The 124,967-nt window shown below is 39.1% G+C and overlaps 2 protein-coding genes across 2 annotated transcripts; one reads left to right on the top strand and one right to left on the bottom strand.

Annotated features, from left to right (window-relative positions):
- Nucleotides 1–25,491: 25,491 nt before the first annotated feature.
- LOC139734828 (uncharacterized) lies at nucleotides 25,492–43,728 on the top strand. Its single transcript, XM_071645614.1, has 9 exons — nucleotides 25,492–25,777; nucleotides 32,906–32,979; nucleotides 33,721–33,887; nucleotides 34,433–34,563; nucleotides 37,260–40,253; nucleotides 40,852–40,955; nucleotides 41,501–41,666; nucleotides 42,297–42,424; nucleotides 43,203–43,728. Exons 1-9 carry the CDS (start codon nucleotides 25,653–25,655, stop codon nucleotides 43,412–43,414), a joined length of 4,101 nt encoding a protein of 1,366 aa, XP_071501715.1. The 5' UTR covers nucleotides 25,492–25,652; the 3' UTR covers nucleotides 43,415–43,728.
- A 4,294-nt stretch (nucleotides 43,729–48,022) lies between these two features.
- Nucleotides 48,023–91,071, bottom strand: LOC139734821 (uncharacterized). The gene is made up of 8 exons (XM_071645606.1): nucleotides 90,795–91,071; nucleotides 67,984–68,066; nucleotides 59,587–59,884; nucleotides 55,228–57,738; nucleotides 51,249–51,358; nucleotides 50,304–50,481; nucleotides 49,403–49,485; nucleotides 48,023–48,568 (listed from the first exon to the last, which is right to left on the bottom strand). Exons 1-8 carry the CDS (start codon nucleotides 90,914–90,916, stop codon nucleotides 48,228–48,230), a joined length of 3,726 nt encoding a protein of 1,241 aa, XP_071501707.1. The 5' UTR covers nucleotides 90,917–91,071; the 3' UTR covers nucleotides 48,023–48,227.
- Nucleotides 91,072–124,967: the final 33,896 nt, after the last annotated feature.

The following is a 124,967-nucleotide window of genomic DNA, read 5'->3' as shown; positions in this document are numbered from 1 at the left end:
GATGCACACTCGGAATAAGAGCCATTACCACCTCAATGAAAAAAAAAAACAGCTATTTGTTGAAATTATTATTTTTGGGAGGGGGCTGGAAAAAAATTCAAGTAATGCACCAAAAGTTTGCACAAGATCGCTGAATTTCAGGTCTGAAAATACAAAATCACCTTCGTGTGGGAGGAGAAATGCCCCTTATGTACACCCTCGTGTGCATGCTTTTTCTGTTTGATTACTTAACAGACAGCGTTCATAATATTCATTGCAAGAATTGATACAAGAAGTTTATTCAAATTCTACCATTTTATAGGCACAAAATGTACTGCTTATACCTTAAACAAGTGGGACTGTTTCAAGTCGATAAAACACGCAAATACCTGCATCAAATTGCACCATTTAGAACATCAAAATGCAAAAAGTTCTCACCATGGGAGGGGGACACCCCCTCCCACACCCCCTCCCCCTCGCTCACTCTTGCTTGGTCGCGTTCATGATATTCAGTGTAAATATTAAAACAGGAAATTTATTTGGATGATGCTATTTTATAGACAAATTGTTCAATAATAATCTACATCAAAATATACTGCTACCTTAAACAAGAGTGACTGTTTCAAGTCGATAAAACACGCAAAAACATGCACAAAATTGCACCATTTACAGCATCAAAATGCAAAAAGTTCTCACCATGGGACGGGGACACTCCCTCCCACACCCTCCCCCTCGCTCAATCCGCTCGATCGCTCTTGCTTGGTCGCGTTCATGATATTCAGTGTAAATATTAAAACAGGACATTTATTTGGATGATGCTATTTTATAGACAAATTGTTCAATAATAATCTACATCAAAATATACTGCTACCTTAAACAAGAGTGACTGTTTCAAGTCGATGAAACAAGCAAAAACATGCATCAAATTGCACCATTTATAACATCAAAATGCAAAAAGTTCTCACAATGGGAGGGGACACCTCCTCCCACACCATCCCCCCTCGCTCACTCTGCTCGCTCTTGCTTGGTCGCGTTTATGATATTCAGGTGAAATATTAAAACGGGAAGTTTATTTCGATGATACTATTTTACAGACAAATTGTTCAATAATAATCTACATCAAAATATACTGCTACCTTTAACGAGTGGGACTGTTTCAAGTCGATAAAGCAAGCAAAAACATGCACAAAATTGCACCATTTACAACATCAAAATGCAAAAAGTTCTCACCATGGGAGGGGGACACTCCCTCCCACACCCTCCCCCTCGCTCAATCCGCTCGCTCTTGCTTGGTCGCGTTCATGAAATTCAGTGTAAATATTAAAACAGGAAATTTATTTGGACGATACTATTTTATAGACAAATTATTGTTCAACAATAATCTACATCAAAATATACTGCTACCTTAAACAAGTGGGACTGTTTCAAGTCGATGAAACAAGCAAAAACATGCATCAAATTGCACCATTTATAACATCAAAATGCACAAAGTTCTCACCGTGGGAGGGGGACATCCCCTCCAACACCCCCCCCCCCCCCCTTGCTCGCTCTGCTCACTCGGGCTCGGTCGCTTCGCTCCCTCGCATGCTAACAACCCCCCCCCCCCCCCCTCAAAAAAAAAAAAGAAAAAAAAAAGATGAAATCCCAGCTACGCCGTTGCCTTTTCCCCACTTGATTTCCCTTAAAAAACACTAAAAGTCTGGGGATTGACAGCTTCCTATTAAATTCCAAATGTCTGTCCAAAAAACTCGTAACATTTAATGTCAAAACGCACCCCCCTTGAAAAAAAGCTGGTGACGCCCCTGTACTCTATGTGCAATGCACCCATCAGAGAGACAAGTTTGCCTTCCCCAAACTGTTTAGATACAACTATTGCCAATGGAAGACTCGCATACAGTGGCTGTGCACCTGAAGAACGCTGGTCTGACCTCAGGATGTCTATCCAGTCAAGGAGCTGTGTTTGAAGCTCCTTGATCCAGTTTAGTCGTGGTGGAGATCTGTGTGCCGATCCGTGCAATGTAAGCTCAATCGCGTGCTTCACTGAAGACGCAGATGCTGCCCTGTCTTGAAAGAGATCGAGGGTATACATCTAGTCCAATTTCAGCAGGAGGTTACACTGAATCATCACTTGCTGGCAGAGAGTTTTAACCGGATCATTCAGGTGATATTACCCGCTGCCAGCGTAAGCTGATTCACACATTGGATGCAAACCGGATGGCGGCCATATTGGAAGCAAGCAATATTTGAGCATGGGGGCATAACTCTTGGCCAGTTAACGAGTATCAAGTATAAAGAAGCCTAACTTACTGAGAAAAAAAGAAACGTCATTTGTCCAAAAGTGCAGATGAGATCAAATAGTATAGTTCCACTCCTATTTGAAAGTGAGGTACCTAAAGATGTCATCACAAAAATGCCCCAAGTTGCCTGACTTAACGACCTAAACTTATCTGGATGACAATAGTAAGACACAGGATTACTTCCTGTGGAATGCATGTTAGGCCTCACAGTATGTCGTTTTCCAGATGGTCCATGACGTCACTGTATGCTCCAGGACCATGAATCATTAGATTAATAGATTAGAATCAACAGATTAAGCTCTCTGAAATACATAATTGATCTGGTACCGTGAGCCAAGTGTTCCTCGAGTGTCGAGCTCGCGGACCGCACAGCTTATGGGCCTATTATATTTGTGACCGTGCACCAGTCCTCAAAACGAACATAAAGTCGCACACACTGATTTTGCGTGAGGACTGAAAATAAGTGAAATGGGTCAACCTAGCCGAACTTGACTTTTTCATATTGTCTGAAAGAGCGGGTCTTCTTTTACATTATGCTAAAATTTGGTATTATAAAACGGGCAGGAAAGTGTGTTTTTTTACCAGTTTATCTCGAACATTTTTGGTAGAATAGTGTGATTAGGTGCGTCTTTAGAATCCCTTTTTCATTTCTGAAAAACCTTGTCCACACTTTTCACTTTCAACTCTAATAACTTTTGAAAGGATAGTGCTACTGCTTTGAAAGTTGGCATTAATTATGGACAGAATGTGTTAATGAGGCATGCTTAATTTCATTTTAATCTGATAGTCCCTTCATTGTTGTTACTCTGGTTGTTTACTTCCTGTTTTTTGTCCCATTCATCGCACAGCCAGCACGGTTTGGTAAAGATTAAGCGCTTGAATAGACGCTGTACTTCAGAGCCTCTTTTCTCAGTTCACACTTTTCCTGAGTTTGTGCTTTCTTTCCAATATTTAGATAGGTTAGGAGAGTTCATTTGATTTGAGTTATACATCATTTTAAAGCTTAAAGTCTGCTCTTTCAGAATATGGTCTTAACTAAAAATTCATGTCTGGCGACTTTTTGTTTGTTTTGAGGTGCAGGGTCACATTTGATGTCGACCTCATTGACCTTGTTCATCTACACTGTAAAAACATGGGTGTTAGATTTAACACCACGGGTGTTGAAAATGCACTGTGATGGTGTTGAAAAGTGTTCACCTGACACTTCGTGGAGTTAATTTGACACTGTACCTGGTGTTATTTTGACATTGTTCTGGTGTTAATTAAAAAATGACACCACATGGTGTTGATTTGATATTTGTTGGTGTTAATATCAATGGTCTAACACCCGTCCAGCTTCAATAAGAGACCACACCTGCTGGTGTTACTGTGGTGTAAATTTATTTTCACGTTTTTTCAAAAATCTAGTATTTTAATGTAAAATTCTTGATCGTCTTGTTTAAATTAAAAATCAACAAGAAGTGCAGTTACTAAGAAACTCTTCAAAAAACAGTTTAAAATTTGGAAATAACACCAGGAGGTGTTAATTTAACACCATAAATGAGCACCGAAAATTTAACACCAGCTCGGTGTTCACTATTTAACACCGGACTTTTTGCAGTGTAGTGTTTAGGTCACGGGATGTATGACTCGTGGGCTGCGTAACTCATGGGCTGTACGACTCGGGTTGTTTGACTCGTGACGTACATCTGAGGAGGTGGGCCTGTTGTTTTCTGGTTAGCGTCTTTCACCCTTTCATCCAGTTCAAGGGACTTTGCCATATGCCTGTTCACACTATTAAGCATCAACCCAAAATATGGTACTCCTCTTCCCACCTTCCATGTTTAAGCGTACAAATTTTGTCCAGTACAAATTGGATAATGTTGCACATGATTTCATGCAAGCTAGGCTGCATAACTAACCCAAACATAACTACTTGTATTATATTCGAGGTCACTGCCATTACTGAATACACGTAGGCCTAAGCTTCATTTCTGAAGTTATTGACGGCTCATAATCCTGGGACCTTTTATTATGAACTATGCTCTGTAGAATATGCATACATGCTTTGATTATAACGTCAAGGCGTGATTTGTACATGGTCAAATTTATAGGATTAAACCAATGAAGCCAAACATCAATAGTTGTAATCCTATACACAAATTTTGATATTCTAAAAGTTTGACCTCACATTGTCCTTCGATGTCAAAGTTGGATATACACAGAGTAATAACCAATGTTCTGTGGAATGAGAAGACACTTCTATTGTAGCATAAATGCTAATAGCATAATGCATGATTGCACACCAGATATATGGTTAACCATTGAATATACGCCAAATATCAATATTCTGATATTTTGAGGTCATTGACCTGTCACAGTCCTCGGTGGTCAAAGGCAGAGACGTGTAAATAATCTCACTTGATCTGAGGAATAGGAAAGCGATTCAGTTGTAACGCAGTTGAATTTTTAAGACATCGTGTTTATCATCAACCAATTGCACCAACTATCAACATTCTGATAATTTGAGGTCATTGACCTCTAAAGGTCATCAGAGGGCAAAGGTAAAAACCTGTCAAGGATCGGTGGAACATTGAGGCAATTCCACTGTAAAAAAACAATCAAACATGGTTTAAGTACATCATTGCCCTGCTTATCATTAATCAGTGACAAAATATCAATAGCCTGATATTTTGAGGTCATTGACCTCTAGAGGTCATCAGAGGTCAAAGGTAAAAACCTGTCAGAGTTCTATGAAACATGAAGACAATTCCACTGTAACAAAACATGAGTTTTAGTACATCTTTACCATATTTAACATTCATCGATGATGCAAAATAACTATTTTTATCAAATTTTGAGGTCATTGACCTTTGGAGGTCATCAGAGGTCAATTCAGACTTACCTCCCGATCTTAAAATGAATCTTATAACATGTACTAACACTGGTGAAAGTTTCATGCTTTAGTCAAATTTTACACAATTTTTCGGCTTATCTGCTCTACTATTACCAAGGATAGTACCTCCTTGCTATTACCTCCGCCAAGGGAGGAGGTTATGTTTTCATTACCGTTGGTTTGTTAGTTAGTTAGTTTGTTCGTTAGTTCGTTAGTTTGTCCGTGTGCAAAATAACTCAAAAAGTAGTTAACGGATTGGGATGAAACTTGCAGGAAAGGTTGAGAATGACACAAGTATCAAACGAAAACTTTTGGTAGTAATCCGAGAATTTTGGGGGAATTTATGAAGGATTTTTTTATATTTTGGTAGGTAGGATCAGTGCCGTATATTAATATACGGCACTGGGTAGGATAATTGAACTTGGGAGTTCAGGCTGCGCGTATTTGAGGTTTGCTTGCGGGCACTATAGTGCGTGCTCTAGTTTCTGTTATACAACACCTGAGAATGATGTCGAATTGTGATTGGCCAAGAACATGTCACATGACATTCAATAGAAAATACCTATCAAGCTCATTGAGAGTGACAGCCTCTGTCATGGGCCTATTGCACGGCTCGAAGGTACTATAGCACGGCTTCGCGGGGGGCTAGTAATGCACGGCCGCTCACACTAGCAAACTACGTGCTGGCCAGCTGCACTGCCGGTAAGTCTCACAGACCAGGCGCGGCGGAGTACTGCAACCTGCAACGTTAACGTGTACGCGCAGCTATTTTACCTAGCTACAAATATTGTAGTTGCATGTATTGCGGCCTTACCTACGGCTGTGTTTTTACTTTTGACTCTGATCTGCTGCGTGGACCACAGTGATCCCAAAATCAAGACTTCATTTCAAGTTGAGAAACCGTAATTTGATTATTTTTCTGTGTTTTTATACAAAATCATTTTCGGAAATAGACGAAGTCTAGACCTACTACTAGATCTACCGACATCTCAGATCAGCCTAACAGTCAGGCCTAACTCAATCTAACGTTAGTGTAGAATGGGTATAGACCCTGCAGAGTTTGTGATTCCTGTGACTGTGTGGTCGAATCATGACGAGTGTTTTAAAGCAGTACACTGGGTGGTTTACAATTCTCGGCCTTATTGTTACATTTATTTTTGGGCCTTCCTGAGTTGGCGATCACTAATTTAGTACTGTGATTGTGGACAAGGTGTTGTATAAAACGAATAATTTACGATTTTGTTCGTGCATTGGGGCACGTAATATCGCACTCGGCGCGAGATTCGCCACTGGTCTATTCAATGCGGCGCTACGCGCCTTGTTGAATAGACCAGTGGCTTATCTCGCGCCTCGTGCGATATTCGTGCCCTAATGCACTCACAACTCATAAATTAGTCGTATACTATAAGGGTGAGGCGCGCCGTGCAGCTGAGGGTTTATGACGTAACAAAGGCATCTATATTGGGAAATGGGGCGACTTTCAACACACAATGTTATAAGGACTTACGGTTGGGAATCACTGATATCTCTATGGAAGAACAAGGGGCCAGTTGCATAAAACTTACCATTGAATTTCAATGGTAGCTACCGTAAAACTTAGGTGTCACAGCCAATCAGCATCAAGGATAATAACATTTACCTTTAATTTGAAGACTTACCGCTAGAAAGGAGCGGTAAGTCCAGCGGTAAGGGTTTTATGCAACAGGGCCCAGATCAGTGGTAGAAATGAGCTGCATGCTTGGCGGAGGTCTGCGCTCTCAGAGTGCTTTTCTAGTTATATTTTGAATTGAATGGTGTTTTATTAATCAATATCTTTCGCAGCCCGGAGGCTGAATTACAGACATTGTTAACAAAGGTCATGACATATACATTTGTGTGGATCGTCATAAGGTATGAAAAGCTTGACTGGGACGTCCAGTGTGGATAAAGTATACATATTATGTACATAGCTTTAAAAAAAAAGTATTATGTACGTTCAAGTGATTCAAAGATAGGGAAATGAGAGAAGGCGAGAGAAAGAAAGAGAAAAAGATAGAGTGGTAGAGATAAGAAGAGGGGTACTCTACATCATGGTGGTTAAAGGTATACAAGATTGACAATTCTGGTAACTATGTAGACGATGTACGTACTTGTGACAAAATAAACCTGTGAAACGGGGGCGGGGGTGCAGGCAAGAACCATGCAAATGGTAATGCTTTTAAACGTATTTGCAAAGAAGGATACTAGTCTTCTAAAAGTATGCTTTGATTGGAACCGTCGTACTTCATGAGAAAGAGAATTCCAGATGTCTAGACGTATGGATCGGTGGGCAAGGGCAGTTTTTGGATTTTCCAGGTGCACGTTTGTCGAGGGTCTGGTTGAATAACTAGGAATAGCCGAATTAAAAACGAAATATGTTTAATAGGTTGGTGGGGAGTTCGTGGGGGAGTTCATGGGAATGGAATCTTTACATAAGGCTGCGTTCACATAAAAAGAAGTATACTATTCGGGTATTCGGGGCTCGTTTTCGAGGGCACGCGAATAGCTTGAATCGAACGATATAGGATTTCCTAACACCGGTTCACATAAGAGGGCACTATTCGAAACTACCGAATAGCTGCGAATAGTATAGCATAGTGGGAATCGCGCTTGTTCGATTTTCGAGCAGCGTATACCATCTTTCGTTTATGAAATCATGGAAATTTTGATCTGGATTTGCCCTTTAGCAAAAATAGGCATGTAGACTGACGTTCTGGTGCAGTTTAGACATTGTTATTGCTGGGATGATTGTGTAGGAGGAAGAAGTATAGGGAGTTGATGGTGCGGGTGATGGTGAACTGGGTCGACTTGACGGCGCGCAGCGAATACTGAATACCGAATAGCGAATAGCGAATACCGTATACTTCTATGTGAACGCAGCCTGAACGCAGCACTTTTGAGGTAATGAATGTCGTATATGGAGAGAGTACGCAATTGAAAAAACAAGCATATGGGTTTGCATGAGACCTGTAATCCGAGTTCGTGCAAATACAGACAGCATTTTTTTTTTCTGAAGGGGAAGCAGTGAGTTGAGTTTAGTCTTCTGCAAGCCCAAACGATATTGCAGAATGATATAATTATAAATGGTGAGCAAAGTAGAACTCGATATGTATGGTCTAAGTTTGTACAAGATTCCAACTCCGCGTGCGACAGAAGTCACAGCATTGGCAGTATACTGCAGCTGAAAACTTCATACTTTCTTTCTGTTCGATTTTCCTGTCATCAACAATAATATCAAAATGGATGGTACTTTTTATTAGTCGTTAACTTTTGAACTGTATGAAATTTCTCTTTTCTACATTTAATGACAATTTATTGCTTCTGAACCATACGGAGACTTGGGGGTAATTATGCATTCATAGCGTCAATTTCGTATCGAAATGAACAATTCGTCGACGAAATGAGCTCCACCAGCTCGCAGGCTCAGGTCGCACAGTGGGCATTCGGCTCGACTCTTCGATCTTTTTGTTCTCGTTAGGAAAAAAAATACGCTTCTCTCAAAACACAACTCAGAATTTCTCCCAAATATTTTTGTTTCTTTTTCCCCTAGGGGCATACCCAGGGAAAGCCATTGATGCTTGATCAGTCTTTCTCTTCCTAAGTGAACATAAACTTGGATACTGAAGGGGGCTGATTATGTCTAGAAGAGGTCGGTATAACACCGTATGTGCCCCCCCCCCCCCCCAAAAAAAAAAAAAAAATACAACGGGACCATCCGCAATGATATCTTTAAAAATACTGAATAAATCTAGATACAAATTTAGGGTATGAAACTATAACTCATTGCCAACATCGTACAGAAAACACAATTCGATTTGCTTCAGTGGTCAAAGAGAAATGAGGAATTTTGTAGAGGCTGTCGGGAATCTCTTCCCTCCAAGTTCTGTCTATTCAGAGAGGTGCTAGAGAAGGAGAGACAACTACTGCTCTCCTTTGAAGTCATGCTCGGCACCGCCGAGAAGTGATATGCGCTCAACTACAGGTGTTACCCATGTGCTTTGACAAAAGAGACCATCAATAATCGGGACTAGCGCTCTCACATCTAGAAATACTTGCCCCTACTGCAATTCGTTCTCTCTTTCAATGTGATGGCAACAATGAATTTGTGTACCTTGAATTGGAGCAGCGAATCAAAATCCAATGTAAAACTGACAATTTTAACAGCAAATAGTTTAAAAGCACGCTAGAACACGCTTTAGCGGAGTACTTTATTTGAAAGATCAAAATATATACCAGGTTAAGAGATAGAAAACTAACATGCGGAAATGTGCGCATTATACAAAAATATTAGGTTTTTAAGAAGGTCTAATTTTCATTTCATTTCGATTAGCGATTTACGAAGAAACTAGAAATACATAATTATAATATTGAATTCTTTCCTCAACTATTCTTAATCAATTCGAGTATTTCATTTGACATTTTACGGTGAAATAAAGCTTGTAATTCAACGAAAGAAGAAATGCGTTCTTCGTTTCCGAACTTCATCTTGCAACTACAGCGGTGCCTTGAACCCAAACATGTGTTTGCATGAATTAAGAAGAGTTGCCACTCCATCTCTGTAACACCTCACTGGTCTATTGTATGCACACACAAGATCATCGAAGTGCTAAGCTTGGAAGAATCAGACTCTTGACATACTTTACAACAATCCACCTTTCTCTGTGACCGCTTAACCAAATCGAATGGGGTTTTCTGCAAAATAGAGCTAAAATGTTACATTTTAAGACCCTGAAGTAGCATTTAGACAATAATTAATCATATCGGGTGTTATCAACGCGAAAATCTGAGTGTATTTTTTTTTTTCTGGGACATACTGTACTTAGGGCCTGGATCAGCAGCCCGAATAGTAACCACCATAAAGAACGTCACTCCTGGTGTACATATACACTGCAAAAAGTCCGTTGTTAAATAGTGAACACCGAGCTGGTGTTAAATTTTCGGTGCTCATTTATGGTGTTAAATTAACACCTACGGGTGTCATTTCCAAATTTTAAACTGTTTTTTGAAGAGTTTCTTAGTAACTGCACTTCTTGTTGATTTTTAATTTAAACAAGACGATCAAGAATTTTACATTAAAATACTAGATTTTTGAAAAAATGTGAAAATAAATTTACACCAAAGTAACACCAGCTGGTGTGGTCCCTTATTGAAGCTGGACGGGTGTTAAACCATTGATATTAACACCAGCAAATATCAAATCAACACCATGTGGTGTCATTTTTGAATTAACACCAGTACAGTGTCAAAATAACACCAGGTACAGTGTCAAATTAACACCACGAAGTGTCAGGTGAACACTTTTCAACACCATCACAGTGCATTTTTAACACCTGTGGGTGTGGTCCTTTATTGAAGTTTGATCGGTGTTAGATTTAACACCCGTGGTGTTAAATCTAACACCGATGTTTTTACAGTGTACCACCTGAAAACAAACGGATTTGATGGGTCGATCTGCATTAGGAACTTTAGCGGTGAAAAAAAGCCATCACAAAAGCAGATCAGAGTGAATGTATACTGTAGGTGTGGGAGGAACAAACAAGTTGTGCAGAATTCTATCTGGGGAAAATAACGAAGTCTTTGATTCGGAACACATTTACAAATAACATAATATTGGCCAATTTTATTGAAATATTTCTTCCCATTTCTTTTCAGATTTAAGTTCTTGAAAATCTTTTTTTGAGACACAATTTTTCGTGTTCATACCAACATGCTTTGAACAAATTGAATATTGCATCTTCTTGTTGCGGTCTTGACGTCGAATAATGATCATCGATTGTCGGTCTTCCACACCGAGGGGATTGCATAAGGCTGGGTTCACATAGGAGTATACTATTCGGGTATAGATTGCACGTTTTCGAGGGCATGCGAATAGCTTGAATCGAACGATAGGATTTCCTAATACCGGGTCACATAAGAGGGCATTATTCGAAAATGCCGTATAGCTGCATGTAGTATACTATAGTATAGAATATATATATATATATATATATATATATATATAGTAAGTTAACGAATCAGTAGAAGAAGAACGCCGTAAAAAAAAAAAAAATAAATCCTAGATCTTGAAGATCTTAAAAACGGAGCATAGCTCTCAAATACTGAAAGGCAAGGTCACACTCTTCATCAGTTTTTAAGATCTTCAAGATCTAGGATTTATTTATTTTTTTTTTTTTTACGGCGTTCTTCTTCTACTGATTCGTTAACTTATTATCATCAAGATGCCGAGCAGACCAATTTTCTTATTACGTTTCTGTATATATATATATATATATATATATATATATAATTACAACACCTCCCTGCTGCCTACCAAGGGAGCAGTCTAAGAATGCGTCTGTTCATGAGAAAACTAACATGCGGAAATGTGCGCATTATAGAAAAAGATTAGGTTTTTAAGAGGGCCTAATTTTCATTTCATTTCGATTTGCGCATTACGAAGAAACTAGAAATGCATGTTTATAATATTGAATTCTTTCCTAAACTACTCTTAATCAATTCGAGTATTTCATTTAAAATTTTATGGGAAATAAAGCTTGCAATTCAACGAAAGGTGAAATGCGTTCTTCGTCTCCGAACTTCGCCTTGCAACTAGAGCGGTGCCGAGCATGACTTCAAAGCGTATAGTGGAATGCTAGACATCCCATTAGTAACGCCTTGAACCCAAACATGTGTTTGCATGAATTACGAAGAGTTGTCTCTCCTTCTATAACACCTCACTGATTGAATCAACGAACATGAGTTTTAACAAGAAAACAAAACATCAGTAATTGTGCTTCACTTACAATGCTTGGACAGTGGTGATGAATCCGTTTTTCGAAGATAATGCACAAGTTGTGTGTAAGAGTAAACGTGGTGCAGGTCACAAAAACATTGTGAATTTGAGCGGGTTGACACCCGACGGCGCTTTCCGTAATGGGTTCCAGAGGATGGTGTGTTGCTCCCCTGATTCAATCATTGTACTGATCTGGCAGGGCGTGGTTTATGTCTTATCTTGTTGTGCAGCGTTGCGAGAAGCTGGATAAAATGGCGCCGGGCTTCATACATCCTTCTGATCTCGCCCCAGCTTGAAATGCGTTCTGTATCTCAGTTTTCCATGCATTTATTCTTCTCCAAACGATCCGTTTTTGGTGATATCTTCCAATGTTTCGAATTGTAATCTGATGATTTTGATAATGCTTTTGTCCAGTGACATGCACACCGTTTTAGGTTTTGCTGTGAAATAAATGAGAACGAAAGTCAATTCAAATCAATTCCATCCGGAAAGACTATTTTGTTGCGTCCATGATGCTTTCGTTTGGTTGTTCTTTCCGGCCTTCTAATACGAAAATTGTTGGGGTTTTTTGCGAGATATTCTTGATTTCCAGCTTATTTTCAGGGCGGCTGCTTTTAGCAGCAAAGCCTCATGATTTTGAACACTTAACTTCAATATACCGCATTTGTATTGGTCTATTCGTTGCTTTAAATTGCTGGTTCGTGTTGCCTGGAACCCCTCTCCAGTGGCTTTTCAAAATCCTGGCACATGGGTATCTGCAATTCCTTGGCGAACGTAGGTAAAAAAAAAGTCATTGTGAGAGTCATCCGTTTGTTCCAAATGCCCCACCAAAGATCGGAAGTGTTTCCTACCGTTGGTCCAATACCACCTCTCAGTTCAGAACTCATAACTTAAGTTCGCGGGTTATAAATTTCATACGTTTACATAAATAGTCGTGGATTTTCGAGACACCACACAGCACACGTTTTCACAGTTCGATTTCCTTATGATGTCCATGCAGGTTAAGTGGTATTATTGGTCTAACGCCATACTCCGTGTCTCCGAGAAGTTATGGGCTCTATATCGCAGGTGTTAATAAATTGTTTTGACAAAACACAACACTTCTGTTTAAGCATGCATCACTCTTAAAATACAACATACCTAGCACGCCTAGCCAGCAGCAGTTCGATTTTCCCTTCAATATTTTCGGCAGCTATTGTTTAGTGTGGAAAGAACGAAAAGACACGCGAAGAAAGTTGGTAAAAATTATACTTCTTTAACTGTAAAATGCTACTTAACGAAAAATAACAACCAACATTATTTAATATGAAAATTTATATTCCTTTTTCAATCGCGGGAGTATCAATGACAAGGAGATTTGAAAAAAAAAACTTGAAGTAGGTGTTCTGTGCAAAATTACAACGAAATTCTATACAGAATTTCAACATTTCCCCTGAAATCCAGCTTAAAATGGTTAAAATCAAGAACCTCTTCTTTGGTCTCCATATCCAATCTCTACGGAAGAGCAGCTGCGATCATGGAACATAAAAGCCAGTGAAATTCTAAGCATTCAATTGCCATGATGTTGAACCTTTCTACGCATGAATTTGTGCAAATTGCGAAGAGATTCTGCTCATTCTCTGGCACCTCCATACTGTTAGCGATACAAATTATTTGAGAATGAGGTCACCCCCTTTTGCTCTTAGTATAATAAAGACGGCAGTAAAAGTAAAGATAATTTTTCAAGTGATATTCTGTGTTGAGGGCAAACACAAAGGTCTGCTTGTGAGCAGGGCCCCGTTTCATAAAGCTTGTTATCAGTGACAAGTTGTCATGGTTGTTATAAGCTACTGAAATCCTTGCATCTGATTGGCTAAGAGCAAATTTGTCACAGAAGTGTGGCAGTTGTCACTGATAACAAGTTTTATGAAACGGGACCCAGGTGGAACACTCTTTTTTTTCAGGGTCTGATACTTGTCATTAATGACGTAATATTGATAAGAAAGAAAACGTCATTTTGATTTTTATCATTATTTCTATAAGTAACCTATTCTTTTCTTTTCCCGAAGCTATAGAGAAGACGACAGGGAAATTCGTATAGGTCATTGAGTATAGTACATAGCAGAATGGTTTGTGCTGGATGCCCTTGTTTCCATCACCTATGCTAAATTTGTTAGTTTGCATCAATAATTGGTCATCATGACGAACAAGGTTTTTTTAAGCTTTGATTACGATTTGATGACGATAATCATCAGGACTTGTGAATACACCTCTTATACTACTGTGAAGATGTCGCAAATATCCATGTGTTTATACACGCAATCATGCATTTTCGATGTTGAGCGTCGCTTGTACCATCAAGGATGATATCGAACTATTATGTTGTGCCAACGATAAAAATGAATAAACAAACAAATCCACATGTATGGCCTGTGATACGGTATTAGTATGTAAGTCTCATCCCATCTGACTGACAAAACTGCTCTCCGTTGAAATGTACATATTGGTATGCACAAGCCACACCCGTCATTGTTTGATTGTATCAAAGGGATTACAGAGATTCAATAAACAAACAAACAAACAAACAAACAAAGAAGCAAACAAAAGAATAGACATTGGATCACAGTAAGAGCTCGCACAATCTAAAAAAAAAAACAAAAAACAAAACAAGGAGGAATTTTGGAAATCGACAAAGTTTAGAATTCAACTGAGTATATGAATATAAGAACGACCCAAGTCCATGGAAGACCATTTCGAGTAAACTAAAAAAAAAACTTCATATCTTTTTTATTTGTCCAATAATATTCTATTTAACTGGATGGGAAGGCAACATTGTATATACAAATTAGAACATATATTATTATGACAATTAACATTTACATTAATTGTGGAGAGGCCATAATGTGTGGTGGACTTGGGTCGTTCTTTGATTCATAATGGACTTGGGTCGTTCTTTGATTCATATACATGATATTCTGCTATAGAGATGAGAGAAGGATGAGAGAGGGCGCTATCATATGAATGTAAGAATGACCCAAGTCCTTCATTCTTACACTAATGTAAGATTTAACTCATTCATTTCAGGCACTTCCGGGGGTAATTAGGATTTATCATTTATACACAAGATAAGTCCACGCATAAGCTACAATTTCCCATGTCAAACTGAATTTGGCCAAAAATTGGACTTGGGTCGTTCTTATATTCAGGTCTTCAATTACATTTCAGATCATTTACGACACTGACGTGCTAAAAGGCACTTTTTTATTTATTTTCTTTTTTCACCAAAAGATCGTTGGACGGGCTATGTACCCCCGAAAGTGCTGGTATTCAAAGAACCTTTGTATTTTACAGGATGGCGTAAGATATAAAACAATCCCTGCACACCAACTTTATTACTGGTACTTCAACTCATGTACATCGAAAAGATCGCTAAAAAAATTCGTTTTTGTGGCAAAAGGACGAAACATCTATTCTCCGACCGCTGCCCCCTCCGTCCAAAGAAAATGTTCCATGTTATGCGAACATACTCATGATAATGAGACCCGTTTCTCATTAGTAAATAAGTTTCCCATTGTATCAAGTGAAAATGGACCAAGACATCATGGATATTCTCAAATAAAATGGAAAACCAGCTGCTTTTTAAGGTGTAAAACGAAAGAATAAGGTGTAATATGAGCGGAGATAATGAGGCGCTCGGAAACATTATATTTTTACTTATAAATCTCATTCGGCTGCCCTGCGTTCACTTCAGAGCATATACAGACTGTGCAGGCGGAAGGAGAGATTAGGCGAGATTCTCTGGAGAGTCGACATCCCCCGCCTAAAAAAAAAGACAAACAAAACAAAACACACACATACAATAAAAAACACACCAAAACAAAACAAAAACAAAAAAGATCAAACAAAAACTAAATTATCCGAAACAAGCACCTCCCAAAAAACCCCAACCCAACCAACCAACAAACAAAAGCGAGCAACTAAGACGTTCTTGCAACTGATTAACAAATTGTCCTACATCGACGTACTTAAAGCAATGAGTGAGAATTGATCAGTGTTTTAGTAGTATATAGCCATGGGCATACATATTCAGACAGGATTCATGTAGGCCCATGATTTCTCTTGTCATGACTACTACTAAAAGAGTGATCAATTAAGTGCTTATTTACGTCGATGTTTATATGACAATTTGTTAATCTGGTGTAATAAAAACAACTCAACTCGACTGAAGAATTTCATGAATTTCAACTAAGACGTTGATTTTTAATGTGAAAATCGTCACCTATTAACAGCCACCCGCTCTCTTCTTTTTCCCTCATATTTCACATATGATACTATGTAGACTGTAAAACTTGTTGAACGTTTCTGTCTGTATGATGTCACTACTAATACAGTCGGATTTCGGGGGGGGGGGCAGATTGAACGGTGGGCTTTTGGCACAAGCGTGCCAATGGTCTAAAGAAAAAGTATTCGCTTATTTCCTTTTTCTTTTCTATGCAGGAAAAGGGAGGCAAAATATTTTCAGTCCATCTCCTCGCGGGCAAATCATTTCTATATTCGCATCAGCTCCCCCCCCCTCTTTCTCTCTCTTCCTGATGCTCATGGTTTATATAAAGGTATATTCTTATGCTTCACGTTTACATAAGACGTATATCTCGGAAGCTTATGTGTCTGAATGGAAGTGATTTCACGCCTACTGGATTTTGGGATTACCGGAGGGTTTCCACGCAACCGTTTAACAATATTTACCACTCTAAGTCTTGGCTGCGTCAGGATATTTGCTTTGACGCGTTGGAATATATCCTTTTATGCAATTGGAGCTGGTTTCATGAGATATAATCTATCCAGAGTATAGATATGAATGTCGTGGTAGCAACGCAAGCATCACAAATTTCGTGTGGTTCTGAGTTGATTATTCAGAAAACACTTAGGATTTGTGGACGAGGCATTTATATTCTCTTATTGAAATGACAATGTTTTTTTTTTTTTACCATCTTTCTGAATGTGTGCGTACCGGTGTGATTGAGTGTAGTAATTATGTACATGCGTTAAGTTTGCATGATTATAATACTGTGTGTTAAAAACAAAAACGCACGCAAAATAAATTTCCTTGGGGAACACTTACGGCTTTTCAGAGGGAAAGATTTATAAGACAAAAAACATTTCTTCAATTTTGGCATGACAGAAAACAGATGTGTTGATATAACCTATTTGTTTTCAATAACCTAGGCAATCTACATGCTTTATGTTTTTTGAATGGTCAATTCTTCTTATGTATATATAGAGAATAAAGTTATATGAACACACGATTCAATGAACAGAAAAAAAAAGGCAACGATATCACTTGCACAGAGAAAGGAACAGTAAGATAGCTAAATACAATAGATAGGAAGTGAGGGAGACGGAGGGACGGGAGAGTGAAAAGGGTTTTTGTTTTTAATTTTGACCACTGTAGCTTTCGATTGCTTGCAATAGATTGACACGAAGACACTAAATGACATGACGGATTTTACACACACTCAACAACAACAACAAAAAAAGAAGATATAAAATTATACCGGTATATATATATATATATATATTTTCACGTTGTGAATAATATTCACCTTACATTTATAGTATAAACATATAAAAGGATGACCAGGTTTGTTCATTGTCTTTCATATGGGATCAGAGGCCATGCACTCGCATCCGCCCGATGCGTAGCGAGCCAGGGAGAGGGCGCAAAGGATTAAACAGATAAAGACATAGCAACCGGTCCCGAACTTAAGCCAGCCGTGCATTTTTTCCCGCAGACTCTTTTCCTTTTTCGTCTCTCCGTCCTCTTCTTCACCGGGAGAGAGCACCCTCGATTCCTGCAAATTTTGAAGCCGAAATAGATAAAAAAATATAGCTATAAGTTTATCTTCACTCATTAGACCCACAGAGCCCAAAGGTATAGCACAACACACGCACCCCTACCGCCACTCCTCGGTTGTTTCTGTTAAAAACAAAGCAACAAAAAAAAAAATCTAAAAGAAAGTATTGACAAATAAAATATTGGTTAAAAATGATGTTAATAACGATGACGATAACTATGATAATGAAGGCAACCCTACTGACAATCAGTATACAAATACATTGCGTGAATAAAGTGACGTTTAAAGCTTTGAAAACATGGCTGGGCTGTCTCTTTTTCTCATATATCTATTGGTTAAGTGATTTCCGACGAGTAAAACTGAAGGGACGAGGGACATTAACTTTGAAAGAAAAATCAAATATAAGTAAATGCATAAATAATGAATTAATATCCATTTTTAGACGTACTTATACAAGTCAAAGGACTAATAAATGAATATTATGTAAACACATTCAAGTAAAAATGAGTGGCTAAGTGGTACAGACTATGGGTTCTAGGTCTTGTGGTCCCCAGTTCGAGTTCCTTGGCAGAAGCAACAAGACTGGTGCCGCCGGGCAAGGACCTTGTCGTCACTTGAACATGTTGAATACTGAATGCTTTTGATCTCGTGCTTGCGTTCTTCAAAATATTCGATCTCAATATTGTTTACGTCAATTGAACCTCAGCTAAAATCCTCAAGCCTAAATATATGTAGGAATGTTTGCATAAAAAGATAAACACATAAATAAACCAATTAGTTAATAAATGAATTCTTCGCTACAGTGACAATTACACATTAGCAATAAAACATGAATGAGTAAATAAATGATCTCTGCCTTTTTCAATACCTCAAATTCTTCCTGTGCTTCCACTACGATGACTTCTTCTTCTCCTCTTCCTCCTCCTCCACGCCTGCCACGTTTAACCTTAGCTACATGATGTCCTGCAAGACGACTGGTAATGTGCCCTACTGGATGTCTGTCACCATGGTAACCAGCCACGCCCGAACAGTTTCTCACGTGATGAGCATCCACCGGTGAGCCTTCAATATAGGAAAATAGGTAAAGCTCATGAACATATAGGTCCTGCTCTTGTGACATTCTAAAAAGGTTTTCGACTGTTTTCATTGTTGGCAGTCTTACTCTCACTTCGCATTAATTGATAATCGTCAACGTTTCACAGACAACTCAAGCTCAAACGAAAGGTTGGATATAGAAGCTGACAAGCAAGAGTAAGACGGAAAAAATGAATACGCAAGTATTATAGTCAACAGTCTATGATACACCAGTCAAATCGGAATGTTTACACGTGCGTGTGTACTTTTTATTGTCATGGCATTGGCAATTGGCACTCAAATCATTCAATAACAAAGTGTGTCTGTGGATGTATGATGAAGAACGTTTGTAGAGAAGCATGATAACCATGATAACAGAAAACAGAACTCGCCTTGCAAACTTGCCCAAGTGCGCTCTGTTTTTCCCCACTTTATCCTTGATTTGTGATGGACGGCGTAAAATAGAGCGGGGGGGGGGGGGGTTAAAAGTCAGCTGTGATTGTAATGTTTTCATCGAAAACTTTTTACCAGATAGTTTAGATTTTCTATGTGGGGGCATCGAAAGGACTGATCGGAGGAACGGCGACAAAATTGTCAACAATTCTGGCTGCCAAACCTATAAAACTTATACTTATAAGGAACAGAAGGGAGGGGGGGGGGGAGGGGAGCAGAAGAAAGTCCTAGTAAATAGGTCCTTCCCCTTTACCTTCTGTCTGGAAAAGCATTCTCAACTGGAAGTCTAGTTTCCATCGTATCCATAATCTCGAAGTCTACGGATATGTTGTAATCGCATCGATTGTTTCAAGGTCGAGGGGCAACCCGCTCTTAGGAACCATTTATCTCCTATGCACTGACGACAACCTGTTTTATTCCTGTTGCCTTGACCATTTTTATCCTGCTCGTCACTTATTGCACTGTTACAAGCACCACACTTTGGGATTACATTTTTTTTAAAGTCGTTTTCTGTTTTTCTTTTTTTTTTTTGCGTTGTTTCTCGCTTTAAAGCTCAAACAAGGTTCTCAGAAAGGCTCAAAAATAATCTGTGAGATTTTAGTATTCCGGCAAGCTTTTTGACTAATGTTTCACATTTTCGTCGTAACCGTACTCAAATCGTTTTATTACAGCGTTATTTCACACATTTCTTATGTATACGTGTACATTTCTGCAAGCACAAAGGGGTCTATATTTTCCCTTTTACTCGACTTTTTCCTTCGATATTGTCAAGAGACGTCGATTTACAAGCATATGGACATTCCTCCTCATCTTCTCCTTTACAAAATCCCGCTCTCGAATTCTTTAATCAACATATCGATTACCTCATCATTGTCTTAATGTTACCCAGGCTCATGGTATCATTATGACAAACAAATAAAAAAAAAAAGAAACTAAAGAGCTACAAAATACATGCTGGACTTCCGATTTTCGTAAACAAAGAAACAATCATAAAACACAAAGCAGTACGAAATGTCTCACCTGTATGTACACTCGCCGACAGAAGCCCACAAACTTGAACAATGAAAATAATAAATGCCTTCATCAAATCGGGTTGAAAAAGTAAAACAGAGGAAAGAGTATAATTATGACCAGACGACACGTGTGAGTCAAGATGAGGAAGCATTCCCGAGGACAGAAAAATGGAACCAACGTACAGTTGTACTGATATCTTTCCTAACTGCGCGGAAAACATGCGCAAAACGTGACATGCGCGCTTTTAATTTGAGCGCGTAAACATTGAAGGCGCAAACCCCCACCAGGGGTATCTTCGGGGAAACCCCTATTCGCTATTTGCAAGGCCGACTCGAACTCAGAATACAAAACAATACCAAAATAATGATTAGCCTGACAACATTAAGTTGTCATGCGAGTGAGAGATACTTAAAATATAGTATTAAGATATCAAACATTCTTGCAGTTCTATATACTATCTTGGCTATCATGTCTTCATCCCCGTGTACGAATGTCTTTATGGATTATTTGTTAAATTCTTATTCATTGATATATTCATTCGTTTAACCAGGGGTCAATATAAAACTCGTTGTATCCGCATTACTCAGTCATTAATCAGTCTTTGAGTTGATCTGTGTATTCATCCATTCTTTACTTATTCATTCATATTCAGTCACTTCCATCACTTTTACAGTACAGTATATGCATTTATTCTCCGTTAGCCAGGACGTAGAGGATCTGTATCATGTAGCTATGCATCTCAAAACATTGTCTATCGATTTTGCTCCCGGATATTCACTCCGAATCAACAAATTGGTTTGGAAAAAAAAAAGCCAAGGCTACCTATTGTCAAAAGTTCACAGATGTACTTGATCCATTTCCAGAAAACAAGGCAACCAATAAGGCCGATCAGAAGTACATTTTGTCACGTTTTACAGCACGAGACTTTTAGAAGACACAAATAATATCTCAGTTTTCTTCATTCTCTTTCTATTATAATCTTATTTTGTGTGTGATCAGGGTCCAGTTTCATAAAACTTGTTGTCAGTGACAACTGCCGCATTTCTGTGACAAATTTTCTCTCAGCCAATCAGATGCAAGGATTTCAGTAGCTTATAACAACTATGACAACTTGTCACTGAAAACAAGTTTTATGAAACGGGACCCAGGACTGTACGAACTAATTAAGAACTGTGGCATTATGATTGGCGCAATAAATTGGATTTCTGTGTTTATGTTCATTTATTGACTCATATTTTGCAAACATCGTCACTTCGTTATAAGTGCAACAATTCTTCAATTCTCTGCAAGGACAACAACAACAACAACAACTGCTACAACAACAACTTCTATTAATACTACCACTACTACTAAAACTATTATACTACTACTACTGTTGCTACTACTACTACTACTATATTATACTACTTACCACTACTACTACTTATAGGCCTGCTACTACTACTTCACCACTAATACCTATAGGCCTATAAATGGATACAACTGTGTTTTTTTCAATTGTAACGTCACGTCAACATACATGACAAGACTCAAAGTCACAAGATGCAAGATTTCTTGTCATACTGGAACGCTACAATCAAGAGTGGTAAAATTACGCCTACGTTTATAACATAAGCATGAGAGGGACGAATTCATAATCATAATGTATTTCTTTTTTCAATTCAATTCAATTCAATAGTTAATCTATTTCCATCATCAAAAAAGAAAAGAAAAGAAAAGGAGAACATGATTCAAATCGATACAAGTTGTCGATTTGTCTTTCATTCGGCAAACATATAAACTTTATAACATATCACATTTATGGCACAGACACTATTAGGCCAGGATTTTACTAAACACACATTGGGTGTTTTTTTTTCTTCATAATACTTATGCAAAGGCCTGTCAGAAAATGGTGGTTTAGTTTAAAAAAAACCCGACTTGTCTTTGATGTGATCACTGATATGATGTTGCATGCATGTGATAGGCTTACAGTATAAGAATGTAAGTGCTCTCAAGAAACACTCATTGTGAATGATTGATATTTCTTCTCTAGCAGACAGTCAAACTAGCTTCATCCTGAGTTGTAATCTGTGTTGTAATCTTCATTATTGACTATATACCAACGATCATATTGCCCGACGAGGTTTGACGGTCGTTACCGTTCAACTTGGAACAAGCTTCGATTTGACATTAAACCGTAACAACAACAGCAGCAACTGGACCTCAAATAGAGCCTTAAAATGAAAAAAAAAGCTTCATAGGCTCTAAGACATTACCAATTTTATTCATGAAGATAACAAAAGAGAATTAGAGGGAGAGAGAGAAAAAAAACCATCTTATATTACAAGCATCATGCTTGTCTTGATTAATGATCAATTTCAAGTATAGGCGAAGAAGAGAATACAAATTGTAACACTCATTACTAATGTTGTAGGAATAGGAAGAAACGTAACTCTTTTTTTTCGCTTGTGAACAGCGCAAGGGGGGGGGGGGTTATAGAGATTTATGTTGCTGACATCGCGTATCATACCATAAAAAGGGTCCTCCGATTCTGAGTTGGCATGATATCTCATGTGCCAGAATGCAACTTCCTGATCGCTCATAATTCATAGCTACATCCTGTTTCTAGATTTGTTTACATCAACCAATTTGTCTGGATCAAGAGGTTGAAACAAGAAAAGGCTTGGGAGATCAGGATGACAACAATAAGTGACTATTTATTGAAAGTAATGAGAATAATGATGGCAAATTTGTCAGAGATGATACACGACGATCGACGCCGAGAGAAAACGAACTGAAGAGGGAGGGTGTAAAAGAATCTAAGCGGGTGGTGGAAATCATACTTGTGAGAATAGACAAAAGAGTTGGCTTTAAAAGACCATGCATGATGATATATGTACCTATAAACTCAAACGCTCTATGATACCTGGAGTGAGGTGTGGGAAGAATGACAAAGGGATACCAAGTTCAAACAAAACTAAATTTTGAGAGTATTTTGAAGAGTGCAAACGATAATCGCATGATGATAAAAATAACAATGATCTTCACCATCATCATCATCATCGTTATTATTGTTTTTATTATCATTCATATTATCAAACTACCATTATTATCATCATTACTATACATTATTATCATTATTGTCATTATTATTCTTATAATTTTTATAACGATTATAATGATAATAATAATTGCTATTATCATTATCATTATCGTCATCATCATCATTATCATAATTTTCATTATCCCTCCTGTTCTGATCATACATGACAACTGGTGTGTTGGATCATAGTCACTTTTGTCATTTTTTTTTTGAGGGGGGGGGGGGGGAGGGGGAGGAGAGGAAATGAATCTTTAGATTTCTTTCGCCCACACTGGATGCCTTTAGAGTCGGACTGTCTGTATTATAGGATGGAACTTGGTGATTTAATGGGTCCCAGAGGTCAGCGGGTCGCGAAGTATTCCTTGGATGAGTATTGCGCTGAGTAACTAAAGAAAATAAACAAATCCGATCGGGATCGCTTATCAATAGATTTTTCTCCCATTGTCTTAAGAGGGGATATTTCCTTGTGTCTCAAGTCACAAGGGTTACTTGAGCAAAGAATAAGTCAATCTTCCCATTTGTCTATCCTCAAGTATCCTGAGTGGTGTATGGATCATTCAAATGCGCGTGCGTAAAGAGATAATAGCCCCAACAGTCTTCATAAGAAACCAAGGGGGAAAAACGTATATAAACAGTCTTCGATTCATATCCCGCCGAAAAGGAAACGAACGCACGGAAGTTGGCTAATGGCCCTCTGAATCGAAGACGGGGTATAAATCACTTTCTTCTCTTGGTTTCAGAATATTGAAGTCTCCTGTACGTGCATGTACAGGCCTATCACAAGACACGCACGTACTCATCGCACACACACCATAATGTGGTGTCTGTTATTATTAACCCGTTGGGGACTATAGTATAGTGCCGTATTTGGTTGGGCAGGTGTCTGTGGGAGTCGCGCGTTGTAGCAAAATTTGCTCATCCTCAACGGGTTAAAAGCTTATAGGGCAACAGGAACTTAACGAAAGCATTTAGACATGTGTAGTGGCTTGATTAGATAGTTATTTGGATATGGGTGCTCCAGAATGGTAAACGCCTCGGCCATTAGACGCAATTTAAAAACTATATTTGGAAATGATTCATAATTTTTGAATGGCAAAACTACGTGTTAGAACGATGCATATCTTTATATACAAAATGAAATAGCAGCAATTGAATGAGCAATGAAAGCGTACAGTGCACATTCTGAGCTGGCGACCGGCCACTTCATGATCAAAATTCTATACATAAAACATCTTAAATTGCACCCTGTTCATTCCTTTTTCTGAATTCAGAGCGGGTGTTAGAGTCAATATCTGATTGGTCAGTAAAACGTTAGGCCAGACCCCTTTGAGATCAATGTCGCTTCAGTTAAATCAACATAATCATCCCCCCCCCCACTACCCCTTCCATCCCCGCCAGAATAGTGATAATAAAAAAGTCAAGCAAAAACCAAACAAAAATCAAACAAAAACGAAAACAAAACACGAGTGGCTAACAGCGACAACAACAGCAACAAAATAGAGAATTGCCTATGACAATAACAAGCATCAAATCACTCAAAATCTTTATTTACACTCGTACCTTATCTATTTCAATAAGAAATAGAAATGATAAATAAAGACAAAAAAAGTCAACATATTCTAATAAAAGTTAGTGTATTTCCTCATCAATCACCACAAGTCCTGGACTCATTTTATAGTGCAGTGTTTTTGGATATGCACTTTCCTTAACTTTGATAAAACCTTCTGATTTTCCTTTATCCCTCACTTGTGGACTTGCCAGCCCATCCACTGCCATCCATTGAGAAATAAAACAAAACAAACCAAAAAGGAAACGCACTGATAGCAACGTAAACCAAAGGAACCCCGAGTACTCTTCGCGTGAATCTTGCGACATAAACAAGCAAAAAAGAAAAAAAAAAAGAAGCAGAAAGATATTAAAGGTATCACGAAGGAAGAATGACGACATTGGATTGACCGGAACAGTACATATTGAAAGCGGGTTTCTGATTGGTTGGATAACAGTACAGATCTCGGCAATGTCTTTCGCGACGCAGTCGATTGTTTTCAGGCAACACCACGTTCGATACGAGCTGGGGTCGCAGCAAACGTTGAGTGCGCATGTCCTGTTGTTCTCAGCCAAACAACGAAATCTTGGCCCATTCGCGGGCTAAATGCCTATGTGATCGACATCACTGGAACATCAGCTGTCGTGCTCCATATCAATCAGTCTGGATGCATGTTCCTTCTCCATCTGTTACCGAGCTCGCACGATGTCGTCCCGTATCACCATGACAACAACGATCTCCTTCTCCCTGGCTATCTTCTGCATTGCCATCATGATTAACGGCGGTCAGTCACAACTTCAGCGAGGCGCCAAAAATGTTTGCGAATACGAGTAAGTACGATAGATTCATTTCGTTGCCAAACTCGTAATTATCCAAGCATTTTTCTCCTTCAGAGCTATATGGATAATTATCATGGTCATGATGATAGCATATAGTGAGCATTAAATATGTTATTTCAAAACTTGCACAAAGACTTGCACATAGCATGACCTTCAACTATTCTAGTTTGAAATGGAAGAAGCAGATAAGGGTGCAGGGAGTGAATAAAGCCACCTATAGTTTTGGTTCAACCAGGATTTACTTTCGATACAATCAATAATGACCTCTCACAGCCTGAGGTTTGTGCTATACCTTGCGATCCTATAAGTTACGTCTTTACTGAAGTTCTTGACGTATGAAATATGAGAAAATGAAAAGTAAAGAATGTTTTCCTTTCACATAAAAATGGAGATGAGCTTTGGTTAAAGTTCCGCACGAAAATTTACAGTGTCCATTTCTCACCGCCGACACAAATGTACGTATTAATTTTGAAACAGGTTTAGAGCCAACTCGCTGTATAATCAGTATGTGTGTAGCTCAGCTGACGGATGTAGTTTCTATATAACCTTCATAATATTTTGTTAATGAACATTTTCGTGTAGTAAGGGACTTGCTTCCGGTTTGAAATTAGCGCATGCCACAACCATCACAGCATAAAACACGTGGACCTAACAGATTGTGTGTTTCTTAGCTACTAGTACAGAGTTGCAGATTTGTCCCTTTTTTTTTCACAAAATAAAGACCACGCCATAGAATCCTCTGATACTGGCCCCGTCCGTATAGATGAAATGGCCGGTCATTGTCCGTTTAGTCATGGTATGCGCACCATCTGGAACAAACAATGCACTTTTTTCGATGTCAATAAACTTGGATCTGCGGTGTATTTCATCTATTTGGATGAAGACTCATGATGTAAGTAACAGTTTGGGTCGATTTCATGCAGACGTGAGACAGTATAGACCAATTCGATTTGGGTACTGTTTTTCAATGGTAATTTCTAACGGCGGGCTTGAAGTATGTCTAAGAAAAGATAGTTTATGCACTGACAGCAAGTAACGCACCTGGCTCATTGAATAGCACATTGAAAGTGTTTTTGTTCTTCTTTGGAAGCCCCCACTTATGGCCGCCATAAGTTACAGTGCTCTGAATTCGGTTTCATATTACAATGTATTCGGATCCAGGCAATGAGCTGTCCTTCTGTAAAATTACAAGCAGTCAACGAACCTATCAATGTAAAAAAAAAAACAACAACAAAAAAAAAAAAACCAAACAAACAAACAAACAAAAAACAAACCCAAACAAACAAAGAAACCCTCTATGGATTCAAGAAGTATTTGTAAGGGCAAAGCAGATTGAATGTGTCGACTGTTGTATATTGTATTTATAAAACAAATCAACACATGACTGAGGAATAAGAATCCGAGCCAAGGTGAAGTGTAAAGAAAATGGCGAAAATACGCTTGAAATGCAACCAATTCATAGGAATGGAAAGAAGCATGGATCCTCATTTGACTATTACATAACCAAACACAAACAAACGGAACTAAACTAAACTGAACCGAACAATTCTATGTTCATTAATCCGCATGTGTAATCCAACAACCAAAGAATAAAGGACAAGTTTGGCTGGGATTCCTTATTAAGATCTGCAGGATGCTAACAAATCATTTCATTCAAATAAGTGGATGACAGGTCCTTTTTAAAGAGCAAGCGCTGTAATTTGGGCACCGAGTGAATATGTTATCTTGGTGGCTTTAAACGAGATGGTGATCGAATAGACAGTTTTTACGATGTATTACAATTTATGGATGTTTATGTTCCTACAGCTCCCTGTTCCAGTTCCTACACCTGCTCCCTCGCATTAAGTTATACCATTTTTCTGTGAAACAATCTATTGTTTTTTATCTTGTAATGTTGTAAGCGCTCTGAGCCTCGTGGGAAAAGTGTATCAAACATTCATTGTACTGTATACTATAGTTCATGAGGCAGATATTAGTTGTTGCTTGGTAAGGCAAGTCTCCGGCAACATTTATGGTTGTTAAGGGCCACTTTTGTGAACAAAGTATGCATAAATCTGAATACATTACAGCTACCTGTATTCAGTGGTGGGAGAGGAAGGGAGAATTTGTAGATTTGCGTGTAGTTTAAATCCAAGTCATTTTCACTGAACTGCAACGCCTTTTAACATTTAATGAGCTCGGATTCCACACATACTTCAGACACAGAGCAGATGCATGGTTCTTTGATATGACCTGGGGGGTGTTTCATAAAGCTGTTCGTAAAGTTACGAACAAGTTACGAGCGACTGGTGATCAGTTCTTGTGCTGAATTATGGAAATTCTGATAAGTATAGCACATCAGAACTGATCACCAGTCGCTCGTAAGTTGTTCGTAACTTTACGAACAGCTTTATGAAACAGGGCCCAGGTGTTTATGGCGAGTCGTCAGATGTGAACAAACAGGTGACGATTGTCATGTAAATTGGTATCATAGTGGGGGAATATCTCTTGTAAGTTGTTAGTTCATTTGCCTTCTCACTACGCGACAAAATGCGGTCACAAGTGATTTGTACACACACACGCACACACACACACCCACATGCATACACAAACACTCACACACACAATCAAATTTGCATAACATTCATTGTAAATTAATCATCGCTTTTCAAAGAGGAAATTAATTTCGTACACACTTTGAAAACAGTATAGCTGTTAGTTCTGGCAGATTGCTACCGGTGAACATCAGATCGCCGTAAATTATTGTATAGATACTAGATATTGATACAATGCAATTAGATGACAATATTGGATCTGTCTATGATGTTGCCTTATAAAATAATAAATATCAAGCCCACAGATTAAGATTGCATGGACGAATTTCTTTGCCTTCAATTTGATATTTCTTGTGTGTGTTTTGATAAAAGATAGTGCCCAGTATTTCAGTTACCGCTACGTAATATTTCTGTTGAATCGAACTACATTTATATCAAATCTTTGGAGGAGGAATTGGCAAGAAATGAACATAATAAGCTCCTAACTCGTCAACATGGTTGAATGCGTTCTATCAACATCTCCTAGTTTAGTGTTGTGATGGGACAACGGATCTGCAATTCATCGGTGCTGAGATGTAACATGCAGGGACTTTGCTAGCAAAGTAATTACTCGAGTTATCGGGGTCCTTGGAGTCGTCTTTGATAGTGAACTCACGTGCATTCACACACAGCCATGACTCGTGGTACTGTCGTCTGCGAAGCGTTCGCTATGCGGACATCTGTTTCGCACGCAGCAGCTGCGCGGCCCTCAAATCATGATAATACTCTTTTCGGCGAGTCGTGAGTTTGATTCGGACATTTGGTTATTTCCTCGCCCCATGGTCAACTCGTTTCTCGTTTCCAGCATCGTATCTGATTAGTCCGCTCCAAGGCGAATTGGTTTGCACCGAATTGGTGGAACGCAACCAAGAAAGCTACGCAAAATTTCACTCGCGGGGCTTTAAACGGGACATGTGATCTGTTTTCATCCCGTGTAGACCACAGTAGCTGTTTTCTACTGTGTATATTCTTTTTTGTGTGTAGATGTGCTAAATCAACATTGTTTACCCCATTTATCACACCACTATACTCCTGCTTGAATAAATCGCTAAGCTCCTCTGAAGTCCAATATGTGTATTAGTGACACGTTATGTTTGTTTGACACTACTATTTTCATTGCATCACGAATATCATTCTGACTCCCGATGATTTGATCTCATTGTCATCATTGATATCTCTTTTTCAGCATTCTTATGATTAATCAATTTCATTGTATGACCTATACACTTTTTTTTTTTTTTTTTTTTAGCAGGGGTTGCGAAGGAGGGGGGGGGGGGGAGGCTGTATCCCCTCACCTTTTTGACTATTAAAGATCAAAAAATGGTAACAAGTAAATACATAATATGTATATGGATGACAAAAACTCACGACTTTCCAAGGAAGAGCGAGGGAGGGGTTACCATTGCCTTGAACCCCCTCCCCCTGCCATCACACATACATACACCCTAAAAATGTCTTTCGCGGCCGCTGTTTAGATTTCAGAACAAACGGCTTTGTCCTGTATCGTGTTGTTCCTATTAGAGCTCAATAATAGCCTGTCCATTGCGTCACGCAACAGTCTTAATTGTGTCCTCATTGTACAGTCGCGCATCATAATTCTTGCTCGGGGAAGCAACGTGCCGGATAAAATTTTGTTCACTGAAACGGCGCATGGTCGGTCATTCACAATCAAGACCATGCATGATATGTATTGCAATTATTATACACTCTAGCATAGCACATACCTTCCTCCAAGTTAGAACAAGAACAATAATAACACTGCCAGTGATTTCGGCATTGGCTGCTTGCTCGAAGAGCACCCCTAACACCACCACCACCACAACAACAACTAAACAACAACAAAACAAAACAAAACAAAACAAAACAAAACAAAGCAAAACGAAGCAAGATTAAACTAAATTGAAAACAGCATAAATTTACCAGAGTCGGGAACATACTTCCCGTGTCGGGACTTGGCGTGGTCACAAAAAGGTTACTGACTCTGTTCAGTGAGTAAGATTCAAGAATATCTGTACTGGAAAGTGATGCTTATTATTTCTCATCCCTTTAAAGAAAATGTTAAATATTTACGCTTTACCAACCACGCAGAGACCCAGGGTTTATTTTCATACGGCAACGCGCCCATATTCCGCCATGATCTTGGAAAATAAAACTCGGCAAAAAGTCTTTTCAATCTATCATGTGAGTACTTCCGCGCACTTGATCCGCGGTTTCCTAAGTATGTTTGTATGTTTTGTTTTATTTTCTTGCCTGTCTGCTCGCCCATGCAGCCTGGCCCTTTTCGGATGTAATGTCTTGGTAATTATTGATTCGCACATCCTTGCTTTTTATTCGCTTTATTCACACCTCGATGATCGAACTCTCACGTAACAATAGGGTTGTTCGAAGTGTGGTGATTCCAGACCATATAGCTCCTAAAGTGATCGTATAGTTTTGGTTGAGACCTAATTTCAGGTTTCTAACATCTTTTGGTGAAATAATGAGAAACCTCTTATGAAATGTGACGGAGCATGTAATTCCACGAGGAATTCAACGTTTATTTGATGAAAATCGGTTTTGAAATGGCTGAGATATCCAAAACAGAGCGATTCTAATAAGTGTGGGACCCACACTTTATTACGATCGCTTTGTTTTACTTTGTTTTTGGATGTTTCGGTCATTCCAAACCCGATTTTCATCAAATAAACTTTGAATTCCTCTTAAAATGGTATGCTCTGTGCTATTTCATAAGTGTTTTCTTGGTACCTCGCAAAAAGTTAAAAGCCCAATTCTCATCTTCACCAATACTGTACCATCCCTTTAAGCTAACTCGGACGGTACAGTAACAGTTTAACAATTTTGTCCCAGAGTTTCCCCTCCTTGATGATTTTCGGGTTTTTTTTTTTCGGTTGAAACGCCACCCTGATTTCACTTTGATAGATAGACTAACAATCTCTCATACTAACCGGTGGAAGTTCTGTTGGATTTGGAATCAAATAGGGCCTACATCTAAGGAGAAACTTGTCGAATCAATAGAAACACACTCAAAATCATGTTTTCATGGAAAAGTGAAGCTGAGCATACAACGTAGGTGTATTATCATGATAATATTGGCATGTTTTTCATATCACATGAAATGTCCCACATGTTTGTTTATTCCCATCGATTTATCATTAAGTTCTAATGATATCAAATAAATTAGGACTTTCGGGGGAAAGGGCTATATTATGTGATATGTAGAAAAAAATACATAATAAAATACATACATTTGATATCCTGTCGCTGATCTTACTATTGGTCATGCCCTTCTATCCCCCCCCCCCCTCCTCCCTGTCAGTTCCTGGTTAGAAAACATCACCCGATACAAGCATGGATGGTTCATAGAAACGCGATCGGATTCCGTGACTATGTGAGGAGATGCGCGTCATTCCACACGGTTGGTTCTCTCGGACCAACACCTGCCGTTATCTTGAACTGAAAGCCGCAAACCAACATGACCCCATGCATCCCCCTTTTTTAATATTTTTGTTACGATTCCTTACAGACGTGTGACACATTTTGGATGGTAGAAAAAGAGCCACGTTGTGAAAGGCGGGTTTAAATCTATATATTTTTTCTAGTTGTTCATGGTTGTCAAGATGAAATGACAGGAGAAGCAATTAGAATCACAAAGTCACCTCAACCGATGTGATCATCAGACGGAGTTATGTACATGGTCAACTTGAATACAAATGGAGGAGATTAAAAAAAAAAATCTCTCGACAGGTTCAGCAAGCTCTCCAGGTTCATCCACCTTTATTCACCTGTATAGATGGTGATCTGCTTGTATAATTATGATTCTGCAGCGTTATATATGCTCAAGTTTATGATCACACATTAATAACGAACCTGAAGCCCTGTTTTTACAGACCTTATTATCGCGGCAATGTCTCGACAACGTCCGGTGAACGCAATTCCTCGCCTCGGACAATAAAATGGCAGGAGATTACAAAAGCAAAAAGCAAAAATTAGCGCTACAACGTCCGAGCAACATTTTGCGGGGACCGTTTTAGCAGGTAGAGTAACAAACGATTACCCGGACGCTACCCGGACGTTGTCGAGGCACCTCTAGTTTGAAAGGCTCTGTTAAAACGGGGCTTTAGAAAAAACAATGTACATGCAAGCTCCATGACTTGATCCTAGCTGCCCAGATAGTTCAAAGTTGATGACTTAAATTGCATGCATTCCAACCTTTTTAACATTTCACGTTTGTTTAATTTATGACATGTAGATGAATCATTTGATAACTAAAAATGTGCCAAAAACAATGATGCATGGGAGTCTTTGTGTGTGTCGACCAACAGTTATATTACGCACTACGTGTATGAGTGTGTGTGTGTGTTTCTGCGCTCTCTCATTCAATTAACAGTGTTTCATTGATTGATTAAACTATCACAGAACAACAAGAGTTATTCGATTTGAAGAGAGGCTATTCTAATTCTTGTGATGATGATGATGGTGATGACACTTCGCGTTGCTATGACTACGAAAAAAAAAATTAAGTCTCAGAACCACTCTCGTTGAACAGGAATCCTGACGGCTCCACCACTCTGGACTGCTGTGCAGGCTGGCTGCTACAGGGTGACAACCGCTGTACCAAAAGTAAGAGCACATGGTTATTAACTTCTCTTTTTGCAAGGATTCTTTACGTTTTGTTATTAGCACTTTATAGAAATTTTAATTGCAGAAATAGGATGGAATTTTAACTAACACAGTCACTCAGAAGGAACAACTTTTCTTTTTGATGATGATGATGATGATGATAATAATAACAATAACAACATTTATGATGATAATGATAATAACGATAATGATAACAACAACATTCTTACACTACAAAAATGATGAGAGTGTTTCATTCATTGTTTTTTTTTTCGATCGCTTGTCCTAATCTTAAGCGACCCTTCATAATGTCGAGCTGCAGCAGGGCAGATTAGACATAATTTCATACATAAATTTCGAGAAGCTGGTGAGAATGTTTAATAACATTAATCATTAATTATCCAAGCCTATTCCAATCAAGCACAGCTTCATTTACTTTCCCTTGTTCTGTCTAATTGTCTCTTGTGTACCAACACCGTGAAATGTGGTATCTCAAATAATTTGCTTCTTTTTTTTTATTAACAGTTTTCTTTTGGCTTCGGTTACAGACTAGTACTATGATACTACGTTTAATGAAACTGGTGTAATGGTTATCTGTTCAATGTATGACCAGCGTGAAACAATTATACTTTGAAACAAAAATACTGAAATGAACTCAGTGAAAATGAAATGGCACATTCTTTTAAAATAGGATATTCCTCTTTGTCATCTACCTTTTAACTTTTTTTCCTTTTGTTCTAGAATGTCCCAAAAACACATGGGGAGTAGGGTGTGCGAATCGCTGTGCATGTCGAAATAGGGGGAAGTGCAACAGGGTCACAGGCTCGTGTGCGTGCACCAAGGGCTGGACGGGAGCGGATTGCACTGAACCATGCAGTAACACCACGTACGGTGTCGGCTGTCGACGGGTGAGTGTAATCTTCTTATATTGGCTGATTTCTGGCATTTTTGTCAATAAGCGTGCATGAAATGTAATGAGCAAGGAACATGCTACGGTGGAGTTAGATTTGTGTTAGCTTGTTAGTTATGATGATTAGCAATGGTATGAACCCAAACCGACCATGCGACTTTGACAATGACATTCACAGTAATAGTGTGGATCTTGCTCCGGGCGCCAGCACAACAGCATGCCCAGTCGATGAATGTAATAAGTATAAACACATAACACGAACTTTAGATCACATATCAATAAACAAATATTTAACTCACCGTACATAATTTGTGATCAGAAATTGTAACTCAATGTGATTATATGGTGAATGGAAACGAATTGTGCAAGTGGAGCGTCAAGAAGGGAACATTCAGTGAAGATTTTTGTTTTACCTTGACTTAGAAAACAACAACAATACAACTATTTTGAACTAGTGTTACAAAAAGAAACAACGGTAACAACTCCAGCAGCGAAAAAAAAAAGCACACTATCTGCTTTCTGCTTACTATCTTGCTCATATAGCGATGTGCCTGTGAAAATGGAGCTTCCTGTAATCGCTTCACCGGTCGATGTTCGTGCACAGCTGGCTGGAGCGGGCGTACATGTTCTTCTCCGTGCTCCTCCCTGTTTTACGGTCGGGGCTGTACAAAAAGGTGAGAAAACAACAACAACAACAGAACAAACTGAAACAAGGATATATATATATATATATATATATATATCATAGGCGCCGGAAGTGGGGGGGCAGGGGGGGCGGCCGCCCCCCCAATCCAAAAAGTGGGGGGGCAAAACGCATTTTTGCCCCCCCAAAAAGCCCCCCCCCCCAAAAAAAAAAAAAAAAAATTATAATAATGATAATAAAAATAAATGAATAAACAAAGAAAAGAAAATAAATATGTATATATATGAATAAAAGGGAAAAAATATGGCTACAAACGGCAGCTTTTTGACTGTAAAATGTCAAAATTTTCAAGCTCGCTCGCTTCGCTCGCTCGCATCCAGCAGTTGAGCCCGGTGCGCCTCCCCCTTAATTTCTAAAGCGAAAAACATAGCTACGACGGCAGTTGTTGGACTCTAGAATGTCAAAATTTTCAAGCTCGCTCGCTTCGCTCGCTCGCTTTGAATCGTTATGCCATTCTCCTAATGTTGCTGACAGTAATTGCCAGTAGTTGCGCCCGATGCCCCCACCCCTTAATTTCCAAAGCGAAAGATAAATATAGCCACAAACGGGAGTTTTGGGACTGTGAAATGTCAACATTTTCAAGCTCGCTCGCTTCGCTCGCTCGCATTGAATCGTTATGCCACTCTCCTAATGTTGCTGCCAGTATTTGCCAGCAGTTGCGTCCGATGCCCCCCCTTAATTTCCAAAGCGAAAGATATAGCTACAAACGGGAGTTTTTTGACTCTAAAATGTCAAAATTCTCAAGCTCGCTCGCTTTGCTCGCTCGCATTGAATCGTTATGCCATTCTCCTAATGTTGCTGCCAGTAATTGCCAGCAGTTGCGTCCGATGCCCCCCCCCTTAATTTCCAAAGCGAAAGATATAGCTACAAACGGGAGTTTTTGGACTCTAAAATGTCAAAATTCTCAAGCTCGCTCGCTTTGCTCGCTCGCATTGAATCGTTATGCCATTCTCCCAATGTTGCTGCCGATAATTGCCAGCAGTTGCGCCCGATGCGCCCCCATTTATTTCAAAGCGAAATATGTAGCTACAATTAAAACTCCAGTTTTGGAACTGTAGAATATCAAAATTTTCAAGCTCGCTCGCTTCGCTCGCTCGCATTCTATTGTTATGTCATTCACCTTATGTTGCTGACAGTATATAATTTGTAAGGAAATCTTACAATGTTCCTCAATGACTGCATGTTGAATGTATCACATTCCGTAATGTATAGTAGTCCCATTATTGCTCACGCACACACACACAAGCATACAGACAGTCAAAATTATTTTATGGTTCCCCCCATGTTTCGACCCACCGTACGCCACTTTACATATATATACATATATATATATATATATATATATATATATATATACATATATATATGGGCAATTCCGCAGTTAGGTGGACATGACATGCATAAAAGAAATGTGCCTCTTTATCTTACTCCTTGATTTAGGTATCAACTAATGCCATGGATGTTCATTAATCATTAAGGTCTGTCAAATTCAGTAGATTTTATTTTTCGTATTTATTGATTTTGCGAGATCTAAAACCATCATCTAAAATGTACATGTGGGACTGGGGATGCTGAAATTCACTTAAATGCAAATTACAGTGGGTTCCTTTGAAATTTTTTCCTCCAAGCTTTGCTAAAGGGTAAAAGATGAATACATTTAAATACTCCAGAAGTCATGTGACATTTTGTCAATTACAAAAGGGTGAAATGACCTGCAGAATTACTCCGGACAAATGTAACGTTACTAACCGTAACGTTACTAACCATGCTTTTGGGGGTCTAGCTAAAAAATCATCGGTCGAACTGCTAAAAAAATTTGCATGAACATTTGTCATGATGCAATAATTGAAATTAATGCAACACTTTGTTTGAAGTAACTTGAATTTTTGCACACTTTTTGTTACAAGACATTGATTTTTTTGTCATGTCCTTTTTTCGTAACGTTACTAACCAGCCCTTTAAGTTGCCATAGCAATTCTAATATTTCTTGGATTGTATTCATTCTTTACTGTATCATAAACATGGGAAGGATGAATATGTTTTTGACATAATTTTGACTTGAAATGAATAAATGGTAATTTTGTAGTAAAAACAAATATCTAAATTTGTTCAAATGTAACGTTACTAACCGCGGAATTGCCCATATAAATAATAGATGTGTGTGCGTGTGTGTGTGTGTGTGTGTGTGTGTATATATATTGTGTAACATATGCATAGTCTAATCTTGAGCCCCCTCCAATGTTTGCCCCCCCAATCCAAAACTGCTTCCGGCGCGCCTGATATATATATATATATATATAGAGAGAGAGAGAGAGAGAGAGAATCCAAGCATTTTGAGTGTGTAAATACTTCGTAGTCTTGTTCAGTTCCTTATTACTTCAGCTACATGTCATACTTGGACTAATGTCATGGAATTGGCGGACATAACTTTTCATAACGTTAATTCTCCTATTCCCAACCGATCCTCTGAGTCGTTTTGTGCTTTCCTTAACCTTTTGTACGTTACTTTAGAAAACTTTTTATCAAGGAAACAAATTGCATTGAACCCAAAACTTTCCAGCTTCTGAGTTTGTCGGAGAAGAGATAAATATTGCTTCTTACACAAGAAAATTTAAGATACATCTAAACAAAGAGTAAATCGTTCTTGCAACTCTCTACACCATGCAGATGCCGTTGCCAGCACGGGGCATTGTGTGATCGGTTCAATGGTACCTGCACCTGCCCGGCGGGTTACGCGGGGATATACTGTCAGATAGAGTGTGCGTGTGAGAACAACTCTCCATGCAGACCTGATGGTTCCTGCGATTGTACCGCAGGATTGACAGGAGCCAAATGCGACCAGCCGTGCCCTAGCGGCTCTTACGGTCTCGGCTGCTCGCAGAACTGCAGCTGTGTCAACGGAGGTCTATGCGATCCCGTGAATGGGACATGCGCATGTCTACCCGGCTGGACTGGCCGGTTTTGCGAGGAGAGATGCAAGGAAGGATACTATGGCGCAGACTGCATGAAAGTCTGCCAGTGCGAAAATGGAGGATCTTGCGATCACATCACAGGATCATGTTCTTGCCCTCCGGGATGGTCAGGCAACACTTGTTCTACGAGATGTCCCATTGGACTATTTGGAGTCGAATGTCAAGAAAGTTGCCAATGTTTAAATGGAGCCGAGTGTAATCATGTCGATGGGAGCTGCCTTTGCGGTCCTGGATGGCAGGGTAGACGGTGTGAGGCCCCATGTGATATGGGCTTCTTCGGAAGTAACTGCAGTGATGAGTGTCGATGTGAGCATGGAGGACTCTGCGACGTGAGGAATGGGTCATGCACGTGCCTTGCCGGATGGACGGGCGAAGAATGCGCAGAGAATTGTCCACAAGGGACCTTCGGGGTAGGGTGTACATCCACTTGCCAGTGTGAAAATGCCTTCTCTTGCGACCCTGTCAGTGGCATCTGTCTCTGTAGTCCGGGATGGATCGGAGCAATGTGTGCCAACAAGTGCCCTCCAGGGACATACGGCGCGCATTGCAACGGAACGTGCCAATGTGAGAACAAAGGAAACTGTAGCCACATTGACGGTTCCTGCACGTGTACAGAAGGTTTTTCTGGACCGCTGTGCGATTTACGATGTCCAGAAGGATATTTTGGACTGAACTGTCAAGAGGAGTGCCTGTGTAGAAACGGAGGATTGTGTCATCACGTTGATGGCGCATGCGCTTGTTCTCCGGGTTGGGTGGGTACCAACTGTGAGAATCCATGTGCCGAAGGGGTCTATGGCGTCGGATGCTTGGAGGAATGCCGGTGTCAAAATGGCGCCACGTGTAATATAGTCGACGGTGCGTGTACGTGCCAACCGGGCTGGACTGGTGAAGTCTGTTTGGAGTCGTGTCTTGATGGTTACTTCGGAGAAGACTGTCTAAATAAATGTTTGTGTGCAAATGACGCCTTGTGCAATCCTGTCAATGGATCCTGTCAGTGCATGCCGGGTTGGATTGGGCTCTCGTGTGAAGAACCTTGCTCGACTGACTTCTATGGTGAGAATTGCGGTTCCCTGTGTGAATGCAAAAACAACGCCAGTTGCAATCACGTCAACGGTACCTGCACGTGCCAACCTGGGTATATGGGCGAATTATGTAACATGAGCTGTCCTCCAGGATTTTTCGGCGAACAGTGCGCGTACCATTGCCAGTGTCGTAATGACGGTTTGTGCAATCCTGAGACAGGAGACTGCACATGCACTGCTGGGTGGATGGGTAGTACTTGCGAACAGGAATGTCCAAACGGTCTATTTGGTCTTGGGTGCCTTCAGCAGTGCCAGTGTCAAAATGGCGCGAGCTGCAGTCGTTTTGATGGCGCTTGCATGTGCAAACCTGGCTGGCAGGGCGATCTGTGCACCGAAGTTTGTCCTGCAGGGATGTTTGGCTTGGGCTGTGCACAGAATTGCCTATGTCAACATGGTGCTGTGTGCGATGCGGTCGACGGTTCCTGCCTCTGTCAACCAGGATGGCAGGGCACACTTTGCCAATTCCCCTGTGATCAGGGCTTTTATGGGAATGATTGCAATATGTCCTGCACGTGTCAAAATGAGGCTTTGTGCGATGTCACGAACGGTAGCTGCAAGTGTCTTTCAGGGTGGATGGGTGTTTCTTGCGAAGCTCCATGTAGTGATGGTTTCTTTGGAGAACGCTGCAGTGAAGAGTGCATTTGTGAGAACGGCGCAGAATGCAACCACATTAACGGCTCATGCACTTGCACTCCTGGATGGCTTGGCGTTGCCTGTTCCGAAACGTGTTCAGAAGGATTCTATGGTGTGGACTGTCAAACTCGCTGCTCTTGTCATAATGGAGCGGAATGTCATCACGTTCATGGATGTGTATGTCGACCTGGCTGGGAAGGGACGCGCTGTGATCTCCCCTGCCTTGGAAACACGTTTGGGGAAAATTGTTCCCAAGTATGTGACTGTCAAAACGGGGGTAGGTGTCACCACATTCACGGTTGCCTCTGCACACCTGGCTGGGTAGGCTCGAGTTGCAATGTACAATGTCCTGAAGGGAGCTATGGGGTAAACTGTTCCAGTGAATGCAGTAGCTGCACAAACAGCATATCCTGTCATCACGTTGAAGGGTGCATTTGCAAAGCAGGATGGACTGGGCCCAACTGCGTAGAGAGGTGCCCCGAAGGATGGTTCGGCGTGAACTGCTCCAGTGAATGCAACTGTCATTCGAATGGGAGGTGCGATCCAGAAGTTGGGTGTGTGTGCGACAGGGGATGGCAAGGAACACAGTGCGATGCCCCGTGTGCAAATGACACTTACGGGGACGACTGTTCCGCTGTTTGCGAGTGCACGGATCATGGTGTGTGCCACCACGTTGACGGTTGCGTTTGTGCCGTTGGCTGGACGAAGTCCCGTTGCGAGCAGCCATGTGAGAACGATACGTATGGACCCGACTGCGCTCAAACCTGTAGTTGTCAGAATGGTGGCAAGTGTGACCACGTCGTCGGGTGTGTTGACTGTGAAGCCGGGTGGATGGGCGTACACTGCAGCCAACCATGTCCCGATGATACCTACGGAGTCGGATGTTCAGGGGTTTGTCAACTGTGTGCCAATGGGGCCAGTTGTCATCCTGCCTTGGGGATCTGTCTTTGCACACCTGGATTTACAGGAGAAAGGTAGATATTATGTATCATTCTTTGCTCATTGATTTTTAGTCATGACAGTTACATTGCTGTGATATTGCTTTACACATCTTGTAGCATGCTAGGAGACATTATTTTGATGGTATATGTAGTGACGACATAATCTTATTCTTTGAAAAGGAAAACAAACCTGTAGGCTATTGCAAATCCTATCATACTTGTTTAAAGGGATGGTACAGTATTGGTGGAGATGAGAATTGAGCTTTTAACTTTTTGCGAGATACCAAGAAAACACTTATGATATAGTACAGAGCATACCATTTTAAGAGGAATTCAAAGTTTATTTGATGAAAATCGGGTTTGGAATGACCGAAACATCCAAAAACAAAGTAAAACAAAGCGATCGTAATAAAGTGTGGGTCCCACACTTTATTCGCTCTTTTTTGGATATCTCAGCCATTTTCAAACCAATTTTCATCAAACAAACGTTGAATTCCTCATAAAATTACATGCTCTTTCATATTTCATAAGAGGTTTCTCATTATCTCACCAAAAAATGTTAGAAACCTGAAATTAGGTCTCAACCAAAGCTATACGATCCCTTTAACCTTTTCTAATTCATCTCGTGCAGGTGTGAGGATACCTGCGAAGCTGGATACTTTGGGCAGAATTGCAGTCAACCCTGTCAATGCATAACGCATGATATTTGTGACCCAGTTACCGGAGAGTGTCAAGGTAATGTATATCATTCTCTTCGTGAGTATCACGAGATTTCTCATTACTAGAACTTTTGCAAAGGTGGTATACTTAAATGCATGTCACATAGTTATGAAACAACATATTTATATGGAATTGTATGCAATTTACGTGTATAATTATATTCATATCACTATCTAGTTCATGTAGAATGTAATGAAAAAGAAAAGAATTTTATTACATCCACATCAGGGATAATTTGATTTGGCCACAGACATTGTCATAAACCCAATTTCTTTGTCTGAATAATATCATGGAATACTTATCTTGCCGGTTACTATCATTACTCACACAAATGCTTTCTCTTGTCTTTGAAAAGAGATCCCTTGTCATTAATTGTTGAGAGGCAGTAACTGTTCCAGTGATCAGCAGTAATGAATGAACAGTATGAGATATGGATTCTTGAAAATGAAAGAAAAATGATCTTAATTATGATTCTTTAGACAAACTTATGTCCTATTCTAATTATGAAGTGCAAATGGTAGTTAGCCTTTCAATTCAATTAACAATTGAACCTTCATTAGATCTCGAAGTGGCAGCGGTGGAGAAGCCGGAGTCCAAGGCCGAGTTGGACATCGCAGTTGTGGTTGGTTCTGTGATAGGTAGCATCATTCTTGCTCTCATTCTGGTCCTGCTCCTCATATACGGGGTCAAAGGTATCCGGACGCTGCCACAGCAAGCGACCTACAGGTGGGTGCCAAGAAAGGGACTTGTATGAAGGAATTGTGAACTATTGTGAATGAAGTAGGCCCTAAACCTGCAGCCAGATCACAAACTTCTCCGCGATACGAAATCAGAGAGTAATATCCTAAGTATCATAATTTATAGTTGTGCTATACTTTCATCTCTATCTCGATATGGTTCACTGCTTTTCCACTCAGAATAATATTGTGCTTAGTCTGTGGTATGTCTCGTGTAAACTTCGTTTTCGGTCACATTTTCAATAATCGTGATGGTGCAAAGATACCCCATTCTTGTTATATCTTAATTCATATACAACATGTAGATTGTATATTGTACATAAGTATATAGAGCAATGTCCGAATCAAGCTTGATATCTTCCACATTATACAATATGATTCACAATGAGACACGGCGTACGTTTCGGTGAAGATCGATCTCTCGCATTATGCATACGTATTGTAAGATAAAACATTAGATAGTAGATGTATACATATATGTATATGTGTATATATATATATATATATGTATATAATATTATATATGTATATATGTATATGTAGAAAATGAATAATTGTTAAATTGATGAGTGATTTTGTTTATCCTCTAGTTTGAGAGTTGTGTTATCCTTGTTTCCAGCGTGCCAAAGGCAACTGCGGCTCGCAAAGTCGGTCACGACGACGACGACGACGAGGAGAACAGCGACGACGTGAGCACTCTCAAGCTTTGTAAGGAACCAAAAGAGATCAACCACAATCAGAATGGTGGTAAGTTTGTGTGTAAGTGTGTGTGTGTGTGTGTGTGTGTGTGTGTGTTATGAAATTTTAGTTTACTGCATGTCTTCATGTCATGCTGTCCTTTCTGTGCGATTGAGCAGAAGTTTTTCAGTTTAATCACGTTGATCAAGGTGAATGTTTGCATTCGTTTCGTTATGAAAGCAATGGTGACATCAAACGAAATTCGAATAAAAACATTATCAAAACTGTGTGTGTGTGTTTGTTGTTGGTAATATTGATTTCATTGTTGATATGGATTTGATATTGAATGGAACTCAAATAAAGAATATCATAAAACAAAAAAAAAGTGTGTGTGTGTGTGTGTGCGTGTGTGTTTATCGTCGTGCATACACAACTACAGCCAATCCGATGTTGACCCTGGGTCAGTCTATGCCATCGAAACTGACATAACGTGCGAATGATTTACATACGCTCTCTTTCCCTCTGTGACTTCGATATGTGGCTGCAATCGGCATCTTCTTGGCAAAGTCAAGAGCAAATAATGAGTAAATATGCACTGTGACAAACCAATTTGGAAAACTAACGTCAGTGTTTTAACCTTAATATATGTTTATATTTACTATGTTTCAATGGGTGCAAAGGTAGACATTTATGGGTGGTGTTTGTTAAGTCCAAATTTTTTTGTTATTGCAATAATACCAAAAATTTCGCTTGTCCCTTTGTTGTTTAAATTTCGTATTTTTAAAAAAAAATATCCAACTGTGTCCTCCCCTTTCTCTCTGTTCTGTTGTCGATTTGTCTTATTCAGGTCTGATATCTGCCATGCTGTCATCCACGACAACTCAGCAGGATGTATCGCCCTCTATCGACGAATCGGCACTAGCAGACGAAAAAGGCGAATGTGACAAGGAAGTCCTTATCGCGACCGAGGGAGGTCCAGAAAATGAATGCGCGGACGGAGAAGACTGCGTTGTAAACGTCAATGACGATGGAGTGAAGGAGAAAGAATCTAGCTTATAGATACGAGGACTTTTGTTTTGTTTTGTAGAATATGTAAAGATATCAACGTATACCACGGACGGATAATAATCATGTGATAAGCTACATATTGTACATGTAGTAGATTTGGATATTTAGGACTCTGGCTAATATCATTTCGATTGTTTGACGTATGACAGGGTTGATAGCCTGTAAAGAGCTGCAATCCTAGATACAAGTGATTAAAAGTCGAACCTGTCTTTCATGATTAATCAACAGCAATAACAAGACACAACAAAGGGGCAGGATGTTACCGAAAGACCAAAGACGGCTGCTTAGTATGATTGTAAGGATAGTGTATGTGTAATGCATTCAAAGATCTCTCAAAGTTGTAATTGAAGAGTTTGTTCGCAAAAACCGATAAGTCCATATTTGCCAAATGGAGATATTTGCGAATAACGGTCAAGACAAATAAAGAGAATAATAAGAAAATTTCTGCTTCTTTTGACCATAACTTCAAAAATGTGCCTTTATGTGTAGTGACTAATATATCATTTAAAAGGTATTATTTTGTACTTTATGACAGAGACCGTACTTCAAAATCTGCAAAAATGGACTTATCGGTTTTTACGAACAAACTCTTCATTTATATAAAGTGTACTCAAATGCAATTTTGAGCAGCTTTTGCCTTGCCTTCCATTTCGTTTCGGCATACTAAATGGATTCGTCAGATTTTAGATACAGATACATAACTTTATACTCCCATCCATAAGAAGTACTCATATCAAATTGGTGATTATATTTCTACTCGTTGATTTCTCTTCTCTGATGGTCAGTGCAAGCAGGCGTGATACAAACTTCTGCTTGGTGTTTATATAAATTATGTCCACGTAAAGCATGGTATGCTTGCTCTTGCAAAGAGCGTGAAACTTGAAAAATCTTGAAAACTGATGCTAATGAATGCGAGATATATAGCTTATCTGAAGTGTTATTTTGAAGCGTACTTAATTTGCAAAGTACAACGTACATGTATTATTTAATCATCAGTCAAATACGGCTTCAGACTGTAGTAACATACAATATGAGAATTTACTGAAGGAAAATAGAAATATGTAAATATCATGCCCAAGAAATATTCCTGCATCGGCACGCGATTTTTGTCGTGATCATTAAAGGAAACTCCTTGTTCGATAGCAAGAGCAAAATTAATGTGAAGGACCTGTGATGGAAACGCCTTGATAATTTGTTGTGCATTCCCATTTTGTGAAAGTGTGAACAATTAAATACAGATGCCACCAACGTAAAGTAGATGAAGAAAAGAGTGGCGTTATTTGAAGCTATGGCATCAATATTTTACACACCTAAAATAAGTGAATTACGACAACATCCACAGGAAGGCAACAACGGCCGACAAAAACCCCCCACAAAAACAAACACAAACAAAAGAAAAACAAAAGAAAAACAAAAACAAAAAACAAAAACTCTACAAGACAGTCACATGCCACAGCTGTATTGTGTGTGTTGGCATCTACGCATCAAACTTTGATTGTCATTCCGAGTAATGACCATATATATTGTGCAATGCCATTTGCTGGCATTTTGAGCTGGTGGGTCTGGTGTGTTAGTATTGATTATAAGTCATACATATAGATATTATGCCCATATTATACAACACAATACTTGTGTGCGTTATGTATGTCTCGACATTAGCTGTGCGCTGGTGGCCTGGGGCCAATAAAGATAACATGTCGTCCCACCACATCTAAAAAGAAAGAAGGAAAGAAAAAAGAATGATATCTTTCAGTGGCCAGATCGGGGACTTGAGATTCACAATGGAATATGTTTTTTTTTTTTTTATTTCGGGCAGCCAGAATTTCAAATTTAGATATCTTAGTGGCCCTATATATAATGTCTACATATATATATATATATATATATATATATATATATATATCTATATATATATATATATATATAGATATATATATAATGTATGTGTGTGTGTGTGTGTGAAAATATATTCATTTCAGAACGCAAACTTGCAATTCATGTAAATGTAGGCGCAAGAACATTAGTTTTATAAAATATTGCATATTTTATTCAGTGAAAATGTTAAATAAGAATCATATGTACAATATATACACTTATGAATAAGGAAGCCATAATATTGTATTCACAGCATTTTCATATGAAATAGAAATATTTCTACTTTTATAGCGACGTCTGCATCGTTTCGTCGCAGGGGGCCGTCCCTTTTTTTATGGCAATTTCCGTAACTAAGATGGAATACAGGAAAAAAAACCAACAACACATTTAATACTTCTCACATCTACATTGCACTTTTACACTGAAAGTTCATTTGAACTTGTGATTATTGCGTAATACTACAAAAAGTCAACATAATGCGTATGATAATAAGAGGTATTTTTTCGAACTAGGTCACATCAGCATGGCTGCTTAACCTCGTTGGTAAGATAACTTTCTGAATTTGAAGTGCCGTTCAGATATCATGTTTACTCTTTTTTTTTCTTTTTTCTTAACACCGTTATAATAATGAGGAATGATCAATTCTTCTACAACATTACGTTGATGAAAACACAATATAGCAATTTCATGGCTTATTGCTCTCTAGAAACTCTCTGCAGTAATAATGTTCATCTCATCTAAATCTTACTGTTTTCTTGTAATATTTTGCATAGATAAATTGATGAATTCATTCGTAATAATATCATGACATTTGATATTTCACATTAGTACGAATGTCATATAACTCAGCCGGAAATTCTATCATAATATACAAATGTATACCTATCATTACCGTAAATCTGCCGACAATGCCACATGAATAAATGATGTGGGCAGATTAAACAAGAGTGCAAGATTTGACACTTTTGTGCCACATGATTAACAATATCTCGACAAGTATCAAAAGAGGTTTTTGATACGAACGTTACCTAGAAATCTTGTCAAATGGTTTTATGCGCATATTTGTATTTTACAGTATCTATAAGCATTTCTTGACTAAACGTTAGCATTGTTTTTCGTCCCTTCAGAAGAGGACATGAAGGAAATCGTATTCAAACAGACAGACAAACAAACAAAAGCAGATATACATACACAACAAAATAAACAGTGTGCGTGGCACTGTACTGTTGATGTTAAAAAAAAGAACAGAAATACGTTTTCAGCATCTTTTGAAAAAACATTCCAATGTACCAAAGCTTCAGAACTGCTCTTTTAACATTCATTATTTTAAAGTCAACACTTTTTTTTTCACTTACTCAGTGGGGAGCACATGTACATAACGCACAAATTGAATTCTGACTTTATACTGCTACCGGAGTGGGTGAGTATCGAACGGCCTGGCTTGAATTCCAATCACGTTATTTCCTTGTTAATTTTGCAGTGACTTACTTTCGAATTCCTGTGCTACCTCTTCAATCTTCAAAAGAAGAGTCCTCGGTAACAACTATCCTTCTTGGGCCAGCCCAAGACAATTTTCAAACAAACCAATCGAACTCTGTTAAAACCTACAGGGTCATGTGGTTGCTTTGCACGTACACGTCAGGACAAACACTACCAATAGACCAGGGCCCTGTTTCACAAAGCTGTTCGTAAAGCCAAGTGGGTTTCCTAATCATTGTTCATGTCATTAGCTAAAGTTGAAATTTGCAGATAATAATGATTATTCTTACATTTTAACACTCGTTTTTAGTTAAGGTGTATTTTTGTACCAATGTGGATGAAATAATTATTGACATACAGTCATCCTTTCTTAAAACGTAAGGGAAAAAAAGAGCACATATTGGCACTTCATATTCCAGTCTTTCGTAAAGTCATGTGTAACTTTACGGACAGCTGTATGAAACAGGGCCCAGCACTGACAGGATAGGTTTTGCTTTGACAATGATGGGCCAAAGACACCAGTTGATAAAAAATGGAGTAAGATTCGATGCTAACATTGCTTATTCCGAATTAGAAAGGTACTTCCTTCTGCATTCTCTTTGCAGGAATATCATGGAAACACGCGTTACTTGGGATGTAGATAGCAAGCTTGGCATTTTCGTAGCAATACAAATATCCCATTACGTATCTCTTTTTTTCTTACAAAATATGGGAATTTTATCTCTTTTTTAATTTTGTATCTCGTGAAGTTAACAACGCAAAATTCCTACTAAACACGTATCGAACTGAGACTTGATAAAAATAAAGCAAAACAAAACAACGGACACATTAATTTGAATAAAAGACACCGACAACATAACACTTTAATCCTTTTTTTTTTGTGTGTGTATGTGTGTGTGTCTTGTTCCTCATTGATCCATTACAAGTCTTTAGTGCGATCCATTCACAGAATGGATGGTCGCAATTACAGTAGGGTGCTGTGATTACAAACCCGAAACAAGGTGCCATGAATTCGGTGAGGCTAGGTTCGATCGCTTCGAGAACAATGATTAGGTCATGAATCATACACTATTGTGCACATTCTAGCAAATGACTGACGAATGGTCTCGCCTCATTTCGCCTCTTGTGGCGAAATTAATTAAATGTCTATGAGCTTGTCTATGATCATGCTTGTAAACGTTTTCTGGGATCGTTCAGTCGCCATGTGAATACGATAATTTCCTTCCGCGCGTGTTACGACCTCACACTCGCGTTCTTTGGAACACTGATTCATTGGAAAATTTTCAGCTGATACAGTTACACAGCACACCTTATACCAAGGAAAAAATTATGGTATTGCAGACAGGTAGATATTATTTTTTGTCAAATAGCATGACATTCTCAGTCTTTCTCTCCATTTTCCCCTCTTTTTTGTCATTTAATATGACTTCGACGCACGACAGAGAAGAGCTCATCTTGAAACGTGTACATTGTCCAGAGTTACATCGGGAGGTGGCGCTTGTGGCGCGTGCTCTGCGACGTCCGTTGTCGCCTTCGTCTCCGACGACGTCCGGTTCGGCGAGGTGGCACTGGTGCGGATCTTGCTCGGGTCGCGGGGGATCGGAACAGGTTTCTTGTGAGTACCGATAGAGGGCGCGCTCTTTCTGACATCGTACTCTTCTTCTTCGAGGCATAGTTTGCCGAAGGAGAAGTTGAAGATGGACGATGCGGTGCGTGACTGCCTGTCGGACTTGGCGATCAATGCCGACATACTCCTCCGTCGCTCCTCGGCAACCCGCGTCGCTAAAGCGCCTATACAAAGGAATTAGCATGAACAGAAAGCCACCTCATAAGCCAGGTTATGGTATGCATGTTGGCACACAGAATGATGTACAGAAATATACCTGGGATAAATTTGCTTTTGTGATTCATCGATTTTGTTCATTGATCTTAGACATGAAATAGGAAAGACATCGCCTCTGTCTGTTGGGTATAATAATAATAATTTAAATTTATAAAGCGCATAGTAATTAACGAAATTCTCTATGCGCTTGACATAACATAATACAATCGATCATGACATAACATATACAATCATCAATACTTGAACAGATAAGTTTCAGTGCCTTCTTGAAAGAATCAAAGGAAGATATGCTTCTGATTGAAAGAGGTAATGAATTCCAAAGAGCGGGAGCTGATGATGTGAAGGATCGGTTACCATAATTATGTTTATGTGTTTACAGGATAGATGTTTACAGTATAATCAAGAAAGTGGAAGTTGCTTGTTATAATGACAAAAACTCAGAAGTGGCAATGATATCTTTGATAACTGCTGTCAACCTGAAAGGAAGAATAACAACAACATCAGTAGTATTACAACTACTGCTAATCATAATGGCAATGACAGCAACGACAGCATTTTAACAATTGGTCAAGCATGAAGAAAGCTTTCCACTTGGTGTTGAATAGAACACGATGTACACAGTAACCTACAAGACAAATTGATTAATGGACATGCTTGATAAGCCTATTGAATTCAAATCTTATCATGTCATCGTGACTTTTTAACGAAACTCAAAGTAGTTGAAACATAGTCACAGAAAAACCTTGCGTTTATGAAAAAAAAAAGGTATTTCACAAACTCACCATTTGTTTTGGTTCTGTTTCTGTTGACGTCACCATTTTTCACATTACGCGACATATAAAGCTCGTCGTGCCGTTCGCCCGTCCTAAGAAGTGGAAGAAAAGGAAGAAAAAAAAAGTCGTGTAAGTTTGTTTTACAACAGAAAGGATACACAGACTAAAAAAAAAAATAGTGTGTTCTTGAGTTCTTGTCATGGTGGAAAAGAAGAAGTAGAAAAAAAATACTTTGTTAGTGGAGTCCGATGGAGTCCAATAATATATTAATCATTTATACTGAATTAGCCAAACGCTGGGTCAATTCGACTCACACTAATTTTAACACACAGTTTATTCTTCTCTCAGAAGGCAGGTCGTTGCTTTTAACGAGTTTAATATGTAGAATCTGATTAAAAAGTTGCGCTATCTCTTCATTAAAAAAGAGGTAAAATAAAATGCGATTAAATATTCCAAAACAGTCTGGAATAGTGTAATCCTTCTCATTGAATATTTACCGATCTTTTCCATTACAAACCATTATAACAAACTTTTGGAGTGAAACGCAATTTTCAGTTCCATTCTATAGTATTGTTACTTCCTTGCAGGGAATATAATTACCAAGTTTTGAGGAAATTATTGTCTTAATGTCTTTGATGGTCCAGCATTACAAATATTAATCTGCTCGTAGAAATAACCGCACTGCAAGTTTTTCGCCTTCAAACGCATTCTCAGCCTCAATGTGCTCAGCAATAATCTGCAGAGAATAACATTCTCTCCTTTTCCAAAATAATTGCCGCTTGAAAGAAAAGAAAAGAAAGAAAAACAAAGCAAAAACAAACAAACAAACAAACAAGTTAACAAAACATTCACAATACTCATCAGGCTGTTTGCGTCTACACCATTGAGAATAAGAGTTACGTTCACTCACTCGTAGGTCCCGTGGTAAATAACCCGAAATCTGTGAGAAGCAACTAGCGTGAAGACGATCAGAACGATGATGGCTAGAGCGCCCCCAGCGATGATTGCGTACATAAAGAAAGGCGTTGGCTTGGTATCCCTCAGCTCCTGCGTGTGGACATCTCCGTTTGGATCCTTCGTCAAATTATCTCCCAGCAAGGGTTCTGCAAAATGGTGTAACCAAAACAATACCAATAATTAAAATGCATCCATCTTACTGCAATATCGTGAAAACACAAAAAGATTATTAGTAACAACTGTTACGGAAGCTGCAACTGTTGCAGAAAATGGTGATGATGGAAAATTATACAATGTAGCAGCAATAGAAATACTTATGCTGCTACTACTGCTACTATTACTACTACTACCATTACTATTGATAACGATATTGATATGAAGAAGAAGAAAAAGACGAAAACACAAACGTAAGAGTAAGAGAAGACAAGGAGGGACAGACTGTTACTGTAGAGGAATCAAGTAATTTATGGCTATTAGGAAGGTATGAAGACTACCTTTTGCAAAAATAGTCTGAAAGTAATGAAAGTAATATTATGGGGGGGGGGGGTAGATGGTAAAAAAATGGAAACGCCATGTCCTTTTAAATTGAATTGAACTGAATTGAACATGTAAAAAATACCTAGCACTACTACGTTTGGAATGAAGGCACCTAATATTGCCTTCTAGTACAAGTTCGTGCGACATTGGCGTTACGGAGAACACGTACATGTAGTTAGTAACAAGTAACTCCAGTCATGGCTACCTGTTAATTATGTCAGGGTTCGTATGGATGCCTTTTAAAGGGTGGCCTGGTACTGTATTTATGGAGCGGACCACCGAGGATGCCACGTGAATGACTGTACAATGACTGAACAAAATCTAACTATAGCAACCTAATCCCCAGCTTCACTTCCGAGACACTCACTCTCGCAGGCACCTGTCTGCCCATCGCAGCCCTGACCTACGTCGCAGACGCACTCCTGCTTGCAGTCTTGCCCGTAGTAGCCCTGTGGGCAAGCCTTCTGACACCTGAGTGGAATTAAGGGGATTTGAAAGAGAAAAAAGATGGTTAAGGTAGGTTAATGAAGAATACATAGCAAATGTATATATATCAAATTATATATACATATATACATACACGCATATATTTGGAGAGAGACAGAAAAAAAAAAGAAAGAAAGAGAGCAAAATAGTGTGAAACAGAAAACAAAAGCTAGAAAAGAACGGATAAGTGTATGTAAACTGTTTTAAATCTATGGGCAATGCCAGACTTATGATACCAGGGGTCACTGTCTATTTTAGATTTGCAATAACAGCAAACATATGGATTTACATGAGTCTGTGTGAGTCACTGCGACGAGCATTGCCTGGTGTATCAGACGGGGACAATGTGTGTGTCATTCAGAAACCATGTCTGTAGTTCCGCAAGGCAAATAACATAAACTTGGATCAGCAGAGGGTAGACAAAAAAAATCTTTGAATGCGTGTTCGTGACAATGTTTTTTTCTTGTTTTGCCATCACTCTCTTATTGATCTTTTCACAAGCGATTTAATGTCGGATACGGAATCGTTTATGGTCACTGAAAACGGAACAAATTGACTCATGTAGAAATTGACCTTTGTCCCCGTGCGCACTCGTCGCAGGTTACCGGTTGTGCGTTTAACCCATCCCCTACATGAGATTCTAAAAGCGGATTCTGCACACGAATCATCAGTTGCTGAAGGCAAAGGGTTAACCCTAAAACGGCCGGAGGGGGGATGAATCAACCCCCTCGACATTATTTTTCCACGACCATTCCGCCGCGTGATTTTTTTTTTGACCGCGCCGCTCGCTGACTTTTTACTTTCAAGTCTCGCACAACTTATGACACCATTTTCGCAAAAACCGGACATACCATTACGACGCTGCATGACGTTTTATACATGCTTGTCAGACCGAAAATGGCTAAAAAACGTGATTTTGTGTACAAAGTTTATGCAAATATGGGATTCATTCAAGAGTTCATTGTATATCTATTGTTGTGTGAAAATGATTTGCTTCAGAACGGTCTCATATTCAAGTAATGTGCAGATCAATGCTCCGTCACTGACCAGGGACGCGAACCTGGAAGCATTAAACTGCACATTACTTGAATATGAGACCATTCTGAAGCAAATCATTTTCACACAACAATAGATATACAATGAACTCTTGAATGAATCCCATAAGGATTGGAACAATCATCTCCCAGCATTTCCACTGATTCCCACTGATCAGTTACTAGCCTTCCCCTTTAAGAATGCTACAAGGAAAAGTATCACAAAAATTAGGATTCTATAGGAGCTTTACTTTCTGATTTAGAGCAAAAGGTATTTTACGCATATTTATGAGCATTATTGATTTCAATTTCAATTTCTTTTCTTTTAGTTTGGTAAATTACGCCACAGGTAATGTATGTGCCAATTTCCATGGCGATATCTCTATCAACCCTCCCCCGGCCTCAGAACAGCCAAAAAGCCCGGCCTGGTTAGGGTTAAGGGAATAAAAACGCATCCACATTTTCTGTTAGTGTTTGCAACTGGTTCAGAGAGGATCGCAGACCATTAGAGCCAGAAATGATCTCTGGCGAACGGAATTGCGTTTCATACATACCCCGTGTATGTCCGTGTGGGAAAGGTGCAGAGGATGTTAAGTCTAGACGCTTTACTAGCGGAAGACAGAGGTAATCATTTATGCCCCATGATTACATCAACGATTGTCACGCCCTCCTATACCCTCGTAACAAGGAGATTATTCGGATGAAAGTATATTTTGATTGCAACAGTTCGATACAATAATGTTCCAATGATTTATTTCTTGCATGTGTTCCTATTCAAAACCATTGTCTGGTTAGCGTCCGTGTTTACGGTGTGTGCAGCACTCTTATAATGTCAAGCATTTTGCCTTTTTTTTTTCTGTGCCTTGACACTAAACGCACTTTCATCTTTGGATTTTGCTTTTCACTCATTGACCTTCTTTCATACTCTGTGTTTATTACCCAACTAATTACACTGTAACTTGGTTAGCAATCGTGATGCTAATGTTTAGGCCTACTTTAACATTGAACGACCTTGTGATGTCAATGAGAGGATGCAAACAACATATTATTCAACTGACGACGTAAAACTCAAATTCATAATATATACCTAAATGATATTTATACATGTACATACTATTATGACATCACTTAACACGGCATCGAGTGTAAGTATTCAAGTCTTGTAGTCTTAACTGAGGCGTCTTGTGCAAGAGTCATGTCAACTTTCAAAGATCTGACATATTGGACTTGACGGTCATATGGCTCCCCTTATAAAGGAGGAACTACGCCGACGAGATCCCGATATTATCAAACGCACATCGAGGAAACTGCTTTTAAGGGTTACGAGCATCCAGTAACGAATTAGCCGCCCTGGACACGGGGGATGCTGAGGGGGAAGTCGGGGGTTCACTTGGAGATCAACAGGATGATAGGACTTGAGATCAACATCATCCAAGTTGAAATATTATAACTCCGGAGATATCTCCATTGCTTTCTACCAGCAGTTAAGTTGCTTTTGCATTACTTGAGGTCAATTCATCGACTGCTTTTCATTATCATTATCTTTATTCCTTGTAGAGCCAATTTCCTCCTCTCAAATTAAATTTCACGGGGGCGAGCTTTTCGTCTTTTACCTGGCTCCAACAGACGCATTTTTAAATAATGTGTCATCCGAAGAAGCAAATAATAAATACATTGTGTAAACGATGTGTGTGTTTGTGTGTGTGTGTGTGTGTGTTCAAAGTTTTATTACGGTTTTGCGCTTGATCGACAGACAAAAATCTAATTTAAAAACTATGCTTCCTAGGCAATATCACTATGCCACTTATCGTAATTCAAGCAAATTGAGACACTTCACAAAATTTAGTTCAGGTGGAGAGATGTTGAGTTTAAGAACCAAATAAAAACAAACAAACAAACAAACAAACAAACAAACAAACACTGTACCCTATCTAGGTCACCCTGTCAAAAAAAATGTCAATGTCAGTCGATTGTTTAATAGGATCTCTTGTGGATACCTCAAATTAGCTATATTCATCTTGTGACCAAGATATAGTTTACCTTATCCTCCTCGCCTACTTTGTCTGTAATAATGATTTTATAATGATGATGATAATTATAACCATAATGATGGTAATGATAATAACGGGGTATTTAAATAATTATTTTCATTTCGAATGTTGGGATTTATTCTGTGCCTCAACGGATGTATATGAGCACCCTTTTCGCGATAGATCGGGAGGGGAATCATTAGCAACTCACAAATCTCGTTCGTACATCTCTTGAACGGGATTACCTTCTGAAGGTCATGTTACGCACGCAATTAGCTTTCTTGTTACTAACACTTTTCTTGTTTCTGTCAATTATCAGACAGTCTTCTATTCTGTTTGTAACACAAATCTCGACGTACTTGACCTTCTGCAAAAGTGAATTCTCCTCTTGTATTTGCTGTATGAAGGTGACGAGAAGACGCTATAGGCAGTCTATTTAAATAACAGGATACTCAGAACTTCTTGTCTTCGTTCCATTTTTTTTTTTCACAGCCAGTCCCGGGAGTAAATTCAAATAAAATTTGACAGTAATGACGATCTTCTGACATGTTTTCAACGTTAGAGTTCCAGTCCGGAAGTAGATCCTTTGCTCACCTGAAATAACGCGGTGCAATCTGTCTATGTTTATTACTTCGACAAGCAGGTAATATCCGTGACAAAATCATTCAGGAAGTGGAAGCAACCTCGATTTACAGTGGATGATCGTTCCTGTGCTTGAGTGTGTATGCGTGTATAATGTGTGTGTGTATCTGACGGATTGTTATGTTTTGTTATCGATGCATGGACTCACCGACTGCCGTGATATCCAGGTGTGCAGACGCAGTTTCCCGTTACATGATGACAGAAGCCGCCATGTTGACAGTCTGGACATTTCCGTAGGCAGCCAGCGCCGTACCATCCACTGCTACAGGTGACGTTGCAGTGCTTTCCCCGCCAGCCCCGTTCACACTGACAGCCGTGGACGTGGTGACACGACCCGTGTTCACACTGGCACTCCTCGACGCAACCGGCACCGAATAAACCGTTGGGACAAGTTTGGTTACAGAATCTGCCTCTCCAGCCGGGTCCACACTGGCACCCTGTGATGGGATCACACGTGCCATTATTCTGACAGTCACACTTCTCTTCGCATCTCTCACCGAAGAAGCCCTCTGGGCAATGGTCCTGACAGTCTACGCCAGTCCAACCTGGGTGACACACGCAGCCAAGCTCGTGGTGGCATTCCCCATTCCCACCACATCTGCACACTTGAGAACACCCTGTGCCGTAGACCCCTTCAGGGCACCTGTTTTCACACCGTTGTCCTTCCCATCCAGGCGGACAGACACATCCGACTGCTGGATGACACTGCCCGTTGTTACTACACTCACAGACATGTTGACAATTGACCCCATAATATCCCTGCTCGCAAGATCGACTGCAGTTCTCGCCCTGCCAGCCCGCCTTGCAAATGCATCCGATGACGGGATCGCAAATCCCGCCATTCTGGCAGGCGCACTCGTCGGAGCAATTGTCCCCATAATACCCGGATGGGCACGTTTCGTTGCATATGGCACCGATTAGTCCGCGCGGACATCTACATGACCCGGTAAAAGGGTCACAGGTGGCGTTATTGAGGCATGTGCACTGCGCTACGCACCCTTCACCGTAATACCCTGTGGGGCATCGGTCTTGGCAGAACTGACCAGTCCAACCTGATGGACATGAGCAAGATCCATCTACAGGATGACAGCGTCCATTATTTTGACACAAACACCTCTCGTTGCAGAAACTTCCGTAGGAATTTTCTGGACAGACATTTTCACATGTCCTACCCGTCCACCCTGGACGACAGACACAGGTGCCGTCTTGAGGCAAACATCTGGCACCGTTCGCGCATGCGCATGTTTCTGTGCAGTTACTCCCAAACCGACCTGGGGGGCAAGGTGAATCACAATGGGAGCCATACCATCCATGTAAACAATGACATTGCCCTGTGATTTTATCACAAGGCGCACTATTCTGGCATAAACATACATTCTGACAATCCTGTCCGTAGTACCCTTCATCACAAGTTATTTCACAATGAACTCCTCTGAATCCAGGTGAGCAAATGCATGCACCATTTACAGGATCGCATAAACCCCCATTTTGACAAGTGCACGTTTCAGCGCATCCGACGCCATACGTGCCTTCAGAGCAATGTAACTCACAGTGACTGCCTTGGTATCCTGCAGTGCAATAGCAGGTACCGTTTCCAGGATCGCAGGTGGCACCATTGTTGCATTCGCACATTTGCGTGCAGCCGTCACCAAAGAAACCTTGATCGCAAGGGTATTGACACCACTGGCCGACCCATCCAGGAGCACACTTACAGCTGCCATCTCTTGGATCGCACCCTGTTGCGTGTAGACATTCACATCGCTGAGCACACTCGTGCCCGTACGTTCCCGCGGGACAAGTTTCGTTACATTCTAGACCCGTCAGTCCCGGCGGACACTTGCATTCGCCTGTCACGTGGTCACAGCGAGCATCCTGCTCACATGGGCATGGCGACAGACAGCTGTTTCCATAGAAACCTTCATCACAAGCCCTGTTGCATGTTTCCCCAACCCATCCCGGTTGACACTCGCAGACCCCAGTCACTGGGTCGCAGCGGCCACCGTTTTCACACTGGCAAGTATGCGCACAATTCCGGCCGAAAAGGCCTTCGGGACACGGTTGGTCGCATCGTTCCCCTATGAATCCATCAAAGCAATTGCATTCCCCAGTCACATGATCGCATTCGCCATTCTCACACCGACATCTTCCCCCACATTCGTCTCCATAAGAGCCTTCCGGACAGGCCAAGTGACAGAAGCGGCCCGTCCATCCCGGAGTACATTGGCACTGTCCAGTCATGTGGTTGCATTGAGCACCGTGCTGGCAAGTGCAGGCCCGCTTACACCCGGGTCCGTAGCGTCCCGCCTGGCACGGCAAGTCGCAATGGCGCCCCATCCAACCGGACCTGCAGTAGCAGGAACCATCGATACTACTGCATCCAGCGCCGTTCAGGCAGACGCACTCGTTCACGCATCCCAGTCCGTACCAGCCCCAGGGGCACATCTCCGAACAATCCCGACCCTTCCATCCCGGTCCACATGTACAAGTCCCATCGACGGGGTCGCACTGCCCGTTGTGGAGGCAGGTGCATCGCTGGAGGCAGTTCTCACCGAAGAACCCCTGAGTGCACCTGGTTTCGCATTGGTCTCCCGTCCAGCCGGCTGGGCAGCTACACGTGCCGTTTGTTCCCGTGCAACTACCGCCATTTAGACAGTCACATCTGCAAAAGATAAAGATGGTAGTATTTTAAAACTTACTACATTTTTTTTTTGATAGAGTGGGGACGTTTTTTTTTCCCGATATGGTATAAAGTTGAAGAAGAAAACGCTCCAGGATGATTTCTCCACGAGCTAAGACATGGAGTATCACATTAAGATTAGTCACCCAGCCTCATCTTATCAGGAATGGATGAGAGGATTACCTTGTTTATACTAAGATGACACATTTTTATGCTTTAGAACTCTCAGTCAACTCAATGTACTCTCTCAGAAGCAATGATTTCCCCCAAACAGAAACCTAACAGCAACATCTCTACCCCCCCCCCCCCTTGGGAACAAGGGACACATCATAATGGTTTGGTATCGACGTCAATGTCGATGATGACTAAACTGTAATTGAGAAAGCTCAAGTATTCTTCTACCTTTCCAGCTCTTGCATCACACGACTATTCCTTCCGTTCAAACCTGGCAGCTTGTATAGTGATGTATACAATATCAAACAAAACAAAATGGTCACAAGACGACACATTGTAGTTATGTGCTATGAAATAGTTCAAGAGTGTTCATTCAATTTCATGAGGTTTTGAAAATAGATTCAGAATTGCATGGCTGGTAAAACGAAAAAAAAAAGAGTTCCCCTTTCACGCATATCATTTACAGTTAGTTCAACGGGACATTGAACTGATATTCAAATTCATTCATGATCACATTCCAAGATGATGTGTTCCAATCTGGATACCCCATGAGTTGATTTGCGTCATCTCCGAACCATTCGTATTGGTAGTCTGCAGCAATGATGGATTATCTCAGCCGGAGTGCCAAGTCGGTCATTAACATCATTCCTTCACCCCGAGTCACTGTTACGAGCTTTCATCGCCAGCCAGAAAGTGACCTTGACACTTGATTAATTACATCTTACTGCTTAAACCATTGCTTGCAGGAAGCGGACGTATCAAGTATTAGGTCAATTGGAATAACTTTATATCAACGATATTTTTGACGCATCATGTGATGATAAATGTCGGTGTTTCCACTTGTCCCAGAAATGTTCGCTTTAAGTATGATTTGATTACATTATTGTCTGTTTTCGTTCTTGTTTGTCCGCTTTTTGTTTGAGGTATTACGGAACAAACGCTCCACGAAAAAACAAACAAACATGTTTCCGCCATTAGATGAGACGTAATGGATTCACATCATGAAAAGACTTCGGGGAATCACTTTTCAGTCTTGGCCGGTGATGGGAAATGGTGGTATGCCTTATAACTTGTTTTCAGTGACAAAATGGGTCAACACAGCCAGCTCGATTGCGGATGTGTGGGTGTCACCGAGAGACACATTGATTTTTGGCGAAGCCTGATGGATGTTTAAGCTACATGGATTGACTCTGAAATCCTAATCGCGGGTTTACAGCCGGCTTCGGATTGGTAGTGTACTGAAAATCTGAGGCAATGTATTACAGAACGTTAACGGGTTGGTAGGTTTCTTAAGACCAATAATGCATCTTCAGAGCAAAAAAGGACGAAATTTACCCTTTTACCCCTTTCTTTTACAATGAGTCAAATGTGCATAAAAAAGTTCCAAACATACTTATGGACAGGAAATCAATATGGCACACAGAGAGTTAATGCTTATCTCGAATGTCTTCGCCTAATTCTGTTTTGTTGCCTGTATGATTTGCTCTGTCTTGTCCAGTTCTATATGACGGATATTCCAACAATACTTCGTAGAATGTCAGGGAAGAACTCGACAAGCGAAAAAGATGAGACATACAATAATGATTTCCGCAAGAAGATACATGACCAAGTAGATTTCAACCGGTATAAAGAACTAAGATGATATAGCAATTGTACCTGATATCGCAGTTATCCCCGACGTAGCCTTCCGGACATTGTACATCACACTGTTCGCCAGTCCAGCCTTGCTGACATCGGCACGATCCCACCACGCTGTCGCAAGTCGCCGCGGCCGGGCAGCGGCATACTCCCGCGCAGTTCTCGCCGTACCGCCCTTCTTCGCACGGGAGCTCGCACCGCGCTCCGGTCTTTCCCGCGGGACAATTGCAAGTTCCCGTCACTCGGTCGCACGTCGCTGAGGGTGGACAATTGCATCTACCTTGACACGCCAGACCCCATGTTCCTCTCCAGCAGGCTACAGAGATCAAAGATTGAGAACGATTAAAGGGAGGGATAGAAGAGGGAGAGGGAGAGGGGGAAGGTAGAGAGGGGACGAAAAAGAGGAAAATGGCAGAGACGGGAGATTACTTGTATTTTAAAACTCGTATTTTAGAGGGCAAACGTTAAATGAACAATCAAACCCGTCTCGCAGTTCATCATGACTTAGTATGATCTTGACTTCATTTGTAATTCTACAAGAATAACAACAATAACATCCACATGGTAGAAGATAGAGTAAAACCATCAAAAAAACAAACAAACAAAAGATCCTGCGCCATTGATAGATAATGTTCATTTCACAAAGAATTTAAACTTTGAACTCTGAAAAGTGTTTGAACAAGGCATCAAAGACATGTGTTATAACATTTATTGTGGGAACGCCTGCAAACCGTTGCGAAGTATAAGCAACAACAGTAACACAAATTTTGTCAAGCTTGAATGACCGACAAAATAGCCAAATCATGGCACAATCTTTGGCGTAATTACTTAATGAGTGCTAATTGACGAAATTAAACCTGCCTCCATGCAGATCGTCGTGTAAGTTTTTAAATCCAACATATTCATCCAGCCAAATAACCTCAACAAGGTGACGGAAAGGGAAATGTTGGTCGGTAGGGTTAAATTAGTCACAGACACTTGTGCTTGTGGGGTCCAAAAGATGAAAGATATTCAACATTTCCCTACTTGACTGATATATAGCAGGCTTTTCTAATAGATTTCCAAGTACAGAGGCACAGTCGATGGAGAACAAAGAGAGAAAAATTAATGTGAACCTTTTTTTTCGGAGAAATGTTCATTAAGTTAAGGTTTTGTTCTATCATTGATAGTACGATAATGATGATAAAATCTTATTACTTATAAGAATAATATACATATTATAAGATACATGTGCGTGATTGGCGCGTGCGCGTGTGAGTATGTGTGTGTGTGTGTGTGTGTGTGTGTGTGTGATAAGTAGAGCTTGCACATTATCAGTGGAAAAAAAAACTATGTTGTCTGTGCAACTCACACCAACGTCACATGACATTAATATTACGATCGCTATAACAGGCAATTCAGTTGAAATCGATACTCTATTGCTTAGGTGATGAGTGAAAAGAAAAATAAAAACAAATGCAAAAACAAATGTTGAAAGCCGATAAATGTTGTATTCATCATGCTTGGCACATACGAAGATTTTGATAAGCCTGTTATGACTACGTTATAATGTAGTCTTCGATATGATGACGTCTCATGGTGTCATGAGACAGTGTTGGCTCGACGCTGAAACTTGAATCATTCTTTGATACTTCCTTTCACCTGAGATTATTCCCAATCTATCCGATAACATGACTACGATGACCTTAACATGGTCACGTGGTATCTGCTCTATATAGTTTATCTGTCCACTGTGAATTAACATGTTAGTAATATAAACCGTCAAGGAGGCTTCATTCTTTTTCTTTGGATTTTGTCAGTTTTTTTTTTTTTAACTACACACCTTTGGGCGGTCTTCCATCACCTTTCATCAGCTTGACTGTCTACCCGATTTGAGCGAGAAACGATGACCTCATCGGCCAACGGCGCAAATTAAAGCCCGTTATTCTCACCACACACACACACACACACACACACACACACACACACACACACACTATAATACAAACACACATACAGACGCAGACACACAACGCCAAACGACACGAGTTCCGATGCTACCAAAAAGAAAGAAAGAAAAAAAAAAAGGTCAATGCATTTCGCAGTGTGAGGTTAGCCCAATTTTCATTTTCCGTTTCACTACAATGTGGCTTTGTTCTGTGCCTGGTGGAATTTCAGAGAGGAAACGCCTAATTTATTTTCTTAGGACTTACAGCCTGCATGGTGACTGCATACCTGAGTGAATGATTCGATCAGACCACCAGGTGGCAGTAGAGGGATCCACACACACACAAAGAGAGAATACAAATTCACAAAATCGACAACAAACACATTTCATCAAGGTACGAATGACTCACTGGATTTAACCCGACACATCCACGTTTTCTCTCTCCCTTCATCTTTTGTTATCATTGCCGGGAACGATTAGGATAATGGTCAACTTACCAGTGACCTGTGCTTGGACATGGAGACCTACCGCGTTTTTATGACAAATCATGTGCCACTTGTTGACGATAAGCTATCTAAGCCCCGCGTGGGGTTAAAAGGGCAAAATGTGGGCTACAATGTCATGAGTCACACGGTCACCCCACTCAACCCCTTTAGGACCACAAAAATGAGGCTTATCTCTTGATTTCTCATCATTTATCGCACACCTATGTTTCTGGAATATCCGTAGGTAGTGCTTCACTCTCTAGTAACCACACAGCTTTCGCTCTAACTAGGCAAATTGTTGGGATTCCCCTAAAGCCCTGTCGCTGTACAGAAGTTTGCGCACGGCGGCGGGACGTGCTTCGCACAACGTCTGGTCGGGCTGTAAGGATTCCCCTGAACAGAACGACACTTACATGGCGAATACTATGTTGATGCAATCAAAACGCTGAAAGTTTAGAACAGGAACACCTAACGTCTATTATGTCTCGAAGCGCCGTTTTCGACCTAGATTTCATTCCGGGTATCTCTTCATACATCCCCCCCCCCCCCCCCCACACACAATAATTTCTCACTATACAATGGATCCTCATGACTGCAAGTAATATTTTGGTATTATCATAAGCAGAAAGCAGTCTGGCTCCACATTACAATGATTAATGCAAAGTTAGGAGACTCGGTTGATTGAGAAGAACTCAGATATAAGATGTTTCAAAGCAAACAGTTGAGACTTGGATCACATTATTTTCCGAATAGAAATAACTATGAATAGTGTTTTAGAAATATTTTTCTTTTTTTGGTTGTGCAAGGAGAAGTTTTATAATTATGGTTTTATACGGCTCACAATTGCGTTACATGTTTAATGCGTTACACGCTTGGCAGTATTTCTTCATTATCTTTCTCAAAACTGTGTTTGTGTAGTAGCCAACCTTCATAATAAAAATGTCATTTCTGATGTAATTTATGAAAACACGGAGAAAATAAAAATAAATGGAATCATTAGAAAAACTCAGTCTTCATGAAATTCCGAGCAAACTCGAGCTGTGAGACTGGGAGATTCAGGCCAGAGGGGCTCCTACGCCCCCATCCCTCTGCTATATTTAGTCCTCCGTCAAGTTAATCACCGGCTTGGACTAGGGCTGGAAGGAATAAATCTATAATGTCCTGTCACCGATCGTAAACTGTGATCAATTGAGATGATACGCTATACCCCATCCGAACACGGATCCTCTTTTCCTGTTTGTAGCGTGTCTACGCAAATAATGCCAACTTTATACGACAACACGACTCCTTTCGTCTGATATTTTGTTCGAGGATCGTTCAGTTCCCATTTTGCTCTCCATCATATTCTCCCACGACTTCGCCGCATATATTATGCGCATGTATCTATATTGACATCAGATAAGATATAGCTGAGGAATGCAAAATGGAGCCGCACCTTGTTTTGACAACGAGAAATTACAGAGAGAGAAAAAAAAAAACACCAAGAGGGAATGTTCAGGGGTTCCCCTGGAACTTCCTGTTATCTTCCGTTAATACTTCAGTCGACATCCCGTCACGTGATACACATGGAAGCTATTACTCAAACGCCAATTAAGCAAAATAATGTGTATTACTCTACGTACGTTTTCAAGGGGCACCCTGTCAATAGCTCGCCACCTTATACTAGCAGGCCACGATTCTCTACTGACTCTAGCATAATACCTGGACTGGCTTGTACGCTGCGTCTTGCCCACCCGCCCTTCCATTGATCTGAAGGCTACATAGCACAAGCAGTGGAGGAAAGGAGCAAGGATATTGGGAGAATCATGCCATTTCCCCATCACCAAATCCATTCGGCTGTGTGGGTCTACTTTCCACACTGAATTGAAATGGCATGACATTTCTTGTGTACCTCCTCGGGAGAAGAAAATTAACAGATGACTTTGCAGAGAGTCAACATGGAAGGTCTCTACTACCGCTACTACCCAACAGCTTTGTTTGACAACTTTACCATCATTGCTGGAAGCCGTGCTGTGTTTTACATCTCGTTATTGGAAGTCATAGCAATGCGATATTACCAATGGCAGCTACGAAAAATGGTCTCCTAATAAAGCATAGACCTGATAGCTATAGGGGCCTAGTATACATGGTAATGTTTGGGCTCACATAAGTCGAAGAGAGACCAGTATAATGAGACTATAACACGATAGAAGCCTAACAGGCTTATAGCCTATATTCATTATCTCTATCGTTTTCATTATTAAACACGCAAAGGCCTACTTTTGAAATTTAAAGATATCCCATAAAAGGAATTCCAACATATGAAACATTTTTAGACTTAAAGGTATCGTTTACCATTGGGAGTAGTGATTTAAAAATGTTCGAGTTATCACATTTGATGCATATGTGTAGGTCAGTTGTATCACAAAACATCCTACCATATAAAAATGTCGCAATAAAGCCTGAAATATAAGGAGATGTCACTAGCTTTTATCACCAAATCATTTACTGTAGATGTTTTATTCTAGAAACAATGTTATTGTAACTATTGTTCACATTCTGTTTATCTAACAATACTTAAAATTGATTATACGATAACATTTTTTTTTGCATTGCTTGTTTCTGTCTGTAAATCACATTTTAGAGCATTCTTCATCAATATCTAAGGCCCGCTTTTAGAGAACAAGCAAGATGCTCCTTGAAATATGCGACACCTATTTTGTAAGGGCTTGTGTGTGTATGTGTTTTCTCAAAAGTCCCTCCCTCCGTAGATCGTCCTTCTCCAAACCTTAGCTAAGGTATGTGTTGATGCTTGGCTTTATCTTTGCATTCATGTGGATTATGTAACGTTGAGCCCATTGGAAGCCATTTATCTGATGGCGCTGTGTGTTTCATCGTTAGTCCTCCAAGGTGATCTTATCTTGCGGTTGTCGGATGAGAAAAGTGCTGGGGCCAGACATTTTCTTAGCTGCCGCGTTGCGTGTGATGCGAACCGCCAAGAATGCAGACGACCGTGAATGGGGGATTTCCTTATCGCCGAATGGCGGCGCATCACCATCAGCACTCACTTTTAGCGCCTCGTGCAACACTTTGCCATAGCGAGCGCGTACACACACACACACACACACACACAGGACACACGTATAATGGATATACATTCGGGTGACGCTTTTAAAAGCCAAAAATCCTTAATCTTCAAAAAATCATAGGCACATTTAAAGTGGAAGGAAATGCACAATAGGAAAGAGCACACCACACTGGTCATATTATAGAAACACAAAAATAAAACCAATTCTAATCAGGTATAAAGCAAGTTAGCAAGGACAACAGACTATCATTATGTTTAATATTCACTATATCTAAAACACATCGGCAATAATCTAGCCCTATGAGGGTAGCCTATAATGTTTCTTTTTGAAAGCATGACCAAACTTGAGTTGAGTTTGTAGACTTTGTGTCTGTATGCAAAGGGCTATTGGATAACCATGATAATTAAACCCTTGTTAGGAAGACCACAATTCCGTCTTCATATATTGTTTTCTGCCAATTACCTCCACTAATCATAGATAGGAATAACACTCAATACTGAAAAGGGTAAGAAAGAATTAATTATCATAGCTGTTGATCACAGTCTCCCGAAATATTAGTCATTTATTCGGGAACAATCATTAGAAGTACCACATAAAATCGTGTTGTGAAACGAGCGCTTAATTTCTCATTACCAGGCATGAAAGGATAATTAGTTGTTTTCACGCATTACCTTGAAAGAGAGGTTTCGTTCTCTCCAGCATTAATGCCGCTCAGGCTACTACATAGTATTCCAGAACAGTCAATTATTATGGGTTCTCGGCATACCATATGTAACTGATAGCATTACGGACACATCTGCATTTGCAGTCAACTCCAAAAGTGGCTCAAATTGGCGGAAGCGCAATCTGTAATTTCTCTCGTCAATCAAGATAGCAGATGGTAGTCGATAATGACCGCAATACGTGAACCTCCCGCGCGCAAAAAAAAAAGAAGAAATAATAGAACCAAGCATGCATCATGCTCATGACGTAATGACCGTGGCTTCTGAACCACTGATTTCTTTTTTCTTTCACTCACACGCAAGCACACACAAACACACACAAAAAATAAAAAAAATAAACAAACAAACAACGTGACATGCACTAACAAGGAAACATGACAGAGAAAAAAGAACTGAAAATAATCATATCAAAATAAGAATATACTTGATCGATTCGCCACTTATTTGATAACTAAACGGGTAAACAATCTAGGCTATAATTAAACGAGTTTTTTTATTCTTTTTCTTCTTCTTCTTCGCAGGGGGTATTGATTTTGTTTAAGAGTCTAAAGTCAATGCCATTGTCATCACGCGTTTATCGCATTCTGTTATAAGGAAAGTGAAAGTGTCGAAAACGAAGCATGGGGTAGATTATCTCCTAATATTAGTTGGTTTGATCCAAGAATATGGATTTCTTGTTTAATTTTTTCTTCTTCATTCTGTCTCTTTTTTTTTTTTTGGGGGGGGGGGGTCAGATCTTTGATGGAAGCCCTTGGACGAGGACCGTTGGACATGGGAAAACGATTAGCATTCTGTCTGCGTGAACGAATTTCCTCGAAGTGCCTTCTCACAAGAAGGGACTGACGCATCTTTCACAGTCAGTTAGTCAGTATGTGAGTTGTCGCCACGGAACGAATGCATTTCTTTGTCATGTTTGTAGGGTTGCCGACGATAATCATCATGAGACAGTCACCGTTTGTTCTTAGGCGGTTTTCCCTGCTATCGCTTCATTAAATCACAGCGCACTTGTATTCATCTCATGGAAATGAAATTATTATGCATTTATGAGTTCGAGTAGTACATTACCTATAGCCTGTGTTTTGATGATCGTATTAACCGTCTGTTATCAATTCAATCAGGGAGTCGGAATACCCTTTCTCACCTTACACGTCTAGTGTCACAAATGAATATGAGATAAACATTAGGCCCACTTGGGTAGCAGTAACCAAGCATCCTGTAAATTCATTCCATAAACGAAATGAACAAACGGATACGTTTGATGACTGGAAATGCTCAAGAATCTAATGCATTTTTTTTTTCCTGAGCGAGAAATGAAGGAAGTGGAAACGGAAATGTTATCACTGGATATCAATCCAAGTTTACATTATAGCCACAACATGGCTAGATTCCTTAATCTTTCTTCTCATAGCACAGGCATCATGCGACATATTTTATTCCTCATCGCCTCTTATCCTTATTCATTTGTTGTTGTTTGTTGTTGTTTTTTATTTGAATGCCGGGTATATCTGTCCATGTATCGATACGTATACGTATGTATGTATAATGCTTGTATGTCTGTATAATGAATTGCGATAAATTATATGAATTACACATGCTAACAGTAACATCGATTTTTTCCATGGCGTTCCCGCTGTCGAAACAGCGACTTTGTAGATTACCCAAAAATGTTCGCTACATGAGTGAGACAGGAAGAGGTACTCTATAAGAATAACAGACCTTAATTCTGTTACGCCTAAACCTTCGTCTTGTATCCTCATTATACCTTATGAATGTGCCTGTGTGTGTGTGTGTATAATGTGAGAGTGTGTGTATAAGTATAACATTATGATCGTTATGGTGTGTGTGTGTGTGTGTGTGTGTGTGTGCGTATCTATGTGTGTGCGTGTGTGTGTGCAAATTTTATACTGTATGCAAATCGCAGCCACTCAACTCATTTCCATAAATCTTCAATGTCCTTCCGTCACGTCCTCCCCTCCCTCCCCCATGCACTTGGACTGACTAGTTGATGCAGACACGACTTTGCACTCAAGAGTTCATGACGTGACCGCCCTGTTTTCATCTTCATCAGTTCCCCGTATCCAGCTCTTCCATTTAGCATGATGACAAGAGCATATGGTGCAATCCAAATTGGTATCTGCCAAGTCTGTGCTTAGATTATAATATATATGTCTGTATGAAACACAGTGTGGCCTGTACGCTGTATGGTTACTCACGTTTTGGGCATTCATTCCCTCGCTGTCGCCACCCGGGACAGCATCCATGAACGATCTCTTGTCGGCCGTCGGAACTATTGCGGCTTCAAAGGGTGAAAAAAAAAATGAAGACAAAAAGTTATTGGATAGCATAGAGAGCTAGGAGGAGAGGTAATGGGGATAATATGATTTTCAATTCAAACTTGTTACAAAGGCATAGTTTGAATATTATATTCAAACACAATGTGTACGCATTACAAGATAAGCCTAGGCGTCATATATATGTGTACCGTTTGGAATACGTAGTCACTATATATGCCTTTTATGGATTGATACGCTCATTTCAAGTTTATTATTCACCTTTTTTGTATTGCAATTTCAAACTGTATGGGTCGTCGGATTTTTAACTTGGATCGGTTTGTGTTATAGATGACTGAACCCATAATCGTAATATAAAGTAAAAAAGACAGTCGTTTCTATTGGTACTGACAAGTTGACGAAATCAAAGTCAATGATATAATACACGTATACTTCGGGACTTTCGTGAGTAACCTTGTTACAGAGTATTGAGAATTCCATGAAAATCCTCTGATATCTGTATATAAACATTTAGAGTCCACGACAGCATAAAAGAAGAAGACGAAGAAGAAGAAGAAGAAGAAGAAGAAGAAGAAGAAGAAGAAGAAGAAGAAGAAGAAGGAGAAGAAGAAGAAGAAGAAGAAGAAGAAGGAAGAGCACTTGGTCACAACTAGACACGATTTAGCGCTCAAATAAATGAAATAATATATAGCGACCAAAAATGAATAGATCATTCAGTTTCATTGTGAGTCACCTGGCTATGAAATCTTTATCTAAAGTGTCTCTCTGACCAAAGCAGCAATCGAAAGGTTTCGTGTGTTGTTATTGTTAGGCAGACAAACAACAGGAAACCATGCTCGACGCTGGCAAACAGGTACAATGCGAAGTTCTGCTATCAATGTCAATTTCAGCCGCATCGCTCATTGCGGAACATTTCCGTGTTGTTTCAAGGTCTGCGTGAAAGGGATGTCGTTGGTGGCGGTAGTCATGCAGTCAAGGTTAAATAAACACTCCTTTTTGTTTTCTTCTTCTTTTTTTTGTCGCCAACGCTGTCGCTTTGGGCCACTTTCCGTGTTTTTTCTTCTATATGTGTACAGAACTTGGCAGTACACATTCAGTGGACAACAAACTGTCACCTGCTCAATGAACCCTTGTACGGATTAGTAACATGATGTAAAGTGTATAAGGCCATTGGGGACGGAGATTTAAAATGAAATTGAAGTAATGAAGGATTGCATTAAGTTGTAACTGGCAGTGGGATATAAAGGGTAACACCCTGTCATGTTCCACACGATCGCTTTTTCGATTCCAACCGAGTATGTGTGCCCATGATTTTTTTGTAATCATTACTACTACTAAAACACTGAATAATGGTCGTTCATTTAGGTAAACGTTGATGAAGGGTAATTCGTCAATCAGTTGCAACATTACGTCATCTATAGTTTATACAATTATCAGGTGGTTGCGACCCATCGCTTTATGACACCAGGTTGCATTCTTAAATGCCATTACTTTCAAATCTGTGTTAAAAATGAAGTGGAATTTGACTTTAAAAAGAACTGGTGACGATTTGGTAACTGATACTTTTAAAAATGAGATTGGCATCATGAAGATGATAGTGATATCGACGATAAAATCGGTAATCCCACACCAGCCATTATCACTTGTCAGAATTTATCTTAAGAGGAATTTCTGTCTATGAATTACTAATTTCCTCGTGTTTTTTCCATGAGAAGGAAAGGGAAAAAATACCGCAAGGTGTTGTTTTTATTTTGCATCATGAAGCATGAAGCTGATATCAAACAATATATAACCTTGGGGATCTTTCGTGGTGTTCTTGTGGGACGATGGCGAGTCCCAGCATGATTGGAGGGAAAAGTTCAGGGAAGTTCGAGAAGCGTTCATTCTTTGCCTCGTGTGTCTTGAGCAGTGGTCGGCGAAAGGGATGCACATCACGATCTCGACACCCACGAGTCATACAGCCCGTGAGTCATACCGCCCACGAGTCATGAAGCTCAACATCAATCAGACCCACGAGTTATACGGTCCACGAGATCGACACATAATTATTCATAGGCAAATACTGCCCAGATGAGCTCGAGTGTCGAGCTCTTGGGCCTGATTTGCATGTTTTACTTAGTGTCTAGCTAGTGGACCTCTTTTACTTGATGCTATGTGACTCGTGGACATTTTTTTTTCAATGTCTAGCTCGTGGGCCGTATGACTCGTGGGTGTATAGAGCTCGTGGGATGATCCCGGTGAAAGGCTATTTGACGACGTTAACATCTAACAAGGGCCGATGGTTTAAACAGATAAAATCTGACAGGAAGAGTGCGACCTCTTCTGATGTATTTTGACCCATGATGAGGATATGAAGGCTAATTAAGGAGGAATAGCTTGTAGATAGTCTCAGGTATTCGCGCAAAGAAAGAAAAAAAAATGAAGACAAAAGAAGGGCAGGTATCAGTGGGACGCTGTGCGACGGGTTCTGCCCCCGATAGAGCTTAAACTATTTCGAATCCTGAAAATAATCTCTCTGTCACCGCAGAGTTAAGATTGATTGATACGTATTTTTTTTTTAATTCTCTTCTCTCTCTTGATGAGGAATAATGACGGTCAATGGCAAGGTTTGGCCTTGGTGAGCTAAATCTGTCTACTTCACCTTAAGTGGCTCTTCCCCTTCCCTAATTTCTTTCCCTTGCTGTTTTGCTTTGTTTTCTCGTGCGTGCTTGTCAGTGCCTGATCATGAACCAGGTGCGCGCACGCATACACCACACGCTTACTCACCCACCCACTCACTCACTCACTCACACATCATCTACTTTGTATCTATCCATCTATCTATGCATTTATCTGCCTATCATATTTGCCTCTCTTCTCTCTCTCTCTGCCGAACAGAAATGAAACATTTGTCTCCATAATTATACCTGAGTAATACACGTCATGATTAGTCAGAGAAGAATAAAAAAATGTTATCACGCACGCGATCCCAGATTTCATAATTGATCATATTCGCTTTCTCTCTCTTTATTTCAGCTTTGTTCCTCCTTGCGGCACAGCGCAATGTTAAAAAAAAAAAAAAATCTTGATCTTATGTCTATCAAGTTCTACACCTGTCTGACAATCAGTGTCATTCTCTTGAACGTGAGGTAATGAAGGAAGTGCATGTACGTGACGATTCCACAGCAGTACGTCTGACATCAGCAAAAGAAGAGGGAGAATGCTCTCGTCCATGTTGTAGGTATACAATGTACCTGGTGCAGGTCTTGCAAAGCGTAAAAAAAATAGGCCAAATGAACATTATTATACACATATTGCCTCTTTAGAAATGTAATACATCCCCGCGGGAGTTATATTTGCCCCATTAGATTATATTTTCCCGAAGCGGGTATAAACGATAAGGACAAATATTATGGTCTCAAGGAGAAAATAAAACTCCCGAGGGACTGTCTAGTGTACATTGCAACGATAGGCAAGGCAATATTAATTTGTTATATTGTATGGACTTCGTAAACACATCACTTCATTCTAACCCTATTGGTAGCCAGTCAAAGTCTGGAATTATAGTACATGTATTGCCTGACGTGACGTCACTACAGGCAATATAATGATTTCGATCCTTGCAGCATTTCTCACGTGATAGCATTATATGACCAATAATCGAACAGTATTTTATGTGGATTACTCAAATTCAGACCTAAAAGATTATTGAACTTCCAAACCAACCAGCCAAACAAACAAACAAACAAACAAACAAACAAACAAACAAACAAACAAACAAACCCATCCACCTCCATTTGTTCTACCACACATCTGAAAATATTTGCATTTAAGGATACCTTCTCCCTTAAAACTTGTTTAAAATATAATTTTAAACATATTGCACTATAGTATTTGCAAACAAACTAGACAACTATATAGCAGCAACATGATGGATCATCTAATCATCTTTTGAAACATAGCGTAGATTGCTGTCACGATATAATTTCCACTTCCGAAATTATAGATGCAAGAGCTGTTTTCTCTTATTTCGCCCAGCAAAGTTTGTACAACAGGGGCAGTGTTTCACCGCATGGGATCCACTGACGTCACCACAAAGGTTGTTGACTATGTTTATCGCAAACAAAAATATCGATTTTGAGCTCTTCATTAAAGCCTGCATGGAAACTCAACACTGTTGACATCGTATGATTACTAGAAACCAAAAGTGTAATAGGGCCCCCGGCTTACAAACCGACATTCTATTATGATCCCTCAGTACTTCCCATTCGCATTTTTGGTTTCCTCGTAGTATCAGTATTTCCATCCATTGTACGTTCTTAAAAGTTTGCGGGCTACGCATATAACCTCATTCTAGGTCATCTTATTCTTTTTCTCCTTATCTTATCTTTTAAGGGGGAGAACTTTAAAGGGACTGTACAGTACTGGTTGAGGTGAGGATTCAGGTTTATGACATTTTTTTTTTGTGAGATAATGAGAAACCTCTTATGAAATATGAAAGAGCATGTAATTTCAAGAGGGATTCCACGTTTATTTGATGAAAATTGGCCTTGAAATGGCCGAGATATTAAAAAAAAGCGATCCTAATAAAATTGACGGGCCACGACTTTTATTAGGATCTCTTTGTTTAACCTTGTTTTTAGATATCTCAGTCATTTCAAAACCGATTTTCATCAAATAAACCTTTGATTCCCCTTAGAATTGTATGCTCTTTGACATCTCATAGAGTGGTTTCAGAATATCTCACAAAGCTGTAATAAGCTTTGCTCTAACCCTTTAAAGTATTTTGTGCTGATGTGTTTGTATGTGTGCTTCCGTCCTCACATCTGTGATCACTGACACTGTTTTCGGATGTTTTATCAATTCAAAGGATGTTTTATCAATTCAAAGGATGTTTTATCAATTCAAAATTTCACTTGGTGGAAGCATCCATCTTTACCGATTTGTCTGTCATGCCTCTCTAGCAGATGACGGGGATATTGTAATGGCAAAGTTTGTTCTATTTCTGTCGATTAACCCTTTTCGAGTCAGGGACTCTGGACAGTATGTGCAACACTTTAGGAGTTTTCTGAGCCAATCGGCACTCTAAGCACACAAGGGGTTTAGAAAACAGTTCAAGAGACATAATTACGTACCAACTATTAAAATACAAAACTGCGCTCGAAACGAAACTGCGCTTAATGGCAATTACAAGATGCCATATCCTATCAGCAAAGAGTTCACAGCTTTTTGCCCTGTGCAAATTAGCCCTAGAATATTCGACCACCCGAAAAAGGGAAAGTAAAAAAGAAAAGAGGATGGTTTCTGATGTTTTATTTGGCTCGGCACACACACGGGTGCAAGTCAACTGCATGTCTGCATCGGTAGTGCTGCTCTCTGTTGATGGACATTTCGATTAAGTGCTGCCCCTTCGAGACCTGAGAGGTGCTTAGGGATGAACCATTCAAGTCCGCCTGGAGGAAGGTCCTTTCAGGTCTGCTCGTGACTGGCATGACAAGTTGAACTTCAAAGGATATTCACCCAGACTACCTCATCCGCTGTCATCAGTGCATTTAAAATCAACCCCCCCCCCCCCCCCCCCCCCCACCACTTAGTTTTATATTCCGCTGCTGGAGTCATACTGGATATGCAGGGAGCAAAAATGATGCGATTCCCACCTGGAATAGCCTAACATAGTACAGTGAGAGTCTTTGTTCTTGACATTTTTCACTGCGGACAAGGATAAGTCTGCGTGGTATATTACAGTAAGTACACAGACCGACGGAGGCGGTTTTGCGAAAAACCCTCACTCAGCCACGAAGATGTGTTAATCAGCACTGGTCGTCTCGTGACTGTACACCGGAGCCGCGGGGCCGAGCCGGGCGGGTGCAGCCCGGCCAACACAGGAACGAGAATCCCTGTAAATCGCATCAGGTAGAGCCAAGCTTCGTTTCGTGGTTTACTGAACAGGAAGACAGCGGCAAATCAGGTGCAAGTGACTTTCCAGTACCCAGGCGGCGCACCCTATAGCCCACTTCAATTTCAAGTGCACGCTGACAATGGAACCGCACAATGAAGACATTAAATTTACTGATAGCTGTGTGATGTTTGTTGAACTATTTTGAGAATAAATTCAAAAGACCAGATATCTTTCGAAGTCACATTGATCAAATTGGCATGCTGCCTCGATGCCACATGCATGAAATAGAAGAAATCAATTTGAAAGGAATAAAGAAACAAACAAACAAACAAACACCCAAGGAAAGATAACACATACATAAAAGTGTTGATGTCAGGCAATTGAAATTGATGTGGCTTATAATAGGCTAACGTAGTTAATTGCAGGACTCGACATTAGCGGTGGCCCGTGGGCCCGGTGGCCCGGGGCCATCAAATTTCCAGAAAGGTTATCTTTTGGTATCGCGATTGGGTAGGCCTAACTAGAATTCGAAATGTTTGATACGTTTCCTTTTACTTTGGACCACCATGCAATGTTTGAAATCTTAAAATATATAGTGTCTCGAAAAGGTAACCACAAAAGAAGTTAGAGTTGGGCCCTGTAAATTGCCTTGACAAGATTGGCAAGACTTGCCATATTCTTTTGTCATGACTTGTGATGGTTGAAAACTGAAAGTCAAAGTAAGGAGCAACAATGTATGACGTGCATTGTGGTTCTTTGTCCATAGGCCTAGTCATCAAGATGAGTCAAAATAGTTTCATAATGACTTCACATGCTGCAGGCCAGCTTTCTTATTTCTCTTCATATGTTCGTATGCACTTTTCTGTCACTCCTACAGGGTGTTGAAAAGTTTCGTGTTTTTTTTCCCCCACATTACACATTACATTGCACATGACAACATGAATGCTAACTCCAAAATAGGTATGCGGGGATTAGATTTAATTTTGGAGGGTGAAATGAATATCATTCAATATTTTCTACAATAAAGGAAGAAATTAAGCACAAAATAAATGCGTGAATCGATTAAAAGTTAATCAATGCTTCTATCTGCGCTGACCAAATAGTGTCTGTCTCTAGGCAGATTCGTCAGTCTGACCTAGTACCTCCTTAGTTTGACCATGGAGCTACTAACAGAGATTAGTAGCTCCATGGTCTGACCATGCAGTGAGGTGGAAGCTCACATCTCCCTGGTCTGACATCATAATATGCGTATCTTAATGTGTTTGTGTGTGTGTGTGTGTGTGTGTGTGTGTGTGTGTGTGTGTGTGCGCGCGCGCGCGCATGAGTTAGTGCTTTGATAAGAATAGATCATTATGAAGAAAAGGACAAAAACTTATTAACCTACCATATATGCTGCGACAAACATGCACATTCACACCCCAAAATCCAGAGCCTACAACAAAGGTATACCTTCGTTGGAGCCTCTGCGATAAGCGTTCCATCTGTTTCGTTGCAACCTTGAATCATATCGTGCATATTGCAATTTTGGGGCGCAAAAGGGATTTTTTTTTTATTTTGTCTTGTTTTGTTCTGGTTGGGATTATTTTTGCGAGAGTGACATCGGACCCACCGTGTGGCCAAGCCAACAACCGCAAGGCAGATAGCGATAGCGGTATAGTCTCCCACTGAAGTTTTCCCCCCAAAACTACCACTCAAGTTAGTTATTTTGGAGAAGAAACACGCCTGCCAAACGTCAGATGACCACTTCAACCCTGTTTTTTTTTCATTCCGCTTAAAACCTTATAGAATGAAGATACACCATGAACCAGCAGATAATTGTTACGATAATACTCTTTTTTTTTGCATGATTATTGTCACAGAAGTTTTCCTATTATGTAGTGTTAATTATGTATCATGTTAATATCAATCCATAAGTGCGTGCGTGCGTCTGTATTTGTGTTATGTTTATTAGTATACGTAAGTACAATGTGCATTCTATGCTTTAGACTATTAAAGAGATACATTGTCCCTTACACCTTGACTGAGTCATTAGGTGTTGATCATTAATTTCATTCTGTTGTAAAGCCATTGATGCGGGGGTGAAAAAAAAATGATTAGCCAAGAACACAGTATAGGTCATGAGCGCACCCTACTCCAAAAGCATACAAAACAGGAAAACGTATCCATATTGAAAAAAAAAATGAGCATGAGGTTGCTGATCTATTTTATTCACAACGCGATGAATCGCATTATAGTCTATCGGGAATGTTGTGAAATCCAGTCATTTATTTTTTCCCCAATTTGATGGATTAACCTAACTGGTATCGGTTAGAGCTTACATCAGTAAATTGTATGAAGTATATTTTTGTCAGAATGGCAGTGATGAATTTGTCAATTTGTAATATGTAATTGTAATTTTTGGTCTTGTTCACTATGTGGACTATATGTAAAAAACCAGTGAAAAGATAATTTCCTTTATGGACAATAAAGCAATTCATTCATTCATTCATTCATTCATTCATTCATTCATTCATTCATTCATTCATTCATTCATGAAGACAGCTGTCCTCGTGACACGAACTACTGAAGGAATTCAAAACTGATGAGGGTTTTCTTCTCCTTGTCATCACTATCAGATGCACCAATCATAATTGTTATGTGAATACCATATCTTCGTAGAGGTGACCAATTCTTGTCCTGATTCCAAACTATGAGCTCGAGACCGATGACGTTTTCTAGGGTCGATGTCTCCATTTAGATTTCCAATATCACAAAGCGGAAGGGTCATGTTAGGTTAGAGAATGTTCTTTAGGCAGGACGGTACAATTACAGGTTACCCTTGCCAAATTAGTTACGCAATACTAGGCTCGATTGATGACGCCAGAAGATATCGTGCAATTATTGTCCGAAATATTTCAACAACAAGGATGAGGTGACAGTTAAACTTTAAAGGTTTTGGTTGAGATGGAGGACTCAGATGTTAGATTAGGAACCATGCGCTTATATGGAATATTATAGATGATGCAAGTCTAAGAGGAATTCAAGGTTCATCTGACAAAAGTCGATTGTGCACTGGCTTAGATATCCAAAAGCAAAGTGAAACAAAATGATCCTAATAGAAGGTGGGTCACACCTTTTGTTAGGATTTCTTTGTTTTTGGATATCTCAGTCATTTCAAAAGCAATTTTCATCAAATAAAATATAAGTTCCTCTTAGAATTGCATGATCGTTAAATATTTCATGTAAGTGGTTTCTAACTATCTCGCAAAAGGTGAATTATGAATCCCCATCTCAACCAAACTATACCTTCCCTTTAAGTTCTTGGGTTTTTCTTTTGTCGTTGTCGTTTTTCTTTTGTGGTTGATTTCACTTGCCTGCTCCTATTACAAAGACAAAGAGAGAAAGGTGAATTCAGCCTGTGGGAGTATAAAGCGTCAAATTTTCATCCGTGCACATAAGTTCCATATCCACCATAAATATTATAGTCGGCCAAATTTGTCGTTTTGGCCTCGATCTAGCGAGTGTCAAACGTGACAATGTAACAGTGAGCTTGGCCCGTCATGCACGGCAACGGTAGATTCTCTTTGACCAAAAACCTGCCAGAATAGGTACATTGTCAATCTCCTAGCTGCCCTGCATCACTTGTGCATGGTGGCGTTTGATGGATTCGCATGATATAGATTAATATGACAGCTGATCTTCGAACAACCTGTGATCTGGCGTCAGATTTTGCAATGATGATATTAATTTATCGTCTTATGACGAAACGCTGAGAAGAAGACGCGCACATTCGCGCACGCACACAAACACTCAGACACGGCGCTCTCCATGGTTTTTGTTACTTCTGCCCTTATTCAAAGAAGCAGCTAGTGTATGCCTTATTTCTTTGGGGAAAAAAAGGACATCATGTAAAAAAAAAAAAAAGGTGATCAATGTAACAAAGTCATTTACATTGCACTTTGTGTCGGAAAGGAGCCGCGCAATGACAAGTAAACATGCGATTGGCGCGAAAACAATGAGTACGAAGATAGCCAACCTTTCCTAAAGGGAAAAGACGGGTACAAGGTAAGCTCATGGCCGAGTTCAGGTCTTTGTTCCGTTGTATTAAACAATTTACTTCGAACTGAATGATACTCGTGTATACTTTTTCCCCGTCAGCAAAACAACAGCACTTGTTTAGCGGTCGTTTCGTTCAATTGGTACCCCACATTCATGTCATCTTGTTGTGTTTCGCCTGTTTTGTTCCGTTCTGTTTTGAATAATTTGGGGTTTAGCATTTGGAATTAGTACTCTCATAGATTCTTTGAGTGATTCACAATATACAAGCATGCTTTTTAGTGGACCTCTCAGTTCTTTTTTTTTCTCTAAACATAAATTTGCCTTTTTCCGGTATGCATGTATCATCTTCATTTGTTAACTATCATTAAGTTTCACAGTCAAATGTATACTTAAGATCATTCATAATTACTGTATGCTTTTTCTTGGGAAAAAAAGTAGAAGGAATGAATACATTGAATGAACGACTGTCGTTACGATAATCATTAGGTGTTGTGTGGTTCTTATATTGAAAAGTGTTATTGATCAGAAACAAAGACATTTAAGACATCAAAGGGATGGAGATACGGTTTCAGTATAGATGGGTCCACAGGTTTCCAACGTTTTTTTGATGATGATTGTTTGAGATAATGAGATACCTCTCAAGAAATATGAAAGAGCATATAATTCTAAGAGAAATTCAACGTTTATTGATGAACATTGGTTTTGAAATGGCTGAGATATCCACAACAAAGCAATCCTAATAAAAGTTTATTAGAATCGCTTTGCTTTAGGCCCTACTTTGTTTTTGGATATCTCAACCACTTCAAAACCATTTTTTTTTTCAATTTTCAATAAATGGACTTTGAATTCCTCTTAGAATTGTATGCCATTAAATATGATTCTATCAAGTGGTTTCTGGGTATCTTACAAAAAGTTAAAGGCTGAATCCCCACCTCCACCAACACTATACCATCCCTTTAAACCCACTGTCGACGTGTTATTGCATGCTTGCAAATATTCATTCTTTACAGACTTGCTACGTGAACAAACGTATGTGACAAATATTTTGAGTTCGCATAAAGTGTGTGTGCGTGTGTCGGAATCATGAATTCGCCAACTCTCGGCCCCGCGAGGAAATAATGCGCTGAATAAGTCGATCAAGGCAAAGGTGAAATTTAATTGGAGGGCTTAATGAATTTGTCGGTAAAACCCCCACTCTATAATTAGTGCTATCAACGTTGGTATATATATTGGTCTCAACACGGAAGCTCGTCCAGACATTCTCTGAGAAGAACAAAAAGATACGTAAACACGTTCTTTGATGACGAACAAAGTGAGGGAAGAGATTAGACCAGAAATGTAACGATCAGTATGGAACTTCCCGAACCATCCACACTTCACACACGTATAACGTGAGGTTTCGTTGTGGGTCCATGAGTCCATCTATTGCGGTTGATCACCGCACTTTAAAAAGGATTCGAAACGCAAATTGGCAGTACGACTTCTGGATCAGCTTGTGTCCAGGCGGGAAATGCATTTTAATGGACTATTTTAAAAAAGATTTTGCTTTATCACGCTATCAAGTTGCACCTGACAAAACCGATTAAAAGAATCAAAGCGTAGCGGATATAATTCGATTAGATTCATTACAGTTCATCCCCCGAATGTATTCGCTAATCGCACATACTCCCTCACGTAATTGTCTGGTCTGCTTTACAAGGCTAGTCAGCTCATATGTTTCAAAAACACATGAATCACATTTTGCTGCGTCCACAATAGGCAAGACTTTCATCGATATTTTCAGTTTGTTTCCTGCGATCAGCAACTCTTGAAAACGGCAAGAACATGCTTGCCGAATCGCAAGAGTGGGTTTATAGGCCCTTTTTCAGGGCCTCATACATACCCAAGAAAGAAGACGTGGTGCACCGTTAAAAGCTTTCTACCACCCTATCTTTCTATTTTCCCAATATCTATTAACAAATATGTGTGGTTTATGATATGTATCTCACTGAGAAAGCTACGCAGAATATAAATATGTTATTTTTGTAACCCTGCCCCCTTATACAAAGGTTCGCACATGGTATGTGACTACATGCAAAAGGCTGTGTATTTGTGCGTATTGTGCATGATGTATTGTATACACATACTTATTGCCTTTATCTCTCCTTCTCCCTCTATCCCTCTCGTATCTCTATACTCTACATCTATTCCGTATATTGCTTTGAGAATCACCCCCATAAAGCTATTTTTTTAATAAATCTGCAATTCTGAATGGAGAAATATGACATTTTTATGTATATTTTTATGTATATTTTTGGACAGTTAGAGGAACTATTCTGTGAGTTTGATGTTGTTATTTGGATTATGTTTAAAGAAGAATGTGGGTCACGGGTATTTTTAAGGGGTCGGATGAGAGTGCTAGGGTATATGTTTCATTTGATAATCTAGTCATTAGAATAAAATTTGGTTATGAAATATACAAAAAAAAAAATCAGTTGATGTAATTATATTGGGGTTGTGCAATCACATTTTTAAATTTTTAAATATTTTATCTTTGGTTATCATCAGTCATGCAAACCTGATGTTTTGTGTATGATGTTTTGTAGTTTTATTGGAGTAGAGGCAAACCAGCCGTCACAGTATTTTTATATAGTTCTGCTTGTTTTGACAAATGTGGAATATGTTCTTATCTTGCATGATATATTATATCGGATAATGCTCAACTTATTGATTTGCATACTTATGATATTTTCCCACTCAATTCTATCACACGTGCAAATGCTTTACTCTGTAACCGTCTGAATGTTTGAATTTGTATGTATATATTTTATGTGATATTATACGCAATTTAGCCCTCGGGCTACGAGATGTGATATGAATAAATAAACCTTTCAATAAAACGTAGGCCTACTTGCATGTTTCGAATATAAAAACAAAAACAACAAAATACATTTCATGAGGAACTTACGGAACAAGAAAAATAATGCAAAAAAAACACACTCTAAAATATCAAACAAAATTAAAAGATAGAGACCACTTTACAAGGGAAAAGTTAGACATTCATTCAAGATTATAGACGAATAATAATATAGGTTTTCCCGGCCAATTTCGCACTTTTGTCAGTCCATTTCCTAATTGCTGCATTCAATTTAGCGAAATTTAGCGTAGATGACATGTTCGGTACTTCAATTTTATGATCTCTTCATTCAAATTCATTTTGGAGCATTCAAATTACCTTTAGCCTCATTCTAATTAACACTTTTTCAATTGAAATTCGTAAAACAAGCACCATTTCGTTATTCGTTCATTCAATTTAGAATGATATGGTCACGTGATCACGGACATGCCGCACTCGTTCATTCAAATTCATTTTTGGGCATCCAATTTAACATCTTTTGCGGTCAATTTAGCACGCATGTTTATGCTTTGGTTCTTTCTTTCTTTTTTTGTCAACGTAGTTATTGTTTTGCAAGCGTCATTACATTTCATATTTTCGTACTTATTTTAGAGATTTTGGCAACTGTTTTTTTTTCTTCAATGTGCTTAGTGATTCTTCCAGTCCGAAGATATAGTGTATCGTGTCGCCACAACTTATCTGGCCGTTGAGTGCTTTATTCCGAGTGTGTCGGCCAGTTCTATAGGAAGTCAAGGTTATGATCATCAAATGTTCCTATAATTCTTTTTCTGTCTTCTTGAGAAATACGTCTGTATCTAACTTGTGCTGTCATGACTGTGAGAAGATGAAGTTAATCTGTAGTATTGGTACATGTAGGCCTAAAATGACATGTATGAAAGAAAAGGGGCGTTACAGAACAACAAACTCGACTTATATATGGTAAAAAATATGATACTTTTACTGCTTAACAGTGCGTGGATGAAACAAAAAGTCACATAGAAATACGCGTTTAATGTTATCACCTTTTCAAAAGAGAAATAACATGACGTTAATTTGAATGAACATGTTAGGAATTTGACTGCCCATACGCGAAATTGAATGACTGAAATACCCCTTTCGGCCAGTGTTGGCGAATTTGAATGACTGAAGAGCACGTGCCAATTTGAATGCTCGTTTTACGAATTCGAAAGGCACATGTGCAAATTTCATTGATCGAAATGCTAAATTGAACGACCAACTTGCAATTTCGAATGACAGAATGTGCAGTGACGACGATTTTCGCTAAATTGAATGAACCTTTTATCAAATGGACTGACAAAAGTGCGAAATTGGCCGGGAAAACCTATATTTGAGACTTGAACGCGATAAACACAACATGGATAAATGATAAAGAACATAATTCATGAATGAAAAAAAGATGAACAGTTTACTCGTTGTTACACCAAGGCAACATTTTCTTCTTCACTGGAGGATTTTCACGAGTGAGACACACATGAATGTTTTGTTGTTTCATTCCCTCTCAAATACACTGACTTCACAGTCACGGTGTTTTCCATGCTTTTCGCAGTCTGCTGTTTGTGTGTTTAAAGATGCCACTGGATACCGTAGTTTCCGTACTATAATCTCCGCGCGATCCGTATTTGTTGACATTTCCCCGTAATGAAGTGTCAAAACATAACAAACAAAAAGGCACACACAATGAGAAGCCCGACGTAAAAGCGGGTGTCTGTCATCACATCAATACCTCCTGACCAATATTCATACCTTGGATCTCACTGGGCCGAAATAAAAGTCGTCCTTTTACACTATACGCATTATGGTGGCCTGTTGATCCTGTACGGACTGATCTCTAGGACCATTCTTGGTTGACACAAAATGATGATACTAGAAACTCGACAAAATCAAATAAATAAATTGTATTAGTGCTTGTTTATCACTGAATCACATAACAGGGTATAGGCAAGAGATTAAAAAAAAATGCTACCACCACTTTTTCTTCTTTCTCTTCTTCGCTCTTTCATCCCCTACATCTTCTTTAAAATACCCTATACGTTGAGATCGGTTATCAGTACATACTAGATGAAATTAATATCTTAAAATATTTCAAAGAATAAAAATGTTTCCTGTTTGCATTTGCGCATACAGCAGCGGAATGTGCAAGTCTAGAGTGATATATATATATATATATATATATATATATATATATATATACATGTATATATATATATATATATATATATAAATAGCATCAGCAGATGACATCGATAGCACGATGGACTCTAGTGAAGGCCTGTACGTCGTTTTAACGGACTTCTAGAGAGCCTATCGTTTGCTTTGCTTTGTTTTGTGTCGGCATCTTCTTCTTTTTTTGTTTCCCTTATGAGGTTAACAGTGACGTTAATGACCGTCGAGTTGTCATGATATGTTTCAGCGGGGAGCCTTTGTGCTCCCGGGTGTTTGTGTAGCTTCGGTTTCCCTATCTCCACCCTGCGTGATGAATAATATATAATCCGTCAGATCAAAGCAGAGGTGGAAGGGGGGGGGGGGTGGGGTGGCGATGGGTAGAGATGGATGATTCCCGACAAGGGGGGCATCCCCTATCGGACATGAGTACATGTGACTATAATGAGTCTCCAAAAAGCGTTGAAGTGCTAACCTGCACCGCTTTATTTAACCCATATGTGCTTGAGTGCCGATTGGCACTGAAAAAAAATCCCCAAGCCTTGTACACCCTGTCCAAAATTCCTGACACAGAAAAGGGTTAACTTTCTACCAAAGTTGCAAGCGTAAGTCAGAAGAAGAAAAAAACCACACCGACATTTATTCACACCTCACGATGACACACAGAGTCATGAGAGAATTCAGTAGTGTTTTGTGACACACCAACATTCAACGTTCCCTTTGCACCAGTAACACGACCCGTGCCAACCACTGAAAAGCTCGGGGGCGACTATCTAATATTGCAACAAACGTTGATGCTTCTTTCACAGCATGTATTCAGCCTATGTTCATTTCCTTTATGCCCTACAGGATTACGTCGGAAATTGTGATTCACCAAGCAGGTTTCAAGTAAAATTTTTATTCAAATCTCAAGCAGAAAATGAAAAAGATACCCATCCACCACTGTACAGCCCCATTATTCTGCATTGTTTTGTGCTTGTTTCGTTACATTTGCCGACAGGCGGTCGGTGCAAAGTCTGCGACTTCTGACGTCAACAACGTCAACAACATCAACAACAGTAGCAATAGTATTAAACAGCAACATGAATATGGCATGAATGATTATGCTCATGAAGTAACTACCTACTAACTCTCGCTTTGCATCTTAGTGTACATCCTCTTTCTTGTTTGTTTATTTTGTCTGTCGGGTTTTTTCTTCTTTCCTTCTTTTTTTTTTTTGGTTTTCTGTTGTTCATTTTGTTCAGGCTTTCCTTCTTGCAATAAAAGAATATCACAACAATGTCAAATTAATCTGATCCAGTCCAAAATACATTCAAATGTTCTGGATGTTCTGTATCACGATATTTATCAGCCGATTCAAAGCAAACTGGGATACTTGTGGCATGATACGATGGTTTATTCTCTTATACATAAAACAAAATTATGTTAATATGCCATTAACACTATTGTACAATACTACTGTTTTGTACTCGGCCTGATAAACAAATTGCCATTTTACAAAACAGCACATCTCTCTCTCGCCCTTTATGTATGAATCTTTTCTCGTATTTTTTTTCTCTCCGTATTCTCTCTCTTCCCCTTTCATTCATCTCCTAGAGCAGGCCAAGATAATCAAAAACAGAAACAAAAAACAAAAAAGAAACAGCTTGAATGTGTATGTGTGTGTGTGTGTGAGTGTGTGTGTGTGTGTGCCAGGCGCAGTGAAAGCTAAAATTGTCCTGATGGTTTTACAAAATAATGTTAATTTTTAGATAGTTTAGAAACTGACTCAAACACGTTCCTCCTCAGCCGTACAGAGACATCAACCATCTCAAAAAGAAAAGTGCAACGAACCTGATGATCGCTTTTGAGTTACTAAAAGTTGTGACGCTGAGGTGTCGGATGTTTGCTCATTAGGGGTTCTTGATTTAAAACATTGGATAGTGAAACTGCAGTGGTTCATGTCCAATTATGGGGGAGAGGGAGGGGAGGGGAGGGGTTGCTAATTACGGTATCTCACTCCAGTGAGCCTCATTGCACTCGAGCGATGGAAAATACATGTGATTCACCATAACAATGTTGATTTCACGACAAGACAACTAATCTATGTAACTCACTTGCTCAATTTCCACATCCATAGGACATCTGCCCGCCATGGCAACATTTTCATTATAGTTCATTCGATCATAGTCTTCACTGAAAAAAAACGTCTATATGTGCATAATATGCCACATCACAAAGAAATTATGATATGATTGAATCAAACACTTGCTCGGAGCTTTAAAAAAAATCGACCATTGTGCTATTTTTGTTGGGCCAATTTTTAGTCTATGTTTATCAAGCTATACTTTGTTTATTTTTTCTTTTTGTTGTTTGCACAATGATGTCAAAATATATATACAGAAAAGAAAACTCATACATGAGAACCCTAAATAGAAAACATACGTCAAATCAGGGAGATGAGCGCTCACCTCCCTGGTTAAATAGGGCAGCAGGCAAGCTTGACACGCAATATCGCCAGGAACAGACAAAAAATCCTGGATGGTTTCTGTCTATTTCGGTCGTGCTTTGCCCAACCCTTCCTTCCGTCCCCCCTTTTTTCTCATTTTACTCATTTCCCCCAAGCATTTTGCTAGCCTCGCTCTTGCTCTTCTGTCTTCGTCTGTTCGTTTGTCTGTCTATTTTGTCTCTCGCTCTCTCGCTGGTATAACTTCATTGATTCCCATTTTCCTGGATTATCTTGTTTGTCTGCATGTTATTGCATTTTGAGCTTCAACAACCGTTCTCCTAATCAGTCGAATGTGTATTATCAATATTTTCAGTTAAATTATTCTCTATCTGATAAATGAGATGCAATGTGTTTATCATCACCTTATACTTTCTACTTCGGTTACACACAAACACATGTACACAGGAAAGATATAATCACTTGTGTTACTTGTGTCCGGATAATGTTACTTTGTACGGCAGTACCAGTTTCTGATATCGCCTTTGTATTTTTTGAATGGTAATGAATAAACATCGTTCAAACAGTGTGTGTATGTGTAAGAGAGAGAGAGTTTGTACTTACATACATGGATTGATTTGTGGGGTTAAGACAAAGAGAGAGAGAGAGAGAGGGGGGGGAGAGAGAGAGAGAGAGAGTATCACATCAGCTAAAGAGTGATTGCCTACAATTTTGTCATGCTTTTCGGTTATGAAATAGGCCTACAGTGTAGTATTATAGAGTAGGAGAAAGGACAAGACAGTTTCCCATAGATCATTCTGCGTAGGCTTGTGTGTGTGTGTGCTTGTATTTATACATTGACAGAAAAACAGGAGAAAAATAGAGTTCTATGACAACCCCCAAACAACAACAAACAAAGACAGAAGTAGATAAAGACTTTCTCAACCGCCAACCTCATATAGTATACCTACAGATTCGCGTAACATGTCAGTAGGTGTAACAGCCCCTGGAAATGAAAACAAAACTTAGACTGCTTGGAAATCTGGAAATATCCTGGATTTCCAGGAATCTCCTCCCCCTTATCTCATGAAAGATATTAATCGTAGCATTTACAATGCGAGTAAATGACTAAGAATGAGGTGCGCCCTTTCAAATGAATAATTGTCCTAATCTAAATGTGTCATTCAGATAGTGGTATTCCCTCGAAAAAAAGAAGGAGTGAAACTGATCAGAGAAGTGCATGATCGGTCAAACTTTAACCCTGAAGAATCGTCACAGAGATCGCTAGCTATACAGGGGCCAACAGGATACAGCCGTTGCAACGCCTACAGAGACAAATATCAATTAAAGCTCAGTCAACGGTCGTACAGACGAGGCCGAGGGTTGTCCGATAAGTAGCATTCATTGTCAGTTATGACGTCATAATCACTTCGTCACCGACTGAGAGAAACAAAGACGGCGGTCAATTAAAACGGTGATAAGTCATTTTCACCGGTGAAAGCGATTTGTTCTTAGTCATATTTACCCTTTTCGTTTGTTCTTTAGAAAAATAGAAGATCTGCAAGAAAATGCCTTACGAGGTAGGCTTTGATATACACATGTCGATTCAACACATCACAACTTGTTGAATCGATGGCCATGGTAGGGAAATCTTTAATAAAATAAGAAAGCGAACAAATGACTTAAATTTGAAATACGAAGTGTAAACGTAGAACAACGAGGATGCTTATTACCGAGGGAAAATACGTATTCATTTGACGACATAATATTGAAAATAATAACAATTTTGACATCGGAGTTGTAATGTCTTCATAATTCCCATCCGTATTTGGACCTGCACCAGTAACAAGTTTTGCTGATGATGCCTTAGAATAGTTTGATAACCTCACTATTTTCACTTTTATTTCCCTTTCGATAGCACTTCGACTCTCGGTATAGTATGGTTTTTATTTGCTCCCATTTCTTTTTTTTTTCGCCAATTCCTCAGAGTGGGAATTAGAGCGTCTCCAATGAACGAGATGTAGGCAAAGGAGCGAGATTTTGACAGTTCAAGAGCGTTTCTATCAGCGACTTATCCAAATCTTTTAACATCCCCCTTCCTTCCCCTCTCATGCATGCTTTAAACAAAATACGGGGTGGGGTGCAAAAAGAGTAATATCCTTGATGCATGTAAAATTATGGAGACAACAAAGGCATTAGAACTTAAAGGTAAATGGGGCCGATTAGGTAGGCACTGGAGTTGCTAACTACGGCGAAGGGCCTAAACCAACGCAACACAAGCTAGGCGTCCTCTATGTTGATGTTACAGGTGAATTCATCTAACCATGGAGGTACAAAGTGTACCTCCATAGTCTAACCGAAGGGGTAAGGGTCCGGCTGGGACAGGGGAATGGCGGGAAATGGACTATTTCCTCCCTGCCATACCCGCCTCTTACTTTCTAACCATTTATCTTGTGCATGTCCATTTCTCTGTGACGTGCTTACTTTTCTTTTTTCTTTTCTTTTGCGTTTCTCGTTTGTTCTATTTCGCGATAAATTTCATCGCAAGTACAAACTATTCGAAAGCGGTATTTTCCAGTAAACTGTCTGGTGAATGCGTGCAGATGAAGGACAGACGAACATTTCTCGGAGAAAATGTATTGAAGCCCTGCAAACAGATGTACAGATCTGTAATTTGCTTAAGTAAGTTTTTTTTTTCAAATTTGAATATCAATTTTAACTTATTTTCATATTTCTAAAAGTCTTACAAATACAAAAAAAAAAAAGGTTGCAAAGTACAAACAATAGGCGACCCCGTCACCTGGTTTTGATTTTAAAAAAAAATCAACAAGTAAGAGGTTTTACGACACTATTCTTTGTGGACACCGCCCCCCCCCCCCGTCTAAATGAGAAATATGCCCGCATTGATGCTAAAAAAAAAAAAAATGATACGAAGCAAAATACGCTAGGATTGTGGTATGCGGTGTGGATTGTATCATGCAAGCATTTTATTAATAAAGATCGTAAAGTTCCCAAAATAAGATCATTCTGTTGGTTAGTGTCTCGAGTGGAAACGAATGGTTATCGAAAAATTCCGAGGTCATCCGATGTATTAACGACAGAAATGGAAAGAGGCCAGCATTGAACGTGCCAGCCGGCCCTCAAAGTGGACTGAGTACTCCGTCTGTTTTGCCCTCCACAACCATCCCCCATTTCCTTTTCTATAATGCCTGAAATGATTAAAAAAAGTAGGAAACATTTTATTTTGTGCTGTTTCACTTTGGTTCAATGTCTTTGAGCACAGGATGTAAATACTTCCTCGTCAAACAGTCAAACACATCTACCCAGCCCACCCCCCAGTCTCTGTCTGTCTGTCTGTCTTTCTCTCTCACAAGCACACACACACACCCACACACACACACACACACACACACACACATACACACACACACATTCACTTCAAACACAAACGAAAACATGTTGTCTGCTACACTCGATGTATACAGGCGCCGAAACTATATAGGCACTGGACAAAATATTAACACATTGTAAGTGGGCCCGTCAACAAGATACTGCACCCGAATAATATGTTTGTAGTATTCTAGCTCATTCGAGAGAAAGAGAGAGGGAGAGAGAGAAAAAAAAAATCGGGGTAACCTTACACTAATCTTCTGCTCAACAAGGCGCCGCTGCTCAAGCTTATTCAATTAATTCATAAGTGGGTTAACGTTAAGGGCGTAATTTTGTGTATCAGAGTTGAAAAGTCCTCCCAATTATATCTATTGTGCGGATGGGTATCCCGTTTGGAAGGATCTGAATGACGTTGAGCTAATTAACAAATGAGTTCAATTCACGAAGACTGTTCGTAATATTACGCCTCTATCTCTAGTCTGTAGTGCGTTATGTCCCCCACACTGTCCTTCATCCCTACAGCTTGTATTCTTTGTATTCTCCCTTGTAAAGATTTACTGTGTTATAGAGCTTCATTTCCATTAATATTTGTAGATATCGTTATCTATCATTCTCTATTTTTTTCATTTGACACCAATTATATCACAACAAGGCAATAATCTGATAATTTATGTTCTTTTACAAAAAAAAAAAAATTAATCCCATCTTCCCGTTGCTTTCCTAAAGAGCTTGCTCTTCCATTCGCGGGCACAGACCTCTACGGACAAATGGTATATGACGTTTCAACCGAATTAATAGATAAACATACAAACAAACATAGAACAGCACATCAAACCCGAATCGAAAACGTAAAAGAAGAAACAAAAAATAATTCAACGATGTTCATTCATTAGCAAACGACTATGAATATTAAGCGCTTTTTATTTTTTTTTCCTGTTTTACAAAAAAAAAAAGGTCAGAAAATACAAATCTCATTGGTTTCGGCATTTAAGAGGTTTTAGGTCGAGAGGAAGTCCTTCTCTGGGGTCCTTGAAAATCGGATTCACGATAAACCGGTTGACATTAATGGTAATCGCGGTTATACCTTTCGTCAATCGTAGCCCTCAATACTTCCACAATTAATTATGGGGGGGGGGGGGAGGGAGGGGGTCATCAAAGTTGTAGTTTTTTGGCTCATTGACGGTCCATCGTCCCATTTAACGAAACCCTTATTTACTGTCACGTGATATTCAAATGTTTTCCTGTCCGATGGAGCTTGTTTACATCACAGAGGATGTGAAAAACCGCATGGAACTCAAAACACTACAAACGGAAAAATGACATTTAATTTTGTCTACTCAAAGCTAAATCAATTGATGTACACTCAGACAAACAAACAAAGAGTTGAGATACAATCTGTCAAATGCGATTCTAGCGAACGTTGCCATCCACGAAAACAGCCTTTGAGAAGACATCGAGTGAACGCAAGCTCCTACCATGATTGATAATGCAAGCATCTGATATGCCTGCATCACAATTTACTTCTTGTCTCGTTTTACTACAACTCAAGCAAGTGTCGCGTAAAATTCCATCTTCAACCTTGGCCACTCGAGACCAATTCGGTTGAAATCGACAAAATCCAGAAACAAAATTGAAAAATGAATGAAATTATGATTAAAAAAACGGTAGAAAGAAGAGACATTATAATGACGATGGAAGAAACCTCGAGAGAAGTTGCACCTGTAGATAGCAACCACGGTTGGCACAGATACACAGACATCGACGCAAATATCAATGGAGGGTCCATACAGTGTAGGTATGTACATTGTATATAACATAGGTAGAGAGAGGGAGCTGGAGAGTAGACGGAGAGAGGGGGATGAGAGAGGGAGATAAAAACGAAGAGAAAATACTGAGCGGTGATGTGAAGGAGGAAGATATAAGTAAAAATATCCTTCCATACTCACTGAAACTCGCACACGTTGATCCCGGTCGGCGAGAGGCTTCCGACGCCGTAAGCTCCCCCGGCTTGAAGAAGGAGAACCGCTGACAGGGCGATAACGAAGGACAGTATTCCCGCCATTGACATAGCTGGCAATTATTGGGGTCACTCAAAGAGAAGCCAGCTGGAAATCACTATTCAGTTTCAAAGACTTATATACCAAAAGGCTGCAGATAGCAGAATGTGATTAATCCTATCCGCGCATTATCACGAGAAGAAGTGACAATGTGTGTATCCGTGAAGGTGAGAATGGTACTTTTTATTATGACCCAAATCCTTCAAGCGGCTGCGGGCTTCCTTGTATTTCAACCAGTGCTCGAGTCGTAGCATGAAAGTGCACACAACAGCGGAACCCGCGCGCTTCGGATGTCAACCATAGGATTGTGCGGTAGGGTCCATGGTGCGAGAGTACCCCCCGAAAGTCCGTCGACCGTAAAGAGGAGATTGCTTTCAATGTACGAAAGCGTGGGCCGAGTGCTCAGTCGGCGCTGATTGGTCAAGATCCGGTTGTCGGCTTCAGCGATGCTCAGTGGTTGAAAGTTTTCGCAGGTATGCGGCTGGCCAGTATATTGCAACGGTAGACGCGTGCTATGCTCAGCCACATACAGTAGTTTATCCGTTTTTTTCTGCTGTTCCTTTTCAGTCGGTTTCTTATCACGATAGAAGCGGGTCAAATCTTGCAATCTATTTGATAGGTGTTTTGAACGGTAGCGTATTGAGTGGTTTAAGCTGTGTTACGCAAAGTGTCATATCGACAAACGACAGTATTAAAGGTCTTGTTAACCTTTGGGGAACAGTGATTTATAAAATTTTCAAGATTTGACATTTAACGCAAATGTATAGGTCTGTTGTACCACAAAACATCCTATCATATAAAATTTTCTCGATAAAGCCTAAAATATAAGGAGATACATGTATTTTTCTCAATAAACCGTAACTGTAGACGGTTTAGTCTGGAAACACTTTTATTATAACTATTGTTCACATTTTGTACATTTAACAATACTGAACAGTGATTTTACCTATTCAAATTTTTACAGAGGTTGTTTCTAGCCCTAACTCACATTTAAGAACTATTTTAAAGCACTACTGCTGGGTTTTTGTTTCATCTGCAAATGGTAAATTATGCCTTTAAGTTTGCAGTTTTAAGTCTTTTCTTGCCAAACCAACTTATTGCTGTACTCAATATTTTACAGAGGCAACAGGATCCAAAACGTGTCCGTCTATAGTTATTGGTTTGTGTCTAATATCCGTTATAGACTAGCAACTATGTTTCTCTTTCTCTCTCTCTCTCTCTCTCTCTCTCTCTCTCTCTCTGTAGGTATTATCAGTTTGTGTTTCACCATAATGTGGATACATTATACAGTATATGCATTATGATATTGACACAACATGACAATTAAACAATCACCTTTTTTTTGCCTTTGCTTTAAGAAATATTATTTCTTAAAAGACCTTAAAACCCGTTGAGCACGAGTTCCGAGTATACTCGGACAGGTGTCCATGGCAAATGCGTGTTGTAGCAAAATCAGTCCGTCCTCAACGGACTGATTAATTTTTTTTTTTCTGCCATCGCTTTTTAGAGTCCAGCTGAAACATCAATTCTACTTTATGTCACATAATTTTGAGCAAACTGGAGTCTCTTCTATCTCTCATGTCTCTCGGAAAGAATGTCCTTAGATAGAGCTCTACGCATATTAAGAGTGACCTGTGATATATACCCTGTGCAATCTTATCATCCAAAGGCCGTAGTCCTGCTTGGCATGTCTTGCTAGAGATACTAATTCAACTTGTGAATCAATTCGTAGATAAAAAAAGGGGTTGGACGGCACGTCACGTGACAGACAATCTATTTTGAGCTGCCGAGAGGAGGTTGTAAGTGCGTGATTCACGAACTTATTTATTTATTTATTTACTCATTATTTATTTAGTCTTTTTTCAACAGGGTAGCCCCATCAGTAGGCAAGTACTGTTCTTACTGTTCTTCTTTTGTTTTAACTTTTCTTCATGTTCGTTTTTTTTTTGGGGGGGGGAATTAAGAATATATTGAAAAAAAAAAAAAAAACGTCTCAGAAAGAACATGTTACTATCTGCATCAATTTATTGCTACACACCTTATACTCATAAAGTTATACTGGCATAGTTGTAAGCTTGTGGGCCAGTGTGGTATATCCAAACTTATTTGCACAGATCATAAGATGTTAGTTCACCTAATCTTTATTTCATTTTTTTTTTTGGGGGGGGGGAGGGGGAGGGTAATTGTTGCTATTTATGTTTGTCATTCATTTCAATCCATAATACAAAAATGTAAGTGTTCGAGTGATTTATTGAGTGAGTTATTTGTCAAAAAGTTTGATGTCATCATTTCAAAAGTAACAATTAAAAGTGCCTCCAGAAATAGTGGAATGGTTAAAGTTTCGGAACAACGGTATGCAATTTTGTTTTCGAGACACTAAAGATCACACACAATACTCTATTCATGGTACTCTCATGCAATACGTGCAAAAACCACTCTTGCTATTCCAGTGCGAAACCCCATAATTATGCCTGTTACACACTCGTGACAAATAGCAGTCATATATATATTTTTTACAGCCGTACTGCGCCGGATACGAGAGGGGGAAGGGGGTGAGAGGTGATGATATACCCAGACTGAGTCGAGACGGAGGGAAGCTCCTAAAATGTTCCACCGGCTGACGGGGCTTCCCCCTGAACTGAGATTTCTAAGAGCTTCTGAGAGAGATAAAGAAATTGGGGGGGGGGGGAGGGAGGAGGAGGGGAGAGGGGAGATGGTAAGAGGAGGGTAAAGGGGGAGAGAGGGCAGAAAGAGAGACAGAGAGAGACAGAGAGAGACAGAGAGAGAGAGAGAGAGAGAGAGAGATTTTATTTGAATATGATCATGATCTGACCGTTTATCATAATTGCTTAATGATTGCTAAGGTTAAACTTCTCCCTCTCTCCTTATTTCTGTATGCATGTATGCATGTATGTATGTATGTATGTATGTATGTATGTATGCAATTTAGCCTTCCGGGAGAATAGAAAAAAAATGACAGGGAGAAAAAAAATCTGATTTTTTTCCTTTTTTTGTACTTAATCTGTGATACTGAAGTAGGAATAACATAATATTCATCAAACGCTTGAAATGAATTGAACAGAAATTAAAATGTCTTCCAAGGGACTTAAAGGAAAAAAAAAATGAGAATTGACTGCAAGCACAAAGAAGATATGAAAATATAAGGACAATTCCACAAATTAAAATTTTTCGTGTTAAATGTTTCATATTGCTGTCCATAATGACGTCATAAACTGTAGTAGCCTCCTTATCCAGCGATGACGGCACCGAAAATTAAACAATAATTCATAACTTTTGAATCGATTGTCCGATCTTTCTCAAATTTTAACTGCTGTGTTTCACTAATATTGCTGCTTTCACTCAATTTGCATTATTTGGGTTTTGGCTTCCTTTACAAATATTTGTTAAAAATTAATTTTCTACTTCTTTCTTTTATTTATTCATTTATTTCACTGCACGACAAGATTCCAAGTGCATACGCAGGTTTGAATACTATGAAATACGAAAAAAAAAAAACCACCAAATAATATCTCGTGACACATTTCCATGCACTAACCTTGAATTTATTAAACAGCAGGGCATGAAGGCAAAGGAAACGTCTTTACACGATGTGCAATTAAGATTTACCGAAATGTCAGAAATGATAAGTGAAAAAAAAAACAATAAGAAAAATACTCAACTTCATTCAGTCATCTCTATTCATAATGATTATCATACTTTTTCACTTACCCCCATATGCCATTATACTTTCAGGAACATGATAGTCCCTGTATACTGTCTGCAGGGACTTCAGATTCTCTCAGTGAAGGGATTAATACAGTCAAACCTGTCTATAGCGGCCAACCAAGGGAGACGAAAAAAGATACGAGCGACCATTTTCGTGGATTTTTTTGTTCCTTTTCAAAAATTTAATCAGGTGTGCATAAACAACAACAACAACAACAAAAAATGAGGTAAAATCGTCTTCGTTTAATGCAATTACGTCTGCACAAAAGTAGATGCCTACATTACTTTTGTGTAAATTTGGGAGGCGATCAACATAAAGAAACTAAACAAATTAAAGCAGATACTAGGTGTATGTCTACGACCTACTAACACACCATGTGCACCCACCATGTGCGCTGGATTATGACAAACAAAGTTAAGTAAGTCCAACAAATAAGAAATATGAAAGGACTGACATGCTACTGATCGTTAGAATGCTCCGGCTTCAGAGGTTGCTGTACTTTTCCCCGTAAGCTGTTGCTGTTTTCCACATCTCCCTTCATCCTTCGTTCATGAGCAATGGCGGTTTCTCAAGATTGCATTTCCGCCCGGTGAGACAGACGTGTCTCTCCGTCTTCTTCTCTCCTCCTCTTTTCCTTCGCTAATTAGCCCAGTCAAGTTGGTCTAATCAGCTACACTTGTAAACGAACATCTGCTGCTTGAAAGATGTCCCTCACTTCACAGAGGCGGGGCCTTTCGCAGTACATCAGACGAAATCACACACCCGTACGCAGACTGCTTGAAAAACCGCAAGACACGTTGACGCCATCAACGGTAAGGCAGAAGCGAACTTCTATTGTTTGTTTCATTGAGAGAAAGACGACCTACATTGGATCATTCATTTTGACCTTTTTTCCTTGTCATGTAAAACTAAACAAAATGAAACAAATAAACAACAACAGTCATACGCATATCGACACACACAATCCTTTCTTGTGTATTCTTCAGAGGTTCTACTGAGAGCTCCCTACATCAGGACCGTGCCAACCGTACAGGTTGACGACATGGACGCAGCTGACCCAAGCGCGTGTATAGTGATGCACTAATTACTTCACCTGTTCTGCTAATTGCCGCGTTCAGTCTGCATAGATTGGTTGTTGAATGGTCGCGCAAACGTGGGATGGATTTTCTATGGGCTTATGCCCGCGGTCTTAGAAAGAAATAGTTTTTTGACCTTCCTAATGAATTGTTCATGAAGTCTGCTAGTGAGTAACGAGAAAATAGTGGAAGCCTACGGAAAGATTCTTTTTTTCTTTCAGATATAACTTATTTTGTGTAAGTAAGTGGGGGGGGGGGGTAATTACTGCTTCTTCTTTTCCTTCAAAACTTGCGGTCCATATTATATTGCAATGACTAATTAAAACAAACAATATTTTTAGAATTTAAATGCATGCAATAAGACAGGCGGATTGGAAAACAACAATAATCACAAAGGAAAAGTTATCATAAAAAAGAAATGATAACTTGAGCCTGGTGTAGATTTGATGATATAGCGTTTTCGTAAATTTGAATCTTGAATCTTGAATCTTGTAATATCTGTAACATGAATTAATATGTCTCGAATGCGAGAGAGTGATATGAGCCAATGACATTGCATAGGAAAACCCTGTTCATTCTAGTATAGAGCAACTTTTGATTGAAACAATGTAATCACACTCCTTGTAGTAGTCCAGTCTCTACCTGTATTTTTTTAAACATTGATAAGGATTTCATATTCCTCTTTATCCAGGGTAGCCCCTTCCATGTTCCCACTGCTCTATCAGAGCCCCCTGCAATCATTACCCTAGCGTTTGCAAAGGTACCCATTTATACGCCTAGGTTGAAGGTCCTGTTTACCTTTGGGAGCACGGATTTAAAAAAAATTTTCAAGATATCATATTTGATGTATATGTGTAGGTCAGTTGTATCACAAGACATCCTACCATATAAATTTTTGCAATAAAGCCTAAAATGTCAGGAGATATTTTTCTCAATAAACCATAACTGCATACGGTTCAGTCTGGAAACATTTTTATTATAACTATTGTTCACATTTTGTATATTAACAATACTTACCATCGAGTATACTGGTTCAATTTTTTTTATTGGTTGTTTCTATCTCTAACTCACATTTTAAAACTATTTTGAAGCACTAATGCTGTGTTTTTGTTTGATCTGAAAGGGTAAATTATACCTTTGAGAGGGACATGTTGAGTAAAATCATCTTCATCAAGAACGCATACAGGCATTTGACCGGATTCAAACTCGGGGAACCCTCATCGAAAGTCCGCCGAGTCTTATCCCCTATTTGTTTGTTTGGTTTTATTTCAAATTTTACCCAGAGGCCTCGATCCATGTCAAGCAGCTGCTTATGATCGCAGTCTCCTGCTTTTCTTTTCTTACAATTACTACAAATACATTTCTATTTTCCAAATCCATTACCTTAAATCCCCCTTTTCTCTATGTCTTCTTTTAAATGGGTAATCCCCTTTTCTCTCTTCCTACCTTATTTTTCTATGTCGTAATGACATAGCATATTTTGAATGAATATTAAATCATTATGTAGCTGATTTACAATCGATATCTTTATGATAACCTTTAAATTACTTTGTAATTATAATAGACTAAGCCTTATGCATCGACTAATTTTACGCTCAAAATGTATGTTCAAAGTATGTATTCTTTTGTTACGTGTGATTTGAAAAAGCAGAAGTAAAACCAACCAACCAAAACAAAAAACAAACAAACAAACAAACAAAGAAAACGGGAGAGACAGGAAAAAAAAAATGTGATGGGGAACACTTTAAGGACAAATTCTAGTGTCAGGTGATCATTGATAGACCCACACCAAGGTAAATGGGATTCGACAAAGTGATATATATATATATATATATGTTTAGAGCATGGCCCTATGTGACTCAATGTTTTGAGTGAACACAATTTTCGAGCAAAATGTAGGCTGGTGAGCAACTGACTTGGCACCTCTACAGTTTGGACTCGGGGATCTTGACTCGAGTAATATTGTGCCGAGCTGTCAAGCAACGTGGCTGACAGAAAACACGAAACGTTGTCTACTTGGCCTACTCACATACATTGTAGTTATCTACAAAATTCATTTTAATTTACAAAAGAATTGACAATGCTTTAATCATTGAATTTTTTCTCTTTTTCTTTTTCTTTGCGAAGGTTCCACTCAACCCTACAAACAAAAAAGTAACATACACAATGTTAATGTAGTGAACGATTTTTGTTGTAGCTGTAGTTGCTGGTAAGTTCTATATTACAAGCCCCCCCTCTCAACCTTATACGAACAAAAAAAAAAAAATGTTAACATAAGTACTATAAGTCGAAATGTCTCGTCGGAACCGTCCAGCACTCCTTTGGAACCTGTTGGTGAATACTAAAGAGGGCGCTCTAATAGAAAACCTTTGGCAAACATTGGGCAGACGGTACAGAGCATGGGAAATAAGATTTAGTGTTGTTGTTATTGTTGTTGTTGTTATTGCTGTTATCAGATGAAGAAAAAAGAAAGGCAATGCACTAAAAAGAAATGATAAGAAAGGGAAAAAAATCGTTAAATTGACGGAAACAAAGAGATTTGCTATTAAAGGAAACCCAAACCCCAAGAGATATGTGGATTGAGTAAAAGCAGCAACATTAGTATAGAACACATTGATAGTAAATGTTTGGGGAAAATCGGACAATCAATGCAAAAGATATGATTTTTTAAAGTTTCGGTGTTGGAACCGGTGGATGAGGAGACTACTAGAGGTTATGATGTCATGTGTGGACAACAATAGAAAGAAAATATAAAAGGAATTCCACAAAATTTCATGAAAATTACACATTCCATCAACTTGATACTGACAAGGGTAGTAAACATTCCCCTACTTTCCAAAAGCGGTTAGTCAAGTGCTCTTTTATTACTCCAGAAAAGTGGAAGAATGTTGAATTTTCTTTATTATTATTTTCTGTCTTCACTGTGTTGTTTCTCCCCCTCGAGGTTTATACATTTGCGTGGAGAGAAAATAAGAGCACACATCAGAGTCATCCTTTCACCCACCTCGTATTATCATTATCATTACCATCATACTTCTTTTTTTTAAGGGGGGGGGGGGTAGAGGTGTTTGTTTCTGGAGGAAGGAGGACGAAGATTATTCGTAATAATGATTATTTCCAACCATTTCCAACAATTTTCTCTGTACTTGTCTTGAAATGACAAAAATTGTATTTTTTCATAGTTTGATTGTTACATTGCATTGTTGTATCATAATGTGTATTCAAATGTGAGCTGTAATCGTATGTTTTGGAAATGAGATAAAACAAAACAAAACGAAAAGAAACGAGTATTTACATTTTGTGGGCCTACATGCCACGTTATTCAATGGTTTGTTCCTGAGACAGTTATGTACAAAATTTAACATACACTCGATTACAAATACCGGATCATAATGCGGATTTATATTACTTCAAAGAAAATACGTACAAACTTGCTTCTTCTTTTTAATGAAAATAAAATCTGTTCTTTTTCTTTATTTTCCCTGCATGCACGAATACCAAGGAAATAAATGAATTACATCAAGACCATGTTATCTACTACACCATGCCAAATAAAAGCAATTATCCACATCATCATGTGTTCATCTTCACGCTCACACACATTAATTTATCTTATCACTCACTAAGTTAAATAATGAATTATTATTTTATCATTATGAAAGCAAAACGACATCAACACCAGTAAAAGCGACATGAAGCATAGTTACAACAGTAACAGCAATTACTGAAAAATATTTTAGCAAGTGTGATACGTTGGGATGATCACTGAATTACTTTCTACAAAATACTGGCCAATGCACGTCAGGCTTCATAATCGTTTTATATCATATACACACATCTTTGACACACGTCAGAGCTAATTCCAACGCCGCGGCCGATCTAGATAAGCGTAGTTAACTGTTTACAGAACATCGCCCATGATTTGCAGCGTACTGTAGGAGAGTTACAATAATCATATCAAGTGAACACCACACAGTTATGCCTGTCTAGATTGTCGAACAACTGCCTATTTGTCTAATAAAATGATATTCAATTTCAATTTCGATTTCACTTCATTTTCATATTTCTCAGTGAAAAATACATCAAATATAGGAAAGTAAAAAGTAATGGTACATAATATCCAGCTAGGAATAGAATGCAGGATGAATTATTGTAAACATACAGAACATGGTGGTCAGTCTATGAAAGATTGAATCCAAGTATAATTTAAAAAGAAATATGATAAACCCAGCTTGTTAAGCAAGCTTGTTAAGCTTAAGTCCCAGTATTGAACCGAGTGTAAGATTCTTCACTTCATTAAAAGATTAAAAGTACGAATCTTTTAAGGTAAACATCCCTTATTTCATTATATCATTTCATTATCATTATGTAAAACGATAACGATAATCACATATTTTTGTTTTCTTTATAGATCAATTAGTGTAATTTTGATGTCCATGACGTTTCCAATCGTAAAACTAAAAGTTACATCTGAAATATTGAAGTCAATATTGACGAATCTCGATGGGAAAATTGTTGTTCATTTCATTTCCATTTTATTTATTTTTTTCTGGAGTGAATTAAAAATGAAGTGATTATTCAAGTTGGAGACAAATGCAGCATGGAAGTCGCAGGGACATAAATGTACACTGACGTACAAAAATTACATGGTTCAAATACCGTTACTACTGCTTTATATTTCAATTTTGCCATAGAATGCAGAAAATGTTTCTCCCGAACATTTGTCATCATCGAAGCACTCAGAAACGAAACAATTCCTATCTAAAAGTCATAAATATGGAAGTGAAGTGAAAATGGAAACGGACTTTGCCAGTCCACTAAGGCTGCTGATGGATAAAAAAACATAATTCTTTGATCTTTACTGACAAAGAGAATAGTATGATAACGATACAGATAATCTTGGACCGTGCTGCACCGATTTTTTCTTTCTCAATTTTGAACACTGATTAATTTAAAAGCGACTGATGCCAAAGTATACATGCTGATCGAGTGAGAATGCAGCAATATGAGTAGAGCACATCAGTGGAAATTTGAGGAAAATCAGACGGTCCGTTGAAACTTATGAATTACGTAGATAGTTAATGTTTTAGTGCAACCAGGATGGACGGGAAGAATGCTACAGTTCGTGACGTTACGTATGGACCATAACATAAAGAAAATGAAAAGAGAATTCCACATTTTTTTTTTTCAGTATGAAAAATACACAATTCCTCGCCTTGATACTGACATAGAATATGTTAAGAGTAATGTTATTAATAATAAGTGCTCTTTCATTGCGCCAGAAAGGGGAATATTATGTGGAATTTTCTTTGTATCATTTTCTATACATGGCGTCGCAAAGTCTCCTCATCTAGCGATGGCAGCACCAAAACTTTTAAAAATCATACGTTTTTAAAGGATTGTCTGACCTTCCTCAAACTTTCACTGACGTGTTCTAGTAACTTTGTCGCGCTCACTCAATCCACGTGTATATTAGAGTTTCATTTACCTTTAACGGGTTCCGATTGAGTATATTTCCATACTTTTAAATCTGATTTCAATACTCAATCAATGTAGAATGTACGGGTTAGCACTAACGTGTTGTTGCTATGTCAGGCAAGCGTCACGCATCCTCCTGATTGTCCAAAAAAACCCCACCATCTGCCAGTAGGCATGCTTACTTCAGGATTCAAAATAATGATTTGTTAACAGACCTATTCCAGTGAACGTACGATTGCAATTTGGCAGTGTCTCGAATAATGTAAACATAATTAGGTCCACTAAATGAGTAAACAGATATAAGACGAAAGACAACAACAACAACAACAACAGCAATAACAACAACAGCAACACAAATATACACACAAACGAAGTACTAACCGCCAATGGAAGATAATTTTACTTCGCTGTTTCAACTGTTGAAGCAGCACCTGACAGTAATAATGGTAAAAAAAATAATCAATAATAAGGACACGGATGATGATGATAATGATGATAATAATAAAATGATTCTTATCATCATTATCATTAGTAATAATAACATTAAGTAATAAAAATCATAATAATTTTACTGCAATCAACAATAGTGTTCATGATAGCGGTAACTATAATAATACGAACAACAACAATGATAACAATATTTACAATAAGATGCTGATTCGACAAACATTTCGTGGGGGAAACAAAATAGATATAGAAATTGACATCACGACAAGTATTTGATTTAACTGATTTACTTAAACTACAACGTCAGTAGAGACAGTCTGTATCTTGTGATCGACTTGGCAGCAAAGAGCAAATGACTCTCGCCATCGATATGACAGCTGGTTAAGATTAATGGGATCTTTTTGAGGAACGACATCAAAGAATGCACACGAGTAATCTTACTGAGGGTAGATTGATAACTTAAAAACATTTTGAAGTACGCATGATATCAAGACAATAGATCGGTAATCGAAATACAACACGTAAAACTGAAAGGCAAATAACTATCAAACAGACAATATTATGAATTACCATTTCTGACGGCACAAAACTTTTAAAAAGTGACAAGTATAAATCTGAGAAACATTTCGAAAATTGTCTACCTACTTTGATTCCAATTGCAATCATTCGCTGCACTGGCAGTCTGCATTACTGTCTGCCCTACTGGAAAGAACACAATGTCCCACAGTGTGTTCACAGTGTGTTCATAGTCGACTATGTGAAAACGCTAGAATTTAAAAGTGTGAAGATGATTTCACACTGTAGTGTGGTTTTTCACAGAGTGTTCACATAGTAATGCTTTGTTTCACACTGTGAATTGATGACTCACATTGTATTCACACTGTTAAAACGCTCGAAATTAACAGTGTGAAGAGATTTCACACTGTGTTTGACACTGTGTTTCACACTGTGTTTCACACTGTGTTCTTTCCAGCAGGGGCAGAAGAAATCACTGCACTCTCACCTACTCAGCGTAGTAATCTAAGGAGAAAGAATACCAGGAGAATACAGCAGCAGTAACAAATTGAAAAAAAGAACAGGAGAATAGGGATGACAAGAGCAAAATTACGAATGAAATTTCAAATGATATTAAACTAACCATTTATCAATAAATTACAAGTAATTCAAAATAGAAGTGTAGGCCTGGTGCAGACAGACTTGCTGTCAACCTACGAGAGCGGCAGTTTTAATGGATTCAATACCAAATGAAGTAATACATTATTAACTTTATTCAAAACAAGCCTTGATAACATGATTCTCTCTGATTCTGTCTGATTTTGCTGAAATACTGATATACCTATCATCAACATTCCACCAGAAAAAAAAAAGAGTTCATTCGAGTAGACTCCTCTCTGAATAGTATCGTTGTCTTATTCCATAGTGCTCGTTAATGCTGGAGCAGGCTAAAATAAGACGCTCATCATCTGTTGTCTCTAGGAGTCGCTCCCAAGTTGCCAATTTGCAGCGGGGTGTATACCGAGACGACGTCTCTGTTGCCAACGTTTAGCAACGTATACCGCGGGTTTGCCTCTGTCTCTAACGTGTCAATTTCATAGACACTGTCTCGTTGTAATGATGCCGATTGTGCCTGGGCGCCAATCTCCGAAGGAGCAATGTTCTGGTACTGCTCTTCAGCTTCCTCTCCTATTTCGGACGTAGAGGGGGCATCAACACACGCCGTCTTCCCACTGACGGTGGGAATTATTTCATATTGGAAACTGCTCTCGTACGTACTGATGTCGTCTGTAAGGTTAATCAAGCAGAAGAAGAAGAAATAGACAAACCAAACACACATACACATGATATATTATTTATACGTTCTATTTTGAAACCGAGCTACATTTCGCACGCATTTAGTTTTAACCTATGTCGCAGGAGAAATGCATAAACATAGAGTTTCACCCTAACGCAAAGAAATGCTACACAATTGGGTAAGTGCTGGAAAGAAGTGCCATAAGTATGAAGTACGCCAATGGACACAAACATGCGTAATTGGATAGATTCATTACTTTTGAGCCAGTTATAAACTGTAATATACTGTAATCCGATTTACTGCGCATGACAAGCAGATAGAAACCAGCGATGAATACAACTTGATTGCTCAAGTCTACTCATTCTACTCAAATATATAATTTCCATTATCACATAAATTCTTTCAAGTGTTGATCCCCCCCCCACACACACACAATCGAAATGACAACAACAACAACAACAACAACAACAACAACAACAACAACAACAACAACAATCACCAACAGTTGACTATAAAATCATGAAAAAACCCTCACCACCTCACCTTTTGTTATTCGGACCATTCTTGGATATTCTCTTTGCAATCTAAAAATGATAAGAACAAAACAGCAATACAAAAATACGTGACAAAGACAAAAATAAAGACGTGTGATTGCTACGTGCCTACGTGCATGTGATGACTGTTTCCAAAGAGGGTTTTTTCACAAATATATATATTTTTTTACGAATGTTTGAACATCTCGCCTCCTTTACTGTGATTCCCTAAGGAGTTACCATGGCATATTGTGGCAACATTCTAATACGGGATCTATGAATATTTTCTAAAGTTTTCCTATTCTCTCTCTCTCTCTCTCTCTCTCTCTCTCTCTCTCTTTCTTTAATTCTATTTCTTCCCCTTCTTCAACGCCTTATCAACCATCGCGCACTTCTTGGACTTAACAATGTTGTTTACCTGTTTGTCGCATATCATTGTTTAATCTTTGTAAATGAACATTAATTGGTATGACAAAGCAATTCTAATATGACGCATCCGTCAGTGTTACCGTGATTTTTTTTCTCTCTCTCTTGTACGAAATTCAGGCCACACCTGTATCAATTAAACAGGCAAAACTCTTCTGCGGTGTTCCTAGTTTTTTTATTTTTATTTTGGTAAAACGTTTGTATTTACTGAGACGATTGATTCTTGTTCAAAAGGATGGTTTTCACTTTTGAAAACAGTCCGACCTCTGTCATCCGGATATGTCGGGATCGGCGATTTCAATATTTTAATTTATTTTCATATTTCTCAATGAAAAAAAAAATACATGAAATATGACAAAGTTTGGACGGTATAAAATACAATATGTAGCTGCCGATCCAGTGGTAGGTAGGTAGTTAGCGTAAATAACAACAGTGGTGAAATCTATGCTAGCCCACTTAAGATTATGGTCAGATTTTCCTGGAAATTGAAACACTTTATTTTTTGAAAGTGGAATTCATAAAATCCATACCATGCTTACCTCAGGAACGTTATAAATAAATCGTGTGATTTTTGTAGGAGTTTTAATTGAGTTTGAAATCCTTTTTTTTTATCTTCACTTTGTGAACACCTCCGGATGATAGAGAAGTCTGGATAAGATATGGGTGCACGTCACGAGTTCGATACCCTCGAATCATACAGCCCATGAGTCATACAGCCCACGAGGCGTACACAGTCCAAGAAGTCATACAGCACATGAGTTCGACACTAAGCAAACAACACTGAACAAGGTCAACGAGTCCGACACATGTTACGCACCGTGTTTTAATGTCTGTCGAACTCGTGAGCTGTGTTACTTCGTGTTAAACTCATGGGCCTTATTTGCCTATTGTCGGGCTCATGGGCTGTATGACTCATGGGCTATACGACTCATAGACCTTTTTTCAATGTCAAACTCGTGGGCTGTATGACTCGTGGGTGTTTGTCTCGTGGGATAACCTGTAAGTGATGGCCTGTTCGACTTTGGTTGAGAACTTTATACCTCCTTTTGTATAGCGTCCATCCAACGAATCCAACGACGACCACTATCGCCAGCAGTGCTACTATTCCCGCCATCTCTGCCGGGTGAGCCGCTGCCCAGATGTCTCCTCGAGATTTCTTCATAACGGACACGCCGCCCTCATTCGGTGACCCCAGGTGAGGAAGTCTTGGGCTCTCGCCCTTGTCGGCGCCACTACGACCTTGCCCGTGACTTCCTGTTCTCCCTGCTGTCGCCGTCAAAATGGCAGAAATGAAAAGAAGCTTGTGTATAATCAATCAAACAATACACTCGGTTTCATCTTCGCTGTGTTGACACCATGTACATTATGTGTGAATGTGTGAATGTGTGTGTGTGGGGGGGGGGGGGGGAGGGGGAGGTAGATCCTGCAGTGATTGTGATCGGGATAGATTCATGCATGGTTCAGGTTAGCAGCTAGACGCAACGATGATTCACGCGTGTAAAGTTTTGAAACACATGACAGATCGGGGACAAGGGGTTATGAGACACATGGCAAGCCAGTGCGTCAGGAGAATGTGACCTATACCACGATTTCCTTGCTTGACTTATTGACGCATTATCTTTACGAAATAATTGTCGCTAGGGCACTGCGAGTATAGCCTTGCGTCGAAGAACACTGTCAGCGAGATGTAGTCATCTTCGTTATCTCTAGTACTTTATACTGACCTAAAACTGTGACATTGAAAGAAGCGAGTCTGTAGTGTCGTCATCTTTGTATGCCGAAGATCCAGAAATGGATAAACACGTAGCCACTGTTAAATGTCTAGACAAAATTAATACCACACAGGCCTGTAATACCTAAAAGTTAGAAGCTTTAGACGCTTCCAAACCTTACATATTAAAGACCAACATCATGACGGGAGGGAAGTGCCCGAGAGACCTGTCTAATGGTAAGAGAAATTTGAGATTTTTTATCTTTTATTTTTTCGTTTTGTGTAATAATCCGAAAACCGGGTCTCGGGTGCATTCAAGTTACTTGTAACTTTGGAGAAAGACTATATTTTGGCTGTTACGTCCACTGCTATTCTGATTTCAAAATGTATTTGATGAAAATAAAATTTTTGTCAATAAGTATATTACAAATCACCCAAACGAACATTTTGCTTTGATTTCAGGATCACTCTGTTGAATTTTAGCAACAATTATTTTGTACCAAGAGCGCCTTCCGTGACTTTCTGTGGTAACGTATAGAGGTTATAGGTGCACTTCGCGAGTTCGACACCCACGAATACTACAGCCAACGAATCATAGGGCCTACAAGACATACAACCAATGAGTCACACAGCCTACGAGACTTATACAGCCCATGAGTCAAACAGTCTCTATGTTCGACACTCAGCAAACGAGGCTCATGAGTTCGACACTATTAAAATCAAACAAGGCGTTACAGTGTGAAACTCGTGGACCTTGTTTGCCTATTCTCGAACTCGTTGGTCTTGATTACCTATGTTGGTCTCGTGGGATGACCCCGTCGCTGTCGGGTCGCCTGCATTAGTGTGTATGCATCATGTACATAATGTATCATAGCGTTAAAAAGTCATTGAATATGTTTTATAAAACATAATTCGATTAATATAGATTAACATAATTATGTGTCAATATTTTGAGGTGTTCATAAGATCATGCGCAAAATCCGTTGGTCTCATGATAAAACAAGCAGCTCATGGCGCTAGACGAATGTGAATATTAGAATGATGTTTGTATAAAATTGCATTTGGAATATTTGAAAGCATTCTAACGTTCTGCAAGTCTTAACCCGTTCCATACGGGAACCTAGTGGCCCATGTAATAAGTCTATGGGGAATCCAGAATTCAGTATGGAACGGGTTCAGATACTTAATGTCTGACGTAGGTGCACGTCAAAAGATTAAACTTGACTTTCAATAACAAGGAAAAGCTCTTGATCACAACAATTATTTCGATCGTCAAAACGTTTGGTTGTACACGGCATTATGCCTGGGACAGAATGATAGCTCTTGTGGGGGCGCTCTTTACATGTAGGTTCTTGGCTATAATGTTAACTAACGAGCACCTGTTGAAACGAGCTAGTGAATGGCCTGAATACATTCACCCTGGAATCTCAACAGCTGTGCTTGGGTATCGAGTCGAACAGAAATTAACGCCTCCAAGTACTTTATTTTGCTTTTTGACGCCAGTTGGACCGCATTTTGGCGCTTGTGTAGAATGATAGCTGTTAGCGGAAACACCATACAGTCGGAATAGACCGATTTATACTGACATACTAAAATTATTATGCCGCTGATTCCCAGCATGGACGTACACTGATTACGGTCCTATGCAGAAACGGATTATTTCATTCACCCTCACTTGATCCATGCCTTCATTAGTTGGAATACTTGTTCACTTGTTGCTATGTCGGACCTCAGGCAAACTTTATGGTTGTTTGTAAACAACGATAACTATTCTAACCTTTGTTACAAACTATGCGTAAAACTTAAATGAACACTCAAATTCTTTTCTTCCTGGATTGACGTTTTTACTAACTGAAGTATTCGAAATGGTGCACATATCATTCAGATCATTGGACGGTGTTGGAAAGTTAAATCCGTTGCTACGAGTACGTAGCCAATATATGTCTCACCTGGATTCTCGGCTCCTCTGGTTCCGGGGCTGCCCCTCGCACTCTTGGTCCCCGAGCTGCCGGGGCCACCTGGCTCGAAAGGCAGAAGAGTAGCCGCAGCCGGTCCGTCTGTTCAAATCAAAACGAGTCCGACAATAGCAAAAACGAAGCCATTACAAAAGATTGAATAGGATTCTAAAAATGGTCAGGCCTCTGGTCGGGGACAATTAATTTTACCGCTAAGATGATTATGATCTCCATTGTGACGCTTCCAAGTTTCCTTTAGCAATAATGTGGCCTGATGAAATAATTAGCACCAGTGCTGCATGTGATATAGTACTCTAATGGAATGATTAGCACCAGTACAGCAACAATGTGCACGAGTGGATCGATAATTAGCACCAGTGCAGCATGGAGTAATTAGAACAGGTCCAGCACGTTAAGAAGTAAATTAGATATCCAAAATATACAAATACACGTCCTTGAGCTCAATCGCTTTCCAGGACATTGACCTCCGGAAATCAGCTATTATTCCATTCTTTGGTGGTGAACACTCTCGTGTTTCACACATTGAAGAAAATATAAAATAGGCGGATGATACTTTTTCATCACTTGCTGACATTATCCAAAATAATTTCTGTTGTTTGTATTATCAAATAAACAACTCAATACCGTTTTAAACTTCTAGTTGTGATTTGTTTAAAGACCTCGTTGTTAAGACTAAACTCAATGAAAACCTACATTAATTCATAAATAATGGGTTTCGCTCGCAGAGGTAAACACACAAAGTATAAACTTTCATATCTATAATCGAGCAACATCAATTTTGACAAACATCAAACCATGACAAGGAGAACAAAAATAATCTGTATGGGTTGAGGGTAAGTAATCAAAAAGATTACTTGTCCTCTGTGTAAGCATGTAGAATTGACTTCAAAATTCGTGTTCCTGCAATCTTTTTGAACAATGCCCCCCCCCCCCCCCCCCGTCATTTGTCCTTTGCTCGGTCTGTGCATCACTGTATATTGGGGATCAATACTGGGTATTACAAAGGACGTTTCCCACTTTTGATCTTTGATAGTTTAAAAATATATATCAGATGACACTGGCATTGATATGAGCAAGAGCTAATTAGTGTTAAATTGTGTTGGGGGTAATTCAAACATGAAAGCACAACTCAGTTTCACTAAATTCAAGATTTACTCTTAATATAAAGGTTTCAGATTTTGCTCTATTTTCAACCCTCTGTACAAAACTTTAATTTTGCACAGGGGTCAATTGATGTGTAAGGGAGTGTGTGGCTAACACCCAGACAATGGTCCTGAACAATATTACATATTCATGAGAAATTCCACTATCACAGCTAGTCTTTATTCATCCTGAGATGTAGTATATGCAAGCGCATGAAAACATGTACTTATTCTTTTCATGTGCATGCATTTTACCCTTTACGATGAATTAATAATGAAAAATGAAATAATGAGAAATGAAATAAAAATGAAATGAAATAAAATTCAGACCAGCAATGCCCAGGGCAATCCATCATGAAACTATATTGATAAAGCATTCATGTGCCCGGCAGCAAGAGTCCAGAAGCCTATGGTTAGCAGAGTTCTGAAAAAGGTGGTATTCATGGTATTCATGTCTTTTGTTCAGAGTCATTGTAAGCACACACTCACATACACATCATTGCTCCGTGTGTAAAATTCAATTTTGTACAGAGGGTTCAAATTTGACCAAAATCTGGAACTTAACTTTAAAATCAATCATGGATTTAACGAAACTGATTCATGCGCTCATATTCAAATCACCTTTGATTAGATTGTACACTATTCAGCTTTTACTCATATCAATGACAATGTTATCTGATGTATAGTTTCGAACTATTAAGGATCAAAAGTGGATTTTTTGTTGTAACACCTAGTACATAAATACAGAATTGCAAGACAGAGCAGACGCATATAGAATGGAGCCACTTACTATTGTGGCTCCATGGGACGCACATACAGTATACATGATGTGTATACGGTTAATTAACGTAGTGTATTTTGCAAGGAAGATGACTATGTGTGTTTCTGCGGCAAACATCTTCTCTTCCTGGCGCCACTTTTGTGGTCAGAATCTTTTTGACGCATCCTGAAGAATTCAAGCGCCTTATACGTCGTCAAGACAAACACATCACGCATGCACATAACCACAAATCATAATGTTGCGGTCATGCAATGATTGTAAGTGTTGGCATCAAACTCTCTAGTAAAATAAAGAAGACAAAACAACAAAAAACTAAACAAAAGGAGAAATAGAGATATAGTGATAATAGAAGGATAAAGTTTACTAACGAAAAAACGAAAAACAAAAACAAACGTATTTGATGAACTTTTGAAATCATTAGCCGAGGAAATAAGGAAACAAACAAACAAAAAAGTTCCCCATGTTTTCAAAGTAAAAAAAAACGAATTAAAAAGGAAAATATCAAAATTAAAAAAGACATAGGGAGAGAAAAACAAAACAAAACAAGGTAAGGATATAACAAAAATCCCCACACCCGTTTTATTTGCTTCTCACAGTTAACCAGATATACACAGTAACATCAGCCCCGCGTACGCCACCTTATACGCCCTACGCTTCGGGATGAGTTTGCGACGGGGTAATTTGTCGGCAAAGTTTAAGAAGAGAAGCGCCCCTATTACATTTAGATGTACGAACATTACAGCAACGGCGAGTGAAAGGTACCGAGCTCGCCTGCAAATTATCCACAAAATCCCTTACTCACGTAATGTGTTAAAGACGTTCATGATCTGCATGCAGGACTAAAAACCCTTGGGCGACTTCTGAGAGCATAAGTTTTATCAATTGACCAACTCACCGTCTCGAAATGGATTGAAACAATATTCATAAAAAAAGAACATCAGAAAGAGTGATAAGAAGTCGCACACGATAACTTCATATTTATCTATTCGTTCATCTTTTCAAAATTAGCATCGAGCGAGCCAGGATGGGTGGTGGTAAAGTGCAGCGTATTTGTACCTGACATGATTTCTTTTTTCTCTCTCCATTTGTTTTATTTATTTTGGTTTTGGGGGATTTTTTTGTCTATTGTTCGCGAAATAAATCTTTCAGCGTCTGCGCGGGAAACATTACTATCCCCTAGAATAGTAAATGGGCAATGACCCAGGGGAGGCGGGGGTATAGGGCCTTATATGACAGCATACTGGATGCACGTGGATACTTTCCCCACGTGAGTTACACCTGTGCACTCATTGTTGATGACTCAGTTCTACATTTCCGTTTATGGAAAAGTTATAAATGTTCGCCTTGTAACAAACAGAGGTTTATAATATGTTACTCAGTTTTATCTCGGTCCAATCCCGCGGAAATGAAAACTGACATGATGTGGGGAAAAAAAAACCAAACATGATTGTTATATAGCTGGTGACTGTTAAAGGTATTGTTTACCATTGGGAGCAGTGATTTAAGAAATGTTCGAGTTGTCACATTTGATGCATATGACTGTGCAGGTCATTGTATCACAAAACATCCTACCATAATATTAAAAAAAAATCGCAATAAGGCAGAAAATATAAGGAGATATAGCAGTCTTTCTCAATAAATGACAACTGTAGACGGGTTATTCTAGAAACAGTGCTGTCATAACTATTGTTCACATTTTGTAAATTTAACATTATACTGATTAACATTTTTACATTGGTTGTTTCTATCCTTAGCTCACATTTTATAACTATTTTGAAGCACTAAAGCTGGGTTTTTGTTTCATATATGCAAAATGGTAAATAATGCCTTTAACAGCGTGTGATCCAGGTTGGACGATGGAAGAGGAATAGGGGGGGGGGGGGGGGGGTTAGGAATTAGTGTGTATGTGGGAGGGGAGGGGATAGTATTACCTGGTATTGCAGCGGGCACGCAGTGGCCTTCCATGGGCTTCCATCCGGGGCAGCAGCCCAAGTCTAGCTTATAGATTTGCTTCGTCGCGTCTCGGTAAGCCGTGTGGTACACAACCCTGAACGACATGGTCAAAATATTGATAATGAATAGCTCTGCTTATCCATAAAAGACTGAAGAGTTAGCCAACATAGATGATGTGACCGGTGATACGTATGAAATAAGGAAATATTCTTTAAATAATAAAAAAAAAGTTTTGATGAGAAATTGTAAGAAATAGACAGAACATCCTCAACCAAAAACTACGTGCTGGGGTTTGGAGGGGAACTTTATCGTGTACAGTCGTGTAAAAAAAATAAGAGATATTCTAAAAATGGAGACTGAGTCTGGAAAATGAAAAAGAAGAAGAAGTGCGTTCTAACTAGCGAGCCAATAATAAGGGGGACTCTCACGACAGGCACAGTGATGGAAGTGCGTGACTAAACGGGTTGCATCCTGCCTTGGGGGACACACACTGTTTTCGTCTCACTATTCCCGCATATATTACATACCGACAGTACTCAACGCAAAAATAATGACAGTCTCAACACGTAGAGATACATAATAATACGTGCGAAACCCTTCACACCATAAGTGCAATGTGGTTGATTGCTTAAAATATCTATTACTATAAATATTATACCTTGGCAGCTGCGTAAAAACAGATTAATGTAATCTTAACCGCTTCAGTGCAAGGGAATGTAGACAGTGCATGTGTACAGCGTCATGGGGTTTTCTGTGTTCATCAGGATTCAGAGCAAACAAAGGGTTATATAGGCAGGCGTCACTGTCCTGAAATTTAGCACAGATGGACACACGATAAAGGAGATGTTCAAATTCGGCTCTGATCGTATAAACTTCATGTAATTCCTTAAGGCATCTCAAGCCATCCCGACAGCAACTTCGTGAGCGGCGGCAAAATCTTTGGCAAGCTAAAAAACAAGCAAACAAACAAACAAACAAACAAACAAACAAAAGAACAAACAACCAAACAAAAAAACAAAAATGGTCCGAAGATCTTGCGAAGTTTCATCTTATAACAAAAATTCACATCTTCATGTATAGCGCCTTTTAGCGTGGTTTGCATGTCAACGTGTGATCAACCTTCTGTATCGGCATCGTACTTGCATCGGCTGTTGATTGGCTTTTAACCAAGTTCGGGGCCAACTTCGTGGGAAATTGAAAATTCCATATTATTCGCATGGCCAACTTGTGTCAATTTTGGGACAGTGCGACGTCCCAATGTCGTTGCCATAATTGCATACCTGTAAGAGGAACATCGTGAGGTGCAAAACCAGTCGCAGCAGGTGGCAGTGCGCTTGGTGGTGGACTCGATGAAAGTCTCTCGTATTGTGATCCAGGAGCTGGTTGGTGGATGAGAAAGGAAATTTGGACGAAAGTTAAGTTCAGTGCCTCACTCCTTACTGGTACTGTCACTATAAGAAAGCCGAGTCACGGTACTATTACGTCTTTACTTGATACAGTTACTTGTGCGACCAAGGGGAATGGAGTCACAACCGTCTTATTTCCTTTGCTAGATGTTCGAGGCCGCCACTCAAAAATCATTTTAAGCATGCGTCAAAGTGGATCTGCCCCGCAGATGGGAAGACAATTGACTCGTGTCTCATTGCATAATCACTAGTCACTTTCTAGGAAAGATATGTCCCTGTGATGATAATTATGATACTTTTCGCCACACCTACTTATAAAAGATAGGTCATGATAAAGACACGGGGATGCGTGAAAGAAATTGAAAAAAAAAGAGGAAATAGAAATGAAAATTATTCGACTGGATGCCCGGGCACTAATCTGATACATCTATCAATAAAGGTTTATACTTGAAAATTATTCCCTATCAGTTTTATTTGTGGGAAATAGGTGGAAAAGTGATAACAACGGCTTTCCTGGATGGTACATTTTTAAACACTTTCACATGATACAGCTCTGATTTAAACTTTTGCACAAATTTCTGGACGGCATTGACTTTTGTTTTTTATTCTTTATGAGATTTCATTTCATTTGATAAACAAACAGGCAAAAATATAGCCAAGATGATGCTAAGATTCAAAATGAATCTTCAGATCCCTCAGCAAGACGGCGGCATCGAACATTGATCCTCAAAGGTACAAATGCACCTTTTTTGTGTACATTAATAGAAAACTAACAAGTGTTGAAATAATCACAGCCAGTTGGAACTACACCTCTTAAAAATCCTTGGTGCGACTTGAGATTTTCATACATTATTGATATTCTGCACTCTTAAAACATCCGAGTCAGAACTGACCCGGAACTGGATCCGTTGGGGTCGCACACCGTTCCTGGTCAAAAATGACTTGGAATTTGGTCATGAAGACCCCGAATGAGGTCACCCTGACCCAATTCATGACTCTGAATGGGGTCATATCTGACTTCATTCCTTGTCATTTCTGACCCGGAACGGTGTGTGACCCCAATGGACCCAGTTCCGGGTCAGTTCTGACTCAGATGTTTTAAGAGTGTGGGACAGTTACACTGATTATGCAATATTATCACAATAACGGTTTTGGAATGTCTTCTGTTTTCCCCTCTTCTCCTCCTCCTCCTTCTTCTTCCTCCTCCTCCTCCTCCTCTGTTGTTATTTTGTTACATCCTACCCAATAGCATTCTCAGTAACATCGATTATCGCCACTATCATGGCAATAGTTGTAGTATTATCACCATTAAGTTTATCATTATTCGTAATTGTCATTACTGACATGAATGATAGGTGCAGTAGTAGAGACGCTTTTGTTGTTGTTATAGTTACTACAAGCATTAATCTTGCTGATATTGCCATATCTACCTTTAACAATGAACATCAAGACCGCAGATTATTACAACAAATGAAACAAAAAATATTTGTATGAATTGAGACAATTGGCTAAAAAAAAAACAACAACAAACAAACAAACAAACAACTCAAACAGACAAACAAACAACAAACAAAAACGGGGGAAAAAGGTTGATGCAAATATTTGCCCCCGCCTCATCATCATCATTATCATCATTATCATCATCATCATCATCATCATCATCATCGTTATCATCAATATCATCATTACTTTTGTTGTTATGTAGGCATCTACAAAGACATATTTCTTCTATATATGGTAAAAACTGCGATAAAGACAAAATCGATCAATAACACAACCAAACATCAAAGTAAGACAAAACTGAAAAGAACGCACAACCTTATTATGCAAGTGGATAAACAATAGCAGAGCCAAACATTATAGAATCGCGTGTAATAAAGTCAGCTAAATTTTAAGGCCTTGTATTTAAGATGCCGAGAGTAGACATTACCCCAAATTGGTTTCACCTCAATGTGACGGCTGCCTTTTCTCCACTGTGGAGGATATCTAGCCCAGACAGTATTATGAGTCACGCACGTATAAAATCATGAAATCGGGAAGCGAATGCAAACATTTTTGTGCGATGGGATGTGAGTCGTATAATTTGGCATCCTTGTATAATTATTCACTCTCATTTTGCAAGTTCTTTTATCTTTTACAAAATAGAACAGGAAAGAAAAAATAGAACACTCGTACGGGAAACAGGCTATTACGTAATACTCGTGTATGCAAGTGAAGATAATTAATCTTGACAATGAGCATAGACAACTTCTCTATGCGAGGAAGTTTTATCCCTTTCAACGTTTGCCCTATAGGGATATTTATACATTAATACTTTGTCATGTTGTCATGGACCAATGTGTTTCTTTCTTTCCTCATGACTCATTTTCACTCTACGCGATACTTGCCATATTTGTCTTAAATCTTTAATCTTCGAATGTTTGGATCTTCCCTACTGGAAAGAACACAGTGTCCCACAGTGTGTTCACAGTGTGTTCACAGTGTGTTCATATAGTCGACTATGTGAAAATGCTCGAATTTAGCAGTGTGAAGATGATTTCACACTGTGGTGTGGTTTTCACAGAGTGTTCACATAGTAATACTTTGTTTTACACTGCGAACTGACGACTCACATTGTGTTCACACTGTTAAAACGCTCGAATTCAACAGTGTGAAGATATTTCACACTGTGTTCACACTGTGGTTCTCACACTGTGGGGCACTGTGTTCTTTCCAGCAGGGTTGTTGCATAATTATTAGTTGTCTATATACGGTGCTACAGTTGTTTGGAGACAATGTTAAGCAAGTACGACATTCGCAAGTTTTGTAAGTGTAGCTATAAGAATAACCTTGCCAAAGCTTGCAGGAAACTTAAAGCGATCGTACAGTTTTGGTTGAGACCTATTTTCAGGTTTCTAACATTTTTTGTTGAAATTATGAGAAACTTCTTATGAAATATGAAAGAGCATGTAATTCTATGAGGAATTCAATGTTTATTTGATGAAAATTGGTTTTGAAATGGCTGAGATATCCAAAAAAGAGTGATTCTAACAAAGTGTGGGACCCACACTTTATTACGATCGCTTTGTTTTACATTGTTTTTTGATGTTTCAGTCATTCCAAACCTGATTTTCATCAAATAAACTTTGAATTCCTCTTAAAATGGTATGCTCTGTACTATTTCATAAGTGTTTTCTTGGTATCTCGCAAAAAGTTAAAAGCCCAATTCTCATCCCCACCAATACTGTACCATCCCTTTCAAAGTGAGAAAAAAGGAAAAAAGAAACGAAAAAATGAGCGATAAAGATGGAAAATGAAAAACGGAAAATTGAAAATTGAAAATGAGATAAAAAATGAATACGAGTGTAGATATGAAAACTTAAAGAAAATAGGAAGGATAGGAGTGGAACATTTGATTATCAGTTTGTTTGAAATTCTCTCGTAATCTCAACTCCACATTGGCACCAGATCGTTGGATATCAAATCTAAAATGCAAAAGTTTCCTTGTGTGGGAGGGGGATACCTCCCGACCCTCCTACTCCCTCCCACGCACCTCTCGCTCCCCTTTCCCCTGCTACCTCACTGGGCTTAGGTATTCGATTTTCAAATAATTCAAGCAGTAAATGAGAAAATCACATTTATTGTTACAGAATTCATTTTGTATTTGTTTTCCCCTTGCCTTTTTGATGGTCTTACTTTCTTTTTATTATTGTAAACTTTCCAAATATGCCACATCCAGTGCATCATGATCGTTGAATTTTAGTTCTAAAAATGCAAAACACTCCTTCCCGAACCCTCCCAGGCTTGCGAGTTACTCTCAAGATGGAACATATTCTGTCTATACCCTGTTTTATCTAATTGCATGATTAAGCTCTGCTCGGATCAGATTTAGAAACTTGGGGGCACCGCAACCATTCCAACCACTCAGCTTATCGAAGGAAGTTATTCCTCAATTAGTATTTCCGATAGAAAGCGACTCGTTTTTTTGAACATGAAATACTAGAGCCTGGCTTTAAACTAAACGGGTTACTGCTGCAGCTTCCCGTTATGTTGACTCTTGCCGCGAACGATAACCAAACTTTAGCTTATACAAATCAAAATGTACGTATAGGGAAAAGAAAGTTAAACATCACAAGGGGGGGGGGGGTGCTGAATAAGGCAAGACAGAAACCGTCGATGGAGCGGCTCTGAATATTACTGACAACTACAACTGGGATCTTGATTCTGGAAGGCATTTCAAATGTATTTTAGTAAGTCATCATCTGTAATTGATACTTCAAAGCATTTCTTCCTGTAGAGACAAGTACAACTCGAGTGTATACGTGTGTGTGTGGGGGGGGGGGGGAGGGGGGCTTGCTTGCTTTTAATTCGCCTTGTTTATAGGGTATAGAAACCAACTTGTTGAGTACATCCCACATCACGAGCAAATGTTTTCCCCACAGATAAAGACATGTTTGCGTACGATTGTGTATGGTTGTGTGTGTGTGTGTGTGTGTCTGTGTGTGTGTGTGTGAGCGTGCGCTTCCTGCTTGTCGCAGTCAATGTTCCTACAGCAATCTTTTGATGAGTTTAATGAACAGCTGTCTTTTAAACACACACACCAACACATACACACCATGAGCATTAAAAACCTGAGACTTTGAATCTGAAGATTTTAGAGAATGCTAGTTTCATAATAAACACTCTAGTATCAAATGGTAGTCACAGAAATCCGAATATTTGCTTGATGAATTATGGCATGCATCATAAATACACAGAACTTAGTGTTTCATCAGCTAATGCATCTATGTATCTTGATAGAAATAAGTTTGAGTTCCTTTCTTTCCTGTTAATTTTCAAAGATGCATTTAATCATGCGCGACTCAAATTGCTATAAACGAATAGAAATCACAAAGAAAAAATACCACTTCGCCTTCACTCACCTGATTGTATTCCAGCACCATCCGGGACCTTGTGCTACTCCATGTGACGTCATCACTCTACCTACGATGAGCAGGAAACACCACCATATTTGTTGCTGAAAGTCCATGATGGATGGCAAACTCACTCTACCCTAGGGCTTCATTCTCCGTCTGATGGATATCAGCGACTAACATGAAAAAAGCAAAACAACCATAACAATAGTTATCACTTAACATGCAGTAACAACGCGATTTGTTTTTGTGTTTGTTTTATCTACATCTATGGTTACATTTTTCAATTAAAAAAAAAAAATCATTTCTAATCTGACCACTTATACAAGCTTGGATTTAATGTACAGTATTTGGTAGTAGAAGAAACACAATTGTATTAATATAGGCACATAATTGATACATTGTTAAAATGTCAAAGATATCATACTTATCAAAAATATAAAGAACAGCATAATTTGGTTGCCCTCATATCAAAGCAATGATGGGGGGGGGGATCTGAAAGTAACTGTCATTAAAAAAAAATCTACTAACCCAGCACTTCGTTTGACATGACAAAAATAAACATGCAAACAAACAAAACAAACAAAGGCAACACAAAACGAGCGATGAGACCTGGTCCTCTTCGTGGATGACGCAAGAATGCTAACACCAGGCAATTGTTATGAAAAGGGCATATTTCCTAGAGCTGTTACCAATGTATAAGAGGTCATTGTACTTTCCCCGCCCTCTGATGTATTAGAGGTCATTGCACTTCCTCTGAATAACTGACAAAAAAAAATAGATGAAGTAATATGATAAGAATAAATCCATAACAAAAGTGTAATATAGGGCTTGGGTTACCTTATGATCTGATAACTGGGACTTAAATCCTGTTACATATATTTGCCGTTTTATTTTCTATGACTGTTGCGTTACACTTCACCTTTTAACAGTTGCGCTCTTAAAAAGTGGGAAATGAATAAAAACAAAACAAAACACATACACACACACACACACACACACACACACACACACACACACACATAAATACACGTTGCACAGGTTTGCAAACCCAAAACGTGCTAAATCCACTTTAGACACAACGGAGGCTGAAAGAGAGACGCTTTTTTTTTATTTCACATATTTGCAATTTCTCTAGTGTGGAGTTATTGTAGGACAAGATGTATTTATATCAGATGATCGATCGTAAAACAATCCTTTCACAAAAAATATAGATTCCATAAGGGCCTTTTATAATATCGATTTGAATTTTTACATTTTGTGGATCTATCTGACTTTGGAAACAAACATGGATTTAGCACATTTTGGAAACAAATAATGAACATTTTTATCATACGTACTCTCTAAAAAAAATCGAGTGAAAATTTTCACTCTAAAAAGAGTGAATACAAAAAAGAGTGAATTTGGAGTGCATTTTGAGTGAATTTTGAGTGAAAATGCTCATTTTCACTCATTTTGGAGTGACGTAAGGACTCACTCGAAGATTTTGGAGTGATCCCTGACGTCACTCCAAAATGAGTGAAAATGAGCATTTTCACTCAAAATTCACTCCAAATTCACTCGAAAGTCACTCTTTTTTGTATTCACTCTTTTCAGAGTGAAAATTTTCACTCGATTTTTTTAGAGAGTACTAAGTCAGGAATGAACCATGATGAGCAGATGAGATGAATAGATTTTAGGTGAAAGCTATCAAAGGTTAAAGATCAATGAACTTTGTCTAAATATGTTATTTTCCACACTTTTATCTTGTTATCCCAAGAACCCCTCGGTGGATTTTCATCAAACTTGGTGTACGAGTGCGCAATAAGAAGTATATGAACCAGTAAGATTTCGGGCGAAATTAACCGAAAGGTAAAAGGTCAATGGTCAATGAACTCTGCAAAAATATTCAATTTAACCTTTTTCATCCTGTTATCTCAAGAACCACTGGGTGGATTTCCATCAAACTTGGTAAATGAGTGGACAATAAAAAGTTTATGATCCAAAAAGATTTTGGGCGAAATCCGCTTCAAAGGTAAAAGGGCAAAAGTCAATGAACTTTGCCTAATATCGTATCTGTCTATTTAACACATAATCTCAAAAACCTCTGCATTGATTTTCATCGAACTTGGTACAAGGGTGCACAATGAGAAGTGTATGAACCAATAAAATTTCGGGCGAGATTTGCTGAAGATCAAAGGTCAAAGTTCATCGAAATTTGTCTAGATATTGCTTTTTTTACCTTGTTAACGCGATATCGTAAGAATCAGCGGGTAAATATCAATCAAACTTGTTACAGGGGTGCATCATGACAAGTAGATGGAGTGATTACATTTGCGAGGAGATCCACTTTAGGTCAGAGGTCAAAGGTCAAACTAAGTTTGCTTAATGATGTTGAACTTTGGTAGGGATATTTCTATTCATATTGAGGGATTAAAGTTTAATGACCATGGTCTTAAGATACTAAAAACATTATGTACATTGTAGGAATAGTGTGTACTTTTGATTTATTATTGGAAAAATGAGCACAGAAAATGGGATTCCATCCCGGTGGAATCCCATTTTCTTTGCTCATTTTTCCAATAACAAATTATATTCATTTCCGGTCAGTTTTCCTCTGTTTACATTTGTTACTTTTGATTTATTTAAACTTAAGAAAATGCCTTAGTTAACAATTTCACTGTACTGCGAGTATTACTGCTACAGTGAACAAGGAAAATTGATTGAAAGTGATTAGTATCCCCGAGAATAATAAACAGCAACGAATGTGCCTTTACCACAGTGACATACAGGAAAAAAAAAACGAAAATAGATCTGTAAGCCTTTTGCCTGATTTTGAAGACATAATGCACTATTACCATGGCAACGTACTTTCCAGAACTGTTGAAAAGGGTGATTTGTACAGCCTTACGTGAAGTTTTTTTTTTTTTTTATGCCTGCCATTTTTTTTTAATCGCTTGAAGACTGGAAAAATAGTTCGATATTCAGGTCTTTTACCTGATTTGGTGATATAATGTCCTGTTACCATGACAACGTACTTTTTGCAGCTGTTGAATCTGTGTCCTGAACATCTTCATACTCAACTCAGAATGACTGCCAAGTTCCATATGAATCGTTTGAAAACTGTAGCAGTAGTTCGATTTGCAAACTTTTCTCTTTTTATTTTGGAGCTATAATGTGCTGTAGGCCCACCATGTCAACGCATTTCTGCTGCTGTTGAAAACTGTGTCTTGCACAACTTTGAACTCAGCATGCGCACCCGATTTCATATGAATCACTTGAAAAATGTAGAAGTAGCATTCGATTTGAAATAATGTTACGTGATTTTTGGGATAAATGTGCTGTTACAACGGCAACGCATGACCACTGCTGTTGATAACTATATCTTGAACAACTTTATCTTGAACTCAACATGTGTGCCAAATTTCAGAGGAATCGCTTGAAAACTGGATATTGCTGAAGTAGTTCGATCTGCAAATATTTCACCTGACTTTGAGGTTGCAATGCGCTGTTACCATGGCAACGCACTTTCTGCTGCTGTTGCAAACTTGTTATGCACAGTCTTACATTGAGCAGTGTGCATGCACACACACTCCACCCTGGTCAGTCAAGAATAGGTCATCATGCTGTTTGCTGATTGGTCAGTGGGGGAAGGGGTTGTTCTACTGGATTTTTAATAGTACGTTTTGGAAACAAACAGAAATTGATTTAGCACGTTTTAGATACAAAATTGTTCATGTTTCTAAATTGGCATTGATTGAATTGGAAGTCTCAGATTGTGGGCATGGTGAAAAAGCATAGATTACACCAAAAAGTGAAAAATGATGAAAAGTAGTTTTGGAAACGAACTCTCCGTTTGTTACGAAACTAGAGGAGGAAATTATTTACAGGTAGGACATCAGTGCTGTAATGGTAGAGAGTGGTTTAATGAAGGTTGGCCGAATTGGCTTTTTGTATTACAAGTTACACCAACGCCAGGAGTAGGACGAGTTCGTAAGATGTGTATTAAAAACCAGCAAGTCATAACTGTTTCTGTTTAAGTCATGGTTTTCTGGGTCAGCGATCCAAAATAATGATAATGTTTGGCTTTATATACTCGTTGCCTGCTGTGACTCATGTTGGATCTTGTACAAAGCCCTGGTTGATTTCAGAATCTCATAGCAAATTGATTACATCTCCTTGATAGTGCATGTTTGTTTCTCTCCTGTCTGTTACAGGCGGCCATGGCGTCACTATAAAAAAAAATGGTCACGTAATCCGATATGCTGCATAATGGCTATGACAGGGATTGGGGTCTACCTTGGTCTATTACATGAATTTTATACATATATGACTTCTGTCTGGATTAAATACGCGATTAAGTTAGATCACTGTAGGAGTAAGTGTAGTTGTGGCGGGACTTACGCAATAGAGGTGAGAAAGTACAGAATTGTGTCTATACAATCCTTTAAGAAGGTGTTCATTATAGGTTATTGACGGCAGATGAGAAAGGTAAGACTCATTAAAGGCAGGCCTCATGGGAGGGGGATGAGTCACTTCTCACATCGTCACTGTCACGAAGACAACATTACTTTTTATTGTGCAACAAGTGGACAAATGTGTCATCATGATATCGGAGATAGATAACGTTACATCGTGATTCAGTGGAAGCAGCACAAGTCATCTTGCGGTGAGTGCACTGGCCGATTGAACCCCCAGAGTGGCATGGCTCTTCGCATAAGGGAAAATTGCCTTTTCTTCGGATTCACATGAGACACCATCAGCCCAGGTAGCGTCACATAAAAGGAGTTTATTCGGATTTCTTCTTCTGTTTTTTTTTAAGATGGCCAAGATGGTCATCTTAATAAGTTTAAAATGATAACATTATCATAAAATTACTCATCCAAATTTGGGTTCCTAACCCATAAGGATGATGCTGAACTTGCAGTAACGCACTAAGGACTCTTAACAGCAGCAAAAAGGGGTTAAACACCTGAAATCATGCTGCCCGGTTTACAAAATTCAGCTAGAATTCTGAACGTTTATTTTAGGATTATTGCTTATCAGTAATAATTAGTGTAACACATCAGCGAAGCTTGAGGAAAATCGGACAATCCGTTCGAAAGTTTTGAATTCTTTTAAAGTTTTAGTGCCGCCATATAGCTAGCTGAGAAGATTAGGGAACCTACAACAGCTAATAAAATCGACAATACAAAAAGAAATTTTCACATTTCATTTGTCTGATTAAAGGAAAAGTTTGCATCCCCTCTACATGCTCTTCTTGTTAGTGACACATGTTAAAGGACAATTTCATCTTCATATACATGTGGATTGAGTGAATGCATCAATATTAGCAGAATACATCAGTGAACGTTTGGGGAAAATCTGACATTCCGTTCAAAAGTTATGAATGTTTAAAGTATCTGTGCAGTCACTACTGGGGAAGAAGGGTAATGTTGTTCCCCTGCTTTCTCATCCACTAATGGCAACACTGAAACTTGAAAAAAATAATGAACTTTTGAACGGCTCGCCCGATTTTCCTCAAACTTGCACTGATGTATTTTACTAATATTGCTGCATTCATTCAATCCACACCTATTTGGATGAACTTGTCCTTTAAGGGAGTATCGGATCGATGAATAGCTAGCTCAATGTGTGCGCAAGCTAAAAGGGAAAGCGGGGTGACAAGATGCATTGATGGAAACCAGGGAGGTGAGACAAAACCAAAGTCCTAACATACAACAGGTGACTTTTCCTGCCGAATATTATATGGTGACCGCACGGTGACCTCTCCGGTGAGTCGTGAGTCTCACCTGTAGTCGTGGCGCTGTGTCATGACAGAAATGTCACCATGAATTTCGCACCTGAAAAATAAAGAAAAAGAAGATAAAAAGTATAGAAAACAAACAAAGAAAGAGCACAGTCCCGATGACATCACTTCTATAAACTTCACTTCACAGTCCAGCCCTGTTCTCTTGACACCGTCCGCTCGACTTTCTGGTGTCCAGGTCAGCAGGTGGCCTTATCGTATACACATCGCTGATCCTCAGGGAAGTGAGCGCCGATGGTGAACAAGTAAAACGATCACACTCTGTCACAATTAGAGCGTGTCTTCTCACTGAAATGCCTCAAGCAAATGTGCATGTGACGTTCAGTTGAAAAAAGTTACTGGTCACGTCATGCTAGCGCAGAAAAAAAAAGAACAGAAAGGAGGAAAGTTTGGCACGATTTACCCTTTTGCTCTCTGTTGTTTCCCTCCTTCAACCCCCCTCTTTTGATCCAAAAAACAATGGACCCTTTAGTGGACATGCACACAATAGGATTGACCCAGAATTGGTGACGCCTTGTCTACTAGTATGTTGCATAGGGTATGAGCCAGGATTCCCTCCAACATGCAGACCGTGTACGTCCGACTTACGATTATCGCACTGTTTTGCATCAACAAACGAATATCTCCTTGGGTCGTCACTTTTTATAAACTTTTACGCGTATCAACGTCTCCACAGGAAAAAAGAAGAAGAAAGATCAAAGTATCGTTCATGATATTGCATCAGTTTAATTAAATACCTGTAGTCATTATGGCTACACGGAGCAACATTATAGAATGTGAAATCCCGCCTCACGTTACAGCAATGCACAAATACCCAAATAATTATTTGTAACTGAGTTCTCTCGCTTGAGTATTTTAATAGATATATCATGCTTTTGTTTTTTTTTTTTTCATATCTGAAGTTTGGTCTAATAATGGCAAGCACCCTTGGTGT

The sequence above is a fragment of the Diadema antillarum genome, unplaced genomic scaffold (assembly GCF_040938485.1).
Source record: "Diadema antillarum isolate AM-2024a unplaced genomic scaffold, OU_Dant_1.0 seq00000549_RagTag, whole genome shotgun sequence".
Lineage (NCBI taxonomy): Eukaryota > Metazoa > Echinodermata > Echinoidea > Diadematoida > Diadematidae > Diadema > Diadema antillarum.
The sequence above is the reverse complement of the archived record's forward strand: the minus strand, read 5'-3'. Positions and strand labels throughout refer to the sequence as shown.

Excerpts from the sequence above, each read along its gene's own strand:
- LOC139734828 (XM_071645614.1), top strand. The coding sequence starts at position 25,653 with ATGTCGTCCCGTATCACCATGACAACAACGATCTCCTTCTCCCTGGCT. Across the intron at positions 32,980-33,720 it reads TGACAACCGCTGTACCAAAA|AATGTCCCAAAAACACATGG; the intron begins GTAAGAGCACAT and ends CTTTTGTTCTAG. Across the intron at positions 40,254-40,851 it reads CCTGGATTTACAGGAGAAAG|GTGTGAGGATACCTGCGAAG; the intron begins GTAGATATTATG and ends CATCTCGTGCAG.
- LOC139734821 (XM_071645606.1), bottom strand. The coding sequence starts at position 90,916 with ATGTCAATGGCGGGAATACTGTCCTTCGTTATCGCCCTGTCAGCGGTT. Across the intron at positions 50,482-51,248 it reads AGGTGCCTGCGAGAGTGAGT|ATAATTTGACGAAGGATCCA; the intron begins GTCTCGGAAGTG and ends CCTTGCTGGGAG. Across the intron at positions 49,486-50,303 it reads ATTTACCACGGGACCTACGA|GACGGGCGAACGGCACGACG; the intron begins GTGAGTGAACGT and ends TCCACTTCTTAG.